This window comes from Aspergillus clavatus, genomic scaffold, assembly GCF_000002715.2.
Source record: "Aspergillus clavatus NRRL 1 1099423829802 genomic scaffold, whole genome shotgun sequence".
NCBI classification, from domain to species: domain Eukaryota; kingdom Fungi; phylum Ascomycota; class Eurotiomycetes; order Eurotiales; family Aspergillaceae; genus Aspergillus; species Aspergillus clavatus.
Window position 1 is genome coordinate 2,581,490 of NW_001517097.1, and position 132,158 is coordinate 2,713,647.

The 132,158-nt window shown below is 52.8% G+C and overlaps 54 protein-coding genes across 54 annotated transcripts in view, besides 13 other annotated features; 33 read left to right on the forward strand and 21 right to left on the reverse strand.

The window, feature by feature from the left end:
• Positions 1-1,088: 1,088 nt before the first annotated feature.
• On the forward strand, positions 1,089-2,674 carry ACLA_042060 (glycosyltransferase family 31 protein; the record flags this gene model as incomplete). The annotated part of the gene is made up of 2 exons (XM_001271409.1): positions 1,089-2,234; positions 2,315-2,674. The coding sequence occupies 2 exons, from the start codon at positions 1,089-1,091 to the stop codon at positions 2,672-2,674; spliced, it is 1,506 nt and encodes a 501-aa protein (XP_001271410.1).
• Positions 2,675-2,690: 16 nt separating this feature from the next.
• Positions 2,691-2,718: a microsatellite.
• A 391-nt stretch (positions 2,719-3,109) lies between these two features.
• Positions 3,110-3,138: a microsatellite.
• Positions 3,139-3,167: 29 nt separating this feature from the next.
• ACLA_042070 (putative copper amine oxidase) lies at positions 3,168-5,366 on the forward strand (the record flags this gene model as incomplete). Its single annotated transcript, XM_001271410.1, has 4 exons — positions 3,168-3,499; positions 3,559-4,135; positions 4,206-5,176; positions 5,231-5,366. 4 exons carry the CDS (start codon positions 3,168-3,170, stop codon positions 5,364-5,366), a joined length of 2,016 nt encoding a protein of 671 aa, XP_001271411.1.
• Positions 5,367-5,852: 486 nt separating this feature from the next.
• Positions 5,853-8,280, forward strand: ACLA_042080 (transcription factor domain-containing protein; the record flags this gene model as incomplete). The annotated part of the gene is made up of 4 exons (XM_001271411.1): positions 5,853-5,938; positions 6,004-6,156; positions 6,209-6,911; positions 6,958-8,280. 4 exons carry the CDS (start codon positions 5,853-5,855, stop codon positions 8,278-8,280), a joined length of 2,265 nt encoding a protein of 754 aa, XP_001271412.1.
• Positions 8,281-8,407: 127 nt separating this feature from the next.
• On the reverse strand, positions 8,408-10,305 carry ACLA_042090 (putative cytochrome P450 monooxygenase; the record flags this gene model as incomplete). Its single annotated transcript, XM_001271412.1, has 7 exons — positions 8,408-8,761; positions 8,816-9,083; positions 9,140-9,244; positions 9,299-9,467; positions 9,547-10,081; positions 10,132-10,224; positions 10,288-10,305. The coding sequence occupies 7 exons, from the start codon at positions 10,303-10,305 to the stop codon at positions 8,408-8,410; spliced, it is 1,542 nt and encodes a 513-aa protein (XP_001271413.1).
• A 2,103-nt stretch (positions 10,306-12,408) lies between these two features.
• On the forward strand, positions 12,409-13,560 carry ACLA_042100 (arabinan endo-1,5-alpha-L-arabinosidase; the record flags this gene model as incomplete). The annotated part of the gene is made up of 4 exons (XM_001271413.1): positions 12,409-12,675; positions 12,739-13,215; positions 13,267-13,352; positions 13,425-13,560. The coding sequence occupies 4 exons, from the start codon at positions 12,409-12,411 to the stop codon at positions 13,558-13,560; spliced, it is 966 nt and encodes a 321-aa protein (XP_001271414.1).
• Positions 13,561-14,450: 890 nt separating this feature from the next.
• ACLA_042110 (TDT family transporter) lies at positions 14,451-15,891 on the forward strand (the record flags this gene model as incomplete). Its single annotated transcript, XM_001271414.1, has 4 exons — positions 14,451-14,527; positions 14,581-15,315; positions 15,389-15,674; positions 15,742-15,891. The coding sequence occupies 4 exons, from the start codon at positions 14,451-14,453 to the stop codon at positions 15,889-15,891; spliced, it is 1,248 nt and encodes a 415-aa protein (XP_001271415.1).
• A 393-nt stretch (positions 15,892-16,284) lies between these two features.
• Positions 16,285-18,888, forward strand: ACLA_042120 (LipA and NB-ARC domain protein; the record flags this gene model as incomplete). Its single annotated transcript, XM_001271415.1, has 6 exons — positions 16,285-16,287; positions 16,359-16,423; positions 16,548-16,791; positions 16,845-16,907; positions 16,965-17,276; positions 17,347-18,888. The coding sequence occupies 6 exons, from the start codon at positions 16,285-16,287 to the stop codon at positions 18,886-18,888; spliced, it is 2,229 nt and encodes a 742-aa protein (XP_001271416.1).
• Positions 17,530-17,584: a microsatellite.
• A 104-nt stretch (positions 18,889-18,992) lies between the features above and the next one.
• Positions 18,993-19,416, reverse strand: ACLA_042130 (uncharacterized protein; the record flags this gene model as incomplete). Its single annotated transcript, XM_001271416.1, has 3 exons — positions 18,993-19,023; positions 19,092-19,206; positions 19,260-19,416. The coding sequence occupies 3 exons, from the start codon at positions 19,414-19,416 to the stop codon at positions 18,993-18,995; spliced, it is 303 nt and encodes a 100-aa protein (XP_001271417.1).
• Positions 19,062-19,090: a microsatellite.
• Positions 19,291-19,316: a microsatellite.
• Positions 19,417-19,434: 18 nt separating the features above from the next.
• Positions 19,435-19,474: a microsatellite.
• An 11-nt stretch (positions 19,475-19,485) lies between these two features.
• Positions 19,486-19,526: a microsatellite.
• Positions 19,488-19,531: a microsatellite.
• Positions 19,532-19,817: 286 nt separating this feature from the next.
• Positions 19,818-20,169, reverse strand: ACLA_042140 (uncharacterized protein; the record flags this gene model as incomplete). The annotated part of the gene is made up of 3 exons (XM_001271417.1): positions 19,818-19,848; positions 19,911-20,031; positions 20,082-20,169. 3 exons carry the CDS (start codon positions 20,167-20,169, stop codon positions 19,818-19,820), a joined length of 240 nt encoding a protein of 79 aa, XP_001271418.1.
• Positions 20,170-21,847: 1,678 nt separating this feature from the next.
• On the forward strand, positions 21,848-22,799 carry ACLA_042150 (putative MFS transporter; the record flags this gene model as incomplete). The annotated part of the gene is made up of 5 exons (XM_001271418.1): positions 21,848-21,930; positions 21,984-22,199; positions 22,250-22,429; positions 22,486-22,548; positions 22,619-22,799. The coding sequence occupies 5 exons, from the start codon at positions 21,848-21,850 to the stop codon at positions 22,797-22,799; spliced, it is 723 nt and encodes a 240-aa protein (XP_001271419.1).
• Positions 22,770-22,793: a microsatellite.
• Positions 22,800-23,310: 511 nt separating the features above from the next.
• ACLA_042160 (lysophospholipase family protein) lies at positions 23,311-25,215 on the forward strand (the record flags this gene model as incomplete). Its single annotated transcript, XM_001271419.1, has 1 exon — positions 23,311-25,215. One exon carries the CDS (start codon positions 23,311-23,313, stop codon positions 25,213-25,215), a length of 1,905 nt encoding a protein of 634 aa, XP_001271420.1.
• Positions 25,216-25,411: 196 nt separating this feature from the next.
• Positions 25,412-25,583, reverse strand: ACLA_042170 (uncharacterized protein; the record flags this gene model as incomplete). The annotated part of the gene is given in 2 exon segments (XM_001271420.1): positions 25,412-25,430; positions 25,450-25,583. 2 exon segments carry the CDS (start codon positions 25,581-25,583, stop codon positions 25,412-25,414), a joined length of 153 nt encoding a protein of 50 aa, XP_001271421.1.
• Positions 25,584-25,896: 313 nt separating this feature from the next.
• Positions 25,897-27,294, forward strand: ACLA_042180 (wax synthase family protein; the record flags this gene model as incomplete). The annotated part of the gene is made up of 1 exon (XM_001271421.1): positions 25,897-27,294. The coding sequence occupies one exon, from the start codon at positions 25,897-25,899 to the stop codon at positions 27,292-27,294; it is 1,398 nt and encodes a 465-aa protein (XP_001271422.1).
• Positions 27,295-27,672: 378 nt separating this feature from the next.
• Positions 27,673-28,867, forward strand: ACLA_042190 (isopenicillin N synthase family dioxygenase; the record flags this gene model as incomplete). Its single annotated transcript, XM_001271422.1, has 2 exons — positions 27,673-27,987; positions 28,064-28,867. 2 exons carry the CDS (start codon positions 27,673-27,675, stop codon positions 28,865-28,867), a joined length of 1,119 nt encoding a protein of 372 aa, XP_001271423.1.
• Positions 28,868-29,878: 1,011 nt separating this feature from the next.
• ACLA_042200 (acetolactate decarboxylase) lies at positions 29,879-30,598 on the forward strand (the record flags this gene model as incomplete). The annotated part of the gene is made up of 1 exon (XM_001271423.1): positions 29,879-30,598. The coding sequence occupies one exon, from the start codon at positions 29,879-29,881 to the stop codon at positions 30,596-30,598; it is 720 nt and encodes a 239-aa protein (XP_001271424.1).
• Positions 30,599-31,177: 579 nt separating this feature from the next.
• Positions 31,178-32,644, forward strand: ACLA_042210 (putative dimethylallyl tryptophan synthase; the record flags this gene model as incomplete). The annotated part of the gene is made up of 1 exon (XM_001271424.1): positions 31,178-32,644. One exon carries the CDS (start codon positions 31,178-31,180, stop codon positions 32,642-32,644), a length of 1,467 nt encoding a protein of 488 aa, XP_001271425.1.
• Positions 32,645-33,268: 624 nt separating this feature from the next.
• On the reverse strand, positions 33,269-34,675 carry ACLA_042220 (uncharacterized protein; the record flags this gene model as incomplete). Its single annotated transcript, XM_001271425.1, has 5 exons — positions 33,269-33,675; positions 33,723-33,790; positions 33,857-34,233; positions 34,291-34,443; positions 34,502-34,675. The coding sequence occupies 5 exons, from the start codon at positions 34,673-34,675 to the stop codon at positions 33,269-33,271; spliced, it is 1,179 nt and encodes a 392-aa protein (XP_001271426.1).
• A 742-nt stretch (positions 34,676-35,417) lies between these two features.
• Positions 35,418-37,338, forward strand: ACLA_042230 (carboxylesterase; the record flags this gene model as incomplete). The annotated part of the gene is made up of 5 exons (XM_001271426.1): positions 35,418-35,690; positions 35,774-35,993; positions 36,049-36,133; positions 36,185-36,695; positions 36,760-37,338. The coding sequence occupies 5 exons, from the start codon at positions 35,418-35,420 to the stop codon at positions 37,336-37,338; spliced, it is 1,668 nt and encodes a 555-aa protein (XP_001271427.1).
• A 662-nt stretch (positions 37,339-38,000) lies between these two features.
• Positions 38,001-38,948, forward strand: ACLA_042240 (short-chain dehydrogenase; the record flags this gene model as incomplete). Its single annotated transcript, XM_001271427.1, has 1 exon — positions 38,001-38,948. One exon carries the CDS (start codon positions 38,001-38,003, stop codon positions 38,946-38,948), a length of 948 nt encoding a protein of 315 aa, XP_001271428.1.
• A 574-nt stretch (positions 38,949-39,522) lies between these two features.
• ACLA_042250 (protein kinase domain protein) lies at positions 39,523-40,919 on the forward strand (the record flags this gene model as incomplete). Its single annotated transcript, XM_001271428.1, has 5 exons — positions 39,523-39,704; positions 39,766-40,097; positions 40,156-40,463; positions 40,517-40,679; positions 40,735-40,919. 5 exons carry the CDS (start codon positions 39,523-39,525, stop codon positions 40,917-40,919), a joined length of 1,170 nt encoding a protein of 389 aa, XP_001271429.1.
• A 586-nt stretch (positions 40,920-41,505) lies between these two features.
• ACLA_042260 (alpha/beta hydrolase) lies at positions 41,506-42,680 on the forward strand (the record flags this gene model as incomplete). The annotated part of the gene is made up of 3 exons (XM_001271429.1): positions 41,506-41,662; positions 41,709-42,468; positions 42,521-42,680. 3 exons carry the CDS (start codon positions 41,506-41,508, stop codon positions 42,678-42,680), a joined length of 1,077 nt encoding a protein of 358 aa, XP_001271430.1.
• A 434-nt stretch (positions 42,681-43,114) lies between these two features.
• Positions 43,115-43,250: a microsatellite.
• Positions 43,120-43,251: a microsatellite.
• Positions 43,252-43,433: 182 nt separating this feature from the next.
• On the forward strand, positions 43,434-44,378 carry ACLA_042270 (acylglycerol lipase; the record flags this gene model as incomplete). Its single annotated transcript, XM_001271430.1, has 1 exon — positions 43,434-44,378. One exon carries the CDS (start codon positions 43,434-43,436, stop codon positions 44,376-44,378), a length of 945 nt encoding a protein of 314 aa, XP_001271431.1.
• Positions 44,379-44,459: 81 nt separating this feature from the next.
• Positions 44,460-46,018, reverse strand: ACLA_042280 (DUF895 domain membrane protein; the record flags this gene model as incomplete). The annotated part of the gene is made up of 3 exons (XM_001271431.1): positions 44,460-44,639; positions 44,700-44,796; positions 44,850-46,018. The coding sequence occupies 3 exons, from the start codon at positions 46,016-46,018 to the stop codon at positions 44,460-44,462; spliced, it is 1,446 nt and encodes a 481-aa protein (XP_001271432.1).
• Positions 46,019-46,557: 539 nt separating this feature from the next.
• ACLA_042290 (uncharacterized protein) lies at positions 46,558-47,500 on the reverse strand (the record flags this gene model as incomplete). The annotated part of the gene is made up of 2 exons (XM_001271432.1): positions 46,558-47,095; positions 47,142-47,500. The coding sequence occupies 2 exons, from the start codon at positions 47,498-47,500 to the stop codon at positions 46,558-46,560; spliced, it is 897 nt and encodes a 298-aa protein (XP_001271433.1).
• Positions 47,501-48,040: 540 nt separating this feature from the next.
• ACLA_042300 (putative methionine permease) lies at positions 48,041-49,783 on the reverse strand (the record flags this gene model as incomplete). The annotated part of the gene is made up of 3 exons (XM_001271433.1): positions 48,041-48,179; positions 48,238-48,638; positions 48,689-49,783. The coding sequence occupies 3 exons, from the start codon at positions 49,781-49,783 to the stop codon at positions 48,041-48,043; spliced, it is 1,635 nt and encodes a 544-aa protein (XP_001271434.1).
• Positions 49,784-50,588: 805 nt separating this feature from the next.
• On the forward strand, positions 50,589-52,004 carry ACLA_042310 (zinc-binding alcohol dehydrogenase family protein; the record flags this gene model as incomplete). Its single annotated transcript, XM_001271434.1, has 4 exons — positions 50,589-50,828; positions 50,877-50,917; positions 50,963-51,408; positions 51,466-52,004. The coding sequence occupies 4 exons, from the start codon at positions 50,589-50,591 to the stop codon at positions 52,002-52,004; spliced, it is 1,266 nt and encodes a 421-aa protein (XP_001271435.1).
• A 624-nt stretch (positions 52,005-52,628) lies between these two features.
• ACLA_042320 (LLM class flavin-dependent oxidoreductase) lies at positions 52,629-54,053 on the forward strand (the record flags this gene model as incomplete). Its single annotated transcript, XM_001271435.1, has 1 exon — positions 52,629-54,053. The coding sequence occupies one exon, from the start codon at positions 52,629-52,631 to the stop codon at positions 54,051-54,053; it is 1,425 nt and encodes a 474-aa protein (XP_001271436.1).
• A 319-nt stretch (positions 54,054-54,372) lies between these two features.
• On the reverse strand, positions 54,373-56,307 carry ACLA_042330 (flavin-containing monooxygenase; the record flags this gene model as incomplete). Its single annotated transcript, XM_001271436.1, has 3 exons — positions 54,373-55,650; positions 55,704-55,953; positions 55,997-56,307. 3 exons carry the CDS (start codon positions 56,305-56,307, stop codon positions 54,373-54,375), a joined length of 1,839 nt encoding a protein of 612 aa, XP_001271437.1.
• Positions 56,308-56,853: 546 nt separating this feature from the next.
• Positions 56,854-58,071, reverse strand: ACLA_042340 (uncharacterized protein; the record flags this gene model as incomplete). Its single annotated transcript, XM_001271437.1, has 3 exons — positions 56,854-57,362; positions 57,409-57,810; positions 57,861-58,071. 3 exons carry the CDS (start codon positions 58,069-58,071, stop codon positions 56,854-56,856), a joined length of 1,122 nt encoding a protein of 373 aa, XP_001271438.1.
• Positions 58,072-59,575: 1,504 nt separating this feature from the next.
• Positions 59,576-60,084, forward strand: ACLA_042350 (putative glyoxalase family protein; the record flags this gene model as incomplete). Its single annotated transcript, XM_001271438.1, has 3 exons — positions 59,576-59,709; positions 59,760-59,956; positions 60,008-60,084. The coding sequence occupies 3 exons, from the start codon at positions 59,576-59,578 to the stop codon at positions 60,082-60,084; spliced, it is 408 nt and encodes a 135-aa protein (XP_001271439.1).
• Positions 60,085-60,775: 691 nt separating this feature from the next.
• ACLA_042360 (TauD/TfdA family dioxygenase) lies at positions 60,776-61,957 on the forward strand (the record flags this gene model as incomplete). Its single annotated transcript, XM_001271439.1, has 1 exon — positions 60,776-61,957. One exon carries the CDS (start codon positions 60,776-60,778, stop codon positions 61,955-61,957), a length of 1,182 nt encoding a protein of 393 aa, XP_001271440.1.
• Positions 61,958-62,207: 250 nt separating this feature from the next.
• Positions 62,208-64,094, forward strand: ACLA_042370 (uncharacterized protein; the record flags this gene model as incomplete). Its single annotated transcript, XM_001271440.1, has 2 exons — positions 62,208-63,568; positions 63,617-64,094. The coding sequence occupies 2 exons, from the start codon at positions 62,208-62,210 to the stop codon at positions 64,092-64,094; spliced, it is 1,839 nt and encodes a 612-aa protein (XP_001271441.1).
• A 1,216-nt stretch (positions 64,095-65,310) lies between these two features.
• On the forward strand, positions 65,311-67,219 carry ACLA_042380 (adenosine deaminase family protein; the record flags this gene model as incomplete). The annotated part of the gene is made up of 4 exons (XM_001271441.1): positions 65,311-65,467; positions 65,520-66,392; positions 66,445-66,962; positions 67,013-67,219. 4 exons carry the CDS (start codon positions 65,311-65,313, stop codon positions 67,217-67,219), a joined length of 1,755 nt encoding a protein of 584 aa, XP_001271442.1.
• Positions 67,220-70,960: 3,741 nt separating this feature from the next.
• Positions 70,961-70,988: a microsatellite.
• Positions 70,961-70,989: a microsatellite.
• A 1,202-nt stretch (positions 70,990-72,191) lies between these two features.
• On the reverse strand, positions 72,192-73,297 carry ACLA_042390 (class I SAM-dependent methyltransferase; the record flags this gene model as incomplete). Its single annotated transcript, XM_001271442.1, has 2 exons — positions 72,192-72,798; positions 72,858-73,297. 2 exons carry the CDS (start codon positions 73,295-73,297, stop codon positions 72,192-72,194), a joined length of 1,047 nt encoding a protein of 348 aa, XP_001271443.1.
• A 1,622-nt stretch (positions 73,298-74,919) lies between these two features.
• On the reverse strand, positions 74,920-76,707 carry pyr1 (nicotinic acid-CoA ligase pyr1; the record flags this gene model as incomplete). The annotated part of the gene is made up of 3 exons (XM_001271443.1): positions 74,920-75,259; positions 75,327-76,441; positions 76,495-76,707. 3 exons carry the CDS (start codon positions 76,705-76,707, stop codon positions 74,920-74,922), a joined length of 1,668 nt encoding a protein of 555 aa, XP_001271444.1.
• Positions 76,708-76,962: 255 nt separating this feature from the next.
• pyr2 (non-reducing polyketide synthase pyr2) lies at positions 76,963-84,323 on the reverse strand (the record flags this gene model as incomplete). The annotated part of the gene is made up of 2 exons (XM_001271444.1): positions 76,963-77,881; positions 77,929-84,323. The coding sequence occupies 2 exons, from the start codon at positions 84,321-84,323 to the stop codon at positions 76,963-76,965; spliced, it is 7,314 nt and encodes a 2,437-aa protein (XP_001271445.1).
• Positions 84,324-86,703: 2,380 nt separating this feature from the next.
• ACLA_042420 (M20 family metallopeptidase) lies at positions 86,704-87,963 on the forward strand (the record flags this gene model as incomplete). The annotated part of the gene is made up of 1 exon (XM_001271445.1): positions 86,704-87,963. One exon carries the CDS (start codon positions 86,704-86,706, stop codon positions 87,961-87,963), a length of 1,260 nt encoding a protein of 419 aa, XP_001271446.1.
• An 831-nt stretch (positions 87,964-88,794) lies between these two features.
• ags3 (alpha-1,3-glucan synthase Ags3) lies at positions 88,795-96,153 on the reverse strand (the record flags this gene model as incomplete). The annotated part of the gene is made up of 4 exons (XM_001271446.1): positions 88,795-88,843; positions 88,896-95,513; positions 95,571-95,746; positions 95,800-96,153. 4 exons carry the CDS (start codon positions 96,151-96,153, stop codon positions 88,795-88,797), a joined length of 7,197 nt encoding a protein of 2,398 aa, XP_001271447.1.
• A 5,329-nt stretch (positions 96,154-101,482) lies between these two features.
• ACLA_042450 (alpha/beta hydrolase) lies at positions 101,483-102,629 on the reverse strand (the record flags this gene model as incomplete). The annotated part of the gene is made up of 2 exons (XM_001271447.1): positions 101,483-102,378; positions 102,431-102,629. The coding sequence occupies 2 exons, from the start codon at positions 102,627-102,629 to the stop codon at positions 101,483-101,485; spliced, it is 1,095 nt and encodes a 364-aa protein (XP_001271448.1).
• A 324-nt stretch (positions 102,630-102,953) lies between these two features.
• ACLA_042460 (oligopeptide transporter) lies at positions 102,954-104,934 on the forward strand (the record flags this gene model as incomplete). Its single annotated transcript, XM_001271448.1, has 7 exons — positions 102,954-103,162; positions 103,216-103,635; positions 103,688-103,786; positions 103,838-104,087; positions 104,145-104,301; positions 104,355-104,601; positions 104,649-104,934. The coding sequence occupies 7 exons, from the start codon at positions 102,954-102,956 to the stop codon at positions 104,932-104,934; spliced, it is 1,668 nt and encodes a 555-aa protein (XP_001271449.1).
• A 325-nt stretch (positions 104,935-105,259) lies between these two features.
• Positions 105,260-106,709, forward strand: ACLA_042470 (transcription factor domain protein; the record flags this gene model as incomplete). The annotated part of the gene is made up of 2 exons (XM_001271449.1): positions 105,260-106,053; positions 106,106-106,709. 2 exons carry the CDS (start codon positions 105,260-105,262, stop codon positions 106,707-106,709), a joined length of 1,398 nt encoding a protein of 465 aa, XP_001271450.1.
• A 94-nt stretch (positions 106,710-106,803) lies between these two features.
• ACLA_042480 (fungal specific transcription factor domain-containing protein) lies at positions 106,804-107,417 on the forward strand (the record flags this gene model as incomplete). The annotated part of the gene is made up of 2 exons (XM_001271450.1): positions 106,804-107,128; positions 107,176-107,417. 2 exons carry the CDS (start codon positions 106,804-106,806, stop codon positions 107,415-107,417), a joined length of 567 nt encoding a protein of 188 aa, XP_001271451.1.
• A 560-nt stretch (positions 107,418-107,977) lies between these two features.
• Positions 107,978-108,525, forward strand: ACLA_042490 (uncharacterized protein; the record flags this gene model as incomplete). The annotated part of the gene is made up of 3 exons (XM_001271451.1): positions 107,978-108,022; positions 108,140-108,373; positions 108,427-108,525. The coding sequence occupies 3 exons, from the start codon at positions 107,978-107,980 to the stop codon at positions 108,523-108,525; spliced, it is 378 nt and encodes a 125-aa protein (XP_001271452.1).
• Positions 108,526-109,422: 897 nt separating this feature from the next.
• Positions 109,423-111,507, forward strand: ACLA_042500 (Zn(II)2Cys6 transcription factor; the record flags this gene model as incomplete). Its single annotated transcript, XM_001271452.1, has 4 exons — positions 109,423-109,653; positions 109,730-109,849; positions 109,923-110,390; positions 110,455-111,507. The coding sequence occupies exons 1-4, from the start codon at positions 109,426-109,428 to the stop codon at positions 111,505-111,507; spliced, it is 1,869 nt and encodes a 622-aa protein (XP_001271453.1). The 5' UTR covers positions 109,423-109,425.
• A 298-nt stretch (positions 111,508-111,805) lies between these two features.
• On the reverse strand, positions 111,806-113,403 carry ACLA_042510 (putative monocarboxylate permease; the record flags this gene model as incomplete). The annotated part of the gene is made up of 5 exons (XM_001271453.1): positions 111,806-112,235; positions 112,288-112,696; positions 112,761-112,935; positions 113,035-113,141; positions 113,196-113,403. 5 exons carry the CDS (start codon positions 113,401-113,403, stop codon positions 111,806-111,808), a joined length of 1,329 nt encoding a protein of 442 aa, XP_001271454.1.
• A 1,024-nt stretch (positions 113,404-114,427) lies between these two features.
• Positions 114,428-115,004, forward strand: ACLA_042520 (putative calcium/calmodulin dependent protein kinase; the record flags this gene model as incomplete). The annotated part of the gene is made up of 2 exons (XM_001271454.1): positions 114,428-114,592; positions 114,645-115,004. The coding sequence occupies 2 exons, from the start codon at positions 114,428-114,430 to the stop codon at positions 115,002-115,004; spliced, it is 525 nt and encodes a 174-aa protein (XP_001271455.1).
• A 1,190-nt stretch (positions 115,005-116,194) lies between these two features.
• ACLA_042530 (type 1 glutamine amidotransferase) lies at positions 116,195-117,148 on the reverse strand (the record flags this gene model as incomplete). The annotated part of the gene is made up of 1 exon (XM_001271455.1): positions 116,195-117,148. One exon carries the CDS (start codon positions 117,146-117,148, stop codon positions 116,195-116,197), a length of 954 nt encoding a protein of 317 aa, XP_001271456.1.
• Positions 117,149-117,740: 592 nt separating this feature from the next.
• On the reverse strand, positions 117,741-119,277 carry ACLA_042540 (MFS transporter; the record flags this gene model as incomplete). Its single annotated transcript, XM_001271456.1, has 3 exons — positions 117,741-118,345; positions 118,481-118,665; positions 118,733-119,277. 3 exons carry the CDS (start codon positions 119,275-119,277, stop codon positions 117,741-117,743), a joined length of 1,335 nt encoding a protein of 444 aa, XP_001271457.1.
• Positions 119,278-120,429: 1,152 nt separating this feature from the next.
• On the reverse strand, positions 120,430-120,624 carry nscC (FAD-dependent monooxygenase nscC; the record flags this gene model as incomplete). Its single annotated transcript, XM_001271457.1, has 1 exon — positions 120,430-120,624. The coding sequence occupies one exon, from the start codon at positions 120,622-120,624 to the stop codon at positions 120,430-120,432; it is 195 nt and encodes a 64-aa protein (XP_001271458.1).
• A 450-nt stretch (positions 120,625-121,074) lies between these two features.
• ACLA_042560 (putative C6 transcription factor) lies at positions 121,075-123,183 on the reverse strand (the record flags this gene model as incomplete). Its single annotated transcript, XM_001271458.1, has 2 exons — positions 121,075-122,776; positions 122,834-123,183. 2 exons carry the CDS (start codon positions 123,181-123,183, stop codon positions 121,075-121,077), a joined length of 2,052 nt encoding a protein of 683 aa, XP_001271459.1.
• Positions 123,184-125,529: 2,346 nt separating this feature from the next.
• On the forward strand, positions 125,530-126,646 carry ACLA_042570 (zinc-binding alcohol dehydrogenase family protein; the record flags this gene model as incomplete). Its single annotated transcript, XM_001271459.1, has 2 exons — positions 125,530-126,068; positions 126,121-126,646. The coding sequence occupies 2 exons, from the start codon at positions 125,530-125,532 to the stop codon at positions 126,644-126,646; spliced, it is 1,065 nt and encodes a 354-aa protein (XP_001271460.1).
• Positions 126,647-127,553: 907 nt separating this feature from the next.
• ACLA_042580 (CFEM domain-containing protein) lies at positions 127,554-128,896 on the forward strand (the record flags this gene model as incomplete). Its single annotated transcript, XM_001271460.1, has 5 exons — positions 127,554-127,696; positions 127,768-128,146; positions 128,202-128,247; positions 128,427-128,690; positions 128,877-128,896. 5 exons carry the CDS (start codon positions 127,554-127,556, stop codon positions 128,894-128,896), a joined length of 852 nt encoding a protein of 283 aa, XP_001271461.1.
• Positions 128,897-129,910: 1,014 nt separating this feature from the next.
• On the forward strand, positions 129,911-130,789 carry ACLA_042590 (uncharacterized protein; the record flags this gene model as incomplete). Its single annotated transcript, XM_001271461.1, has 1 exon — positions 129,911-130,789. One exon carries the CDS (start codon positions 129,911-129,913, stop codon positions 130,787-130,789), a length of 879 nt encoding a protein of 292 aa, XP_001271462.1.
• Positions 130,790-131,023: 234 nt separating this feature from the next.
• Positions 131,024-132,158, reverse strand: part of ACLA_042600 (DUF4246 domain-containing protein) — a gene marked incomplete at both ends in the record, with an annotated part of 2,307 nt that continues 1,172 nt past the window's right edge. The window contains one exon of the mRNA XM_001271462.1: positions 131,024-132,158. This exon is cut by the window's right edge and continues 1,172 nt beyond it. Within this exon, the coding sequence (XP_001271463.1) occupies positions 131,024-132,158 (1,135 nt within the window).

Consider the following 132,158-nt stretch of genomic DNA (forward strand, 5'->3'; position numbering starts at 1 on the left):
ATTCTTGCTGCATTGACTGAGGATATTTCAACTAGCCCTGGAGGTAAGTCTTTCATCATGACAACTCCAACCATTTTAAAGGGAAGCAGTCCTGATCTCGCGTCCTAGGTATTTATTATACCAATTCCAGAACGTCGAGATCATCATCCTCGACTCGAGAAATATATATGACCGACGTCTTGAGGGTTGACTTGACAACAGGCATTGTCTGGCCTAATGCAATATGATCTCGACTAACAAGCTAAGGGGTGGTTTGACCGTTCACCGATCAAAAGCCGCTACTATTGATCGTCCGCAACCACGTTTGATTCGCGTAAATTGCTATCAGTTCCTACTCCGTAGGTTCTCCTTGAGAAATGATGTATTATCGGGGCGCCGGAGGCTCTGTGATTCGGCTAAGGAAGCGGACCAGAACCAGTTGATGCCTCGGTGGAGAGCATTTGCTGCCTATCAGGATTCATGAATCTTTTCTTTGTTCCAGTCTCCCAAATCCCAATATTAATAACAACCAATTTAGTCTATCTGACGTGAGACACCCGTGGTGTGGAGATTAATTGCATTTCAACCTCCATTTCAACTAGTGACACAGGCTCACAGGCTCACAGCATGTTCACGGGCGCAGAAGGGGCAAAATTGGATTGAGCATCCAAGGCTCAGAACCATTGGGACTTTCTGGCCAGATGCTGTACTCCTGACGCCAAAGCTGTCCCATCTCTAATGAGTTCGGATTCGCCTCCCGCAGACCCATGTCAAATAAGTTCAGAACAGGCCAGCGCTCGATGCAACGCCAAACGCCCAAGCTAACAGGCTAAACAGCCCCAAGACTATTGCTAGGCTCGGTGGATCGTTCGTGATGGCCGTTCAGAGGCCAACCACACTTGTCTTGGATACTGATATTCTGGACACTGGGGACATGATATTTTCTAGCTCCTACAGGGGTATTGATCGTTTTGCATTTGATCGCGACTCGTTCCCCTTTTTTTCTGTTATCCTCATCTTTCCCGAGTCCCAACGTTGGCGTCTCCATCTCTACTAAACAATTAATGTGCTAGTTTTCCCTCCAGCAGATCACAAATCATGTCTCTAAAATGCCGTTGAATACCATGATCAAATCTCTTTTCTCTTCGCTCCACTCTTTTCGTGGTCGGCCCCAGGCAATATTGTCGCGCAGAACAATACACGTCGCGGCATGCATCTTTCTGATTGCGGTTGTTGCGATTGCTTTAAATCTTGGGTTTGGAGGCCCACGCAGCCTACGCGACGCTTCTACGATCTATCAGCATGTGGTCGGCCAGAAGAATGAGGTCGATTATTGGGAATGGGAGACCATATCGCGCTTCCGCCCACAAATGAAGAAGGGAGATGGTGAGAAGCTGTCGCCTGATCTCGAATCACAAGAGGATCCCCTCTGCGACACTTTCCCCGCCTATATCACGTCGCAAATCCAGATAACTTTGAAAATCGGTTCCTCAGAGCCCGCAGACCGTGTCGATTCCCATATTTCTACCGTCACCCGCTGCATTCCCAATCTGATCGTCGTGTCCGATCATGAATCGAAGCTCAATGGTCACCATGTACATGATGTGCTCGCCTCATACCCTTCGTCTTTCTGGAACAACACCCGCGACTATGAAGCGTACGAAGCACTGCGGCGGGGAGATGACAAGCCAATCGATGGCTCCAAGGGCTGGAACCTCGACCGGTTCAAGTTCTTGCCCATGGTAGAGCGAGCATACGAAATCAACCCGACCGCCCAGTGGTACGTCTTTCTCGAAACGGACACCTACATGTTCTGGGATAATATGTTCCGGCTTCTGGACCAATATGACTCGCGAACTCCACTGTACTTTGGCTCCCCGTCCCCTGGCAGACGGGACGACGGTAAGAAGACATACTTTGCGTATGGCGGAGCGGGCTTCGTACTTTCTGCGGGCGCAGTCGACAAATTGCTCAAGAGGAGTGTTGGTTCTCTCGGGGAATACACGCAGCCGTCCTTCTCCATGCAGTTCGCCGATCTGATCAAGTCCGACTGCTGTGGCGATTCCGTACTGGGTTGGGCGCTGTATAAAAAAGGCGTGACTCTGTCCGGACTGTGGCCAATGTTCAATCCGCATGCGCTCCACGGGATTCCTTTCAATGATGCGCATTGGTGTCAGCCAGTCATCAGTCTGCACAAAACCCAGTTCGCGGATATGAAAGCGTTGATCCAGTTTGAGAATCAACGCGATCGGACTGTACGTCTCCTTGATTTTGCATATCGGTCGTCCGCATATTGCTCAATTTTTTTGATGATAACTAATTCATATTCGCATAGACCCCTCTGCTCTACGCCGATTTGATGGATCTCTTGAAGCTGGACACACTGACGGAAAAGACCGACTGGGACAATGGTGACTGGGGTGGTTTCCAAGAACCTCCGGAGTCCCCTGCGCACACCTCACTCGCTGCCTGTCGGAAAGCATGTCATGACCACCATGAGTGCTTGTCGTACACCTACAACTCCAGTAGGCAATGCATCTTTGTCCGATCGATGCGGCTTGGCTCGCAGAAGATCAATCCCCCGGAATCGCAACTCTCCGCTGGCTGGGACGTCGAGAATATCAAGAAGTGGCGGATGTCACACCAATGCCCGAAGGCCTTGTGGGTGCAGCCGAGCTTGAAGCGCATATTCTGATATATATCGCGCGTGTTTTTTATTTTTATTTTTATTTTTTTTTTCCTTCCTGGAATATCTGCATTTTTGGCGCTTGGGGGGGAGTGAACAACAAGCCATGATCCTGTGGGTGTAGTCCCTTGATGTCTTTGATGTCCATGTCACGATACCACCCCCGAAAATATGGGACTCTCGATGTATATTAATGTTATACCCAACACTTCTAGCACATATCATGAATATGATCTATTATTATTCCATCAGTATCATCCCCATCGATACCCTGATGGCTCATCTCGTATCCGATTAGGGTGTCCAACGGAAGTGTTCCGCCTCCAGCTTTCTTCCGACCATTCCGGTGTTCCATTCCGAGCTCTTTCTCCTCGTCCCAATGCGGCAAGAGATGCGCTGGGTGGAGATGAGGAGATACAAAACGGCGGCTGTGTCCCCCGAATGTTCTTCTTCTTTCTTCTTCTCCTTCTTCTCTCTCTCACACTCACAACCTCATCTCATCATGGCCCCCCATCCTCTTTCAATTCTCTCCGAAGCAGAGACCAACATTGCTCGCGATGTCGTCCTCGCAGCACACCCTGATACGGTCATCGACTTCCGGGAGATCTATCTGCTAGAGCCCCCCAAGGCTGAATTGCGCAATTTTCTTGCCCTTGAGCACGCTGGTCGTCTGAGCCCGACTACTCCTCGTCCGCCTCGCCTTGCGACTTGCCAATACGATGTCATCGGTGCTGATCGCATCCCCGCATATCATGAATCAGTGGTGGATGTGGGATCGCGGAAGCGCATCAAGCACCATATTGTCGGGAAACAACACCACGCTGCACTTACATTGTAGTTTTGACTGGAATCCTGGAATACATGATTGCTTCCTACTCACTAGGCCATTGTAGGAGCGAATTCGATACCCTCGTCGAGCGATGCTTTGCCTCTCCTTTGTTCCAGAAGGCCCTTGCGGACTTTGACCTGCCCCCAGGCTTCGAAGTAACCATCGAACCATGGCCCTACGGTGGACTCGATTACACCGAGGAAAAGCGGCGGTACTTCCAGGGCCTCTGTTTCGCTACGGACAAGACCAAGAACAATGCTGATGCGAACTTCTACTCCTATCCCTTACCGCTGATCCCCGTCATGGACGCCCATACTCAAGAAATTATCCGAGTGGATCGTCCGGCCACTGGTGGCAAAGGAGATGGTTTGACTGAGCAAACATTCCAGCGCGACATCATCGGACACTGCAAGGCGTCGGACTATGTGCCGGAGCTTCTGCCTGAAGGCACACGGAAGGATCTTAAGCCACTGAATGTCGTGCAGCCGGAGGGCCCATCGTTCCGCATCACCAATGAATCACTGGTCGAGTGGCAGAAGTGGCGTTTCCGTGTGGCTTTCAACCCTCGTGAAGGTGCAACCATTCACGACGTCTGGTACGACGGCCGTAGCGTTATGTACCGATTGGCCATTAGTGAGATGGTAAGTTGGCTTACAAAGGCCCTCAAAAATGGGGGAAAATAGAAAAACAAAACTAACTCGAAAACCGCAGACGGTACCATATGCCGACCCTCGCCCTCCATATCACCGCAAGCAAGCATTTGACTTCGGTGATGGCGGTGGTGGTAACATGGCCAACAATCTTTCCATCGGCTGTGATTGCCTCGGCGTAATCAAATACTTTGATGCTGTCATCACTGGCTCCGACGGTGTTGCAAAGACGTTACCTAATGCGATCTGCCTGCACGAACAGGACAACGGTATCGCATGGAAACATTCCAACTGGCGAACCGGCCGTGCCGTCGTCACCCGCAACCGGGAGTTGGTCGTGCAGTTCATCATTACCCTGGCCAACTACGAGTATATCTTCGCCTACAAGTTCGATCAGTCTGGTGGCATCACCGTCGAGTCCCGTGCTACGGGCATCCTGAATGTGGTCAATATCGATGCGGGCAAATTCAGCGAGTACGGTAACGTTGTCAGCGGTGGTGTCCTAGCCCAGAATCACCAACACATCTTCTGTATCCGGATGGACCCTGCCATTGATGGACCTAACAACTCCGTTGTCGTGGAGGAATCTCATGCCGTTCCCATGAACGAAGTGACTAATCCAATGGGCAACTTTTACCAAGTAACCCGGCAGACACTGGAGCGGGCATGCTACCTCGACGCCGCCCCTGAGCTGAATCGGACCATCAAAATGATCAACCCTCACAAGAAGAACCCGATCAGTGGCCACCCTGTTGCCTACAAGTTCATTCCACTGGCGACGCAGCGCTTGTTGGCCGACCCCGATTCTATCCAAGCAAAGCGCGCACAGTTTGCGCAGCACCATGTCTGGGTAACCAAGCATCGCGATGGCGAGCTGTACGCCGGAGGACGCTATACTCTGCAGAGCCAGCAAGAAGTGGAGGGCGTCTCTGACGCTGTCAAGCGTGGAGACTCGGTCGTTGACACCGACGTGGTTGTCTGGAGTACTTTTGGCATCACCCACAACCCTCGAGTCGAGGATTGGCCTGTGATGTAAGCTGCTTCTCTTATATATCGTATCCTGAAAACATGCTAACCGTCACATAGGCCCGTCGAGATATTCCAACTGATGATCCGGCCCGCCGACTTCTTCACCGCGAACCCCTCTCTCGACGTTCCGTCGAGCAAGAATGATGCTTCGCGGGTAGTCCAGTCAGAGTGCTGCCGCAAATCTCACATTTGATTTGATATTCTCCGACTGACGATCAGATATTGAAGATTGAAACATATATTGTACAGTGACAAGGAGGTTGGATTTACGGGTTGACTGACTGACGGTGTTTGACGTGTATATTCTTGTACATCATTAATCGATTTTCCAAATTACATACAAGATCTCAAGTAACAATATTGAAGCTGCTTCAACCACCTCTTTTCGTTATGCTCATGATAGATCGTAGTTTCAAGTACAAATCAGTAGCCGTGCATCGATGCCTGGGCAATAAGGCACCCCGCATCTATTCCGCCCTCCGGCCTCGGGATGTTCGGAATGGACTTTCCTCGACTCATTCCATCGTTGTTGTTGATTCCTCCTCCCAGTCGCATTATCCGTTGATATAACCCTTCTGCCAAGCGCCAGGCCATCTTATTTTCATCGGAATCTAATACCTACTTGCCGATGCGATTTAGTCGTCACAACCGATGAGTACGCGGGGCCAGCTCTCAGACCATGGACTCGGAATCCCCCAAGCGCGGAGCTGGTAGCCCAGATCCGCCTCGAAGTAAGAAACGGGCCAAGTACACGCAGGTCGCCTGGTGTGTTTCCCACCCCGCCTTTCTTCGAGTCTAGTAAGATGGAAAGCTCTAACAGGAGGCTTCAGCAATGAGTGCAAGCGACGAAAGTTGAAATGTAGCGGCGAACGTGTCTGCGTGCGCTGTGCCCGCGACAATGTGTCCTGTGTCTACGTCCCCAACGCGCACTCGTTCACCCTCAGGACACCGACGTCTCCTGAGGCGCAGCAAAGAGATGATGGGTATGGGAGCTCAGAGGTTATTATGTGCATGGAGCTGGCTCACACGACGCAGGTTATCATCTCGACTTAGCACGGTTGATCATCAGATCGAAACCCTGCAGCGCGAGATGCGAGCCATGGCAAGTCGCCTGCGACAGCTGGAATCTGCCTCCCCGGCTATGGCAAGGAACACTCCCACCGCCGTGTCAACTGGGTCCTCGATATCGATGAACGCGGGACTCCATCGCATCATGAACCGTCCCCAGTCGCCATCCTTTGTCGGACCAACGAGTGCGGAATTCGGGCTCACGGCGCGGCAGAGGGCATCGGAGGAGATGGACGGGGACAGCGGCGACGATCTTGTTTCAATCGTCGTGCAGAGCCCCGCTCCGGCACCGGAAGAGCAGATTAGTCCGGATGATCCGCTGGGGGGCCTGGGACGCGCTGAGGCGCTGCGTCTAGTAACCGTGTATGAGAATATGGTAGGGTTGATGTACCCCTGCGTCGACCTTGATAGTGTCCGTGGGTATATCGCGGATTTCTTCCGTCATAAGGACCAGCCTGGGCCCAGTCCGCTGGCGACGACGGATCAGGACTGGTTCTTTGCGAGGGATGTCGAGGTCTTGAAGATCCTCCTTGCGACAGCGTTGCTGGTGGAGTCGCATGGGCGTAGTGAGAGGGCGGCGCTGCTAGCGGATAGCGTGGAGGGTCAGTTTGCGACGAGAGTGAACATCCCCGAGGTGGATATGAAGGAGCTGCTCATTTTGACTCTGCTGGTATGATCCGATCTTGTTCTCTGTGCCACTCTTCTGACTTGGGCAGTCCATTTTCCATTCCTACCGCGACGACGAGGTCATCTCCTGGCGTCTGATCGGCATGGCTGTACGAGGATCCATGCAGTTAGGCCTGCACTGCCAGGAGACCTGGCAGAAAACCGGCGGTGTCTTCCCCGGCGAACTCCAATGTGAATGGGCCAGCCGGCTCTTCTGGTGTATCTACGTCCTGGACCGGAAGTGGTCCTTCGGCACAGGACTCCCCTTTGCCATCCAGGACTCGGACATGGACACTAACCTGCCTGAGCCCGGCACGGCCACACCATACCTCACCTGCATGATCAACTACGCGCGCCTCAGCACCAAGATCTGGGGGCTTGTTGTGGGCTGGCGCAGCCGGCCGCGCGCCGCAACTGCAGACTACTGCTCCTACCTCGACTTCCAGGTCCAGCAATGGATCCAGTCCATCCCGCCGGAGCTGCGCTTCGATCTGCCTCAGCACCCCAGCGACCCGGCGCACTCCCAGCCCGACAGCATGATGATGCTACAGGTCCTGCTCGCCCTCCAGGCAAATCAACTTCGCATCCTCGTATACCGCCAGAACCTGCTCAGCAGCGAGAGCATCGAAGCAAACGTCCCGGGGGCCTCGACCGCCGTAGAAACCGCAAAGAGCACCGTGCACATGCTCGACTACTTCTCCCGCGTCTCGGATCTGTACTTCCAGCGCCCGGAGCCGTTTAATTACTTTCTAATCTCGGCACTCGCCGCACTATTCCTCGCTGTTCTGCATGCCCCCGGACGGTTTAGCCAGGTCGTTCGGCCGGAATTCTACGCCGCCGTGGATATGGTGCGGCGGTCGTCGACACGCGCGCGTACCTCCCGCCGCCTGCAGAAAATCATCCGAAGCTTGAAGATGATTTGGATGAATCTGGGTGCGAGATCGCCCCGCCCGTGCCGTCAGGGGCAGCACGGCCAGCGTCCTCTGCACGAGCAGCAGCAGAAGAGCGGTGGGTCTCGCCATGCGGGAACCGCGGGGCTGTCTGTGGCTGGCTCTTCGAGATCTCCGTACGCTCAGCGAGGGGTGTCAGGGATACCCACACCGCAGCTTTCAGCGTCGGCGTCGGCGTCAGCGCCTGCATCCGCGCATTTCCGTATAGCAACCACCGCGGCCGCCGGCCCGATAGATGACACCAGCTGCGAGGATTTGACTAGCTTTTTCGAGATGGCGGGCGGGTTCTATTTCGATTCGCGGATGGGGAACGGGGTTACTACACATAATGAAGGGCTCGTACCCGAGGCAGGGGTTGAAGGGTTCGATGCTTTCCAGGCAGAGGATGAAGCGCTCACAAGAGTGATGGCCGGGTTGCTATAACCCGACGACTGGCCGAAACTTCATAGAACGGTGATTATCATATACTAATTTCCGTCCTCAAACTGGATCTATATCGGATACAATCTACACGAAGCCAAAAAAGCAAACCCTCCTTGCCAATCATACGTCACGCAGCTGCAACACGCTCATCGATCGCCTGAGGAGGATCCGAACGCGAAATGCGGACCATGACATCCGCCGAGCCCCACAAAAAGCCAGACGGCACATCGCGTTGCCAGTCGAAATCAGGATTGACAAACTCCATATCAAACGAGAAGGCGAACTTGGACAGGGTGAGGCGGACCTTCTGCAGCGCCATTTGGCGTCCCGGGCATGAGCGCGGGCCCACTGAAAACGGCCGGAAGGCGCGCAGTTCATCCTTGTTCTGGCCGTCGAACCAGCGCTCGGGCTTGAAGGAGTCGGGCTCATGCCAGTATTTCGGGTTGCGCTGGATACTATATAGATCCGCCGAGACGATATACTATGGGCGGATGATTAGTGGGGTTCTGAGACTGAAGGAGCTGGAAAGACTCACGCCGGCAGGCACATAAACACCGTCTATCACACCGCCGGTGGATAACCGACTGGTGAATTTCCCATTCAAGCCAGGCCAGAGTCGCAGACCCTCATTGACACAGCCGTTCAGGAACCGAAGTCCCACGAGCTGGCTGTCGGTGATCGATTCGAGGGTCGAGAAGGTCGACCGAATCTCGTGTTGCAAAGCTTTGTAATAAGCAGGGTTGCTCAGTAGTGCGCAAAGAGTTGCGCGTAGAGTCGATTCTGACGTTTCGTATGATGCGACCCTACGCTAAATCAGTTCTGCTCGCTCACTAGTTCGTACGGAACGCGTTAGACTCACATAATGCCAATGACGTTGCCAGGCATCTCTGTGCCCATCAGAGGGAACTTCTCGCTCTTGTACGGCAAAGCCTGTGAAACGAACGTGTTCTTTCCCTCTGTTCGCCTGCAGTGATACCATGTTAGCCACGACACAGGAAGAAAGACTCGTTAGACATACTGTTTGATAGCGAGGTTGGAGAGAAACCCCTCTTCCAGCAGAATCTGCGGCCATATCTTGCCAACGATGTCAAGGATCTTTGGGAAACCGCGCCGGGTCAGGAGGAACGAGCCCAGCTCGTATGCCGCCCCAATCATATGCTGGTGATTCTTGTATCCGGTCCAGCCGCCTAGATGGTGGTTCAGTTAGCCCATCAAAAACCTCATGCTGACATTCTTCCATGTAATGCGCTTCTCAGGAGAGTATACCTCTGAGGCTGTCCGGGACGGGCTGTCCCAATCCCAAATCGCCAATGAGATTCCACTCCAATTGCTCCAGGCAATGGGTAAGGTTCATGCACTTTGACATTCCCGGCCTGATGTCCAGAGCGGCCAGGAGCTCATTGAACCGGTTCGTGATGTTGGTTTCAATGCCCCCCGTGAGTGCGAGACGGAATGCGGGCGCGAAGATCTTCCGCAGCTCTTTCTGTTCGGCAACACTGCGCTGGACGACGAATGTGAGGCCGGGGTGGATGAGGTTCCGTCCACAGCATTGGATGGATCCGGGCGTTGTGAAAGTAGCGGCATCAGTGTTGTAGATCGTATCGTGGGCGCTGATGGTGGAGAAGGAGAGTTCGGTTGGCCCGAGACGCACGACGTCGCCTGTTCCCGTCAATATGGCTGCTCTGAAAGGGAGGGGGAGGAAAGCACACTGAGGGATATCTAAAATCATACCATGCTTGCGATGTTGCTCGTCTATACTATAGTTGACCTTGTTGGTCCACAGGATACTAATGATCCACGACTGTCCCCGTCAATATCAACCTTGCTTGACCGTGCGGATAGGGCTCTCACCGGGCATAACTTCGCAAACCGGGGTCCCGGGACGTTGGCCAACGGATCGAAATATGTGCGGTAAATAACATATGCAACGAAGAAGAAGAGCGACTGCACGACGGGCCTCGCCGGTCAGCACGCACTCAATGCAATCCCCGGAGGACGGGCCCTTACCAGAATGATGGCCTGCATAATGGCAGGTCCGACGGCGGTAGTCCGGCGCGTGTTAATCGGATAATACCGAGGTCGAGAGAGTTGGCCGAGCAGAGAGTATAACAGACAGCATCCAGTACGCAGTGTATCCGCCCATCGATGGAGAAATTCGGCCAGTTCAAAACGGAGACTGAGAGATTGAGCGAGGGATATTGAGCAAATTGTAGGCGCTGAGGCCATCCAGTTTTATTCCTTGCGGTAAACAAGGAGGAAAAAGGGATGTGGCGAAGGAGCCCTGGAAAAGGCTCGCTGATGCGCCGTCCTTCCACGGGGCTGCAGATGGGTTCGAGTCGCGCGGCATAGCAGGCGTGTATTCAAGTCGGGACGAGCTGATTGAGGCGTGAACACGAATACGAAATGGCATGCCCGTCGAAGCAAGGGTGAAGCTACCTTATTGCCAGTGTTGTGCGCGGCATTCGATGCATCATATCTCTCTGCCAATGACGACTGTCTCTAGTTCCGAGACCTTTCTCGAGACACTAGCTGCGGAATTTATGATCTGTCCAAGCTTTCAAGGCAAAGCGATCATGTTCCTCACTTGGGGACATGCCTATTGGTACGAAAACGATGGACAGACCCAGCTGGGAATAAAGAAGGTCAGCAAGGGGACTCGTGATCGCCGCCAAAGGGAAGGTTGTACCTGAGCTGGGACATTGTTCATGTGGAAAGGGATGGAGCAAATCGCCGATCAGACATCAAGGGATAAGCGGATCGAACGACAGCAAGCCTTCGACATGGAAGAGTTAAAAATACAACTGGCGTTCGTGGATGCCAGGCCCGAGTGGAGAGCTGATAGTCAGTCTGAAACATGAACAATTGTTTCTCCACTGCTTTAGCTCTTCGGTCCAACTGTCCATGTCATCCTGGCCGATACTTCACATGGAGAGAGCTGTTTCCTGTTGACCAGGCAGGCCCTAGTTCTGAGGCTGGCGACTCATTCTGGTGGCGATATTTACTCGCTTGGGGCTGACCCCCTCGAGCCTCGGCAATTTGGACATTCTCAATTGTTGTTCGATCGAGGAACTCGTTGATCTCTGCTTCAGTGGCAACTAGCATGGCTAAATACTAATCACTTGCTCGGATCTCTCTGCCGAACGCCCTCCCACGTCATGCAGGTGTTCAGGCATGATCGACAATTCGATTTGAGATTGTGGGTATTCTATGGCAGTGACGGTGGACCTGTCAGCTCCACGCATTCGCTGCAGAGTGCAGAGTGCACAGCATGAGAACTAACTAACTTTGTGCGATGGGGGATAAACGGGGCCTTCCATTGTTGAAAATGCATTGGAGGACGACATGCAGGAAGTGTCGGGTGTCCCGACGCCTGGATGACTGCTATATTGCACGCTTCGCTGCACATCAATCAACTACCGGGGTGATATTGATGTCGAGAGTGCAACTGGTGAATGTTCCTGCCAGTCGTTGCTTGAAACACCCGCACCTGTTGTGAAACGAGTCAAGATGGAACGTCAGGCGGAGTGATTTCACCAATCGGTTATTAGGGAACCCGAAGCGAGTCATATGGACCGACGTGAAGGCTTCAAGTTGCAGAAGAGAGTCTGGAGTGCTTCTGAAGAAGCCCTATTCATCATCTCGCACTTTTTCACAACCTCGGGTTCTGCAGGATGGGGCTGGACGTATGCAGCTGATAAGACAAGAACCGGCGAATATTGTTACCGTGGTCTATTACGATTGCTGCTTGGGAGTATAGTAGTGGCACCGATCAAGGATGTCATACGCTACTGATACTGACTAACTAGAGTCTGGACACCTTTTGAGTGTAGCGGTAGAACCCCTACAGCAAAGGACATTGCCGGACTCCCTCCCCGGTGCTCAGCTATTTCTGACACGGACCGGAATTTAGATGAAACCAGTCGACAGCTTCGTTAGAGCCACTCTGAAACGGCCCTCCCACCGGAGTTCTGCACGGACAAATGCTTCGCACAAATAGCGTGCGACAGACGATGGGTTAGCTGATTGCTTCGATCGCAGAGCAGACAGATATAAATAGCACCGCCGTCTGCCTCGTTATGCCTCGCGCCCTTCTCTCATCCAAGATATGAAAAGAATCTCACAACGCCAATGCATCCATCAACATTCGTGACCACTATTGCCTGTCTCGCAGGCCTGGCCCATGGCTATGCAAACCCCGGATCCTGTTCGGGGGCTTGCAATATCCATGATCCCGCCCTCATTCGCAGGCAGTCGGATGGAAAATACTTTCGCTTTTCGACCGGAAACAAGATCTCCTATGCATCTTCGTCTTCCATCAAGGGTCCGTGGACCGTGCTAGGCTCTGTGCTACCAAGGGGATCGTCCATTAACCTACCCGGAAAGACCGATCTCTGGGTGAGTGATGCGTCCAATCCAACTGGCAATGGACTTGGAACTCGAGGGTTGACTGGCGTATAGGCACCTGATATCTCGCTCGTCAACGGGGCGTACCACTTGTATTATTCGGTGTCCGCGTTCGGTTCGCAAGACTCTGCGATTGGCCTCGCGACGTCGGCGACGATGGATCCGAACTCGTGGACCGATCACGGTTCCACGGGCATCCGATCCAGCTCGTCCAAGCCATACAATGCAATCGATGCCAACCTCTTCCACGATGGAGGAAACTATTACATGACCTTTGGTTCCTTCTGGCATGACATCTACCAGGCCCCGATGAACTCGGCCGCAACTGCTGTTTCCTCCGGACCGTACAACATCGCCTATAACCCTTCCGGTACCCATGCGGTTGAGGGCGCGTTCATGTACAAGTTCGGGAAGTATTATTATCTCTTCTTCTCCAGTGGGATTTGCTGTGGTTATGACACCTCGCGTCCAGCGGCCGGGAAAGAGTATAAGATCCGGGTCTGTAGATCTACATCGGCGACTGGACACTTTGTAAGGACATTGACCAGGGTTGGAAGGTTGCACACGTTGACTGGAGTCTAGGTCGATAAGCACGGCGTGTCTTGCACGAACGGAGGTGGCACAGTTGTCCTTGAAAGCCATGGACATGTCTATGGACCTGGTGGGCAGTAAGTCGTCCTGCTCCAGAACCACAACGCTCTAGGATGGTTCTGCAGCCGTTGCTAACTAATTACCCTCAGGGGGGTCTTCACGGATCCGGCGCTTGGCCCGGTGCTATACTACCACTATGTCGATACCAGGATTGGCTATGCCGATGGCCAGAAGCGCTTTGGGTGGAACAAGATCGACTTCTCCAGTGGATGGCCTGTGGTGTGAGGCGAAGAAGAAGATCGGGCTTATGTGGTGTGCCTGTTAGGACCGTCTTTCGCATTGCCAACATGTCCTAGCACACTTGTCGCCCATGTGGGCTGCGTGTATCACTTTGCCGATTGAAGAAATCTTTTCCTCTTGATGAGCGAAGAATCGATTTGCGTAGAAGGATGAAGACTACAGTAAAAAAAAAAAAAAAAAAGAAGATAGCCTGTGTTGCAATCAGCAACGATGCTGCTTGAATCACCATCAACGACGATTTAGAAGACTTGATACTGGAGAAAATGATGAATGCCAGTTTCCCCCCTTCCAATCGATCCCGTGAGCTACATCTCCATACCTACATATATCGCTACCAGCTAGATCTCGCCATTGACGACTTTGTGGGCGATATGGGCCGCTTTGACACCGGCATAATGGTCAGTTGAATCTCCGGTGGCCCTTCCACATTCGAAGACCTGTGCTTTTACAGTAAGATGGCAGTGCTGTCTGGCAGGAGTAATGGATGTTCTCCAGGCAGAGGGAATCAAATATCGCATACCATTGCCATGCCCATTCACTGGTCAGGATGTAGGGGGTCGTAAGTGAATAGGGGGACAGTAAGACACCTATTCAAGGGTGTCTCTCGTTGATATGACCGTAGGTCCGTCTCCATTGGATGAATGAGGGAATGGACAAATGCTTCAATCCAACAAGAAGCCATTTAATCGACTACCAAAAGGCTATCTATCTCAAAGAAGCGTCGGGGAATCGCCGCAGCGGGAGGGCGATGTCGCTCTCGGCCGAGGTCAATAATAATAATATAAATGTTGAGCGACAGAAAGAAACATCAACTTAACTCAACTCATCTCATCTACCTCATTGTCATTGTCATTGTCACAACCCTCATCGAAACCATGCAGAAGAGAAACAAGAAAAATTCTCCCAAATACCACGCAGGCTGGCGCCGTGTCGTCAGCAATTTCAGTCCCTCGTCAGTTCCCTCGCTTCTCTTCTTCAGCAGACAGAGTACTGACACAGGCACAGATGGTTCTCCACGACTATGGGCACCGGAATTGTCGCCATACTCTTCCATATCATTCCGTTTGGCCATGAGTACCTGCGCTACGTCTCCCTCGTCTTCTTCATTCTAAATTTCGTCCTCTTCGCTACCGTGTTGGCCATGTCGCTGCTGCGGTACACCCTCTACCCCGAGATCTGGAGCGTGATGATCCAGGATCCCACCAACTCGCTCTTCCTCGCGACCTGTCCGATGGGCTTTGCCACGCTCATCGAGCTGTGGGTGTTGATCTGTGTACCGATCTGGGGGGAGTGGACGCGTACCCTCGCCTGGGCTCTCTGGATCCTCGACGCCGTGGCGGCGGCCTCGGTGACGGTGTCGCTTTCATTCATCTTGTACGCCTTGTTGTCTTTTTCTTTGCGCATTGGAAATGCAGACAGGAATTGCACTGAACAGATATCTAGAATCTCCCAAACTTACATCACCTCGCTCGAGCGCATCACCGCGCTGCAGCTCCTCCCCATCGCGGCCACGATCGTCGCTGCAGGCACCGGCGCCGAAGTCGCGGAGATCCTGCCGGACCCGCAGCGTGCGTTAGCGACCGTGCTGGTCTCGTATGTCCTGTGGGGGATGGGCGCGCCGCTTGCGATGACCATCCTGGTGATCTACTACCAGCGGCTGGCGGTGCACAAACTGCCCTCTCGCGAAACAATCGTGAGCTGTTTTCTGCCACTGGGGCCGCTAGGATTCGGTGGATTCGGGTATTTCTATTCCATTGCTTCAGTCTCAGTGACCTTCTAATCGTCAAATTGGTGAAACTGACAAGTGGCATAGAATCCTGTATCTCGGAAAAGTCACGCGCAACCTCCTGGCTTCGCATCCCGCCATCGACCCGGTCGCCGGCTCGATCGCCTACACGCTGGGCTTCTTCATCTCCCTGCTCATGTGGAGCTTCGGCCTGATCTGGCTCGTCTTTGCGATGGCGACCATCTACCACGCCTCGCCGTTCCCCTTTAACATGGGCTGGTGGGGGTTCACCTTTCCGCTGGGCGTGTATGCGGCCAACACCATCCTGCTGGGCCAGCAGATGGACCTGATCTTCTTCCAGGTCTTCGGGACCGTAGGCTTCCCACTTCCCTGGAACGAGTGTCTTGATGATCGCGAGCTGACCAAGTACGGATACGTAGATTCTTGCGGCAGCAGTGGTCCTGCTGTGGCTGGTGGTAGGCGCTCGGACGGTGCATGGCGCGTGGCACGGGAGTCTGTTCTATGCGCCTTGTTTGCAGAACCTGAAGGACAAGGCGGATTCCCCAGAGGCCATCATTCGCCAGGCCTAGTGATTAAGAAAGGGCACTATCGGCCCGATCGTCGCGCTCTCACCCAATCGTAAATGTCCATGGAGGAGTGGTCCGTCTGCACTCTTTCCCCCCCCCTCAATGCTCATAAGACCAAACCTGTAGCTGTAAGCCGCCAAGCACAGACACAGCCTGCTTGGATTTCCTTTTTCTACGCCTTGACCAATCCATCCCCCGGTCCTGTAATATCGCCGAAGGTACAATGGTCCTAAGTCATGACCTACTGGACGCCGGGCAATTCCAGCCGACGGAGGCGTCTCGTATCTGCGTGCACCATCACATGGATGCCGTCGTGACTTGCGGCTGAGGCAAGGCCGTATTTGAATCCAAACCCCCTCCGCCTGCTGCGACTTCATCATCCTCAGCAGCAACATCATGGTGAGTGTTCATCTATTCATCTATCAAACGGGAGGTTGATTGAGCGTTGATTCTAAGATCTGGTGGACTAGGACACTGAGCACGAATATCCCTTCCTCGAGGAGGTCTTTACACCTCCCTCGCCCCCCAAGATCGAGTAAGCCAGCCTCCACTGCCCCTCTCCCCCCCTCATTTCTCACGCTGGACTGCGGGTCGATCGAGACTAGCTAGAATCTTAAGTTTGAAAATGTCTTGAGTCTGAACATTGACACGCTCGACAGCCTCATCTTCGTCCACGGCCTCAACCCCCGCGGTCGAAATGACCACCCCTTCGACACTTGGCGCCATCAGAACGGCACCTTCTGGCCGCGGGATCTCCTGCCCGAGGATATCCCGCACTCGCGCGTCTTCGTGTACGGCTACAACTCGAATGTGACCAACGCGCAGGTCATGTCGACGGCGAGCGTCAAAGATCATGCGAACACGCTGCTGAATCTGTTGGACATGGAGCGGGACCCGCAAATCGTGAGTACCCACCGAAGGAAGGAGGGGGGGACTCGTGTGTGCTAACAGGGTAGAATACGCGCCCTCCAAAGATCATCTTCATCGGACACAGTCTGGGCGGATTGGTGATCAAACAGGTAGGTTTTCCTTTGCCACTAAGCTCCATGACCAACGCAGCAAGACTGATGGAACAGGCGCTGTTGAACGCACACGAAGACCCCAAGTACACGGCCATCCGGCTGGCGACGTGTGGGCTGGTCTTCTTCGGGACACCGCACCGCGGCGCCAAGGGCGTCGAGGTGGGCAAGATCGCGGCCAAGGTGGCGCGGTTCGTGTCGAGCGGACACGCGAGCAACGAGCTGCTGAACAGCCTGGAGTACGACTCGCTGTTCACGCGGCAGATGTCCAATCGGTTCAGCCACCAGCTGGAGGACTACCGGGTGGTGAGTTTCGTGGAGGGCAAGGAGGTGCTGTTGGCCGGTGCGGGGCCCGCGTCCGTCAGCCACGTACGTTCATCACACCCATTTTCATCCGTCCGAACGGCGTGTGGAACCGGTGGAGCTAACACAAGCCCAGTTGGTGGTAGAGGAGGAATCGGCCGTCCTAGGCCTGCCTGGTAACCGCGAGACGCGGCTGAAGCTCGACGCCGACCACTCGCAGATGTGCAAGGTCGGGTCGCGCGGCCCCATGTACAAGCTCATCCAGGGCAACATCAAGCAGATCGCCAACCAGGTCCTCGTCGCGGAGCAAGGGTACATCCCGCAGCCGTCGCCGTCGCCGCACCCGGGCGGAGCGCCGCCGCCGCTGCCGCCACGCATGCACACGAACAGCAGCTCCCCGTACCCGCCGACGCCGCAGCCGACCAACGGGCCGCGGATCGTGGGCACGCTCTACGCGGCGGGGGACAGCGACCCGCGCTCGAAGCAGGCGGCCGAGTACAAGAATCAGGGCCGATGGGACCAGGCGCGCAACGTGGAATACGCGATCTTCCAGGAACATCTGCGCACGCTGGGGCCGGACCACCTCACCACGCTGGTGATCGGGTACCACCTGGCGGAGATCGACGTGGAGGACGCGCAGCTGGCCAAGGCGACGGAGTGGTGCCGGTGGGTATCGGAGCAGAGCCAGCGCACGCTCGGGGCGCGGCACGCGCTGACGATGCGAGCGGAGTCGCTGATGGGCGAGATCCTGTGCGCGCGCGGACGGTTCCAGGAGGCCGAATCGGTGGAGGCCAACGTGCTGGCGCGGCAGCAGATGGCCCTGGGCGAGGACGACCTGGACACGCTGGACACGCGGCGGCGGCTGAGCGGGGCATACAGCAACCTGGGCCAGGAGAGCAGCGCGATGAGCCAGGCGGACCGGCGCACGGCGGCGCTGCAGCGCGTGCTGGGCGCCAACCACATCCGCGTGCTGTGCTCGGTGCTGGACGGCATCGAGGTGCTGATCACGGCGCGCACGCAGGACGGCGAGAAGCTGCTGACCATGCGGTTCAGCGGCGAGGCGCAGCAGACGACCGCGCAGGCGACGCAGCTGGCGCACGAGCTGCTGGAGCTGCTGGGCCCCCGGCATCCGGTCAGCATCCGGGCGCTGCGGCTGCAGGGCACGCTGCAGATGCTGGAGCAGAACTCGACCGAGGCATCGGAGACGCTGCGGCGGGCGCTGGCGGTGGCCGAGGAGGCGCTGGGGCCGGAGCACCCGGAGTCAATGAGCCTGGTGGCGACGATCGGCATCCTGTACGCGCTGCACCACGGCTCCGGGTATCTGCCGTTTGTGTCGGCCAACAGCAACGACAACAAGCTGGAGCTGTCGTCGCCGTGGCTGAAGCGGTACCTGCAGTGGGCGGAGGGGCGCAAGGGCAAGGACAGCGCGGACGTGCAGGCGATGCTGAGCACGCTGGCGCAATTGCATATGGCGCGGCAGCAGTTCACCGAGGCACAAGGGTACTACAAGCGACTGGTGGAGTCGTACCAGGCGGCGGGCATGCCGGTGCCGGAGCTGGTGCAGATCAACCTGCAGACGTGCGGGACCCGCACGATGCTGATGCAGCAGTATTCGCCGCGGGGGGCGGGGACGACGCTGGAGGGGGTGCTGGAGGCTTTTGTACGGAAGAGATTCTAGCTTTTCCCTCCCCCCTTTTATTCCTTTTGGTTTGTTCTGTGGTATCGCATTATATCCTCGTCTTGCAGTTTACGTACATCTCCATGGAATCTCATTCTCTTTATCTAGTTGGAAAACTTCTCCGGCACCTTATATCTGTAGATCGTTAGGAAAGGGACATTCAGACGGAGGAGAAGAAAAAAAGAAAAAAAAAAAAAACAAACCCCGTCGCCTTCTCGAACTGCGCCCTCACGCCGTCGGTGATCTTCTCGTTGGTGGCCCGCATCTTGACGGGGTCGACCTTGCCGCCGCCGAACTTGCGCTCCAGAGCATCGAGGCCTGTAGAAGACTTAGCAGAGCTGTCCCTTGAAACGGAGTCGGGGGAAACCTACCACGGTCGAGGTAATCCTCCTCGGCCACCGCCTGGTTCTGGTTCTGGTTCTGGTTCTGACCCTGAGGCTGGTTCTGGGCCTGGTTCTGGACAGGGGCGGAGTCCTGGTTGGACTCGCTGCCGGCGAACTTGGAGGCGAAGCTGGTGAGTTTATCCATGTTGATAGTGTCGATTGCGAGAGAGAGAGAGAGAGAGAGAGAGAGAGAGAGAGAAGAGACGAAGAGAAGGAGGAAAGAGGAAAAGGGAAAGAGGAAAAGGGAAAGAGGAAAAGGGAGGGGTTTATAAGTACCTCAAGGTAGCATCGGAGAATATGTCCAAATCGGGGTGAGCTCGTATCTGATTGGTGGACAGCAAGATAAGGTTTACCTGTCACGTGACCTACTGCGATCTATTTCAGCCAATCAAATACGGTCTATTGTAATGCCTGAGGCATACTATCTCGTCCCAATCAGGCAACAATGGAATTATACACTGGATAAAATTGTTCATGCATTAATCATCATCCTCATCCTCATGCTCATGCTAATAATACAGGGTCATATCTCTTCGGTCATCCCATCTAGTTGGAGATCTTCGAGGGAACGTGGTGTCTATCCTGGTCAGAACCCATCTGTCGCTCTTTCGCGCAGGGAGAAGTAGCTGGAGAACATACCCCGTGGACTTCTCGAAGTGGTTGCGCGCACCGTCGGTGATCTTCTCGTTGGTCCCGCGCATCTTGTTGGTGTCGATCTTGCCGCCGCTGGCACGCTGCTCAACGGCATCGAGGCCTGTCTCTGTTAGGACGGGTTCGTTGGATCTGAAGGAAGGAAGACATCGGACATACCGCGGTCGACGTAGTCCTCCTGACCTTGAGCGCCGCCAGCGTGGCTGCCGCCGCCGAGTTTGGAACCGAGGTGAGAGAGCTTGTCCATTTTGGTTGAGTGTAGTGAAGGAGTGAAGGAGGTGTAGTGGTAGAGTGGATTGAATTGAGATGGTGGACTGGACTGACGAGGATTTATATAGGGCTGGAGGATGGCCGACTCTCTATCTGATATCCCCGCAATGACCGAATGGGCGTCATGGCTGATTGACGGTCCAAACCAGTGAATTGGAAGCTGGAAAGTACAGAGTAATGCTCCAAGCGACTATGAAGAACGCACTCTGATTGGCTGGTACAAATTAAGCGACGTCAGGCGTGATGTCATCTTGTAGATCCTCTTGTTGACTCTCTTGACTCTCTCGCCGTCTCTCTTACACCACTGTGGGTAATGATACTATTATTGCTCGATTCTTGTTCCTGCACAGCCCTATAGGGCCATACAGCATACCATAAATGCTGCTGCCTGCGCTACAGGCACATCACTTGGTCCAGAATGCTGCAAGACCTCAGGCATTCTGACATCGACTACCCCAGAACAGTGCCTTCAACGTCATATCCTTATTCTAAAGGTCAATTGCCTGTGATACATAGTACTATGTTGAATACTGACCATCGGTACTACTGATTTCATGGCCTGCCTAATATCTGCGGGCTACAGGGGTATCTGGCGAGCACGGGAATCATGCTATGGGTTCCTACGAGGAAGATATGAGATCCCTGTTTGACAACGCAATTCTCATAGTAAATTGGATTCGACGCCGAGCACAGGATACCAGCATATACAAGTGAGGGAACAGCACTCGGGCATTATTAAACTGATAGTCGAATATGGCAGACTTTAGGAAACTTCCAGTATGATTCAATATATCGACACTACGCCATGCTGTCGAACAACTCTAGACATCACCTTTCTCCATCCGATGAGCTCAAAGATTCTACTCTTGCACGCTTCTGCATGTTGACCTTTTAGACTACTCTTATTTATATGAGGTCCTCAAACCAGACATGTCGCGTGGATAGCTGCAGCGAGGAGAGCCCGCGTCCAGACAGTCCAGCGTTGTGGTGACTGATCTCAGCGCAAAGCCGGCTGGCAGCGTTTGCATTTCTGGGCCTGGAATCGACAGTGGAAAGCCCGGAGTCGCAAACCGTGCATTCAGCTGATGGTTTCTTTCGCCAGGGGTCCTGTGGGGTGCATGGCATTGAATCATGCTCACCCGAGACGGGCTACTATGCGCACCATTATACGGGGATTGTACAATGCACGACGCGGATGGATATGGGACTACCACTAAGAACACCACGCTTCAGGAATCGTCATTTTTCACATTCTGCAGAGCTCTGCAGAAGACGGAGCAAGGCTACATCGTACGTTGAGCAGGATTAGGGCGCCAATGTAGGGCTGTGGCTTGCCTTCCATTCAACAGACCTTTCACGACTGTTTCTACCTCTACACTTCTCGAAAGCGTGTTCAAACCGCCCACCTCAGGCTCTGATACAACACAGAAAGATGACCTAGTCCCTCGAGAATCATGCGGATTAATTTAGCTTATCTCTTTCGTGCAGCGTGAAGTCTGACGAGACTAACACGGACGGTTGCTGCGGTGGATCGGAGTTGGTCCGCTGCCATCTGATCATCCTATGTAGAGATCTGGGGTACATATGATCGATTGAGTCGGGGCGCTCGTAGATCGAGAGAACGACCGGAAACACTACAAACAAACACCAGCATCATGTCCAAGTCCGACTACACTGCAACGAAGCCGGAGGATGGCCAGGACGCCCTCTACAAGGCAGACGCCTCCAGGAGCGCCAAGTGAGGTAGGTGACAGATCTCCTGGAATTCAAACCCAGCTGATTGGAACACAGGTCGAGGTGGTACTACCACCGCCAGGAATTGAGCGACCGCATCGCCTGGTTCTACGCCGGTAGCTCGCTCGCCAACGCCTTTGGCGGCCTCATTGGCGCTCTGTTCATCATCGAGGGCGTCATCACCGTCGGCGTGTCCCTCTTTTCGACCCTCTTCCTCCCCAACTACCCGGACGACACCGCCTGGCTCGACGAGACCGAGCGCGCCTACACCCAGTGGGGTCTGATCAACGACGCCGGGGAGGTAACGACACCGGTTCTGCGAGCATCAAGGAGGCCCTGGTGATGGATTTCAAGGACAGCCGCATCTACCTGTTCATCCTGCTGCAGCATCTGTCGCTGCTGTCGCAGACCTTCCAGTACTTCTTCCCCACCATCGTAAAGGCCCTGGGCTACGGCAACATCGAGACCCTACTCAGCACCGCCCCCGTCTGGATTGCAACCTGGTCCTCGGGCCGCACCAATGACCGCGGATTCATATCATCGGTCTGATATGTGTCAGTGTCGTGGGCTGTGTCATCTGCACGGCGTCCACCAACATCGGAGCCAAGTTCGCCATGTTCCTGTGGGTTCTCCTTTCCCCCTTTGCTCTTTTTTTTGAAGACCAGTGGGATAGCTCACGTAATACAAAATAGGATGCCCATGGGGGCTATTTTCGCCTACCCCTGGGTGGCCAACTCCTTTTCCCGCCCCCTGGTCAAGCGCTCTGCCACGATCTACGGCAGCTACATATGGCCCGCATCCTTTGGTCCTCGCTACATCCCCGGCGGCGCGACTATGGCCAGCGTGGCCGTGCTGGTGGCCGTGCTGGCCTAGGTGATCCGGACAGTGCATGTACGGATCAACCGAAGGCTGCACGAGGACGACTCGGCCAACCCTGGACTCCGCTATATTCTGTAAGATTCAGCCGCAGAGTGGAAACATGTAATTATATCGAGAGAGATATATGTGGATTAATGTATATATATGGCTTAGCTTCTGCTTGGGTTGCGGGAAAACGGTGCTGCCTGGGCGACATCCGCACACCGCATGGTCAGAGTGGGAAATGTGACTGCCTAACGACTGCTCAGCTCAGCCCTGAACGGTGCTTAGCGTTGCTTGGATGGGAAATACATTTTGATACATTTTAATTGGGCTGCTCGGGACCATCTCCACCGTTTGCCTCTCTGCAACTCATCCGATTCGTCCTTGCGCCGTTCGTCGTCGATGATGCTGCCGGCTGACCCGGAAGTCTATCCATAGATCAGCTCGAATATATCTACCATGATCGACGTCAGGACTAACTGAACACTGTCAATCACAACACAACCTCCCCATTCTGGCTAGAATGAAGGTATTCACGCTCGCAGGAGCCGCAGCCCTGCTGGCGACTGCGACGGCCAGCCCCCTGGACGTCTCCATCCGCGCCCTCCCCAATGCCCCTGATGGCTATACGCCCACCGAGGTCTCGTGTCCCGCGACGCGGCCCAGCATCCGCGGTGCAGGGTCACTCTCGCCGAACGAGACCTCCTGGCTCGACATCCGGCGGGCCAACACCATCCAGCCGATGAAGGACCTCCTCGGCCGCCTCAACCTCACCTCCTTCGATGCCGCCGCCTACATCGACCGCGTCGCGAAGAATGTCTCGAACCTGCCCAACATCGCCATCGCCGTGTCGGGAGGAGGATACCGGGCTCTGACCAACGGTGCCGGAGCGCTGAAGGCGTTCGATAACCGCACCGACGGCGCCACGGGCCGGGGCCAGCTCGGCGGCCTGCTGCAGTCGGCCACGTACGTGTCCGGGCTGAGCGGCGGCAGCTGGCTCGTGGGCTCGGTGTACATCAACAACTTCACGACCATCCAGCAGCTGCAGGCCGGCGGCGACACCGGCGACTTGTGGCAGTTCTCCACGAACATCCTCGAGGGCCCCAAGGCCAAGCACCTGCAGCTCCTGTCGACGGCCGACTACTGGAAGCATCTGGCGGACGCCGTCGACGGCAAACGCCAGGCCGGCTTCAATATCTCGCTGACGGACTATTGGGGCCGCGCATTGTCGTACCAGTTCATCAACGATCCCGCCGACCGCGGCGGGCCGGACTACACCTGGTCGTCCATCGCGCTGACGGACAGCTTCCAGCGCGGCGAGATCCCGATGCCCATCGTGGTCGCGGACGGCCGCAACCCCGGCGAGGTGCTGGTGGGCAGCAACTCGACCGTCTACGAGTTCAACCCGTGGGAGTTCGGCTCGTTCGACCCGAACATCTTCGGTTTCGCGCCGCTCGAGTTTCTGGGCTCGCGCTTCGACAACGGCCGGCTGCCGCGCGACGCCTCGTGCGTGCGCGGCTTCGACAGCGCCGGCTTCGTCATGGGCACCTCGTCCACGCTCTTCAATCAGTTCATCCTGCACCTCAACAAAACCGACCTGCCGGACGTCGTCCGCGACGCCTTCGCCCATATCCTCACCTCGCTCGGCCGCGACGGCGATGACATCGCCGTCTACGCGCCCAACCCGTTCTACGGCTACCGCAACTCCACGGCCGCCTACTCGCAGAGCCGCGAGCTCGACGTCGTCGACGGCGGCGAGGACGGCCAGAACATCCCGCTGCACCCGCTCATCCAGCCCACGCGCCACGTGGACGTCATCTTCGCGGTCGACTCGTCCGCCAACACCCACTACAGCTGGCCCAACGGCAGCTCGCTGGTCGCCACGTACGAGCGCTCGCTCAACACCACCGGCATCGGTAACGGCACGGTCTTCCCCCCCGTCCCCGACGTGAACACCTTCATCAACCTCGGGCTCAACACCCGCCCGACCTTCTTCGGTTGCGACGCCGCCAACCTCTCCGCCCCGGCGCCGCTCGTCGTCTACCTGCCCAACGCCCCCTACTCGGCCGCCAGCAACACCTCCACTTTCCAGCTGGCGTACTCGGACGCGGAACGCGACGAGATCATCACGAACGGCTATAACGTGGTGACGCGCGGCAACGGCACCGTCGACCATGCCTGGCCGAGCTGTGTGGGCTGTGCGATCCTGTCGCGCTCGATGCATCGGACCAACACGGCGCTGCCGGAGGTCTGCAACAGCTGCTTCAAGGAGTACTGCTGGAACGGCACGCTCGACTCGTCGACGCCGAAACCGTATGAGCCGACGGCGGTGTTGGGGAAGGGTCAGGATAAGTCTGCGGCGTCGAGGGTGGGGGTGAACTCGTTGCTAGCACTGGTTGTGAGCGTGGGCGTTTTCACCTTGATCTAGGCGGATATGCGGTGTGCATTGATATCTTGTGTATAGTTGGACAGTGTTGGATCTTGGGAAAAGTGTCTCAGTCATAGTAATTATTTCAAATACAGCTTGGATGCTATCAACATGATCGTTACTCGTAACTCTGTGCCCTGCCCGCACTCCGGTCCCATCCCCGTTTCAATTATCCTTCACATCGACAATTCTCCTGTCAGACGCGCACGATAAGACTAAATGAAGACAGCATACTATTTCTTCCGACCGCGGGACCGGGCACAGCGGTCGCAGTAGTACTCGTCCATGTAGACGTAGGTTCCGTTCACCAGCTTGGAGACGTAGTACTTGGTGCCTTGTTCGTCGAAGCAACCTTCGCAGATGGCCATTTTGGGGAGATTCAGGCTTAGGATAGAGTTTGGAGGGTTTCGGTGTGTCAAATTACTGAGATATATGGTGATATTTATCCTTCGACCTGTCAAGGCTGGATATGATTCTACGGACAAGACTGTACGAGGCTGCCAGGAAGTATACTTCAGCCTCGCCTTCTCGCATTCAAGCAATCAATATTGGCATGAATAGATCAATTAAGCCGGATTGCAAGCGAGATGTCCGTCACCATAACAACCATCCCTTACTTCGTCCAACCCGACAGCTCCACGAGTCCACATCCCAGCCATCACCACCATTCATCCTCGAAGCATGGCCCTCTCAGCACTGCCCTACCAGCAATTCCTCCGTGCCAAAGAGTCGGAATTCTTCTCGCTGATCGAACAAGGCTCGATCTCGCCATGGCTGTTCCCGCACGACTTTCTCGTCGTGGCGATCCCCATCCTCGCCTTGTGGATTCCGGCCGGCCGGCCAGGGAGCCTCGCGGTGAGATACGCGGCCTTTGGCGTGGTCTGCGCTCTTTCGATCCGTAGTATTCTGTACACGCGATGCTTGATAGGAGGCGGCACGATCGTCGGTTTCTACTACGCGTTTGTGATCATCTGGAGTGCCGTTTTCCTCGTGTTCAAGGATGTCCGCACGGAATGTTACCGGATTGAGAGGAGGGATGGGTCGTTCTACTGGCAGGGCTATCCGGACACCCTATACCACCGGTTGACCTGGCTGCTGGATCTGTTCAGCAGTCTGCGTGGTGTAGGATGGAACTGGCGGATTCCCGGCCTCCCGCGTCTTCCAGAGGTCGATCAACCATGCGTGACGGAGTACCGCGCAACCAGCCTTCTGAAGACCTCGCTCTGCAGGACCGCAGTCTACTATGTCCTCATGGACATCCTCAGGATGCTCGTCATGCTGGATCCGTACTTCTGGGGCCTCATCGACACGCCTCCGCTCCCACCGTTGGACCGAATCTACCGGTTCTCCCCCGCACTGATGCGTCTCGCGCGCACCGTCATCTCCGTCCTCTGGATCCGCACCGTCATGGCCTATCTCTTCTCCATGGTCCCTCTCTTCGCCAGCATCATCGCCCTCCTCCCAGGCGTCAGCGCCCACAGCCACACCCCCCCGGACGCACCCTGGCTATACCCGCCTCTCTTCGCCAACTTCTTCAACTTCCGCACCGTCCTCGACCACGGCCTGCCGGGCTGGTGGGGACGGCGGTGGCACCAGACGTATCGCTACGCATTTGCCGAGACGGCGCGACACTGTGTCCCAGTGCAGTCTAGTCAAGAGCGCGATCGATTCCTGCGGCAGTGTGTCGCTTTCCTGCTGAGTGGGATCATGCATACCTGCGCCGTGCATGCGCATTTTGCTCCACGGGCGCGGGTTGGCGGTGGGAGTCTGCTGTTTTTCGCTGTGCAGCCGGTGGGAATGCTCCTGCAGCAGAGGCTCAGGCGGGGTTTTGCCGAGGGGAGTCGCTGGGAGCGGGCGTTTACCCTGGTGTCTACGTATGCGTGGCTGTATCTGTCCATCGGCCCATTCTGTGACGAGCTGGCTGCGGCTGGGACCTGGGGGTATGATGAACCCGTGCCGGTCAGTTTGGCTCGGGGACTGGGGGTGATTGAAGGGGAGGGATGGTGGGTGTGGGAGAGGAGCTATGTGAGGTGGTGGCGAGGGCAGAAATGGTGGCAGAACGGGATTCAGATCATCTGAGTGTCTTGAAGTATATTAGAAGGCATCTTGAGAGAGAGATATCATGGATAATGCCACTGTTTTAGGGCTATCTAGTGTGCGTGGATACCGTGCGAAGACTGGCCCGAAAGATACTACTACAGTTGGATAGCCAACTCAACAGCATCCGTATAGAATATAAATAGACCAGAGGACAGATAGTATGAGTGCCTGCATAGAAGCCGATATCACCGTGGACAGGGCGTGGTCTCCAGGTCTCCAGGTCTTCAACTCCCCAATTCTCAGCCGAGGAAGACATCAAGACGAAGCACGCCATCGCGGGGCAATATCTCCCGCCGATCAAGCGGCGCAGCTTCGTGTCTTTCTTCTTCACCGTCGAGATCCGTAGGAACACCCACAATGGGCTCGATCACTCCCACTTTCACAGCCATTCCCATCCTCGACTACGCTCGGTCGACATCCCCCGACACCAAACCGCGCTTCCTTGCCGAACTGCGCCATGCGCTGGTCCATGTGGGCTTCTTCTATCTCGTCAACGCGCCTATCGCCCCGCATGTGCGCCAGACCTTTGTCGACCAGTCGCTGGCCCTGTTCGACCTTCCCCTCGAGAAGAAGCTCGAGATTGAGATGGTTCACAGTAAACATTTCCTAGGATACTCGCGCCTGGGCGCTGAAACCACCGCGTCCAAGGCGGACTACCGCGAGCAATTCGATGTTGGTCCACCTCTCTCTCCCATGTCTACAGGATACAGGATACAAGATACAAGATCGATACTAAATGGAGTTACAGTTCGCTACGGAGCTACCGCCTCCAGGCCCCGAGGAGCCGCTCTACCGCAACATCCGCGGCCCAAACCAATGGCCCGACGAGTCCTCCATCCCGGGCTTCCGCCGCGCCATCGAGGCCTACCTGGCGGAAATCGGCCCTCTCGCCGACGCATTCCGGACCCTCATCGCCGAGGCGCTGGACCTGCCGCCCACCGCGCTGCACCCGTTCTTCGACGTCCCGCAGCAGCACAAGCTCAAGCTCATCAAGTATCCGGCGCCGCGCACCGCGGCCGACGCGCAGGGCGTCGGCGCCCACAAGGACTCCGAGTTCCTCACGTTCCTGCTGCAGGCGACGCCCCACGCCGGCCTAGAGGTGCAGAATAAAGCCGGCGACTGGATCGCGGCGCCGCCGGTGCCCGGGTCGCTGGTCGTGAATATCGGGCGCGCGCTGGAGGCCGTAACCCGCGGCGTGTGCACGGCGACCACGCACCGGGTGAGTCTGCGGCCGGAGAATTTTGTCGACGCGCTGGGGAGGGCCCGGGGCCCGCGCTTCTCGTTCCCCGTCTTCCAGGGGATGAGTCTGGAGCTGTGCGCGGAGGATATCCGGCTGGATATCCCGCGGCATATCCGGGACCTGGTGCGGGATGAGCAGGTGCGCTCGGATGCGGAGCCGACGTTTAATAAAGTGTTCAATGGGAAGACGGGGGAGGGCACGCTGCTGCACCGCATCACGAGCCACCAGGACGTGGGCCGGCGGTGGTATCCGGAGCTGCTGGACTGGGCACTGAAGGAGAGGGGAGGACGACAAGGAGGGGCAGCAGCGTAGTCTATCTAGTTGTGACGGCGCCGACAATCGTAGCTAAATGGAGACTGTGCCGAGTCCTTGATTCGTGTGGTAACGGACTGAATTGATGTGTCCGCGCCGACTGTTTGCAACAATGGAGTGCTCCCGCGCGTGTATAAAGATGATAACCAGCACTATCGCTTCCACCGTAAGATCCTCAAGGACTTCTTCTCCAAGCGCTCCGTCGCCGAGCGCGCCCTGAAGCTCATGCAGCGCTTCGAGGATGCCTACCACGATAACCGCATCGTGGGCGGAGTTGGAGAAGTTGCCGTATCTGGTGTGTATGCTCTGAGCTGGTCTTGAGCATACAGCTCGAAGCTAACGGAATAGAAGGCCGTGAATAATGAGGCACTCTGGATGTCGTCGGGGTTGATCATTCGCCTGCCGCGAGTCTCTGCAGTATGGCAACTATGCCATTCCTCGAGGGGTAAGTCATCCTGGTTTGGTGTTGGTCTCGCGAACTGGGTAGACGCCTGTGAGCATATCATCCTATTTTGTCCACCAAGATCCATCTTCCCGGAGCTATAAGCCTCTAAGCCCGAGCGCTGGCTGCAGTCTACAGGGGCGACGAACCGCTCACTCGCCTCCTGGTCGCGTTCAACAAGGGCAGTTGGTCATGTCTCGAGATAAAGTGAGTGTCGTTATTATTATAATATTTGTATTAATTGCTAACGAACAGCCTGCCGTATATGAACTCTACATGACCATTCGCCTACTGTGCGCGCCGCTTCGACATGGAGCTATACCCGAGGGGCAACAACAACATCCAGGTGGTGCGAGAGATGGGCATGGATATGTATGTAACGGTGTACGGGCAATGGCCTGTCGAGCGACTCGAATAGCATCGTATTTGTAGGAAATGCAGCGAAAACCGTCCGTTCAGCCAAAGTGGTGATGGATGATGTCATTGATCCACTCGATATCGCGCCTCAAATCGTACAATCCCAAACTCATCCTCGCACACAAATCTCTCCAACAACGTACACCTCCAATATGGCCAACATTGTCTACCAGTACTCCGTCCTCAGTGCCCTCATGCAGGGCATCGCCGACGGCGGCATCACCGCTGCCCAGCTGCTCACCCACGGCGACCACGGGCTGGGTACCGTCTCCCACATGGACGGCGAGATTGTCATCGTCGACGGGGAAGCCTACCACTTCACCTCGGACCACCGGCTGCGGCCCGTGCAGCCGACCGACACGCTGCCGTTCGCCATGGCGACGCGTTTCCAGCCCACATGGAGCAACCCAGTGCACGACCTCACCATGGACTCGCTGTCAGCGGCACTGGCGCCGCTTCTGCCGTCCCGCCAGAACAGTTTCCTCTCCATCCGCATGGACGGCAGCTTCCGCAAGATTCTGTTCCGCGTGGTCCCTGCGCAGTCCGTGCCGGGAGAGCCCCTCGGCGCCTTGGCGAAGAGGCAGGATCTCACCACCCATGTCGCCGTGTGTGGGACGTTGTTTGGCTTCTACTCGCCGCCGTTTACCACTGGGTTCAGCGTTGCCGGTTTTCATTTGCATTTTCTCTCGCATGACCGTCGGATGGGCGGGCATGTGTTGTCCTTTGACGCAGAGGAGGGCGAGCTCAAGGCGGCCGTCGCCAATCAGTACCAAGTAGAGTTTCCGCAGTCGGAGAGCTTCCACCAGGAGCCGATCAGGGCCTTTGTGGAGACGGAGATTCATCAAGCGGAGGGAACGTCTGGGAGTGATTGAAACGAAGGTGACAGCCTGCTAGCGGCATTCGAGGATAGCGAGCCTGCCTCGTGCTCATAACGCGGCGAGTACATAAAGCAGTGAACTTCCATGTAAATATTGAAGAATCTCGACATCAATTGATCAAACTCAGCGGCCTGTTGGCCCTGCTCTACTAAGCCCTCTACCGCTGAAGCCCCTCCACGATGACACCGTCCCACAGGGCTTCACCTTTGACAACGTCAACTATCAGATTAAGGGGGGCGAGGTGCGGTTGTTTCTGGGCTTTGCGTCGGGGAATGCGGGGGATCGGCAATCTAATCTGTTTTTTTCCTGTCTTGTAAGTCGTAGGGATCAATAGAACTGGCGCGCATTCCGGGGCTCTGGTATGCACGGCCGCATCCGGCACCACAACAGCAGCCAGGAACGGGTTGAAATGACGTACAAGTAAACAAAATTGTGGTTGACTGTCGCATTGAGCATTGCTGCGTCATTTGTGACACCTGTAGACATGTCACTATAGAGATCTAGCTGAAGATGACGTGGTGCTGCATGTCTACGAGCATATTGACTACTGCGAATGTTAAACAGCGTCAAGCCATGTCCAAATTCGTCGGCGCGAAACCATTCTCGCATGCGGAAATCTCCCCCTGTCACTACAAACCGGATATAATCCCTTGTGTCCCTCGCAATCTGCACTCCATCAAGCACAATCAAACCATCACCATGACCGTAACAGCCCCCTCTATCCCAGAAACCATCCCCGAGAACGCGGAACTGCCCAAGGGCAAGACGCCCATCCGCGGCGTGCCACATACCCCGACTCACACTTCCTCGTGGGACCTGACCTCGACCTGGCTGGTCGGCGCCAACGAACACGTCCGCGCCTGGTGGGACGCCCTCGGACCCCAGATAGCCTCCCTCGCCGACGAAGCGGGATACAAGATGCTCGCGCAGACCGAGATCCTGCTCCTCCTCCACTCCGTCCTCCTGCCGCACCTGGGCCGCTATCCGCCCATTCAGGAAAAGGCCCCCGTAGAGTACCGCTGGACCTGCACGGGCGACGAACACGACCACGAACATGACCACCCCACGCTCACGCTGGCCATCGAAGCCGCCGGCGACGCAAAGAGCACCAGCCATCTCACCCGCCACCATCTCCAGGCCACACAGCAGATCCTCGAGCTCCTCGCCTCGCAGCTGCCGTCGGTCAGTCTGCGCTGGTACCGCCACTTCGTCCAAGCCTTCCACATCGACCACCACATGGACCACTCGAGTCATCACCGCTCGTCGCGACACACCGACGCGGACCGCCCGCGCACGCCGCTGGCCTTCGAGTTCGCCGACACCGGGGTCGTCCCGCGCGTGTACTTCTCGCCGCCGGCGCAGGCGCAGGAGGAAAAACCCTCGCTGGCGATCTTCACCGACGCCATCCGGCCGCTGTCCGAGAGTGTCTCGCTGCTGGCGTTTGAGGAGTTTGTTGCCTTCGTGGATAACCATCCCGTGGGCGTGACGCTGACGCCAGAGGTGCTCGGGGTGGACTGTGCGGCCGCGTCGGCGTCGCTGTATCTGCATGCGCATACGCCGCTGACGAACTTCGAGAGCGTGATTGCCATCCTCACGCTGGGTGGGCGCGTGCATGGCCGGGACCTGGCGATTATGGAACTGTGGGAGCTGCTTTGTGCGATGCTGCGGTTGAAGCATGTGAATCGGACGTTCTCGTGGGGGGATGAGCTGCCTGGTCGCGAGCGAGAGGATTGGCATCAGGGGCTGAGATACTGCTTTGAGATCATGCCCGAGAGGGAGGTGCCGGAGGTGAGTGTCGACATCCCGGTGGCGGGTTACGGACGGGACGAGGATGTGCTGGTTGGTCTTGAGAAGTTCCTGAAGAACAGAGGGCAGAAGCCGTGTGCAGAGGGGCTGGCGAGAGTGGTGCATATGCTACGGCGGGGCAAGACTGAACATCAGCCGGTTTTGACGCATATCGTCTGCTCCCTTCAAGGGGGGGTCTTGAAGGTAACTTCATGCATGGAACCAGGGCTGAAGCAGCAGTACGGTGAGGAGTAGAAATGTATTTATTGATAGCCTAATCCTTAGGGTGGTCAGCCAGGGTGGAATGAAGTCCGGCGAGAGCTAGAAGGAAAGGAAGACAGAGCTTCATTGTGTAGACTGTATGCTCCAGAGAAGATGTACCACCATCCGACGGGTAATGGGCTGGTTTATATGCCCCGACGATAGGATAGAGGGCCCGAGAGAACAACAATTGCTTGTCCTTGGCGCAGTGGAGGATCCCTGGCTTCATATATACGCGGACTCTTGGTGCATACAGCCTCGTATTCAATCAGGATATATCGAAAGGAATATGAATGCGAGACTTAGGAATGTGATCAGACGTTTAACCAGGGTGTGCCAGGAGGAAATGTGCTGCTGTCGGGATCATTGACTGCATGGCTTTGCACAGGATGTTCCCTCCAGTAAGGAAAGTTATACACACCCACTACGGATCTGGCTCAGGAACGAGATCATCCGTCCCCAGGTAAATGGCAAACATGACTCGCAATGGGTTGATTGGACACCAGCTAAGCAGAGCTACTATCATTCACACAAGCAACACCCCCCAGTCTTCCGTCAGGGATGACACGTTTGGTCGATTCGTCTATGCGAGATCCATAATATACCAAAAAGCCAGCATTAGTACCCCCCTCCCTTTCGGAACGGCCGAGAGGACGCATCCGACCTCCGATCATCCTGATAGGACACCTCGACATCCATCACCCGCAGGATCTCGTGGCTGGTCTTCGTCTCCTCGATGTCGTTCAGCTCGTACCCCCGGGTCGACACATTGTTCGAGTAACTGCCCCCGCTACCATGCAATTTGCGCCAAGACATATCCTTGGGATCCTGCAGCGAGCCGTTACTCCGGTCCCTCTGGGTTTTAGGGCGCGAGCGAGTTCGCCCGGACGGGGGGTTCGAGCGCGGCGAGCCGAAAAGCCACGGCAGGCAGAATTGTAGCGGCTGGTGGAACACGGGGAGACAGGCGCAGATGATGCCGACGTTGGCTTCGATGACACTCCAGATTGTTGCCGGGATTGGGCCGCCTGATAATCAGCATGATGCAGTTTGGCTAGGCGAGGATGGAACTTACTGGTAGGGTCTTTGTTGTCGGCGGACCCGGCCAGGGTAGTGGTGCGTACGATACTGGTGATGCAGACGCTGAGGGATGGTTATTGATGGTTAGCTATGGGCATGGTGAACCTGAAGGAGAAAAAAAAAACATACAATAGTCCCATGCCAAAGATTGCCACGACCGCCATCTTCTTTGCTCGTGGAAGATGCAACGTGGTGACCGGGTGGATTGGCAGCGTCAGGATTGCCACGTCGCTGAGTATATTGATGACCGCGTACGACAGCCACTGCGCCTTGCTGTTGACACAGGTCTTGTGGACGATACTCTTATCCCAGAACGAAGCTATTGGCGTGCACTGGAAGATGGTGACGAGGATATATGCCAGACCCCAGGCGACCAGGAAGACGATTCCGCCATAGCAAATGCGGCGAAAGACCGGCTGGATGAAGATGCGCAGATACAGGCAGAGGAAAGAGATCTTGTTGATGGTAATGACGACTTTGTACATGACCTGGGCCGCAAAAAACCACTATTCGGTCAGTATGTATGCATGTCCCTGCAGCTGGGAGAGCGACGACGGGCGTACCTTCAGCGCGATGATCCGGTCATGCGGTTCGATGTCCCTGGAATGTTTGCCATAGCCATAATGCACGGCTAGACCGTCAGTGAATACTCGATCGGTTGATGAGATACCATCCTTACCAGAACATTCGGTTAGAGAGAGCAGCACAGACGAGATCTACCCGCGATCAGCACCCACGATCAAACCCCCCCCATCACCAACTCGAGTGCCATACCAGCGACGCCAGAATCGTCCAGTCGTCCGTTCCCACACGGCGATTATAGTAACGGATGGCCAACCGACCGCCCACAAAGAGGCCGGACAGGATGACCATCACCACCGACCAGATCCATAGCGTGAAGCCGCGATTGGGCACCGTTGGCGTGCTTAAACCAATCTCATAGGACATGCTGGCCGCATCTTCACAGCTGCATGACAACTGTGGACTGCGTTGAAGAAGGAAGATCAATGCCCACGGAGGGGGGTGATTGAATCTCAGCTGATCTAGGATTCTTGAGCCAGTGCTAATCGGACGCTCGTGTGGAAACAAGCTACTACAACACCAAATTCGAGAGGGATTGGCCCTCCGTGGTGGAAGCAGCTGCGACACGGGTGGATATCATGGCGTGGAGCAGATCGAGATGAGCCATGGGAACGGGAAAGTTGTCCGGCATTCGAGCCTATTCCGGCGGTCAATCCGTATTGTTTCATCATGGCGGTGGAGAACTTGAGGCTATTCGCAGGCTCTCGTAAAATATGCATGATATTAATCCTTCAGCGTTTCAATTTAATGCAGAACGATATTCTCTACCCCTGAACAATGGCCAAGGATGGTCTCACTCCTCGTCCCTGTAACCCAACTATCTATTCGTCTAGAGAGATATCGAAACTGAACCCGAGCTAAAGGAGGAAGTTCTACGAGACACTAAAAGAATTCCTCCGACCAAGTGGACCATGTCTGAGTCTTTAGCGAAGCGCAATTCTCCTTCGGGTGTGGATCGACACCGTTCGACTCGAGAAACAGCCAACTATATTAGTATCGGCGCATCCTGCAGCCCCGTATACAGACAGTACTCTTGGAGAGAAGAAGGAAAAATAGTAAAAAAAGAAAACACACTTCTCGCGTTGCCTCGGGAGGGAACAATTGCACCATGAACCATTTCCGTCTCGGTTTCTGGCAGACCCTGCTGGTCCTCGTTACTGTAGTCAATGCCCAGTTGCTGTCCGATTCACACTCCAGGCCATACAATCCCGTTGGGCAGTCGGTGCAGACCAGCAGCGGTCTTGTCCGAGGCCATGCTGCATCGGAGCCTACGGTGTCTGAATATCTGGGGATCCCCTATGCCGTCTCACCAACAGGAATCGGTCGATTCGCACCCCCTGTCCCATATAACGGCACCGGCACCATCCTTGCCAACGGTTATGTAGGTCTCGGGTCTCCTGTGTCATATCATCATATGTGGAGCTGGGCTGACTTGGAATGATAGAGCCCGTATGTTATAGGTAGCCCCCAGGTCTCAGGATCCTGTCTAATTTGTGCAGGGATTGTCCCGCCAATATCGCCAGTCTCCCAGCTTACCCGGGACTGACGCGGCAGGGCGCGACGATCTTCAAGACCTTTGCGCAGCAGTTGGGCACGCCCCAGAGCGAGGATTGTCTGTATCTGAATGTGTGGACTAAGCCGACGCAGAAGTTGAAGCCGGTCTTGGTCTTCATCCATGGTGGCCGTATGTTCCATGGGAATCCTGCCGCTTCTATCTACTGAGTACTGAACAAACCCAGGTTTCAGCGTCGGAGGTGCTCACAGTCCCATGTACACGGGCGAGCACCTCGCGGCCAAGAATGATGTCGTCGTTGTCACCTTCAAGTTGGGCCTCTCCCTCTCTCTCTTTTCCATAGCACCCCGCTGACCAGATAGCTACCGGTTGAACATCTTCGGATTCTCCGGTGCCCCCGGGCTCCCCCAGAATGTCGGTCTGCTGGACCAGCGCATGGCCATCGAATGGGTGCACAGCAACATCGCGGCGTTTGGCGGAGACCCAGGGCGCATCACCATCTTCGGGCAGTCCGCCGGCGGCGCCTCGGTCGACTACTACTCATATATCTGGACGGACAAGCCGCTGGTCCGCGGCTTGATCTCCCACTCAGGCACGGCCTTGAGCTTCCGACCCAACACCGCCGAGGAATCAGCCAGCTACTTCTACTACGTCGCCGGCACCCTCGGCTGCGGCAACTCCACGGACCCCGTCGACCAGGTGGTCGCGTGCCTCCGTCAGCAGCCCGTCGCCGCGGTGCTATCGGCCGTGAAGAAAGTGCCGTTTGCCCCGTCGCCTGCTCTGCCCCAGCCACAGTTCCACCCCACCGTGGACGGGGTGACGGTGTTCGATAACTACGCCGAGCGCTCGGCACAGGGCAAGTTCATCAAGACTGTACGGTCCCCCCCGCCCCTCTCTCTCCTGGGTAGAAAAAAAAATCATAGCTGACCCCAGCCAGCCCTACCTCATCACAAGCAACAACAACGAAGCGGGATACTACCGCATCAACGCCTTCGCCGGCGGGATCGACCTCACCGACGAGGCCTGGAACCGGTTCAACCAGGCTGCGTTTACCTGTCCTTCCTCTCGCGCTGCGGCCGACCGCGCCGCGCACGGCGTTTCCACCTGGCAGGCACGGTACTTTGGCGATTTCTGGAACCTGAGGCTCTACCCGACTAGCGGGGCGTATCACGGGACGGATCTGCACATGGTCTTTGGCACGGCGGAGGAGATCACGGGGATCCCGGATAGTGAGGTGGAAAGAAAGACGAATGCGTATATCTCCTCTGCGTGGGTGGAGTTTGCGAAGGATCCGGAACGCGGGTTGGAGAAGCTGGGGTGGCCGAAGTATAAGCCTACTGGTGAGGGTCTGGTCGCTTTTGTCGTCGATGAGGGCATGCTAACGAGGATAGGGAAAACGCTCGTCGGACTGGGATACAAGAATGAGTCCAAGGCGCGTATTCTGGACCAGAAGGTGTATGATGCCGGCTGCGCCGCACTGAATGGAGATACTACACCCGGCAAGGGGGCATTTTAAGTACATCTGGGGCTGGGGTATCCGTTGCGTATGGGCTAATGTTTGCGACCTGCCCGTCCCGTTCATTGGGGTTGTTGTCAATCATCTCGGGGGTCACAATAGCTGTAGAGATGGAATTGTCACCGTGCATTGGGGACTTGGTCTAGCTCAGCTGTATCAGCTATGTCGCTACATCAGGTTACATTGCGCACTCTATCTAGATTACCAGATGAGGTAGAATCAAAACTTCATCTTGTTCTCGTCTGACACAGTTATCGACTATTCAACAGTGATCGCCCTCCTTATTGAGCCGAAAGCATACTCCGGAGTATAACCAGTGGACACTAACACTGAGATGCGTAAAGCTAGTGCAAGAGACGGCCAGTTAGGTATACAGGGTCAGCCTTGAATAGTAGGAACTCCCCACCTGACAATGTCTTCATTCGCCCCTGTCTTTTTAGCTCTAAATGTAGCTATTCCTAGTCCAACTGGGTCAGTCAGCATTTAGTATAGTAGCTCAGATATGCCCGATATCTCCGATCCTGTATGTTCGAGACAACTACAGCACTCGACGGTATACCGATATAAATCACAAATGTAACCTCTTCTCGCTCATTTTCTAATAGCAACTTCGAAGCTACCAGCCTATCACCAGCTCTGCGTGCTAATCGTCGCGTCGACCAATGTCCCTCGTCTCTCGCGACCCCTTCCAGCTATCCGGCCGTTACGCCAACCGGAACCGATGGGAAGTGCTGAACGGTCCTGGGGATGCTCGCGTCACGGGGGAGCAGATCATTCATGACGAAGCGCTAGTCAATGCTTGGGAAGACAAAGTGGTCTTGATCACGGGTGTCTCGTCTGGCATTGGAGTCGAGACTGTACGAGCCATGGCCGTCACCGGGGCCACTGTCTACGGGACCGCGCGCAATATCGAAAAGGCAAAGGAGGCTTTAGGGTCGGTGCTGGAGACGGGGCGGGTGCGTCTGCTGCACATGGATCAAACCGATCTAGCCAGCGTACAGGCCTGCGCCACCACCTTCCGCAACCAAAGCAGCAGGCTCAATGTGATCATCAACAATGCTGCCGTGATGAACACCCCCGAGGACCGCACCAAGGATGGCTTCGAACTACAGTTCGGGACCAACCATCTGTCGCATTTTGCGCTCTTCTGGCATCTGCAGGATCTCCTGCTGCAGAGCTCCACGCCGAGCTTCCATTCCCGGGTTGTGAGTGTCGCCTCGGCAGCCCATCGCTATGGGCCAGTCCAACTGGATAACATCAACTTCGAGGGTAACTATAATGGCTGGTTGGCATATGGGTCCAGCAAGACCGCCAACATCTACATGACCACCCAGATTGAGCGACTCTATGGATCTCGGGGTCTCCGTGGATATAGCGTGCATCCTGGGGCATTTGTCAGTCCCAACCTCCAGAAGCATTCAACAGCGGAGATGGATGCCATCCAGAAGGACGAGAAGGTGTGCAAGTATCTGACCAGTCTGGCCCAGGCGTGTGCGACGTCTGTTTATGGTGCCACTTCTAGTGAACTAGAGGGCCGGGGCGGGTTCGATCTGGAAGGCGCATCAGTGGCGGTTCATCCTTGTCCTCCGGATGGGGATGCGGTGGAGTAACGGCAGTTGGGCATTTGACAAGGACAAGGAGGAGAGGCTGTGGGAGCTGAGCAAGCAATGGGCCAAAGTGGAATCGAACACTTGACGGTAGTATCATTAGTATGGAGGTAATCGTTGCCTTTATATGGGGGTCAGTAGAGTAGAGTAGTAACTAGTAGTAGGCGTATCTCTTACCCTAAATGGTACACATCGTGCTACCGGTCTACGGGGTCTAAGACCACAGCCATGGCAAAACTTATAAGAATCTAGATAGCTTCACTAGTTAGATAACTAACTAACTATACGTAACTAGGATCTTCCTACCTTTAAAGCAGCAGGAACTTCTCTTACGAAACGTACCAGCGGCGAATTGATCCGTTTCAGCCTCGCCATCATTATCGTTTCTCCCCCTGCGTCAAGCCAACTCTTTGCTCACCTCTTCTTCCGGACCCAAGTATTGAACAGACTTTTCTACCACCCAAGGTATTCCATTTCAGGAATCCAAGCCCTCGTTGCGATGCCAAGACAAAGTGCAATATTTACCAGGTGGAAGCAATTGATTACCCGACAGCCAACCATCAAACACCGTCGCTCCATGGCTACTCAAACTCGTCAGATCAACGCCTCGAGCCGTATTGAAGAGGAGACCCTTCCATTCTACAGACCCGAACAATTCTATCCGGTCCGCATGGGCGAGCTTCTTCATTCGAGATATAAAGTGTTGGGAAAACTGGGGTATGGAGCTTACTCGACCGTATGGCTATGCCGAGATAGGTGGTAGGACTCCTTCCATTACCGCTGGGTACCTGATGGTTAACACTAACTCGTTCTCTTTTAGCACCCGGACTTATGTTGCGGTCAAAGTTCTTACGGCCACCCATTCCGAGCAAAGATTCTCTAGAGAGGTGGAAGTTTACAAACACTTGAGCAAGCTGGGTCGATCTCATGTGGGAAGCGCCTATATTCGGGGCCTTTATGATACTTTCGACATCTCTGTCCCATACGGCATCCACCGATGTTTGGTGCATCCCCCGATGCACCTGTCAATCAATGCGCTCCGAATGCAAGCGAGGTCGGGCAAATTCAGTGAGCCTCTACTCAAGCAGACATTAATCTGTCTATTGCAAGCCCTCGATTTTCTTCACAGCGAGGCAAATGTCGTTCATTCCGGTACTGATCTGTTCTGGATCGCTTACGAATGTGCCATGGTCCGTTAACGGGGCTATAGATATCAAGGCATCGAATATTATGCTGAGCATCGACGACGAGTCAATCCTGACGGAATTTGAAAAAGAAGAAGAGCAACACCCCAGCCCACGAAAGACGCTGGATAGCACTCGTACAATCTATATGTCTCGCAAGCTTTCCCTACCGAAGCACGATTTATGGGGTCAACCCGTACTGTGTGATCTGGGAGAGGCTAGGATAGGGGAATTCCACCGAGGAAATATTCAACCGAATGTTTATAAAGCTCCCGAGGTCCTTTTTGACATGCAATGGAGCTTTAGTGCTGATATATGGAACCTCGGTGCCGTGGTGGGTTGAGCCCTTTAATAACGTCGAGGAACCTTCTTTGACGATCATTGCAGATCTGGGACATCTTCGAAGACAAGCATTTGTTTAACGCACTGGACGAAGACAAGGAATACTCACCCTCTCATCATGTTGCTGAGATGGTGGCATACCTGGGGCTGCCCCCTCTACATTTTCTCCAGCGCAGCGAAGAAACGCGCAACGTTTTTGACGCGAAGGGTTAGACTCACTGTTGCTACGAGATTAATGAAGCTAATCTTCATATACTCCGTAGGGAATTGGTTAGGTGCCGGTGGTGTCTCCGTACCTTCACGATCATTGGAAGAAGCGGAAGAAAACCTCGAAGGACAGAATCAACAACTCTTTCTCCGATTTGTACGGTCAATGCTGCAATGGGTCCCGGAGGAAAGAAAAACTGCGAGGGAATTATTGAACGACCCGTGGCTGAGTTCGGCATAGGAGGAGTCGCATTTCAATAATGTTTCGAATCTTGCTCCAAACCGTGTTTTTAGGGACAGGAATTCTCTGTTTACTCGAAGGATACAGGCCAGCCTCTTCACTTATAATTCGTCTTTTGATTAATGCTTAGATCTTTATTTTATTACAGTCTAGCCTAGAGGGAGTAGCTATATAGTCTTTAGTAGGTTGTATAGATAGATAACAAATATACGCAGCCAGGGATCTTCCTACGAATATCCTTGCTATTCGATATCTTGATATGCCTACTATTTGATATAGTGTATTTAATATTATGAATATTTATTATACCTGCTATTCAACTCTTCACTAGATTAATACTCTGTAGTATGGGTACATTTCATGATATGCTAATAATATCTACTCTGAGACAGTGGCAGTAGGCAAATATTACTCTACTACTCCGTGGTACTCCGGAGTAGGCAACAGTAAAAAATCTATCGTGGCAGCTTTGTAGCTATAGTCTGCCGTATTATGCTCTCCTGTGCAGGTGTCTTGCTATATACATAAAGGACCATAAAGGACCCTTCGCGATCCTTACAACTTTCCATCAGGGAACTCCACCGCAATGGCAGACTACTCGAAATACACCGGTCCCAGCGACGAATGGATTGCTTTGGAGAAGACATTGCCGCCAGCCCCCAATGACCTCGATATCCATACTCTCAAGGAGCTGGTCAACCGAGGAAGAGAGGCGGCGGCCGCCAAAGACATGATTGACGAGGGTATGTCCGCCATGCAGTGTGGATTGTATCCGTCTGACCCGAGTAGGGCTGCAATCCCAGGTTGTTCGACAGGACTACACCATCCCAACACGAGACGGATCCCAGTTGGAAGCTCGCAGCTATCGTCCGGCCAATGTACCCGCTTCGCAGCCACTCCCCATCTACCTGTATTTTCACGGAGGGGGGTTTGTCTTTGGCACGGTGGCGTCGGAGGATGCAATCTGCTCCCGAATTGTGCTTGCGCTGCGCCAGCAGGACACCCCGGTGATGGTGGTCAATGTCAACTACCGCCACACGCCCGAGCACAAGTACCCCGTCGCATGGAATGACAGTGAGGACGCCTTCCACTGGATCCATGAGCATCAGGCTGAACTTGCCGGCGACGGCGCGAACGTGGTGGTCGGCGGGATCTCGGCCGGTGCCTGGCTGACTGCATCGCTGAGTCTCAAGCAGAACCTCGGCAAGGACCGCGGATTGTCCCAGCGACCGAAGATCAAAGGCCAAGTCCTGGGAATCCCTCCTTTGGTTACAGAAGCCTGCTACGCCCCGCAGCTGAGCAGGCTCAAAGACCCTGAGCTGTCGAGCCGTGTGGACAATGCAACCGCCCCCATCCTCCCCGTCAGCCGCATGAAACTGCTCATAGAAATGTTGGGGCCCCCGGAAGATGAGACGGATGTGCGATTGAATCCGGGGAATGCCGTCGCTGCGCAGGTCAAGGGATTGCCCCCGGCGACGTTTGCCATCGCCGGACATGATCCGCTTCGGGATGAGGGGTTGTTTTACGCAGAGCTGTTGGCCGAGAATGGGTAAGTTCAACCGCCCCGGGACGGAGTGTGAAAGGTGATGCTGACTGGGTAGTGTTCCTACGAATGTCCACGTCTTCCCTGGTCTCCCTCATGACTTCCGGCGGTATGATGCGCTGTCCGAGTGCCAGAGATGGGATGCCGTCATGGCGAATGGAGTGAAGTGGGCATTGAGCAATCCGGCGCCTACAGTGTTTCAAATCCAGAGTAGCTGAGCAGTGGTTACTCGAGTATTAGCGTGCACAGTGACTTGCTATTAGCATAGAATGAAATCCTGGCGGAGTATAGGAATCCGACTGGTCATCTGCAGCTGGCATGTACTGTGCATATTTGGACGCTATCAATAGGGAATATAGTATTCTGATCCATTCCTATTTTTAGATCGCATCTAAAGTAATCAACAATTCAATATGGCTGTTGAGTTATCCTTCCGTATAGGCCTAACGTGTATAAATATACATATATGTACATATATAATCACCTATGAGCTGTTGGACAACAAATCCAGCATCATAGCGGTATTTCTAGATCTGGAGCACTCCGACATAGCATCTCTCAGCATGGGCATAGCTGGAATCAATTGGTGAATCGTACAAGCGAACCAATACGGACCTGTGTTCTTTCATCATTCATCGATATCACATCCAACGCTGGCTGCCTGACTGCCTTACTGCCTCACTGCCTTACTGCCTCACTGCCTTACTGCCTCACTGCCTTACTGCCTCACTGCCTTACTGCCTCACTGCCTTACTGCCTCACTGCCTTACTGCCTCACTGCCTTACTGCCGGCATACCACGCTAAGCCTCTTCGGGACAGCCGAGATCCGACGCGGCTTCCCACGTGCTCACCCACTCACGTGGCTTCAGCTCTCTATACTCGATGACTCGAAGACTCAAAGACTGAAAGACTTGAACTCAAGCTGAGTTCAAATCCATCTTCCCTGAACGGATCAGGATCATCCTCCATCATGACGGACATTCAAACCACCGAGGCCCAGTTCAAGCTCCCCGACGGAGTCCTCGTCTACCAGAAGACATGGACGGTAAGTCGGATCCACATCCCATCCCCTAGCACACACAGCGAGCTGACCATCCAGCCTCCCGCCCCGGTCGCAAAACTGCTGCATTTCCACGGCTTCAGTGACCACATCAACAACACGTACGACCTGTTCCCTTCGTTGGCCCGCCGCGGTATCCTCTGCACCGGGATCGACCAGCGCGGCTGGGGACGGTCGGCCCAGACTAAGGCGGACCGTGGACACACCGGCCCGACCGCAACCATCCTGGCCGACATGGCCGCGTTTATCGAGGCGCAGCTCGACACCGAGCCCAAACTGCCCGTCTTCGTGCAGGGCCACTCCATGGGCGGGGGGCTGGTCGCGACCCTCGCCTCGACCCCCAAGTATCAGTCGCTGGTGTCGCGCCTGGCCGGCATCATGCTCGAGGCGCCCTTCATCGGCCTCGACCCCAAACAGCAGCCGAGTGTCGTGACCGTGTTCTTGGGTCGCTTGGCGGGCCGCATCCTGCCACGGTTCCAGCTCGTGCAGCCCATGAGCGTTGAGACCGTTGTGCGCGACCCGGCCGTGCAGAAGGCCCTCAAGGAGGATCCGTTCAACCACACCACGGGCACCCTGGAGATGTACGCCAACATGCTCGACCGCGCCGCCGCTCTGTCATCGGGCAAGTTGGTGCTCAATACCGGCGTGAAATCGGTGTATGTGGCCCACGGTGACGGAGACCAGGTCACCAGCTACCACGCCACCAAGAGCTGGTTTGACCGGCAGACAGGCAAGGTTGCCGATCGCAAGTTCCAGACCTACGAGGGATGGAGTCATCTGTTGCATGCGGACCTGCCGGACAACCGGCAGGAATTCGCCGACGACCTGGCGGAGTGGATTTTGGCGAGGGCGTAGCTTGATACCATTGATGTTTGTTTTTTTGTTGATTGTTATATAGCACTCGGTCTACTATTATATCCGCAGCATTTGGTCAAATCACTCTTCTCCCCCCCTGTTCTCCAGCTGGCGCGCTTCTCTCTCCACCTTCTTGTCGCCCAACGACACGCCGATCTCCTTGACAACCAGCCACGCCGGCAGCAGTGCGATAGCCCACAATCCAAAATTCAGATAGCTGCTGCCCACCGAACCCATGATGTGGACGCTGTCCAGGCCGTACTGCCAGATATCAGTACACTCCATTCCTCGCGAAGCCAGGGGACTAGAAGGGATACGTACTGATACCGCCTGCGCGGCAGACTCGGTGCCTCGAAGCAGACTGGCCAGCCGGATCACTTCCTCCTCATTAGAAGCCAGATTGCTCACGACAAAGTACCTTGCATCATATCAGCGAAATAGTGCACGCGGCCGCGGGAAAGCAACACATACAGATACATGTAGTTCAACTGGAACCCAGCCACCCAGAATAGATACAGAGCGAACCCGCGTCCAAACCCGGAATCGACCCAGTCGTACGTCGGCCGCGTGCGGTGGTACTCGGTCACGATCACCGTGGCCCACACCCACCACGCGCCCTGCAGTCCCAGGATCACGATGAAGGCGCCGCGGCTGCGCGCCCGCAGCGACAGCCGCCTCGTATCCAGAAACGCCCCGAGCAGATTCCCGACCAGCAGCGCGATGATGCCCGACAGGAACGAGCCGAGCGCGCGCGCCCGCACCGAGAACCACAGCGACAGGAACGTGAACATGATCGCCTCGGTGAAGACGGCCTGCACGATCAGCGGCACGATGAGCAGGAAGTCGCGCCGGAGAAACTGCTTCGTCATCGCGCGCAGCTCGTACAGCGGGCGGTGCGAGATGTGCAGCCGCACGGGGATCCCGTCCGTCCGCTGCACCTGCGCCGGCTGGCTGAGGAGGAGCCCCGCGAAGGGGCCCAGCGCTTGCAGCGCGATGAACACCAGATACACCGTGTAGGACACGCTGCCGGCCTGGGCGCGACTGGAGTTGATGCCCAGATTGATCGCGCCGCCCAGGATCTGGCCGCCGACGCGGAAGCTCAGCCAGAACCCAAGGAAGCGGCCCTGGTTGTGTGGCTCCGGGTACGAGAGCGCGATCGCCGCCTCCGCCATCCAGAAGATCCCCGCCGAGAGCCCGCAGAGCGCGGCGCCGAGCAGGACGAACCACTCCGTACCGTATCGGTTGTTGGTGTACAGTCCCGCGGCATAGGGAGCGTATCCCATTGTCCCGACGATCAGCGTCCATTTGATGCCGATGAGCCGGACGATCGCGCTCCCGAAGAAGCAGGTGACAACCATCAGGCAGAAAGTCAGCGCGTTGGCCGTGTTGACCAGGTATGGTTTCTCTGCTCCACCGGCGCCGAGGGAGTTCATCGCTCCCCAGATACCCGGGGCGAGGAGGTTACAGATTCCAAGGATGAGGGCATTGTAGAAGGTCGAACGGTACCATTTGACTGATCTGTTAGGCACTGTATTGTGCGGTTGGAGGGTGCGCCTACCTGGGTACTTCTTTGGCTCCGGGGACGGGCTGTGCGCAATTTCCTCGTCTATCGGACGAATATCCTTCTCGGTACTGGTCATGACTATGGCCGATTGAGTTGAATACGAGGCGATCCTACAGCGATATCGATTGCTCTTTTATATGCCTCGGGCGAGAGAATTGCTGCCGACTTCCCATAGAAGATGCTACTGCTCACTCTTTCCCACGATAACCTTAAATCGGGGCCAGAGCCAAGGCTATCATTACACTGTAAGACCGGGGGATAGATAGTGCCAGCAGTGATTGGAGTCAATGTTGGGATGTTGCAGTTTGCCAGGTCGATTACGTGCTCGCACGGAATATTAGCCAGGATGATCAATTGCCGGGTGACAGGCGAACATCCGCACGCCGTCAAATGAAAAATACACGACTCATTCAACGATGATCTTGATATTATGCTAACTACTGAGACAGTGAAATGCCAGCGCTGTCGTTAAATAAGATGGACCCTTCAATTAGGCGCAGACATTTCTGTTCACAAATCAACCGCTCCAGCCATCTCAGCTGAGCGACATAAGGAATAATAACCCTACTGGTAGTCTACTACTGGATCCTCCCCCCACAGACCTATGTCTATGTTCTACTCACGATCCTCCGGATGGAACACCAGCGCCCGAGTCTCAATACTCTCCCTCACCTTCTCGCCCTCCGTCGCCGGATCCACAAACGAAGAATGCGGCACCCGTCGTGCCCGCCCATCCGTCTTGGAATCATAACACTTGAACAGCGTCACCAGCTCCGGCGGCTGTGCGTACCGGAAGTACCACTTGATCCCCGGGTTCGGCTTGACCGAGTATGTCTCCCCGACGCGGTGCAGGTACACAAGCTTGGTCGGGACGAGGTCGTCGTCCGGGAAGGAGAGCGAGTCGGCGACGGCGAGGGGATCCTTGAGGATGGTCTTGATGGGCCGCCAGACGTTGATGATCTGGTATCGGCCCTTGAGAAGCTCGGGGGCATCCTCGGGGAAGTAGTGGCTGACGCGCCCTTTGATCACGGCGTACGACTGGTCGATGTGCACGCTCCGGACGGGGGCGTTCTGGTATCCTGCCGGCGTAACAGCGTCTTGTGCATGGCGGCGGATGATGTGGCCGATGATGACGATGCGGGACGCACCAGTGCTGGTGATGTTATTGTAGGAGTTTGGATGTAGGTGTGGTGTCAGACTTACGCGTCTTTGAGCAGCTGCTCGGTCTCGAGGTAGTAATCCCGCTGATGATATCGTCATCGATGAAGTCCTTCTCCTTGCTCTCGTGATAGTAGAACTGGAGGCCGTTCTTGTCCAACGTATACTCCGACTCATGGCCGCTTACGTCGTGGACGGTCACGGGCAGTGTTACCGAGGGTCGATAGTAGGTGTCTGGTCTGCCCGCGTAGCTTGGCACCGGAGGAGAGCCATCCTCGTTCTCCTTGAGGAAGTTAAGGGTCGTTTGGACATGGTGGGGTGCGTTGGTAGCGGGGAGTGTAGTCGTGGTCTGGACCAGAGGCTCGTGGGTGGTTGGAGGTTGGACGGCTGCGGATGCCATGTTTTAGATCTGATATGCTCTTGAGTTGGAATGATTCTAGAAGGAAAGGTGTGTCATTATCATGTTTATATAGGTTTCTATGCAGGTTATTGAAAGACTTAGTAGCAGGCCCATTTGTCCGATAACACGTAATTCCTGTGGGTTCATACACCGAAGAAGCAATAAACCTGCTGATAAATTCTTCACTCACTGGATTGAACATCATGCCACTGAAAAGGTTGCACAGAGAAAACAGGATCCTAGAATGCATTTCTAATGTAAGTTGTTAAGCAGATGCTGGGCTGTAAGCCGTCAGATACCGAGCTCATGGGACAGACTCGTTCACGGGGTCGTTTGATTGTGATTCTAGAGAAAACTGTTTATTGTGTAGCCTAGCATATATCTCAAGTAGATGATTGATTGTGTTATATTCAGATTCTCTTGGGATACAGTGCGAAACGAGTCAGCATAGAAGGGAAAGCAAAGTCTAGAGTACGCGAGACGCCGGATCGTATACACCAGATCAACTCAAGATATCCAATACTCCGACATCCCATAGATCTAGAAAATGTACGAACGAACCAGCTTCGTGATACTGGTGCCATCGTCCAGCACATCCACCTCCTCTTCTAGCGTATATTTTCCCCATCGTGGCAGAAGAACCGTCCAGATATACCAATAGACCACACCAAACAAGAGACTAGAGGGCATTTAGCACTTGCAGGCATGCAAAGGAAAAGGAAAAAAAAGATACATACACTCCAACCCCGACGATGGCATAGGTCGCGTAGAAAAAGTCCACGTCGCCCTTTTGATCCGGAGGAGGAATAAACGGGGCCGCCAGGAGGGCAACACACACGACAATCCGCAGCCACACAGCAGGAAGCCACGCTTTGAACGGACGCGGTAGATTTGGCTGTCGCCTTCGCAGGAGAAGAAGGCCAATCGCGATTGCGAGAGCAAAGATCTGGCCAGGGTATCCCTCCACGTCAAGGATGAAATTATACACGTCATTCTGCGGAGGAAGGGCTATCACCAGGAGAGACGGGACATAGTGCACGATGAGTCCTCCAAGGGGGGAGTTGAATGGGCGAGAAGATGAGAGAACAGATGAGAATGGGAGGAACCCCTGCCGCGCAATTTCCTGGTTGATTCGACCCTAGAGAGTCATTATGCAAGCTTCTGCAGACAGCCAGTGGATCGACCTACCCAGGCAAAGCAGACCACCATGACGTTCCCAGCTGCCGATATGGCAATTGCCAGAGGGAACAGAGTCCTGCCGACATGCGCTCCAAAGACTCGCTCGAATAGGAGGGCCCCTACCAGCTCGCCGCTGTTTTTAATCTCGTCGATGGGAACAACGAGGAAGTAGGAGATGTTTGCAAGGAGATACAATCCACAAGCTGTGAGTAATCCAGACGGACAGACGGACTTGATCGTCCGAATCGGATCCTGGACCTCATTGAGGACATTATTGACGTTGTTCAGCCCAGCGTAGGAATAGAAGACCTTGAAGAGCGACGTCGACAGTAGACTCCAGCTCCAATTCGACCCTTCCCAGAGATTATCCCATTCGAAGACTTCGTACCCTATCCGACTGCCAGCCGTCGATGCCAAATTCGAGTACTCATAATCATTGGAACGGAAGAGAATCACCCACAGCCCGGTGAGCGCCATGGCCCCAATCATGAAGATCTTAACCCACCCCAACATGTTCTGGATCCAGATACCAGACTTAAGAAAACACCCATGGACAATTGTAATGGCGGTCAGAAGCCCGACAGCCAACGCCTTGTGCTGATACTCGGTCGGGTCGATGCTGAGCGCGAACAACGTGTACTTGGCGAAGATGATGCAGTTGCTCGCGGTGAACCCGAGCAAAACCGCTTGAACCGCAATCAGAGTCGACGCTAGGAATCGCGGACGAGGATACGTATATTCGAGATACACTTTGTCGCCGCCAGACCGTGGGAACATGCACCCAAACTCCATCGACACGGCGAGTCCGCAGGCAGCCAGAATGGTCCCGACCAGCCATACCAACAGCGATAACCCCACGCTTCCAACCGACTTTACTATTGAACCCGGTGTTGCAAAGATGCCGCTGCCAATCACGCGGGAAATCACCAGGATATACGCGCTGGACCAGTTGAGGTTGCGGCCATAGGTAGCTGTCTCGGGAACGGTGTCGCGCGTCGATATTGGGCGTCCATTCTGCCTGATCTGCGGGATGGACTCATAGAAGAGTGCCTCATCAGGACCTGTTCTGGAATCTAACAGCGGTTGACTGTCTGTGTCATTCATGGTGTGGACTTTTGACGCATTATTGACGGTCTACATTGCACCCTCGAGTTAGATATACGAGTTGTCGCCTGTCGGTATGATCAATCCTCGCGCGCCATTGCGCCAGGCAGGTGCAGGTGAACAGCATTATTAATGGTGAGAATCCTGTGAGACGTGACAGGATCCCTGCAAGTATGGAGACCGACATTCCGACGTGGACCGAAAGAATGTGCCTCTAACAGCGTGTGTATATTGATTGCTGCGACTGATGCAACTCTGCTTCTGGCGTCTGTCGACACCCCCAACTGCTGTGGACCTGGTCTATATCCATATCTATTTATTTTCAAAACCAACACCACGGCCTCTCATATTTGCAAATTGAAATTTCAAAAGTGGTCGTGCTGGAAAGATCGACGTCTGTTATCACTCCGCCATCGCCAGCCCTAATGACACCATCCCGCATTCTCCCCACGAGTCAAGTCAACCCGCATCTCAAGCAAATTATGAGACGCCAGTCTGGCGATTAAAGTATCCTGATGGCGAATGCTGCTGTACTCCGCACGAAGACATTCGCTTTGTATCTGTTTTTCTCGTCCGAGAGATGTACTGGCTTGTCCAGCACGCAATCATCACCCCGCTGAGCGCCATTATGCACGCATGCGAGAGTAGATAAGCTCATTCTGGGAATACATGTCTGGATAGTTGGAATGTTTAGATAAGAGTCACCTGGTGTATTTCGTTCAGTAGCAGGCGCATGTTATATGGACCATCCCCCTGTTCAACCACTCTCGATACCCACACACACTACCATTCGCGGGATATCAACATGACTACGGTATCAACCTACATCACGACTAGCCATGTGGACGAACGATCCTTCCATCGGCATCTCTACGTGAACAAGGCATTGGAGTCGACTGTCATCGAACGTGTAGAGGTTGCTGCAGAAATACAGCACAAGCCCATCCAGAACGCCTTGTTACTCAGAGGAATCGGGGAACAATACACGCTTGTCGATAATCATGCCATACCTACGCTCACACACAAAGACGAGATCTTGATCAAGGTATGCTCTCATCCAGCTAACGTAGCGCCCAGGGTTGACGATGCATAGGTCAAAGCCATCGGGTTGAACCCCATCGACTGGAAAGGGCCGTGAGTATTCCCGTCACCCTACTGCGGAGCATTGCTAAGTGGTAGTCTTTACAACTTTGGCATCCCCAGCCTCCCGTGGGTGAACGGACGTGATCTCGCCGGCGAAGTAGTCCAAGTCTCGGACGGATGCACTCGTCTACGAACCGGGGATATCGTCCTGGTTCCCTCGACGGATTACCGCGACATCCGCAAGGCTGCGTTCCAGGAGTATGCTGTGGCGACACACTTCAACGCGGCCCGCATCCCGTCAAGAAAGAGCGTGCATGCGTCGGCATCGCTCGGGGTGGCGTTTGTGGCTGCGGCTCTCGCGTTAGGGGTTTCGCTGGGATTGGATTTTGGTCATGTCTCGCGGTCACAAGGGCCTGACCTGACACATACAGTGGCCCAGGTTGACCAGAGTGAGATCCCAGCGGATATAGAAGAAGAATGCTTCTCGTCAGCACCAGAACAGGAGAGGCTCAAGCCAGGAGAATGGCTTGCGATATGGGGAGGTGAGATGAGATCTTGCACCCTTATACGCCATGTGGAGCACAGCTAAAAGATGATAGCCTCGACCACCACCGGATACATTGTTCTTCAGATTGCCAAGAGGGCAGGATTAAGAGTCATCTGTGTGGCAGACGTAGCTCGACACGGAGCTCGACTTCACGCCGCCGGTGCAGATTTCCTCATCGACCGCCACGATACCGAGCGAGCAGTGGAAATTATTCGTGGCGTGACGGGGGGTAAACTTCGATATGCTATCGACATCGTCGGCAGAGAGACGTCAACTCTCCTACAGCGGACATTGGACGCATCGGTCCATGGGGACGGCTCGCATGCGCATCTACTAGGATTGACTGGTCTTCCCAAGGAAAAGGACAGCAACATCATCTACCACACAGTGCCAATCAAACTGTTCCATACGTCCCCGGCGGTGGGCGAGGCAATAGTAACCTGGTTGGAGGAACTGTTGCGGTCTGAGACACTCCAACTCCCCGATATCATACTGGCAGAGGGAGGGCTAGGAGGGATCAATGCCTCGTTGAAGTTGTTACAAAAGGGAGAGGCATCTGGGAAACGAATTGTCATGGATATAGAGAAATGATTGCACGCATAGACCCAAATTTAGACAGGATTTGTACATATTATCACTATAACCATACCTTTTTATCACTTTAAGTTGACTACAGCTGTCTGACGCCTTTACTACTGAATTAGAACCAAGTAACTCATGGTGATAGATCTGCTATAGTCCAGGGCGGTTCGTACCCTTCAACCCTCAACCCTCAACCCTCGAGGTTTCTTCGAGTATCTAAACGCCAATTTTAAACATACCGTATCAAGCTATGCAAGTATCCGAGCATTCTCTCTCCTAACCTGCCGCCGTTTGTCTCCCTCTCCATTGGGGAAGATTTCCTCATCAATGCCAAGTGTGGCGCAATTTGGCATCTTGCGCACGTCTCTTCTGCCCATTGAGACATCACACTCAGTCGCACATGTTTCTCTAACCTGTCCATATTGAGTCAATCAATAGAGATACCAGTTCAGAAGATACCCCTCACGCCCCTCTCTGCTCCATCCTACTTTGTTGTGGTGGGGTAGATCGCATTCACAGATATGTCGTGATTGTTGATATGAAGCCGAAGACGGAGGTCCATCTATATCTACTCATCCAAGGGCACTTCTTTTTCGCAATCCCTCCTCTTCACTGCACATCCATACCTTCACTATGCCTAAACGACTGATCATCAACGCGTTTGCGATGCAATCGCCCTCCCACCTCAACCCCGGCCTCCACCGATACCCCACCGACCAAGGCCCCAACTACAAATCCATCAAGCACTGGATCGCGCTGGCCCAGAAGCTCGAAGCCGCCAAGTTCCACGCCATCTTCTTTGCCGATGTCCTCGGTGGCTACGATGTATACAAGGGCCCCGCCAACCTCGAGCCCACCATCCCCGCCGGCGCCCAGTTCCCCATCAATGACCCCCTCTACAGCGTCTCGGCCATGGCCGCCGCGACCGAAAGCATCGGATTCGGCATCACCGCAAGTACCACCTACGACGCGCCGTACGCGCTCGCCCGCCGCTTCTCCACGGTGGATCATCTCAGCGAGGGCCGCGTGGGCTGGAACATCGTGACCTCGTACCTGGATTCGGCGGCGCGGAACTTCGGGCTGGACACGCAGGTCGAGCATGACGAGCGGTACCGCATCGCGGACGAGTACCTGAACGTCACGTACCAGCTGTGGGAGGGCTCGTGGCGCGACGGCGCAGTCAACGCCCGGGATGGCGTGGCCGGATACGCGGATCCCCAGGCTGTGCGTCAAATCAACCACAAGGGGAAGTACTTCAATGTCCCCGGTCCGCATCTGTGCGAGCCGAGCCCCCAGCGCACGCCCTTCTTACTGCAGGCGGGGACGTCCACGGCGGGCAAGGCGTTTGCGGCGAACCATGCCGAGGCTATCTTCCTGCATGCGCAGAAGCCGGAGCTGGTGCGTCCGTCGGTCGACAGTATCCGAGCGCAGGCGAAGGAGTTGGGCCGTGATCCGTCCGCGATCAAGATCATTGCCGGGTTGTTGGTCATCGTGGCGGAGACGGATGAGGCCGCGCAGGCCAAGTTCGAGGAGCTGGCCCAGTATGGCGATACGGAAGGCGCACTGGCGCTGTTTGGCGGATGGTCCGGTTACGATCTGTTCAAGTATGCCGATGACCAGGATTTCCGATTTGTTGAGCTGCCTGCCGTCCGAAGCATGGTCAACCACTGGGCCAGCACGGTGCCTGGGACCGAAGGGAAGAAGTGGGACAAGAAGACCATTGCTGAATATCTGAGACTGGGAGGCAATGGAGCCAAGGTGATTGGAAGTGCAAAGACCGTGGCGGATGAATTGGAGAGATGGGTCGAAGTAGGAGACGTGGATGGCTTCAACCTCAGCTATGCCACCATTCCAGACACGTTTGACGATATCATCAAGTATCTGCTGCCGGAACTGCGCAGACGAGGTCTGTTCTGGGACGATTATGCGGTGCCTGGAGGGACCCTACGGGAGAACATGTACGGCGAAAAGGGACAAAACAGGCTGCCAGAGACACATCCTGGCGCGAAGTACTTTTGGCGCGAGGGAGAGGAGGTCCCTGCGTATGCGAAAGAATAGATAGTACAATAATACTATACTCCAACGTTACATGTCAATGGATTGGCGCTGAATACCCCCTGAAACATCTGGAGCTTGTTGAACTGTAAACCCGACCTAGGCACGAGTAGGCTATATGAGTTCCAGCTGGGCTTCTTTATGAACATATCACTAAAGTCACTGGTTCTTGATCACCGGTGCTAGATTGACTACGCAGCAATCGGTATCCAGGATCGTTGTGGATATTCTATCTATCAAACCCGGGAGATGCTAGCCAATTCGCTATCTGGCGTATGATTTGAGGATGATACATTATTGAAACCTACCCTCTATCTAACTACTACACATCCCACCATCCCTCCAGATACGACCGTAGATCAATCGTCTCCGGCTTCTTCAGATGTGGCGTCAGATCCGCCTCCTCGTCTCTCTCTCTCTTGGTCCATCCGTCGCCAAAGTAGGCGAACCGATTCCCACTGGGGTTGGTGTAGATATACTCCCAGTCCTCCCACCGCGGATCGCGACGGATATAGTTGAGATGCGCCGCACTTCCGGGGAACAGGCCGTGAATTCGTCCTCCGGGGCGACCGCCGTTGTACCACGAGCTGCAGTTCTCGCTCCATACCGTCCGGGGATAGAACCGGTCGCAGTACTCGACAAAGTCATCGGCGGCCTGCCTCGACGGCGCCATGGCCTTGATGCCCTGGCTGCGGATCTTCCTCAGGATCTTGGCAATATATGTGACGAGGTTCTCGATGCTGTTGGGCACACTTCCGCCATGCCCAGTGGAATGGGGTCCTCCGATCCAGAAGAGGTTGGGGAAGCCGGGCGTGGCCACGCCTAGGTAGTTATAGGGATGGCCGTAGAGGCCGTCGTGCTTCCAAGCCGACTGAAGGTCGATCTCTCCGGAGATTATGTGGAAGGGGGGTGAGTGATCAATGTTGGCTCCGGTAGCGCAGATAACCACATCCACCTGTCGTTCGGTTCCATCCTCGGTGATGATCGCATTCGAGGTGAATTTCTGGATTCGAGCTTGGATGTAGCTGACGTTTCCCTTGGTCAGAGCTTCCAGATATCCTGGACCAGGTGTCGGACGACGGCAGTTGGGAGGGAAGTCTGGAATGATCTTCTCTCCGAGTTCGGGTTTGTCGACGACCCGTTGGAGCATCAGCTGGGTCCATTTCTCACGCTGTTCCTTGTTCTCGGAAGATCCCTTGAAGACAGCCCCGAAGCGAGAGAAGTAGCCCTGCTCGACACTCTTGCGGTACTTGATGTAGGCGTCTGGGTCTTTGAAGCTCTCTAGCTGTTCCGGAGAGAAGAGATTTGGCTCAAGCCGACGGACTCCCGTCGTGCCAAAAGAATCGGCAATCCAGGTGCGATTCCGCGCATAGTGGTCGACGTGCGCTGCGATCGGCTGGATGGAAGGGAGAACCTGTAGACCCGATGCTCCGTTACCAATAAGCGCAACCCGCTTGCCTGTGAGATCGACATTGTGGTTCCAGTTGGAGGAGTGGAAGAGCGGTCCCTGATAGTCCTGGATGCCTTCGTAGTCTGGGAGCTTCCATGCATTGAAATGCCCGATGGCGTTGATCACCACGTCGAGCTTCTCCTCGTAGACCTGCACAATTAGCCTTGGTCCTCCTGATCTGATCCGCCGGGGGGGTATAGTACCTTTTGTGTGTTCAGATCTTGAAGAGTAACCCGCCATTTTCCCTCTGCTGGAACCCATTCCACGCTCTGGACCCTCTGGCGCGGCCGAAGATACTTGTAGACATCGTATTTGCGCGCTACGCCCTGCCAGTACGCCCGGATTTCATGGCCTTGGGCAAACTCCTCGGTCCACTGCGTGTTGGGCTCGAACCCAGATTGGTAAACATGCGCGGGGATATCGCATCTTACGCCAGGATAAGTGTTTTCGAACCTACTCAGTCAGAACGGAACTCAGATTGGAGTATATGCCATACCATGTTCCTCCCACATCCGCGTTCTTGTCGTAGATCCTCAGATCTAAGCCAGGCAGCTTGGCTGGCAACAACACTCCCGCCGTGATTCCCGACAGTCCCGCGCCAATTATACCGACGGAAATCGGTCGTACTTGGTCAATTGGGTGCTCCTCCAGTTCGAAGGCCGGTCTGGATGGAACATCGCTGGCATCATCCACAGCTTTGACCTGTGTAATAGTGGCATGTTTTTCATTCGCCAGGCTCGCTGAGATGGCGGGGTTACCATTCAGCAGAGTGGTCTCTGCGACGATCGGTTCTTGGAGGACTGCCATTGCTTGTTTTATTCTTCTATACAACATCCAAGAGCGTCCCGTCTGTTTGTTGGGGGCATTTGTGACGCTCATTTATACAGCCTCCTCCACTCCGCAGCCATTTGGACACTCCGAGGCGCATGATACGGATCGTTGCACGCCATCGATCATGGCTGTGAGTTCATCTGCCCCCAGCGGCTTTTCTCGAGCTGTTCTTCTCCATAACTTTCTGATTTGGCCGTGGCAGTGAGGGGCAATTGGAATCTGGTCCAGCGAGAGTCACCTCATTGCGGGACGTGATGGTGTCACTGCCAAGTGATTTGTACTTCTTGCTGGTATTTTTCACTTGTCAGTGCAATTTCTCAAATCCTACAAGAAATGATTTATTTAGTATTTAAGTAATTTGACTCGAGAAGAGAGTTCCTGTTCACTTCAATGATCTATGCTTGAAGTGGGTTGGTAATCAAGAAGCCGCAAGATATATTATCTTTGTATTGACAGACACTTGTAAACGGCATGAACTCAATGAACAATAAACCATAAGATAAATAGAATCGTGAATATCAATCATGCAAGCTGTCCGCCCTCGTCGAATCGCTTCCACATCCCATCAAGCAACTCATGTCGCCGAAGAGCCCAGGCAAACGAAGGATACCACTCATCCCTGCGGTAGGCTTCGTACAGTCGAGCGATATTCTGAGCCGGAATCGGCAGACTGTCCCATTCATCCGCTTCCACAGAGATCTCCTCTACGCTTCCATCAAGTTTCACTAGCTCCAGCTTGGTCTCTGGACTGCCGACGTTCTGAAACAGGATGGCCGATGTCAATCGGAGCCAGCCTTTGTCGCCCTGGATGCGCCAGTCCAACCGGGGAAGACCTGGGATCTCTTTGCCGGCATGCAGGCTTATAGTCACAAAGGCATCGGACTTTTCCACAGTGCCGTGCATCAAAATCTGATCAGGGACTGTATTCCGAACTGCCTTTTCGACGACCTGGCCGTTGCTGTAGTCCACAATGTCGAGCGCCGGACGACTAATCGCACAGCTGCTCGAAAACTTCTTGAACTCACCCAAAACTGTCATGCATTAGCTTGGTTCCTTAACTGGAAAGGTTGAACCTACCCGTAGCTACGGCTTCGAGAGTATGGCCTGTATGGATGCTCATCGGACTTCCTCCCACTGTTCTGTCCAAGAAGTATCGCACATTCTTGCTCTCAGAGGTGAGCTCATTACCACAAGACCCGAGCAATGTACTCGATAAGACTCGTCCAATGGTGCCTTGGTCGACAAGTTCACGCATCTTGCGGATGACAGGCGAAAAAGACGCCTGAATACCGACGAGTGTCTTTACTTGGTGCGCCGCTGCCAGGTCGACCATTTCTCTGGCCACTTCCAGATTCTTGTCGAGCGGCCATTCCACAAAGACCGTCTTTCCCGCCTCGAGGCTGGCCCGCACGGTCTGCAGGTGTCTATCTACACGGACGACGCATACCACCAGGTCAATGTCGGGATCATTGGCGAGATCTGTAGGCGATCAGTACCGGGGGTCAATCCCAGCGGAACTCGGGAGCTACCTTGTGAATTGCCGTATGTTTTGATATCCGCCGGCAATCCATATTTTTTGATCGCAGCCTTGCCTGAATCAACCGAAGTATTGAGCAAGGCCGCGAGGGTAAAGTGTTCGGAGCGCTGAAGGAATGGAAGATGGGCACTGGAGGCCCAGGAAGTGCCCTCGTAGTCGGTCGCGCCTGAAAGGCCAATGAGACCTACACGAATAGGTGACATGTTTGAGTCTGGGGATGATATGAGATATGTGAGGATAACATCTCGATGAAAGAAGGCTTATATGTTCTTCTTATTATACCCCGTTTCGCTGCTTAGAAATCCAACTCCTAAAACTCTCCGCTGGAACAGACCACACTTTATTAACAAAGTCGGGCTTGCGTGGATCAGATGGCCCGATAGTCTTGGTATGCATGATTAGATGCTTGCATTATTCCATTCTCCCAATACCAGCACGGCCGAGGTCAACGAGATGACATGAACGTATCCGTCCTGCATACACCGACCGGTTTTGGGTCCGTTTTTGGGTCCTATATCCTCGATATCTCTGGGCATCCAGTGGTGATGATCCCGCTGCCTGTTGAGAGGACGTGGTCTCTTTTCGAGGATCCTATAGAAGTCTTTTCGTTTGCAAAGAGATCATCAGAGTCTCATTTGAGGCCTCTACTGGTTAGCTGGAACTGATAGAAGGTTGGTGCAGCTCCTAAGCCTTCTGTTCCAGAATCAGACAGCTGTAGCCCGAGGTGATGCTATTCAGGCTTTGTAAAACAGATTGGCATATTCTGGTCGAATACTTGCGTTATAAACGAGTTTATCGAAAGCGAATTCATCAACCCGGCCATTGAGAGTTGCTGATGTTGAAACTAGATTGAGGGTAAGTGCACCGACGGGCAGATAGTGTGCTTCAAGTCTCATTGAACTGAAATAGGAATGTCATTCACGAACACATTACACCAAGATAATATTGAATGTCCTCTAGACTTTCAAATCGGTTCATACCGCTTTCCTACCGCCCATACACTGCATTCTCTGCCTCTCCCCGGGTACATGCGGGTACATGAACAGACATTTCCCTGGATCTGCCATCGCCCTAGAAGCTCAAGCCAAAGCAGAAGAAGCAATCTCACCGCAGTTACCAGAGGTATACACATGAGTGCTCTGAAGCTGGAGGGCGAAAGGCTCCTGAGTCATGGACAGATGACTCTCTCGTTAGCGATGACCAAGAGCGCAGGCGACGAAAAGCCAAGAATACCTCCTTCATATCAGGAAAAGAATCGCGTGGCGCGGAATTTTCACCAGTTTGAGATCTACTGCAATATGCCCCGCCCTTGTGAGAGGTACGCTCACGGTACATGGGATCAGGCATCCTCCTGGTACCGTTGCCAACTTGTGCCGTGGGAAAATACACAGCTTGCCTGCGTTCAAGGTTACCTGCTAAGAATCATGGCACCAGGTAGGATGGTCTCTGTTCAATCATACTGCTGTGTGACTGGCCCAAGTTCAAGCAGCCCTCGAAGACATGGCAGAGAATGATGTAGAATGGGCCACGTTTTTTGCCTCCATGGGGGGATAGAATCATCCACTATCACCCACAAAAGAAGGTTTCCGACGGGACTCGGATTTCGGTTGATTGACTGGGTCATCGGCCTTTCTCCGAGCCATATAAGATCCGTCGTTCCCCCCGCAGTAAGCCATTTGTTATCAACCCGACAGACCGCATATCCCAATGATCACAGCCATCTCCCACGTCAACCTCCTTGTCCCACCGGGGACATTGAAGGAAGCAACCGAGTTCTATGCAGAGACCTTAGGACTGACTGCTACCCCAGTCCCGCAGCTCCAGAGGGAGACTCTTGCTTGGTATGGACTCACTCCCCAGGCTGATCATGCCAGGCGCTAATAGAGGACAGGTTCAACATCACGCCTGATGGTAGTCAACAAATCCATATTGCCTTTGGGCCGAACGAACCTAACTCGAGACGGCATCCCTGTCTGCGTGTAGGGTCGTTGGATGATCTGCAGAGATTGCAGCAGCGGATCTGGGATCACCATCTGCGCGGGGGTCCTGCTGCTCCTCTCCATGCTGATCAACCAGGCGAGTCTTCCGGTATGGCTCGATAAACCCCTTACAAGTGACGATACTAACGGCTCGGAATAGGCTCGAAAGGAGTAGAATATCCGACTCGGTTCTTCGCCAGGGACTACGCAGGCAATCGGATTGAGTTCAGTCTATAATCGTTGAGGGTACTCATATGTATAGAACTAGAACAAGGGTGACTGATTGGGTAGATCAGAGATTTCTATTCGTACGCTTGTCGGATCTCCTCGGGACTGAACTTCCCTGTAAACAGGCGAATCATATAGCACCACTGGTAGAGAATGAAGATCTTACCATGGCCAGATTATATGGCGCAGGGGACTCTGCGTTTTGGAGATGATTCCTGCCAAACGGCCCAAGACAATGATAGCTGAGATCATTAATCTCAATTCACCCGTGAGGTTTGATGCGTAGAGATTCCCTACAGGTCCATGATCCTCTTTTTTGCTGCTGAAGGCACTGAAGCCGTATGAGAGCCTCTCCGGAAGGCAGCAGTCCAGAGAAGAGAAAGATGGAGAGAGGGGGATAGATAAAGACTTCAAATGCAGGCAATGTGCTTGGCATCCTCGTATCTCATTAATATCCAGACGAGGGTCGTGGTTCATATGTTGCCAAAGCTAGTCAATAAAGGCAATCTGTCTGATGGATCAAAGATGTGAACAAGCCAGAGTGATCGCCTGCGGGGTCAACGAGTGCGTGATCTGAACTGATCGATTGCGTTTCTCCATCCTGGTCTCGGTGCAACATCGCTCGGAGAGACATATAAGTAGGCCATTCCTCGATCGTCTCTTCTTTGCTCGACCCAGTATATACGCTATCGTAGCCACCATGACGAAGCTCTATGAGAAGCAATCCTTCAAAGCACCGGCTGCTGGATTCACGTTTGAATCGTTTGATCTGCCCTCAACCAACCAGCGTATTCTCGGTCCACCACATCCTCCAGACACCGTCAGCCCATTGGCCCTGCGTCCATCCACTGGCATTGAGACGGATATTACTCTCGACGACGTCGTCGAGACAGTCAACTCACTACAAGCACAGAACGGCACATTGACCGCAGCACTCGCCCGTCATGGCACCCTCCTCTTCCGCGGTCTGCCCATCCACAACGCCACGGACTTCAGCCGCTTCGCACACGCATTTGGCTACAGGCCCCATGAGATCATTGGAATCGTAGTCGATCGTCCCGTACTGGCGCCGAACGTGGCGCCGGCGAGTGAAGCTCCCAAGGACGTGCTGATCTACAATCATAACGAATCCCCCCAGGTGCCGCACGCACCAGAATACATCTTCTTCTACGGCCACCGGGTGCCAGCTCGCGGCGGGGAATCGCCCATCTCGTCGTCGCTGGAGTTGTTCCATCGGGCGCAGCTGGAGATACCGGAGTTGATCCAGCAGCTCGCCGACAAGGGGATCCTCAGTCGCGTGGTGTACAAAAAGGAGCCCGCGTATGTCGGGGGATCTTCGCTGCGACAGGCATTTGGGAAGGAAGTCCAAGAGGGGGATGATGAAGCAACCCAGCGACGGAAGATGGAAGCGCAGATCGCCCGCTATGGCCGAGGGAAATTCACCACCTGGGAATGGACGGAGGACGGGCTGGTCGTGACGCATCGTCTACCGGCCATTCGGACGCAGCCACGCACCAATCTCCCCAGCCTCTTCACAGGCCTCGCAGCGTACTACAAGAATATGACCGTCAACAACCACGGAGGGAGGAGGAATCTCACGCAGCAATTGTATGGAGACGGCACCCCCATCCCGGAGGAACACTTGGCGCAACTAGTTCAAATCACCGACGACATCCGCGTGCTGCACAAATGGGAGCAAGGAGATATTCTTGTTTTTGATAATGTCATCGCACAGCACGGACGAGAGCCCTGGGAGGGAGACCAGAAGGATCGCGTGGTGATGGCCAGTCTGTGGGATGGAGAGTCGGTACCGGGGGCGTATGGCTATGGCGAGTGGGCGCAGGTGGTGCAGGCATTGGATCCTGTAGAAAGCAGCGTTTAGTTGTGATATGCGATGGGTAATTCTCAGAGACAAACTGCCCTATGTTGCCTGATTCTGGTTCCATCTCTGTCTTTGGCCTTCCACCTGCGAGGCTGAATTGTGCTTGGCAACAACGCTTATCACGGTTGTTTCAGTTGTGAGTCAGTGACTCAACCTGCATGCTTTCTTCAATCGAGCGATGATAAAATGGCAGTCTATATCCCCAAGTTAATGTCATCTCATTAACATTAACATCAACATCAACATCAACATGGCATCCGCAACAGTAATCACATCCCAGCCCATTTCTCTAAACCAGCCTCACCTCGCGGCTGATGGCTCGGAAGAAGAGGCTGCCAAATGGGCCTCCATCATCAAAGATAATCTGACTCGACTGGAAAGCCCCGAAAACATCGACAGGGTTATCCTATTGGCGCCTTCCGATGCCAACAATACCAGTCTCATCCAGAAGACCGCAGCTCGCATCTATCCCGCTGGTGCTGGTAACGATGCCCCGGAGGTCCGTTACCAGAAAGATCTGGCCAAGCTACGAGAAGCCGTGCGACGAGCCGGGCATACAAGCGCGGGCGCCAGTACGGCAGCAAAGAAAGAAGTATCCCAAGAGCCGCAACCGCGTTGGTCCGATCGGATTCTGGCGCAAGGGCCGTGGGATCAGACAGTCGCTCCCGACATGCTCAAAGGGGCCCCCAGTCTGCCCATGCCAGTTGAGATCAGCGATGCCGACTCGCTAAGCCCCTTTTTCGACCATCTCCAGCTCGGCGGTAATCATGAAACTGCGACAGATCCCACCAGCCAGGGTCAGAGAGCATCCGAGCCCTACTACGATCTCCCCACCCTTGAGTTCGACAAGGGTGTTCTATACGAGGACGGCCGGATGGACCTGTGCAAAATGGCTCTGGGTCCACCCAATATCACCCGACTGATGCAGAGTCTGCGGTCCAACACCTTTGTGCGCCATTTCCTGCTCGGCAATAACATCATCGGGCCTGTTGGGGCACGATCGATCGCACAGTTCGTGCGAGACTATCCCGACCGCATCGACACGTGGTACCTAGCCGGGAATTGCATCGACGGAGACTCATTCTCGCCCTTGGCCGATGCATTGGTCAACTCGCCAGCCGTCACGAATCTCTGGCTCAAGCGGAATCCGCTGGGACCGCAGTCGGTCGATGCGCTCTTCCGTCTGATTACACAAACGCCCAATCTGCGAACCCTCGATCTTGACCAGACCGAGCTCGGAGACGCGGCAATTGCAGAGCTATTCACCAGGCTGGCCGAAAATGTTTCTACAGCTCCATCTCCTCTGCGGATTCTGTATATGTCTGCGACTGGGGTATCGACGGCAGCCTGCGAGGCCATCGCTCGCTACCTAGCATCGCCGAAGTGTCAGCTCTCTTCCCTGTACTTGTCCAACAATCCGATCGGTGACCTTGGTGCCAAGGCCTTGACACATGGACTGCAAAAGAACAAGACTTTGCATCGTCTGTCGCTGCAATCGATTGGGCTCACAGATGAGGGTGCAGCGCCACTGATCACCTCGTTGCATGCGCACCCTGCTCTCGAGACCCTGGATCTCGGCCAGAGCTATGCCACACAGGACTTGAATGCCAGGTGAGTTTGTTTCCTGCCTAATACGGATGCAGGATCCTAACGAGACAGGTTCAATTACCTCTCTGGTGAATCCACGATCAACGCCTTGTCTACCTTGGTAACTGCCTCATCATCTCTCTCCTACCTCGCCCTTGGTCCACAACCCTTCTGCACCACCACCGCTCTACCTTTCTTGACAGCCGCGCTGGAATCGAAATCGATCATGTATCTCTTCCTGAAACCGCTCATTCCTTCGCGCGCAACTCCACGCGACAATGCAAAGTACGCCAGTCTCTCCAAGACTCTGCACACACACTGCCTGGCCAATATCCGCACGCATTACAACAATCCTTCCCTGACATACAAGGAGTGGGAGGATGAGCTGAAACGCTGGTGCGTGAGTGACGAGGAGAGCGTGCGCAAGATTGACAGCGTGTATCGCAATCGCGCGGCGCAGAAAGCCCGGCGCGGCGAGGAGATTCTGCGCAAATGGTGGGGGGAGGAGGAGAAATCAGTGATGGAGGAAGTGATGCAGGCTGGGCAGTAATGATTTCCAATGGTCCTTGTCAGATATCTGCAGATGAAACATTCATGTTCCTTTCTCTTAACCATATGTCCTTCTGAGTTGTCTCCCCCAAGAGACTTGGAATCATAAAGCCAGGGGTAGATGCTTCACTGGTGAACATCTCCAACGATGCCGAGGCAACTTGTTCTCGATGTAGGCATGCCGTAATTCCAGAGACTGATACTACCAACACATCGAGGCCATCCGCCGTGAGACATGTAGATTTGACGGTCGCATTCCACATCAAGCTGACCCAGCTGACTGGCAGTGATAGTATGTATCACCCATGACTCGTCGGGCTAATCTGAAATGCAGACTGAACCGGTCAGAACCAGGATCTTACGGACATCACCGTCGAGGACGACCACACCAATGGATCCGGTACATTTCGGGTCACTGAGGCACCGTAGCCAGCCGTCTATCTATCCCAGGGTTTTCCAAAAATTGCGGCTGCAGCCTCAAGCCACATAATCCAAGCTCAAAAGCAAGCATAGCGTAGTGGGGACTTAGAGCATAGTGGCGCTCAGAAATCTCCGATTTGACGCCATCTGCCTCTATCTCGTCCAACTTTGTTAGTCACAAGCACAACCCCCAAGGTTAATTGTGATCCCATCTCCCGGCTTGACATCTGTCATGAGCGAGGCATCTGTCGTGCCAGAAAATGGTACAGGCGTGACTCGGCACGGGCTCGCCTCCTCTTCATCAACTGTTTATCAACATTGCCAAGGAAGGATGAGAGACATGCCGTAGCTGAGGCACCGCGTAACACAATCGAATTCGAGATATGAGACTGAGACCCAATAGATTGACTCAGAGGGTATCGAAGATGGCGATATGGATATTCTCCGTCCTCAGGAGCCATGGCAATTGGATCAAGGCCCAAGGCACTGCAGGGGAAACCACCACAGCCGAAGCCCGTCCGCAAGGGACAGCAGGGGTCATTTCAATAGTGTCGGATAGCGCTGTGCTAGAATGGAACATGCAGCGCTGATCATGCCAGAGAATGTGGATCAAGCCTGCCCGATCGGGAATTCGGGACGGTCAAAACATTCAGCGATACTGCTTTTCGGTGTTGGCCAACACGCGTGGAATAGCCATATATTAGGTCAGTTGGGCCGTTCACGACGCAGAGGTAGAGTATTGTTGGCGCCTTTCCCCTCACCTCTCCCAGTAGGCCTCAGGGAAGCAGTCATCCGACATGAAGCTGCGATGTCTCGTGGGCTTTGCCCTTTCGCTGGCGGTCGCGACTGCAACCATCATTCCCGACGATGTGCCCGATCCCAATGATAGCGCGGTCAAGCGACATCTTGTGGCACGGTCGGCCATGATCACCCTGGAGAAAAGGCAGCGACAAGGTAAGTCCCTGCAATACCAACGTTGAGCTGTCCTTGGCTGATCTCTTCACAGACCATGAGTTCCGTCAGAATCTCTCGGTCGTGGTCCGCCAGGCTGATGTGATCGTCCAGGCCATCCGTCAGGAAGAGATTGAGGACTACTGGAGGCAAGCTGGGACGCCGGAGCGTCCAGAAGATGAGAGATTCGCCGGAGAGATGTTCCCGCTCGCCAGGCCCTACATCAATGCCACCAAGCTCTGGCAGATTGTGAAGCGCATGCCCAAGGGGGCTTTGCTCCACGCTCATCTCTCAGCCATGTTGCCGTACGACACGATTCTCGAGACAATCATCGAGACAGAAGGCATGGTGATCTCCACATCACAGCCCATCCTCGATGAGCGGAGCGCTGAAAATGCGACCGTAACTTTTGCGCATGTCAATACAACCATTAACACCTCTGCGGAGACGATCTCCTCCGCGGACTATGTCCCCAATACTAAGGTTTCCGTCAAGATCACGGCCGACCAATTTCCCCGCGGCCGTTCCGGCTTCATTGATTTCATGAAGTCAAAGCTCACGATCCTGCCAGAGGACTCCATCCGCCATGAGCTCGGTGTCGACGAGATCTGGAGACGGTTCCAGGCGTGTTTCGGACCAACAGATAGTATGCTCAGCTATGAACCGGTCGTCAGGACGTTCTACCAGAAGTTGTTCGAAAGCCTCGTGGACGATGGTATCAACTGGGTTGAGATCCGCAGCGGCGGATCGAGCGGCAAGTTGGTCCACACCGGCCAGGAAGACGTTGATCCGGACCTGGATGTCTGGTGGGAGGTGATGCTGGACGAGCTGGACAAGTTCCAGGCCACTGACAAGGGAAAGCACTTCTGGGGAGCGCGAGTGATCTGGTCTGACACTAGAAGCAAGGACCGCGAAAAGATCACCAAGAGTATGTCGACCTTTTTTCTCCATTTTTGGCTAATTACTAACATTACCGTCAGGCATGAAAATTGCCCTTGGGCGCAAGCAAAAGTTCCCCGAGCTGTTCAGTGGCTATGATCTGGTGGCGCAAGAGGACCTCGGCCGTCCTCTCTCAGACCTGGCTCCGGAATTGATCTGGTTTCAGGAGCAGACGCAGTATCTCAACCTGACCATCCCTTTCTTCTTCCATGCCGGCGAGACCCTTGGGGATGGCAATTCGACGGACTACAACCTGGTGGACGCGATTCTTTTCAAGTCCCGCCGCGTTGGACACGGATTCTCCTTGTACAAGCACCCCAAGCTGATCGAAGAAGTGATCGACAACGCTGTCATGGTGGAAGTGTGTCCCATTTCGAACGAAGTGTTGCGCCTGGCGACCGATATTCTGCATCATCCCCTGCCTGCCATGATCGCGCACGGTGTTCCCACCGCCATCAGCAACGATGATCCAGCCATTCTAGGACAGGACATTGCTGGCTTGAGCTATGATTTCTATCAGACCATCCAAGGATTTGACAATATCGGTCTGGCTGGATTGGTAGGGAACCTTTTCCGAATCATCCCGTACTGATGCTAACACAACAGTAGGGAGCTCTAGCACAGAACAGTCTTCGCTGGTCCAACTTTGAGGACCAAAGCGATGCCGACTGGCTCCGAGATATTGATCTGGCAGCGCGCGGTGATGGGCTCAAGGCTCAGCGCATGCAACACTGGAACCAGCAGTGGGAGGAATTCTGTCAGTGGATCGTGTCAGAATACGGCAAAGAGTATCCGGTCTCTGCAGTCGCCTTGTGAATTTTCTCATAGCAACCCTTTGCCAGTGTTTGACCATTTGATACGAGAGATGGAGGATGCAGACTGGTTTAGTCCCGTCCAGCCATGATGTACACCTGTCAAAGCGCGGTCGAGCATCGGCACTTTAGTTACTTGAGAGATAATGATACCATATTCTTGAATGAAACCATTTTTAATGCCAGGGGTATGATATCCCACTGGTTTCTCTCTTGTGCCTGTCTGTTGTGTTATTTCAAAAGGGTGAAGCATGAACATCACGTGGACGAAATAGAGACGGACAAATGCCTCAGGCATAAATCCGCAAGTTGGGAATGATGACGTCACTCTTCGTTGTGACGGCCTTGCTGCCTGAGATGGCCTTGGTTTCCAGGCAGAAGGTCAATATGTACAGGATTGACCCAGGTACTGTTCAGATTTTTTGTTGAAAATCCCTGTGAAATTACTGACAATTGGGGGAGCCAATTTGATGTACTCTCGAAGTGAATCCGGTGTCGTCCCCAGAAATAGAATTCCTAGCACCCGGGGATATATATTAGGTTGATGACTGTGTCCACGGTGCATGACAGCGATGCATCGGGTAGGTACGAGGCACTCGCCGCACTACAATCCCTCGGCCTATTTCTAACCTACATCGAAGGGCATCTTGCAGCCTTGTCCCCAGCGAGCTAAGCACTCGGGGATTGCGAGTTCACCGACGCGGTGAAGTATGCCCAGCAAGGGATCCAAAAACAGAAGGCTTGGGTCAGTCAGCATATCAAAGTGGAAAGTCCACAAACCCTGTTCATTCCGTCGGCTGCCATCGAGGAACTGACGGGCGCATATTCGCGCATGGCAGCTCATATCCGTTCCTTACCAAGCTCTTGTAACTACATACTCGCATGAAGGAGGTAGTGTGAAGGGATGAAAAGATGATACCAATGCTACATTATGTGGGCACACCCACGATAAAGGGATATTATAAACCGAGTTTTCATTGAACAATATCAGCTTGCGTCCACACAAGTATCTTCATAATTCTACATCATGATTCGTGACGGTTTTCACCATAAAGAGATACCTCCGCCTCTGAGCCTATCAGCCACATGGATGCGAAATTAGATCATACAGGGTGGAAAGCTTACCTCTTAGCTCATTGGCTTGCGAAGCCAGCTTCATCGAGCAAGAAGATCATCCTGTAACCGGGACAAAACACTCCCATTGTGTGCGTCTCACGGGAGAATAGTCTTGTGGCAAATTTGTCTTTGACCGTCGTGCCTCAGTCATGTGCAGCCAGGCTCGCAACAATCTGCTTGGCTTCGTCGATGTCATCAAAATCCCATGGCTTCAGGCCAAAAGAATGCATGAACTGCGTCCAACCGCCATAGCTCTGGACAATGGCTCGCTCTGCAGGGGTAAGTGGGGGCTCTATGCAATAAAGAATGGGGTAAATCATTAGTCACTCTCAGTCAATACGGTTGGCCATAGAGAAAGCAAAGCATACGGAGAGCATCAGTAGAAGGCATTATTAACGCCAGGAATGTGCGGAGATAAACGGTTGATTCGAGTGAGCTAACAAGCCAACAGTTACAGAACCTGGAACAAGTCGGCTTGAAGACAGACGCCAAGAACGGTTATTTGGCGTTTCAGGCTCGATCTGATATGGACAGACACAAGGAGCAAAGGCGAGAGTCTGGATGACTTGATGAACTTGGTGAAGAGCGACTGCTGAGAGAAGAAGCAGCGACGCGTTGAGACGCCTGAGCACGTGATAAAGTCGAGTGGCAGCCTGGCAGCCTGAAGTGTCTGTCGGAGGTTTCTCTCAAGATGATCACGAGAATAGCTTCATGACGATCAGTGTGCACGAGTGCAGCTGCGATCAGCTTGGGATCTTTGATGCCTTCAGGGTATCAAGTCTCTCACGCTCATGCTATTATCTGCCCGGTATTCGATCATTGTCGATTCGTTTTTCTTGACGTATGTCGCGTATCATTGCGTGTCTTTAGACGGGTATAACTAGCTCAACAGCAGCTACTCGCTACAATATATCTCAGATAAAGCCCGCCGGCTGAATCCGCGCTAGTGAATCAATTTGTTAGTTAAATACCCGCTCTCAAGGCTGCTCTATACAAGGATTTCTGAGCGACATACCAGGAGAATGACAAGCGCATTGAAGCCAAGCACACCTTGAGCTATCCGCCGGTCTTTTGACTTGGACCCCATCATTAGTTCCATTAGTCGAGGACTGGGGTATAGCCTCAAGTCATTGGCTATATACGATACACTATAGGCTACATTTCCCCCAAACTTCCCCAGACGGAAGGTTCCAAGGCTGGAGATCAAGTCTGTGTCGGTGTCATCGTCTGGGACTTCGATAATGCTTACTCGTGGATCCCTGGAGTGTTCGAGGGCGGTGCTTGCCTGTACAACGAGACTCTCGAGGTCAAGCCTGCCTTCTATCCTGTCGCTGATGCTCTGCAGTGTCTGCTGAATGTATTCGGACTGTCTATTGAGATAACATCCGGAAATCGATGGTCATCGGGGCATATATCTTGAACTAACGACGGGGTTAGGAGGTTGATAGGAACTTAATCGATTCTTTCTTCAACACTAGATGATGTATGATAATGTATGACCGGTATGTTCACCCTGCCGGTATCAGCGAAGAGCAGAACACAGAACCATAACAGGACCTTTATTTATATCCTTTGGAAGAAGGGACTATCATCATTTTGCCTAATATTGACCTTGCATAGCTGCCAAACCGATGATCTTTTGTCGGCGTTGAACGAACTATTTGACAATGTTGCATCTGCGTATCCTACCGGTTAAACAGGTGCATGAAGGATCTCTCATATTTCATCACAAAGACCAGTCAACCCCATCTTTCGCTCTACCCCAGAAACGCCTCCTTCTAATCATCCCGCATCGCCTAAACGTAGGATGGCCCGTGAGGATGTGTCTTTGGATATGATTGCTGATTGTCATTCGCTCCGGTACGTAGGGCAATCCCGCAGGTGCGCATTTCAATCCACCTGTGTCTCACGTGAGACCGTAGCCTTTGAACTGGACGACAGAATATGGCTGGCGGGCTAACATAGGAGATGTGAAGTTTCATGGAGAGCATACTCCGGAAGAGAGATGCTGGAGCTTTCACCGAATAGGCCTTTCTTGAATGGTGCTTGTGGGATAATGTGCTCCCTTCGGTGGGTCCGAAGCAGGCTTATCATACGCAAAGCACAGCTTCGGCATACCATATTCGCCAGGTGGCAAAGAGAATGCTTGATAGGGTGTCTTCAAGATCAACCTCGCTTGTCTTGCTGCGCGGATGTCACCTTGCATCTAGCACAGTACAGACGGCCCGCCGGTCCGGGGGGGGGGGGGTCAAGGAGAAGCAGAACAATGCTGAGAGGGATGACAATGCGCTGAACGGGACCCAATCTTATATCCTACCGGGTAAATGAAGATGTCACGATGGAGGGTGTCTAGTAGAATCGAGCTGAATGCAGCGGGGGACGAGGATATAAATACCAGTAAATGTCGATTGTTAATTCGGTCCTCATCAATAACATCACATCAAGAGAAGACAAAGCAATTGACACTCTGAAGACTCTAATCAAGCACTGAAACCAGGTATGCCCTGCGAGTGGCCTCTCCGGCCATCCTTTCACTCGCTCACCATAGCACCAGTCCGTGAATATGCAATTCAAAATCCTCCTTGGTGCTGCCCTCGGGGCGCTCATCTCGACCGCCGTCGCTGCACCCGCCCCAGCTCCAGCCCCAGCTCCAGCCCCTGAAGCAATCCAAGCTGTCGCCCCCCGTGCTACTTGCAGTGGATGGTGCGGTGGTGGTACCTGCTGGTGGCAGTGCCCTAACAAGTGCGGCACTGCCGCTGGTTCTTGTGCCTAGATGCGAGGGAGGGGAGTGGCAATTTGAAGGAAGGGAATGTGATTCATGTGGAACCTGTATCAAATTCGTGGAACAAATGGCCAAATCCAGGGCCACCTTTGGTAAAACCGTTCTTTGGAGATGGAGAACAGGATTGTCAGCCTCTTTTGGTGGTGCTTGGTTGAAATCGATTAACCAGAGATGCTGGGATCAGCAGCGGTATTCGTTTGACTCAGCAACAGTATCCCCGGCTGTTTTTAAAGATTGTAGTTTACTTCAAGGACAAGCAGTGATGGATACTGTCGATCATATGGAGTGTGTAGCGTCTGCAGAATGTGTGTCTGTGACCAAAGTAGAATTCATATTGGTTACAGTTTATCTAGCTCATGCCTATGATCATAACCTTTTTGTCGCCGCAGTTTGCTACTCATCCTCTTTGCCTCATCTTCGGCTATCTCATACTGCGCAGGTTCGTCACTATGTATGTCCTCATGGCGACCACGATCAGAACTCCTCCGGGCTTATATACCGACCAACCGAATGTCAAGGAATTAAAAGTGTGCTAACCGAACGTCCAAGGTAAAAATTCATTACGGAATACGCAAGTGATATTATTGATCATCATATGTCACACGCTTCTTACTGCGAATTGCTCGCAGGAAATCAAGCAGAAGTCCGGAGAGCTCTTCGGGCTGATCTTCCAGGGAGAGGTGCCCGATGTCCTCATATCAGCGCGTTTCGATAGCAAGAGGCTGTATCGTCGTGCTCCGGGTTGTAGCAAGGGCTCTCAAGATAGAGAGGAAATGAATGAAGAAAGATATAGAAAAAAAACAGAGGGTCTGCTCCAACTGGGAAGACAAAGAACTAGCATGATGTCCTGTGGGATCCCATGACTCGACAGGAGTAGCAGTATCTACCTTAATACCCTCCAGTGGGCATCACCATTGCCTCTTTCGTCCTTCAAGATGGATTTATCTGGATTTCTGTTGCATGGATCAGGCGATGGTATGGCCTTTTGCGGCCGTTGCTCTACGGACGACGGAATACAACTGTTCAAATGACAGGAGAGTGATGTTTGAAATGACTACCAAGGTACTGATCATACTGATCAACAGCAGAGTCCCCTCTCAGCTTTTCGACCATGGATAAAATGCGCGTAAACAAAGAGCTGCTTCCTGTCCTTGAATTCCTGCCGCACCTTCGCGATGAGAATGCGACATTCCGTCTCAGACCAGCCCAGAACGCGGGTGAAGAGCGCCAGAGTCAGAGGCTCCACGGAATCAATGGCATGGATCTGCATGAATTGCCCGATCTGCTTGAGTTTCGGGTCACGGGGCCAAGCGCCAATGGGGATCTTGAGGATATCCTCATGCACGTCGCTAAAGCCCGCACTGGCCAGCTTCTTCGGGAGCTTTTCTACAATATTCAACGGTTTCCCGAACCGAGCCGTGCCTTCGGTCAGGAGGCGTTGCCAAAGCGCAATACTTGAATCCTCGGGCAGGGGGCCGTCTTGCGAATGAAACCAGGCCCGAAATTCTTGGATTTCATAGTAGCCTCCAGGCTGGAGGTGTTGGTATGCTTGCTGGAACAGCCGGTCCCAGTCGGATATCGATCCGACCATATTCCGCTGATGGATATAGTCGAAGGGCTTTTCTTGGGAATACGGCCATTCAGTCTCGACATCATCCACAAAGAATTCGCAATTGGGAGCGACCCTAAGCCGAGTTCAGACATGAAGGCCGACAGCGTGAAGATAGCAAGTACGACGACCTACCACTGCGGTTGAATGGGGCTCAGGTCAATCCCAAGGATTCTGGCGCCGGGCACTTCATCCGCAACATCGAGTACCCAGATTCCCGTTCCGGTACCAATGTCCAGGATGCGCTTGGGGGAGTCAGGAATCGGAGCCTGGTACAGCTTGCCACCGAGCATCATTCGGAAGATATGGTGAACCATGTCCAATCGATCCTGCTCCGTCTCATCGTTGGGGAATAAGTATTCCCCTTCACGAAATTTGTGGTATCGGCGGCCATTTTCGTACACATAATCCACGATGCTCGAGGAGATTGAAGTCGTGATGGAGTGTAGATCACTATCTGTTAGCGACGAATCCGTGTCGTTCGAGTCGGTGTCGACTTCGATGCTGGATCCTTGCAGAGGAACAGATATTGTAGGAGTCAAGCCGATATGATCATCCGCTGCCATCGCTTTCATTGTTAGCTGTTGTGGAGACAGAGTGTCAATCGACGTCTATGACACGGGCTTGAAATGGGCTGATCGTGGATCCTGGCAACGCGGACGGATATTGGCTTTATATGAGCAAGGAAGCGGTCGTGGCTTAATTTAGCACCGGTAGGACTGTAAAAGACCCAGTTGGCCAGGGATCAGGAATCACAGACTAATGAGAGGTCCAATCTGGATTCTTTCCTCCCCAACACTCCCCCACTTAGTCGTTGTGCCCATGAATCAAGTGGCATGGAGGTGCATATACGAGACCCGAGGTCGGAAGGCAAATCCATAGAAAGATCGGGTGTTGAGAAACAAGAGAAATCGATAGGACTGTATTGCGTATGCAATGCTAATCCTTTTGACCCACTCGTGTCTCTCGATAAAGCCACATTGAAACGGTTTCTTAAGATCTGACTCGCCCTTAGGGTCTAGGTGGACGTTGGGGTCCAGTGGGCTCCAGAGCATCAGTTCTCGTGAACATGCAGTCGTATCCGTCTGTCTGCTTACTCAATAAAGAGGATGTCCATAGATTAGATGTCTATCTCACCGTCAATCCGTGTCCACTGAATAATAGAATCCTAGGGCAGACTGCTAGAGACTCCGTATGTGATGTCCACGCTGTCAGGCGATGCACACGATGTCATTGCTATAGAGATACCTGGCCACATCCCTCAAAACATAAGCCTACACTCCCGAAGCCTTTTTCTCTCGCTTTCCAGTAACGTAGCGCTAACTTCCACTTAACTCCTCCAGATGAAGGATCGATCCGCGTGGCAGCAAAACGGGCGCCCCCCATCGGTCCACGGATCTAGAAGCTCCAAGGTGACCAAGGGCGGGTTTAGGGTGGCTTAGACCTATTGTGGTGAGATCTAGGACTTTCTATTTTTCTATTAGCCAGGCCTAACAATATTACTGCGCCACAGGTTGTGAGATCGTCGATGGCATACATTCTGTGCAGGTTCATCTTCTCTCTCATACTCGACCAGCAACTCACGAGAATAAGAGATCAAGGTCGCATCGGTTAGGATTATGGAGTATCGAGAGTACTCTTAAGTCTCTGACTCACTAATGAACCCAGAGGGAAATGTACTGCTCAAACAATTTCTGCAGATTTTCGAACGGCGAATGTACCCGTCGTTGAATGTCTCCGGCACTGGGGTCACGTCCCCAAAATCGGTATCTTCTAAGATCTCCAAACAGATACGCTGACATGGTTCATTCATCGCGATGCAGGGCGGGAAGAACTGGCCCACAGAAAAGGAAACTTTTAAAGGGTTGACTGGGGATGAGAAGGGTGTAGAGTGTTGACTATGGCCGAATGAGGCGCAGCATTACATGAGAGCCTCCTTTACCTTGCTGCATGCGACCCAAGGGTGCTTATATTCGATATGAGTATTGGTGGATGACAATGGCTCTTGACGCCTGAACTGAGTCTCTATATGATGGCTTGTCTTCCGAGGAGCGCAGATGCAAATATATTCCATCAGCATTGTTGCTACGCAGGGTGGAATGTAATGGGAAACGAGAGCAGGATGTGACACTCGTATCTTTGAGAGCCTCGATGATCATGTATAATATCAACTACGAATAACATAGAGACAGCACCATCAGACTGCTGGGACAGATAGACGCAGAAGGGAGATCAGGTCGTCCCGCTGGCGGTCCAGCCGGGAAAGCTTGACGCGATGGGGCTTTCCGATCCCAGTCCGGGGTATTTCATCCACAAAGATCACTCCGCCATCCAGGGCTTTGTAACTGGCCAAATGGCATTGGACCAGTGCCGCGACTTCATCTCCCGTCGGTTCGGAGGACGGGTTGGCGCGCACCACATAGGCTCGGGGAACCTCGCTGCTACCATCCGCGAGCATCACTCCGATTACAGCAGCATCCTTGATGCGGCTATCTTTCAAGAGAATGCCTTCGATCTCGGCGGGTGCAACCGACCACCTACGATTTGAACACAGATGTTAGCTCAGAAAGAGTGGAATCTGGAGGCAGAGAATCGGCCACCCACCCTCGCACTTTGATGAGATCCTTCGTACGCCCCATGATGTGGTAGTATCCGTCCCGGGAATAGACCATATCCCCGGTCTGGAACCATCCTTGGTCATCTTTGGCATCGGTCCGCCCTTTGTAGCCTAAGAAAAGCCCTGGTCCGCGGACATACAGTTCTCCAGGAGACTCCGGCTGTCCACCGACATCCTCTCCCGTGCTGGGATCCACGAAGCGCAGCTCGTACCCAGACAACAGGCGGCCGACGCTGCCAAATTGTGGTGTCTCCCCGTACCGATTCTGGAATACGACGCCTACCTCTGTCATACCCCATAAATTTCCAGCCACAGCATCTGGTGAAAGCAGGCGCTGGAACCGCTGCATGGAATCCCCGTCGATAGGAGCGCCGGACACGCCGACATAGCGCAAAGACGACAGGCTCTCTCTCACGGGAAACGACGATTGGTTCAAAATGTGGACCATAGCGGGCACCATGTACGTCTCCGTAATGCCATGTTGAGCAACAGTGTCTAGAAAGCTTGAAATCTCGAAGCGTGGAAGAACGTACAACGGCTCGCCATACCGGACGGGAAAGATATTGGTCCAGAAGTCACCAAAGGAGTGGTACATGGGTAGTGCCATCAAGCGGACAACAGGATAGGGAACGTCGTAATGGACACTCAGGTGGTGTGAGATGATGGCGTGATGGGTGCGGATCGCAGCTTTGGGCAGTCCGCTAGTGCCACTGGTCAGAAACATGGCGGCGGGAGTAGACTTGCTCTCCTCAACATCTGTGAAACGAACCCAGTCGGACTCGCCGTACTGAAGAAGGCTTTCCAGCCGGATGGATGAATTGGGTGCAGTCAACCGGGACCCATCTTGCTCTAGCGGAACTTGGGCAAATTGAACGATGATGTCAATAGAGCCCTCATCCACCAAGCACACTCGATCCGCGGAAAGCCCCTTCAGGCTGCCAATCTCCAATATTTTCGCGAGAGCTTCGGGGGAGGTGACGATAAGCCGAGGCTCGGCCAGCTCGAGCAGATAGTTGAGTTCATGGGCAGGAATACCCATGTCGCAGCCCATATACACACCCCCAGCACCGACGATGCCGAAGAACATGGCAGAGTGGATAACCTATGGCAATGGTGAGGGTGGTCGAGCATGAGAGATCGATACGGTGGACTTACACTGTTCTCCAACGCCACCAAGACACAGTCACCTCGTTGGACATGATGAGCCTGGAGCCCAGCGATCAGCGATCGCACCAACAGCCGAAACTGTGTTGCATTGAACGCGCGTGAGGGATTCTGGCCGTCGATGAATATTGGTTTATGGGAATCAAATGGCGCAGGGCTACTGAACGCAAAGCTAACGAGGTCCGTGTCGTTGGATGATTCCATGATATTGTCTTGGATGGGCGAGCATGAATTGAAAGAGGTTGAAGATACAGAAAGAGATGTCCTGTCAGAAGCGGACTATGTCTTTGGAACGAGATCATTTCTTGCTAGACCGCCACATGAAGGATCAGGATATCCCTTGCATATTCGTCATGCTCCCATCGATGCAACATGTAACACAACAAAGCTAGAGGACGAGAAGACTGCATGCTAGCACATTGGTGCCGATCTACCCTAGGCTAGATAGACATACTACGGTCACGAGCTACTATCCTTGCATCGCTTCGAAGCTGCCAAAGCTGCCAACTGCCCTATAGATGCACCACTGAGAAGAGATATGACTGGTATGTCGACGCCGACCTCTTTGGAGAACCATCGACGCAGTTCAACAGCCACCAGCGAATCAACCCCAAGTTCCGGCAGCAGCGTGTCGGGCGTAAGCGGTGCATCTTGCGAGAGATTCAGCTTGGTCCGGATCTTTTCCACTAGTCCGATTGCAATCGCCTGTGCCTTGTCCTCGGGGCTAGTTGCTGCAGCGACGCGTTCCTTGCTGGATTGGAGTTTATGCTCCCCCGACGATGTATTCCCAGTAGGTGCAGCAGTGGATGAGAAAAGCGGCCACATCCTGGGCAGAGAACAACTTGGGTATTGCTTCGCCGATCTCTGATACCTGAGACCCGCGACAAATTCGGGATTCTGGGTGGAATCTGCTCGCCCATGTAGGATAGCTTGAGCGAGTATCTCGTCAACATCGCGACGGGAAACAACTGTTGAGCCCCACCACCCGTCTACTTCCTTTGATAGTTTCCCGACAGTCATGACCTCCCCTAGATGGACGAGGCTGGCGGGTCTACCTCGCGACCGACGCTGGCGGACTAGCGTGGCCATGATATCAGCCATTGCCACCGTCATTGATTGGTTTGGGTCGCATAGTGTTCCTGGAATGGATCCAGTGAGCACCCAGAAGTCTATGTCTGGCGTTTCGTGAAGCGTATCCAGCATCTCGATCGTCCGGACACATGGAGAGAGATGCTCTTGCAGGAGCCTATTCGTGAGTTGGGAAAAGACGCAATCAACCGGTAGTTCTGGTTTGATCAGGACACCCCCGACTGTTCGAGGAAAGAATCGAGGGATTGTATGATCAAGATTTTGGAGGGCGGTATATTCCGTTAGACGTCTAGCAGCCATTAATGGACAATTCGGTATCAAAGAAGTGACACTTACATCGTGGAGTGGGCAATCCGCACCCCTCGCCGGCAAATCTCTTCAAACCACGTTGGAGTGGACTCTGGTTTGTCTGCACTGGCCCAAAAGATCCATTTTGCGCCATGCTGTACCAGCGAGTGACACACAACTTGCGCCATGTCGCCAGTGATTCCAAGAACAAGGTAGGTTTTCGTACCCGAAAGCTGTAGCATTGAGCTGGCGGAGGATATCTGAGCGCGAAGTGGAGTGGCGCAGGCCCAGTCGAGTATACCATGCTCTAGTTCCGCGACTTTCTCTTCTGCTAGGTGATTTATAGGGACCGAACTCATGGACGATGACGAGCTCTTTTCTAGGCAATTCTGCGCGAGCAATGATGCTGTCATAAGCCCCATGGCCACGCGCTGGATATTCTCGCCGCTGACAGGGACTATAGACGGAGAGACAGGATACAAATCATCCAGACGAGTCTGCTTCGTACCAGCAGGGAGCAGGGATATCATGCGCTCGACGATCGGGTCCTGGTGCCGGTTTAGGGCCGCAACAGCAGCTATACCAGGGGGCAGGACTTGAGCCAATTGGCGCGCAGTGCTACGCCTGTGGAGGAACAGGGTAGACTTGTCGCTGGCGGATGTATTCTCACTGGTACTGAAGACGACGTTGATATTGCGTCGGACCGCTAGCGTTGTGAGAATGTCCCTGGTAAATGGATCAGGATCGTGCACCAGAAGTGTCTCAGTTGAATGGACTTGGTCAATCAGATATCCTGCACTCAGCACAGCCGCCGTGGTGTGCAGTAGAGATGGCTCTTCAGCCTCAGCCACTGTGGGTGCCACGGGCCAGACCCACGACTTGGGTACATTGAGCTGGGACGCATTGTGGGGGGATAAAGCCATGATCCTCTGATCACTGGGGTCCTCTTGCCCTATAGCAAGATATAGGAATATCCCGTCGGCAACTCTCACTGCACTGAGAGTGGAATATCGGACGCTGACTTGCACAGTTGGTCCATAGCCCGCAATCACTGGAGGCTGACCCGTCGACAGGACGCGAAACTGAGGATTTGGCATGTTTGTGGCTCCTGGTACGACCTTTATAACAGCTTGACCCAGATGAACCAACTCCGTGACTCGTTGCCGACTGGCCAGATGGGCCTTGTTTTGCCAGTGATCCTGGATTTGGCGCGGAATGTACAACCGGGAGCCATCGTATTGAATTTCAGGCTCCACGCAGTTCAGCCCCGAGGAACCAGAGATTTGCCGGACATGGGTGTCTTTAATGAAGCGTTCCAGAGCAGCCGCTAGCACACTCGCTGACAGTGATGCTTCTTCCGTGATGGTGAGCAGCTGAACCAGGCAAGACGAGTTCTTCAAAGCTGTGAGACTACGAAGAAGACCCCGAATCAACCCAGCATCATGCTGGTTGTCCCGCTCCAGCGTGACGCATAAAACCCGCGTACTGGTCTGCACCAGCCGCTGCAGATCTTGCACATCAATACTGGAGAAGCTCCAATCATCCAGAAGGCCTACAACCGTGAGATCGGTATTGTCGCTGGATTCAATTGACTTCAGGCCCTGTACTCGGGATACTCGCCCAAACTGGCCGTCAACTAATGCAGTTAGCTCTGACAATAGGGACTGTTGCCCCTCATCGCTACCCCCAAGTAGCATCAGCTCGCCATAGCGTGGTGATGTCGTCTTTTGCGTGTCCGGTCCTCGACAGAGAATGAGTGCAAACCCCAGTGGGATATTATTCTCTCCCTGCCCAACTTCAAGACCCTCCACGTCACCAAATCCGCAAGCCGACAGCACATCATACCAGTCCGCAAAGTTGTCAATGGTATGGCAATGGCATTGGCCATGGTCAATTCCTTCGCAAGGCGGAGGCGCTTCAGAATCCAGTGCATGGCGCGGGCTTACCCGTACCAAGACCAACAGATACCCTCCTGGTTTTAGTAGCCGTTTGAGATGGACAACGATATTTTTTTCCGGAAGGTCGACTGCAGTATAAAGCAGTATTTCGTAAGAGTGGTCCAAGAAGCCCTGCCCGGCGAGATTCTGATCAAAGTCTAGGCGTTTATCCTGGACGTCAGGTGCGGCCTCCGCCTGATTTTCAAGGCCTGTGTCATCTCGTACGGTAGACGGAGCGCCATAGGTGAATGAGCGGTAGCTCAAACCCATCTTCTTCAACATACAGTGGGTTGATATTCCAAGTGTACCAATTTGCAGAATGTCCATGTGTGGGAAGCGGAAGCACGCGTGCCCAGCGAGTGAGAGAATACTGCCTACCAAGTGACAGAAAAGGGGATCGTTTTTCAGGTGACAGTCGCCATGGTCTGTCCGCGGCAACTCTCCTGTCTCTGCAGCATCGCATACAGCATCATTGTCGCTCAGACCGACATATTCTTCGATATGTGTGCGAATACGGGCAGTCAAACGCTCTCCATTCATATCAAGCCAGTCACGAGAGGACATGGCTTGGTATCCTTTGCGGGCCCTAAGAGTGGAATTGTTCATCCACCCAACTAGATTGATCAGAAGATAGTCCCGATGCTGCTGCTCTGGAACCATGGCAACCAGTTCACTGCGTTGGAGATGTAGTACTGGAAGCCTCTCCCGGAAGGGATTTGAAGGGGATATATTTGGCGGGAGTGGGTCAATTAACACCTCCAGAGTAGGCTCTAGAGGGCCCCATTCTGTAGTTGAGAAGATTCCTAGGTTTCGGTCGACATCTTCTGATACGGCACGCATGAGACGAACGCCTTCCAATTGGGCAATCTTTTCTCCATCTGGCGTGAAGATATCAATGTCACCGTGGATCCCCTCTTCATCAACCTGTGTTATGAAGCCCACCAATTCGATCTGCTGTTCCTCGCCGCGAGGAAGACATAACACAGGATTGACCCAGACACTATGGATGCTGCGCACAAGGAGAGGGCACGACATCATGTCATCATCAAATTCACCCAGTGCGGCAATCAACGTCTGGACAGAAGTCTCTAAGACCGTTGGATGGAGGTTGATGTGCCCGTTTGGGTCCCTTGGTGGCGTGCTGACTGTTCCCAGAGCAAGGTCGTAGTGTCGAAGCAACTTGGTCAACCCAGCAAATGATCCAGTACAGTGATAGTCACGCCGGCGCAGAATATCATAGAACCCGGTCGTTTCTACAGGCCTCATTGCCGGGTCGAGCGCACCTCGGGGTGGAAGGAGGGATTGCTTGGTGGCACCTGAGTGCATGCATATGTTTGCGGTTGCACACTCGACGAGCTCTCCCGCTACAACACTCTGGACGCTGCACCGAGCTTCAATTATCCCATCTCTCGAGGCTATTCCGGTAACTATGGTAAGCACTTCTGTTCCGATAGGATCATCCACAACCGGCAGTGAAGTGTGAATCGCCATGTCCGTGACTTCAAGCAAGCGTACTCCATCTGTTTTCGCTACCGACAACCCTGCCTCTAATGCCATTGAGACATAGCCCATTTCTGGGAACATTACTTCTGACTTGATGCGACGCTCTGCCAACCATGGAAGCTCCTGCAGCCTGAAATAATTTCTCCATCGACTCTCCCCTAGCCCGGTCTCGGCGCTAAGGGTGCCGAGTAGGGCGTTTGGAGGTATCGGGCAGTTCACATAGTCCCTGGACAAACGAGACTGGGCCCAATATGTCTGAGAATGGTCAAATGGATAGAGAGGGAGTAGTTTTGTCAAGGAGGTGGATTGTTCGGGCTCGAATACAGAGAGATAGTCTGCGAGATGAACCGTTGTGGGCCCCAGGTGCATCCAAGCTGTCCCCAGGGCAGCGGCCCAGCTGTCAAAACCGCCTTTCCCCCTCTCCGCGAGAGCCAGATAAGGGACTGTTGACTGAGCTGGAAATACATGGGAGAGGGTCTGTAGCACAGGGCCTTTAAGGGTGGGGTGTGGTCCTATCTCGACGATGAGGTCCGGTGGTCCAGTTTCTTGCAAAGCGGTCTCCACGGCCTGGTAGAACTGCACAGGAAGCAGCATGTTTTGCACCCAGTATTCATTCGTCAGATCATGCTGGTCATAGACCATCATATTTATGCCGGGGTACACACTGGAGAACCACGGTGTTCTGCCTTTCAAAGTGGTAGCAGGATAGGCATGCATCGCTTGACGATAGGGGTCCGCGCATGGTTTCATATGGGGAGAATGATACGCAGTATCCACCCGCAGCATTCGCGGAGTGAGTCCTAAGCTCTTCAATAGCCACTCCAGTTCTCGCAGGCATTCAGCTTCCCCAGAAAGCGTGACGCTGGACGGAGAATTGGCGGCAGCAACGGCAATCCGTCCAGAATACGGCTCGGCGGCGCATATGGCCTGCGCTTGTTCCCAGGTGAGGCTAACAGCCATCATCCGGCCGGTAGCATCCCGTGCCTCGCTGATAGCCTTTCCCCGAAGGTACGCGATACGGATGGCATCGGGGGCCGTGAGCATACCCGCAGCATACGCAGCTACAATTTCCCCGGACGAGTGGCCGACTGCCACGCTAATGTCGATTCCTACCCTCCGGAGGAGATTGGCTTGGATTATCTGGACCGCAGTACGCAGTGGAAGCGACATCAGACCTTCGTGCACCCGAGAAGAACAGGGCGGTCGTGATAAATGTTCGACCAGGGAGAAACCCGGCGCATAAGTAGAGGGGAGTTGATCAAGGGCTCCCTGTAGCTCGTCCATCCAACGGCGAATCTCCGGACTGCTATCAATAAGATCAAAGCCCATTTGCGGCCATTGAACACCTTGCCCCGTGAAAATACCGAGAACGCGCTTGCGCCGGGAGCCAGGTCTGGATATCAGCGAAGATGGTGTACCAGCTGTCCTTCGATGGAGCTGAGTCGCAAGAAGGTCCTGTAGTTCGGCCACCGATTGCGCCATCAGCGTTAATCGATGATTATGAGCAGAACGCTTGGTCCATAATGATAATGCAAGATCAACTAGATTTATCTCTGCATGATCCTGGAGGAATTGGACATAGCTGCCCAACACCGCCGTAAGTGTTCGCTCCGAGGCGGCTGAGAAGACCAGAGGTACGGCGAATCCTCTATTTCGTGACAGCAACGCATCCCCATGGTTGTAACTCTCCAGGATAACATGCACATTGGCGCCGCCAAAGCCAAAAGAGTTCACCGAGGCTCGTCTGGGACAACCAGCTGGTAAAGCTGGCCACGGGATACACTCCGTAGGGACAGATAACTGGCCAGCGAACGGGACTATCTTTGGATTGAGTTCGTTCATGAGGAGATTTGGAACGATAAGTCCGTGCTGCAGCGATAGGGATGCCTTAATGAGACCCGCGAGTCCTGCAGTCGCCTCCGTGTGCCCGATTATTGTCTTTATTGAGCCCACGTACAGAGGACCAGCTATATCGGCGACGGAATCTAACCCAAAGAAGCTTCCGTGGATTGCAGTTGCCTCCTGGGGATCCCCAGCCTGGGTCCCTGTTCCATGGGCTTCGAAGTACTGGCATCGATCCTCGGGGCGTTCCTGAGGCGAGAGTCCAGCCCGAGCGTATGTCGCGCGGATCAGCATCTGTTGGGCGTGAGCACTGGGCATCGTGATTCCCATTGTTCGTCCATCCGAGTTAGCTCCAGTCGCCCTGATCACGCATTCAATGGGATCTCCATCGTTTATCGCATCACGCAGCCGTTTCAGGACAACCGACGCAATCCCTTCACCACGAGCATAGCCGTCGGCACTTTTGTCCCACATGCGACTCCTACCGGTTGGGGACAACATGTGTGTTTTTGAGTCCGCTATGTAGGGGCCTGGGGATAAGATCAGGTTGCTTCCCACTGCCACTGCCATCGAACAGTCGTCCTGGGCCAGGGCTTCGACTGCCAGGTGGACGGCCAACAGGCTTGAAGAACACCCTGTATCCACAGCCATGGATGGCCCACGCCAGTCAAAGTAGTAGGACACTCGATTGGCCATAATCGACAGTGAATTTCCCGTAACCACATACGCAGGGAATGCTTGAGGATCCATGGCCTGGAGTTGGCTGTAGTCGTTGCGAAGCGTGCCACAGAAAACGCCGGTCATGGAACCATGCAGCGCATCCATCCGAAGTCCGGCGGCATCCAGCGATTCGTACACGGTCTCTAGAAGCAGTCGCTGTTGTGGATCCATTGCGGCCGCTTCGGCCGGGGAGATGTTGAAGAAGGCGGCATCGAAAGCCCGGACATCCTCGTCGAGGAAGTAGGATTGCTGGACATTGGTCCGGCCATGATATTCCCCATCAGGGTGATAGAATGCGTCAATGTTGAATCGGTCGGATGGGATTTTGCGAGCCAGATCCCTGGGATTACGGAGAAGTTCCCACAATTTAGCAGGCGAAGAGGCGCTGCCAGGAAAACGGCATCCTGTGCCAATAATCGCAACTGGTTCTGTTGGTTTCATTGTTTGATATGAGAAGGGAAGAATGAGGTCATACAGGAGATCCAGGTTCAGTGATATACACACTGTTCCGGAGCCATGATGATGGTCAATCTATAAGCACCTACGGACGGGGCATTCGCCATGACAGCTCAAGACTCGACGTGGAAAGGGAGACCAATGTTTCGGTCATCCCGTCAGCCGTTATGGAGCGGTGAGACCCCGAATCCAGCAAGTCTGCTGGGTTATATGCAGGGTGCTCCTTGCATGAGATGAGTGGCACCCTTATCCCAAGATCAGCCTGTGGTGGTTTTCAATAGCTGCCTACAACCTGCTCATTGTGCTGATGCACCGTTGTAGTATTGAAGTGCAAGAATCGTACAATGTCTTTGCATTGGCACTGGGCCTGAAGACGAGGTACTGCCTCGTGTCTGGCCATTTCTATACTGTCCAGCCGTGACTGTTCTCAACGAGAGAGGCGTATGGGATTTCTTTTCAACAACAAGCAAAAGCGATTTCGGCTGGAGGCGGAAAAGCTGCTACAGGGAGGCTTTGAGAAGGCACGTAGTGATCGGCATCTGAAGCAGTATGTGATCATTTTTAGGCACCGAAGATGCTGCACCAGGTCCCTGGCTTTGTGGGATGTCGAATATACCGCGTATCATGTAGAGGAGCTTTTCGTGTGTTATCCTGAGTGTTCACGTCTGCTCCTGCCTGCATCAGAGCTAAGGCCATTGTGTCACTCGTCAAGATGCTCGCAAAGTGCAAGGGGGGCTTCCCCTTCACAGTCAATACAATTGATAGTACAGCCTTGTTGAATGAGAGCAGCGACCAGTTTGGCGGCCTGAGACCTTCCTCCCAATGATCTCACTATTCCTGAGCAGCAGGTGGAGGCTGTCCCTGTCATGATCTTTTGAGAAGCTGTACAACGGACCACCTTTCGTTTTTCCAGGACCCATATCGCTGGGGTTTTGTGGAATTCTCCAGAACCGCTCGTACTGGGACCACGGGGACGATCATGTCGTAGAATTGCGCGACCTTCTCCGTCTGGAAGATTTGGATTTGCACCGCAATGCATCGGCGCCATCACCATCTCAGAATCCCCATTCTCGTCTGCGTACGAAAGCAGGGCACGACCATCTTCATCCCTGGTGTCGATGTCATCCAGCAACTCGATCAAGCTGCACGTGTCGTAACCCTCCCCGGGTTCATGACTGCGTTCTGACAAAGCAGTTCGTCCCTCATGGTCTTGCCGGTCCGCTTTGATATCCTAGACTCTCAACAGCTTATCTACAGTACGGTAGCGTCCTTCACTGGCTGCGCGTATGAGTAGCGTTTTTCCAGACTTGTCTGTGTGGTTGACATTCGCCTACGATTGAAGAAGCAGTTGGATACAACTAACGAACCCACGCTCTGCTGGATGTGATAATGGAGTCTGGCCGGTATGATCGGGAGTGTCGATATTAATGCCGTCCCCCGAGAGTAAAAACTCGAATGTGTCTGTGGAATCTTCTGTTACTGCCCACGAAAGAGGAGTGTGGCCTTCCATATCGTGTGAATTCACATCGGCTCCCGCTTCCACCAAGCAGTGGATGGTCATACGCATCTGATCGATGGAATGTGCGAATATGCCTCTTTTGGTGTTGCTGCCCAAGATAGCAGGATGGAACCACCATCATTCCTTGATGTATGCTGTGCTTCTTTACCTAAAGAGGCCGTTACGGACCATGATTGCTAGAGTTCAGCAGCCTACAAAGGGGCTGACCAGCCATTCCTATTATGTATGTCTACTTTGACATAGTTGAGTGCCAGCAGTGTCTAGTAATTCTGGTCCTTCTGGTATCGCCGCCGCTATTAATAGTATAGTAGTGAGCCTTCATATTGGAAGAATTTTAGATTGAATGCACCATCCTTTGGATAGTTCTCACGATACTCCTGAATTTGAGAACTTCCTCAAAGCACTGTTACTGAGGTTGTTTGCTACAGCATCGAGCAAATCAATATGATATACAATCGCTAGTATTACCGGATTCAACAAAAAAAAGAATTGCACCAAAGACATGAATTACACACGACCAGAAGACCTCGGGTATTTTGTGAAGGAAAGAGTGATCTATCTATTAAATGAGGATCGGCAGCGGGCGGTTATGCTCGTCTACAGACCAACGAGGCTATACCATTCAAAGCGCTGGCTGCATGCCACTATTGGCCGAATATGAAGCTAGACTAGTCGCAGCATCATCACTTGCGAAGATGATTTAAGAGTCATATCCTGTAGCATCATGCGGCTTACTCTGCGGCAAATTCTCCACCGTTCATAATACTGCCTGGATAACCAACCATACCCAGAGGGTAGAAAGTCTTAGTCACTTGTCTGAGGTCTTGTGCGAATATTTCCCACAAGATGGCGCAGAGCAAGCTATCCACCATACTGAGGGATGGGGCCCTGGATCTGGCGCCGTATGAGGATCTCTATAAGCATTTCCACGCCCATCCTGAACTCTCACTCCAAGAGGAATCAACGTCACAAACGGTCGCCGCCCATCTGGCTCAACTCAAAGCTTACGAACTACACACGAATATTGGTGGATACGGACTCGTCGGGATTCTCCGAAATGGCCCGGGAAAGACTGTTCTTCTGCGCGCAGACATGGACGCCCTGCCAGTCAAGGAGCTCACCGGGCTCCCATACGCAAGCACAGTTACTATGCGCGACGGCGATGGGATCGAGAAGCCCGTAATGCACGCGTGTGGACATGACATGCATATTACTTGTCTACTCGCGGCAGCTGAGACGATGGCAACCATCCAGCACGCATGGAGCGGGACGTTAATCGTGCTGTTCCAGCCCAACGAGGAACGGGGCGGTGGCGCACAAGCAATGGTAGACGATGGCCTTTATGAGAAGATCCCCAAGCCCGATTATATCTTTGGCCAGCACGTCATGCGAATGCGCGCCGGAAGCGTCGGCTCCCGTCCTGGGACTATCATGGCGGCTGCCGACAGTCTCAAAATTACCGTCTACGGGCGCGGTGGCCACGGATCACTGCCGCATCAGACCGTAGATCCCGCATTGCTTGCCGCGCATATCGTCGTCAGACTGCAGAGTATTGTAAGCCGTGAAATCGACCCAAGCGACCTGGGTGTCGTAACGGTCGGAAGTCTGCAAGCAGGGCAGACCGAGAATATCATCGCGGATCGGGCGGAGATCGGGCTTGATTTCAGAACCGTCAGGCTGGAGACTCGCCAGAAGATCATATCCGCTATCCAGCGTATTGTTGAGGCTGAATGTATGGCAAGTGGCTCGCCTCAACCGCCAGTCTTCACTCCAACACGGCGGTTTCCACCCACCCTAAATGACGGCGATGTGGCGGCTGAACTAGCCGCATCATTCGGCGAGCATTTTGAGGACTTTGACGGCGATACACCGAGAACCAATGTCAGCGAAGATTTCTCCACGCTCGGCACTTCCCAAGGCATTCCCTGTTGCTTTTGGTTCATAGGGGGGATCGATGCCGAACTGTGGGATAAAGTCCACCAAGACAATCACACAGAGCAGATCGCCGGAAACCACTCTGCCCTGTTTGCGCCTTGCATACAGCCGACAATGAAGGTGGGAGTCGACGCGCTTTGTCTTGCTGCCTTGACTTTCTTAACGAAATAGGCGCAGTATTAGCTATAGCATAGATGCGGACCACATCGATTGAGTTATATAGATAACCCGCGTATGCAGTGTGCTCCCCCAGGCATTGACATTGGTCGTTCGTCTGGAGGCCACAAGAAGATATGTCCAATAACTCAGTAGCTTTCTTACAATAAGAATACTGAGGAGTGATACCAGAAGACTTAGGATTACGAGTAGAATGCCGATGCGTGGAAGACAACGAAGCCTCTCTTATGCTAACTGAAGATACATGGCTAATGCAAAATCTATATATAACAGATGAACTCTCTGCGGACAACACAATACATTATTCATTCCACCACAGACCATGGAGAAAGGACTGTTTTTTTCAATATCGAGTCATGTCAGTAAGACATTCCTGGTGTTGCACAACTCGTCGTGGTTGATGCAGTGCGGAAAATGACCATGACCCGCAGCATGGGCCTCATAAAGGCAGACGACAACTTGATGTCATCTTAAAGCAATCCCCGAAAGACGTGGATTATAAGAACATGTCTTCGTCCTTCTAAAAAACTTATGACTCTCACTGTGAGTCACATTGTGACCTCTTGCTCCTCCTGGGGGGAGTATGAGCAATGCCCCGTCATTGATCGAATTAGACTCTGGCAGCGGAGAGACACTCTGCGATGAGGTGCAATCAGACGCTAGAAAATTAGATCGATCATGAAATTCCGACGGTTCTCGGTAATTTCCAAAAGCACCGAGGTAGCCACAAACAAAGGCCCGAATATCTGGGATGAACGCCCGATACGCCGTTCCACCATACGCCAGCTTCGATCGCGGGTTTGGGGCCCTAATGAGTGGCCCCGATCACGGCCTATTCAACTGTTCTTTGCGGTAAAAGAGGAGAAAGCCGAAACTATATAAGCGATTAGTTGATAGGATCAGAACTGGGGATCGAATGACCATACCTAGCCAGGAGCTGGAAAAACAACGAAATCCAGAACCATGCATTGCCGACCTTGTCCACCGACGTGCCAACATTCGGCGAGACGCCGTCTGGACCCAGTCTGTTGGGCGCGAATCCACGGGCGCAGATGGTCGCAATTGATCCCACGGCCTGTGCCGCCAGGAGGACAAAGCAGACATGGACTCTGGTCAGGGTCTGGAGAAGAATCATGCCCAGACCAACCTGCTGGACCTCATCCAGAACGCCGAGCCAGAGCCACAGAGACCGGGATACAACGGCTCCCGACGTTAAGCTACCAGCCCAGGGGAGATAGTAGCCAATGTTGGATGTCCCCCACCATGTCTGCGCCCAGCGCGGAGCGCCCAGACTAAGACCGAACACAGGCAGAATCCAACTATGCTCTTTGGACAGGATGCGAAAGGCGGAGAGGATAATGACCCAGAGGACGAGGAAGAAGCATATGATAAGGACGACAATCTGCCAGGTTTTGGCGTGATTCGAGGACCAGAGGAATGACCAGTTGCGCCCAAAGGCAGCGGCGAGGAACCAGTTCTGCACAATCACCATGAAGAAGAACCAGAGAACAATGCGCCGGCGGAAAAGCGACGTGTAGAAGAAGAGAATCCGGCTAGGCGCTTGGCGATAGTAATTGGGTAGACCCAAGGCGAGCAATACACCGATAACGAAGCATACCGCGGCAATCGGCATCACCACAGCCGTGAGCCTCCATGTGCCCAGCGTGAGACTGGAAACGCCGCCGATCTCGACGGTGGTCACCCTGGAGCTCCAGTACCAGAGCGCAACAGTGTACAGCTGGGAGATTCCCTGGATGAGGCCGGCGCGGAACATCCAATCCTTCACAGGGACGGAGCCCTGGTCACCGAAGTTGAGGGCAAAGAACAGGGAACCGCTAGACGAGGCCACAGCGTAGACGGCCGCGGCCACATTCTGCGCCCATCCTCGGGAAGCGACTGAGGCTCCATAAGGGGAAACGCCGATGATGATGAAAGCAAAGCCATATATGAACCAGGGAACACTCAGAACAATCACCGCAGGAAGGCGCGAGTACATGAGCCACCAAACGATCGATGCGACGCAGTAGATTGCTGCAATCACATATAACTTGGTGGCTGATTCACCGACCTGGCCGACAAGCAGGGTAATTTGAGCGGAGTTGGTCGCGATGATTTGTCCGAGACCCAGGAAAAGAGCGTACACCGGCCAGTTGCCGACCCGCCGTCGCATAAAACGTTGGATGGCCATCGGCCGCATGTACCCCAGCCGTGAAAGCCATCGATCGATCTCATCGGAATCACTGATGTCTGTGCCTGCTCCCGGATCCGAGAGACGGTTGTACGACGTCTCATCTTCCACGTAGTCCGCAGCGCCGGAGGGGTATACTGCGTTTTTTGCACGGTGCTTCTTGAGTTGCGCGTCGTTGTACATGTTAAAGAACTTTCGCTCACTCTTCATCAAAAATGTCTCGATGCAGCAGTCTGTCATGGAATTCTTCTTGTCTAGGCCTTCCAGGATTTCCTCGAACCGGCGCGTGAAGTGTCCCATACTATCGGTGAAGGTTGGATCGACCTTGTTCAACTCAAAGACTTGCTGGTTGTGATCGCCCTTGACGGACGGCAGAGAGAGCACGGAGACATTGCGCGAATGAATAGAAGGCGTACTTGCCCCGGAATGCAAGGCTAATTGGAACGGATGCTGGAAAAGCTCGGACGGCGCCCTCGGCGCTGGCGATGGAGCACGAGAAACGTAGTACGGCGATGTTGACATTGACTGAGACGGTGTACCCAGATTCTCGCTTCTGTATGAGTCACGAATGTCTGGCGAGCCGAGATCATGGCCCACCGCCCGCATAGCCTCTTCAGAGGATATGTAATTTACCAGGCGCGCATCCAGATCATCCTCGTCTAGGTCGGCGTCAGTGGTCTCGTCGTCTGTTTGACCTTCGGCAACCTGACTGCTGCGAAGGGACTTCTTCATGAGGCGACTTCTGCCCTGGCCAGGTCCAGCTCGTCGACCGAGAGAAAGCTTCCTACCCAGACGGCCACTGTTTTGATCGTCCGCTTGCAACTCCCGAAGCCGAGATTGGGCATTCAACGACAGTCTTGCCGGCGGTGAGTCTGTACCATCCCGTAAAGATGGAGGCAATCCGGGGAGGCTGACAGTAGAATCACGCATGTTCTGTGTCTCCCAGTATATCTGGGAGTCCGGCATGGGGCCACTGGCGGTGTCCTTGTTCTTCTCGTGGTGAATCTTGATCGCGGTTCGTTGCAGGGTTTCAAGCTTTTGGATCCATTCCAGGACCGGGAAACGCTGTTGTGCAGAATTCGTGCGCATCTCTTCCCGTGTTTCTAGGTCGGAATCCAGGGCGGATTTGATAGCAGTTCTCAACTGGTGTAGAAGATGACGGGTGGCGTCCGATTCTACAGTGTACCACCAACCGGGCATTTGCCCTAGACCTCCAATGCGAGAGCCTATACCCAGCGCACCTTTTCGTCCAAACTCCACGGCAATCAAGCCAAAGGGCTCGTCACGAGATGGAATCAAAGCAAAGTCGGCACCCGAGAAGACATATGGCGGTAGAATAGTAAACTCTGGCTTCGAGAAAACACGACCAGGGAACATGGCCATGATCTTCTCGAGCTTGACCGCAGCCAGCTTGCCATACAGGTCAATGATGGGTCCAACACAGATCAGCTGAACTTCTGGCCTGCTGGACAATATCGCTGGTATGACGTCGGCGATTAGATCAACACCCTTCTGTTTTGACCACCGGCCGACAAATACCAGAAGATTGGCATCGGCATCCTCTTTCAGACCGGCCCATTTTTGAGCCTTCAGCTTATCGTTGATCCTTTCCTGAGGCGACGGAATGGGCACAGTGGCATCGGTGCCATGGCCGACAGCGCCGGTATCCGACGGGTCTGGGTTGGGAAGACTACCGATTTTGTCCAGGCTCCAAAAGATCGGGTATCGTGCCCAAGAACGCTTGCCGTACTTTTTGGACACACCCACAGCGCCGAAGCTATGCTGGTGAAACCGAAGGTAGCTCGCGCCAGTGTGTAGAAGATTGAAAACGTTTCCAAATTGACAGTATTTTGTCGCTGTTTCGACGGGGAGGTTGAAAACCGAGCAGACCTCTTTCTTCTCTTGCTGCGTCCTCAACGGCCAGAGACCTTGGAACTCGGCGTTGTGAAGTGACAAGCAGACTGGAATGGTTCGGGTGGGCAACAGATACAGCGGAGCAAGGCACCCGTGGAAATCGTTGATGTGATACAGGTCAATCGAGGGAAATCGCTTGATCGTTTCTGCTATACATTGGTTCCATGCTGAATAATAGATGGCACTGTCAAGATCATCCATCCGAGGAGGGTAGGGCTCGGCTTTTGTCTGCTGCCGGAAGACGGGAGCGTCAAGGATGACATAGGTGATGTTGTCGACAACGTGATATTGAACGTTTACCAGATAGGGCTTGTCAAGGATGGTGACTACCATTGGCTCAGCGGGTGTATCCTCGGGATACTCAATGTCCCCAACACAGGGGACAGCCCAGATGAGGTTCTGGTGCTTCAGGTTCTGTGCCATCAGCTGTGCCATGACTCCCAAGCCACCGATTTTGACTTTGACGTTCCAATCCTCAATGTTATACTCCATTGTGGCAATCAGGACCGTACGCCGCTGCTCAGGAGCGCCCGCGATCGTAGCGTTTGCTATGATGCCTTTGTCTGGTAAATCGATCTCTGCCTCGTCCTTGTTCGCAAAGTGTCCTCTGATCTTGCGCCAGATCATTGGCAGCTTGACCTCCTTGGCCGCGGCACCATCCCTGTTCAGCTTGACACGGTAGAACTTCCGCATGAAAATGAAAGCGCCAAAGAGGCCCATCAAGATGGGGACAACCCAAAGGAGTACGAAGAGGACGAGTTGGGCCCATCCAGATCCCACTGGCGTCATCACGTACCGAAGATTGGCGTCGTTGAGGGAGATGGTCCATCCAAGGTGCGGAAATGGGGGTAGCGTCGTGATATTGATCACATTCGACGAGAGATAGGACGGAGGCAGCTTCTGAACCACTGATGAGTTCGCAACATCGCCATAGACTTCGGTGGGATCTGGTATGCCATCCGGGCCAACTCCCCAGACACTGATCTGTCCCACGGAGGGCCACTCGTATACGAAATCATACTTCCAGACACGCTCCTTGGAGTCATATCTCATGCTGCTTTCCAAACCGGCATCATAGCCATACTGATTGTAGGGGCCGTTCCACCACAACTGAGGGAATCTTCGCGGCACGTCATCCTCCCACCCCTCGTCGCCTTCCTGAATGTAGTCGCTACTTCCAGTAAGTCTCGAGAAATATTGGACCCGCACATGTGTCCCCTTCCAGTGCTGAGCGTCCGTGCCAGACCAAGGCGCAACGTCGATTGTCGTATTGCCACCCTCATAAGCGGTCCAATCTGACCAGGTTCGGCCAAACGTCGTCGAATAGCGGAACTGGTCAGCGCCGGCGGCATCGTGCTGGATGTAGATACTGCCATCCTGGGATTTGTGCACAAGACTGGACGAATAATTGGCGAGTGGGGTCATCAGCGGGTTCGTAAGAGATCCCATGCGCAACAGAAATCGATCAACAGCATTGGTGCTCAACCCGGACGTTGTCGTCACGTTTTTAACGATGATCTCATGGACGCCATGATGGACGTTCTTCAGCTTTGCTGACCAGGTCCAGACCGTGGGTATTTCTCCGGCGTAGCCATTCCCGCTCGTTCGTGGAGTGATCTTTGTACAATTAACACTGGATGTATCCAAAGTGGGCGTGATGCCTTTCTGCGACGTCGAGTTCAGGGAGATCGCGCGGGTGACACCGTCGCAGCTCATCTCCTTGGAGTATCCAAGTCGGATGTCCACGGTCTCGCCCGTATCCTCGGAGGACAACAAGCGTGCGTCGTGACCGGGGGCAAACTCGGTAACGGTAGGGCCGGGCTCCACGAATTCCTCCGTCCTGACGTACGCACGGTACTCCCATGCCTGAAGGGTCAAGTTAGATGTACAGCCGTAGGACTCGCTTCCCGGTCCTCCGATTGGTCCCGGACCCTCTTGCAGTGTGAGCTCATCATAAGGATAGAAGAGATTCGTGAGCTTCGTTCCCGCCTTGTAAGGAGCTAACAATGCGGTATCCTTTTTCTTACAGTCACCGCCGTAGCTCACGGTCCTGTTGTCATTATGGTAGACCAGCCAAAAAGTACTATTGTCCTTGGAATCGGCTTCTTTCTGGATGCCTGGGAAGTAGCTCCGCAATACTGACCACAAACCGGTCACGGTGGGAGTCGTGGATGATCCAGGGAGGTAGATATCTTTCGTCAGCTGCGAGAGCGTTTGAAGATAGATGCCGTCGTTGGCGACTGGGTATTGCTCCCGAATCTCGAACATGCGCTTCATGATGTTGCGAAGGGGGTGAGCGGGATTCCGCTGGTCATAAGTAACCGTGATATCATGGCACCCGTACAAGCCCCTTTCGTTTGGGAAATCGTAGAATTTGGTCGTGTTCAGATTGAAGCAGCCATGCGTCCACCATGCTGTCTGGTATGTCATCGGCTGACGTCCGAAAAGATAGTTAGTCGCCGTGGCGTCAAAAACATACATATCCTGCTCTTCACCCCACAGGATAAGAGGAATGCCGGGGAGCTCCAAGGTCACAATGAACAGGCCCAGGAGGTACTTTGCGGTGCCGTTCTTGATCGCCGGCCATCGGAAGTTATCCTGGTTTGACACCCCATACATGTGCCTCGGGTCGACTTCATTGGTGAAGTGGTTGAGGAAATCATTATTGACCAACATCTCGTTCCACGCCTGGATGAAATCTGTGTTCAGATCAAACCCAGCAACCAAATTACCGTCCATCCCAAGGAAGCGGGTCATCGACCGGTAGATGGTATAGTGAAAGGCGGCTGAATCCAACGCCTGGTGACCGTCTTCTCGGAGAAAGTATTGAGGCGCCGAATTATTGTTCAGCTTCAGAGCGTCAATTGTAGAGTTCAGGCGCTGATTCGGCTGGCGACCGCGGCCGAGGTAGAGACTGCCGAAGGTGTCACCAGAGGTAATCTCGCCAGATATGAAGAAATTATCCTTGCCGAGTTTCGTTGCGCATTCGCGGAAAGCAGCTGAGATCTCCCCCAGCGGCTCAAGTGTTGCTTGGGCGGCTTTGTCATAACGAAACCCATCAATATCCAAGCTCGCAATTTGAATGCAGTAATGCTTCGTGATGATATCGCGCACAGGCTTATGCCATTCACGGAGTCGGTCTTGCACCGAGGCGAATTTGGTCAGCTGGCGCTGCCAGTCGGGAAAGTTACCAAAGGCTTCCAGTTCGCCATATTGATCGAAATCACTGTTGTAGCAGCCGTGCAATTTCTCCACGCCGCCGGAGCCCAGGGGAAACCCGGTCTCGTACCAGAATTTCGGATACGCACAGCTCTCATTGTATTCATTGCTGAAGTGAAAGTCCGCATACCGGCGGTCCGATATCCACTCGACGTGATACTCGTCCGGTCGAAAGTCCGCCGAGTCATTCAGATGGCCTTGGAAACCGATCAGGTTGCTCAGACTGTAGATCACAGTCAGCTTGCGGCGAGAACATGCTAGCTATGTCATGTGCACTTACGTTGCCAGTGTATTGTCCAAAATCACATACATGTCGCGGTCGTGGATCTCGCTGATGGTCCGTCTCCAATCCTGCAGCGTGCCATGGTGCATATCCAGCAGAGTTGTGTCCACCGGCGAGTAGCCATCGTAGGCCCAAGGCAGATTCATCAAACCCGTTCCCGCAAAGTATATGCCCTAGCATTCGTAAGCAAACCGCCGTTGGCCACCTCGACAGGGCTGTCACGCACCTTGAAACCCATGCCCCGGATATAGTCCAGCGAATCAATCAACCCAACCAGATCCCCTCCATGGCGCATCTGATTCGAGTTGACCACATGCTCGAAGGCGGTTCCGTTGATATCATCGTTGGTCGGGTCGCCGTTGGCGATGCGATCGAGGAAGATGGTGTATACGGGGAAGCGCCAGTTCTTTGGCGACGGGTGGTACTTATGATCCGGCCATTCTCCCCAGTAGTCAATCGGCGACTCGGCCGATTTGTTTTCATTCAGATTGTAATCAACGAGAGACTCTGTGTACGGCCAACACAGTACTTGATGAACACTCAATAATAGCGACAGGAGGAGAGTTGCCAAGCGCTGCATCTTCGTCAACATACCTGCAGTGCCTCAACCTCTGGAAAATCGTGGACGGAGAGATGCAATCATGCTATAATCTCGGGAGGGGTTTTAACGAGCGACAGTCACAGCAGAGGTTGACTCAAGGCGAAAGTAGCATCCAAATGCTGAGTTGACAGCAGATCACGAAGTTACTGGAGGTTGAAACACCCGTCGGCCACGCTGAGAGAGATGGTTGACCGGAAATGCTTCTGGAGAATTGAATCCATGGTTGGATGAAGCCTCATCATACGGAGTACGGAGTAGACTGATTTTGCCGTCTCCATAATGACGACAGCTCTGTGTCTCGAGTCTACTAATAATATGAGACATCTGGACTGTCTGTCACCAGTGGGGAGAGTCAGCCGTGGGCCGCCAGCCATAAGCCACGTCTTGTGGCTATTTTGGGCAGATCTTCGTATTACATTATCATTAGGATATCATTGGAGGATTTATCCGAGAATCCTCTCTTTCTACCTGGTGTGTGGGCTTATCAGGGCTTGCCTGCCGAGAGCTGGCGCATCTGTTTGAACCGCCATATATAGATACTTCCTCCCCGCCGTCGCCTGATTTTGCGGGCAAAGTGCATCGGACCCTTTGGTGTCTTCCTCGCCTCCCCGATCAGATCATTTCAATCCGATCAATAGATACTGAGGGTTTGGAATCACCAGGGGCATTGATTCCACACTACACAAAACGGGAGCCAGCAGATCCAAGTGTCCCCACCCGCCTTACTGAACCGGCGCTCAAGATTCTGCGAGGGGTGGGCGGGGAAGGGGGAAAGGAAAAAAAAAAAAAGAAAAAAAGGAAAATTCTAGCAGAGCCTAGTAATCGATAATCGAATGAATAATATGCTTGGAATAGCTGGGTCTTCGAAATAAGAAACGACCCAAGTCCGCAACACTTGCCACTCTTTGCTTGTACTGGCTGTGCTGTGCTAAATTGATCCATATCTAGTCCCTTCATCCCTGCTGGAGAGAGCAGCATAGAGTGGAGGATCCATTAGGAGTCCCACTGGTGGCGTTTCCAGCCGATACCTGACCAACGAGCCGTCGTCAGCGCTATCAGTGACCTGCAAAACCCTGGTTACGACTGACGGGACAGCTGTGGGCTGTGGTTCATCTTTAGTTTCGGCCATTGAGACTGGAGAGCCTGGGGAATGATTACTCCGTACAATGCCCATTTTACCGACACCCGCCTGGACCCAGGATATTCATTGTCTTTCGAAACCAGAGGAGCCGATGAAGGGAAAGGAAATCAGGGACACACTCGTACCATGTTCCAGGGCACCCTCGGCCAGGGACAACCTCAGTAGAATTCATGTTTTTAACAGTGGATTGACAATTTGACTGAATAATGGACACTGGGCAGTGGGCACTCAGAAATTTCATGATCCATCAAAATCAGGGCCTACCACTGTCCGGGACTCAACTCACCAACAGCCGACTGTGATTGTGTGACCATTTGGGTGCACCACACTATCCCTGATGGAGCCGAGTGAAAACTCATTAGTGAGACCATTACTTGACCGACATCTGATTACTCAGTACTTACTACTGACTACTTTGAGGATACATTGACGAGGCGAGCAAGTATGTCGAGGATCTTCCTGTCCGGACTACTCACGGAGTATTAATCGTATTTAGTCGGCTGAGAGAGATCATCCTCGGTGGATTCCATATCTATCGACGGAAGACCGAGCATCCAGATCTCGATTTCTTCCCCGATGGCGTGTGTGTGCATCAGAATTGTGTACCGATTCTTCTGGATCGGTTTCTGCGGTGATAAATGGCCACTGGGAGCCTATTCCGAGTTAGTGCTGCTGATTCAGCACCCTCGCCCTCTTGGCCTTTTTCTTTTTGGGATTTTTTGGATCAAAAACTCTGCCAGGATCCGAGTCGGTGTTGTGGTGGTTGGGGAGTGGTGACAACAATGCCCCCCCCCCCAGGATCAATCTAGTATCACTACGGAGTAATCATAATGGTTAGCAATCAGCATCTGTCGACTGTCGTACATACAGAGTAGTTTGGTGGTGCAAGGAACCCTGACCGTTTATTGTGTGACATCTATTGGTTCTTCTGTACGCGCCGAGGCGTCAAGCTTCATCTTGCACAAGATGGATGTCGGCTACTCTTCCCCTGCTCGCTCCTACGAATTCTTCTCGATACGCGCCCGTACTATTCATAGAGCGGATATCGCCATACCCAACGTGGAGCCGAATCTCTTAACAGTCCTCTTGTGCAACGCTGGTCTACAGGTGGAAGAGCCTGTTATAGTCTTATAGAAGGCTGGGATGCAGCAGGGATACATCGGTTGTCCTAAACAAGAACAAAGTCATTCAAATCAGTCGAGTTTTCAACTCTTGTCACTGTCAACAGTGCATTTATAGAGAGCTCATCTCTTTCTGATTGGGTCCCACATGTGCTACATCTCTTGAATGCACACACAGACGTGCATTGCATTGCTGATGGTGAGGAACTGGGCAGCGAGTAGACATAAGAGATCACTGCCACAACTATCTAGTTTTCTGTGGCTCATTCTGATAAGATTCGAATTCTATAGAGATGAGATACAGAGCCAGGATGAGGTAAAAAAAACATTGTGCCGTTTAAGACATCAAGTGGGCCCTTCTGAAGGTTGTGTCATTCTAAATATATATATCACTAGATCACATAATAATACGCGGACTGGAGTATGATAGTATCAAATGCTGCGGAGATCTGCGGTTTTCTGACGATCTAGATTAGCTCTGTAGTTTTGCAAGGTTTCCGATGTCCAGGAGGCACAAGGGATGAAACAAGGACCACACATGATAGACATGGAGAGAGAACTTTTCAATTCATCCCAGCTGTAAGTGCACGTCTGGCATTAGAGAAAGACGGAATCCGTCCGTGGGATATGAGACATAGCACAGCCCCCGGCGGATGGAGCCTTGAAGCAAGATTTGAACCCATAGCTTCGGAAACCAGTGCCCGTCTGGGGCCCCGACTCCAAATCTTACCACTCTGATTCTTTCGTCCATGGCCAGTGCCTCACCGTTGTTGATGTAGATGGCTGTCCCGGCGCTGCGGTTGGGAAGCAGAGACCCCCGCATACTTCCGTCTGCGTACAAATTTGGCCAGCAGGACAATCCTGGGATGCACCCACAACACAAGGAATGCTCGGCAAAGCCGTCGGGGTTGCGATACAGACGCCACCACAGGCTGCAGAGGGAGCTTGACAGGCCATTGTTGGGGTACAGGTCGACCCGACGGGACAGGCACCGCCCATCATGCATGGGATTTGTGGCGGTGGAGTTGGAATTGCAATACAGGCGCCGCCACAAGACCCTCCGCCGGTTGAAGGGCAGATCATGGTCGGAGTGCAGCTTGAACCGGTTGGGCAGCCAGTCGATGCGCCGCCGACTACACAGGATACTTGCGGAGGAGGCGTGGTCACCGATATACACAGTCCATGGCAAACCATCGTCTGCGTGCAGATTGAACCGGTTGGACACGGTGAACCACCCAGTGTGCAAGGGACGGTGTATATCGGAGTTGGAGTTGGGGTCGGAGTTGTGCTCATTCCTGGACATCGATCGTTGTGATTCTGCTGTGCAATGGTGATCCCAAGAGTAAGGTAAACGGCAGAGAGAAATGCCACTGGATGCATTTTGATCATTCTGGCTGAATACTGTAGTGGATAACGAAGAACAGGGCGCATCGAATAACCTCTTTACCTTGATCTAAGAGGCCTCCCGAGCTTGTCTATATATGTGGCCCACGAAAAATCCGTGAAGGATGTAAAAAATCAGACACGATTTGTGGGGAGCATGTCAGCAGATCAACTGTACATGGATATTTCTAATGCCAACCCTCTGAGTCTTGTTCTTCCAATACAGAGCATGAGAGCTCCTGGATAGATTGCGGTACAACGCAATAAACTCATCGCAGGAAGCAAATTCGAGACAGAAGTTCCGTATGACTGGAGTTTGTTTCGACGCCACTTCGTATAGAGTAAGAGCTGATCTTGTGGCACCAATGAAGATCGGATAGCAATTACAGGCCAAACCGAAACAACAATTCTTGGTAATGACATTGTGCCCTTAATTTCCAGCGATGGGAATGAAGGAATCGCCTGATCCGGTTCTGATTGCCTCCTGCCGTGTCGACCTTGGGGGGAGGATTCTGATCTGCACGTTGAATGCCTATGGCCAGAGCAGCACGATCCTACAGCGGATCCTAGAGGTTTCCTCACTTACACAAAATTTTAGGGTGGAAAGACTAGCCCCTGGGGAACCTTCAAGCAAGCATGATGTTGCACTATGCTCGGGGTCACCAACGAGTGGAACGAACCTAATCGCATTGAGCACAGTCGAGGTCTTGGGTGTTCGACGGACATGATCGGTGCTGCACAAATTACCTGGGATGAGGTATACCTGTGCACCCTGTGTGCAAGCTGACATTATCGCATGCGTTCCTGTTAGGGCATTGCTAAGTAACATTCATTATGCTCATCTGCCGGTTCAAAGCAACAGGGGGACCAGGGCAAAGCCTTTCCTCGAGCAGTAAATCCCGTAAAGAATATTGAGATCTTGAATAGCGACATCATCGGAGTCCAGTGGCTCATTTTGCCAATTCTATCATGGTCCATTCCCTAGCAATACGACACCAGGGATTGTATTGAGACCGAGTCAGGTTGATGCTTGAGTTTTGTGATAAAGGCCAGGTGTCCGAGGTTGAGAGTACCTCTGCGCATAGCTGAGAATCTCGACGAGAAAATCTGAAATTTCTATCAACCCTTACCAATACAAACAGCTGGCAACTCATTGAAGCTGTCTGGTCGCCTGTTATAGCGGCTGAACGTGGTCGGTGCTCAGGAGAGGGCGTGGATGATGTCCGAATCATGTAGCAGTTTTGACAACAAGCAGCTGCACCAGTACCTGACAAGTTAAAACCACCAGAACGTCCGTTGAGAAAATATGATTCCAGATGTAATGCCTGGCGTGGCGTGCTTGAAAGTGACATGGTGAACAGTAGAGGATACCAGTATGACGTGGAATCAACATACTGCGCGGCATTTCGAGGGAATGATTAATTGATGAACAAGATAGGGTATTCGATGTGTTTGCAAGTAGATTGTTCATGTCAGAAGGCACCGTGATGAGGCACGGTAAGCTACGAGGTGTGTCCTGGGGGGTTATGTGTAGAATGAAAGCTTAACCATAATATTGACGCAGAGTTTATGAGCAATACTTAGATTTGGAAGAGATCGTCACTGATTAATAGGTATACGGGTTTACTCCACACTTGAGAACAGTAATTCAATCTGCATGAAATCATTTGTGGTTGAGTCTATGTCCGTGAGCCCTAACAAGCAGGTCTGCCGTATCTTTGATGAACTCGCGACTCTTGGCCAGCCCCCGCTCCGGATGGTTATAGTGCGCAAATGCATGCGGCACGCCCGCGTACCGCTTGGTAGAGACGGTGTTGCCGGCCTGTCGTAACAACTCCCCGTAGAACTCCCCCTCGTCGCGCTCGACGTCAAATTCCGCCGTTACTATGTGTGCGGGTGCCAAACCAGTGAGGTTGGGCGACAAGACAGGCGTCATACGCCAGTCACTTAGCGTTTGCGCGCGTGAACTCTCATCTGTCCCGATGTAATAGTTCAGAAACCAGGATTCGCGCGCGAGGGGAGACCAAGGGAGATCCGAGAAGACGATTGCGCTTGGATACACGCAGGTGCTCGCAGTGATCGGCTCCGCATTGAGATCAACCGGGACGTATCGCATATCTGTCGCTGGGACGATCATGAGTTGTAGTCGAAGGTCGATAGCCGGGGAGCGATCGCGGGCGAAATGTGCCAAAACAGCGGTGATGAGGCCGCCCGAGGACAATCCGCTGATGGAGATGGAGGTAGAGTCTGCGTTTAGGGTGTCTGCATGAGCAAGTGTCCACTCCACGGCTGCCCAGCAGTCATAGATAGCTGTAGGAAACGGAAATTGCGGAGCAAGGCGGTAGTCGACATCAATGACAATGATGCAGGCTTCGTTGCAGATGCTGCGACACCAGGCGGCTTCGCTTTGTAGCCCACCAAGCACCCAGCCGCCGCCATGGAAGTTGAGGTGAACCGGAAAGGGTCCGGTTCCGGGTGGCGTATAGACTCGACAGACAATGGTGCCAGTAGGTTTTGTAACGGGGACTGTGTAGTCTTGAACGTGATGCACATCGGGGCCTGCAGAGTCAGTCTCCATACACTCAATGGCGCAGGATGGGAGGGATCCTACCTGTCCAGGTCGGATATGTGAAGCTGTACTTGGCGGGAGATCTTCTGACTTCGTCCACGGAAACCAAATGAGCTCCAATCACGTCTTTGCCGTGCGTCGACCACATTTGCCGCCATTCAGGATCCAATCTAGGCAAATATCTTGCCGGGATAGAGTTTGCGCAGGTCTCGATAGGAGAAACCTTCGTCTGCTCCAACATTGTTGCCAATGTCATCAGTGAATTCTTGGACGAGGCAATTGCAATCGAAAAGAACAGCAGACTTCTGAAGTATGAATTAGTATCTTTCAACCATCACCTATCTTATCCTACTACGTGGGCCATCGGCATCGTGTATGATTGGCGGCATCCACGGGGTTGCGATAGGCACGCGAGAACGGCACCCGTTCGTATCTCCCCCGCACATTCTTATCTTGGCCTGGGTGATAGTGTGGAGATCGAAATGGCCGTCTATAAACTAGAGCATACCCCTGCATCGATGGCAGACCGTCTGACGTTGGACACTTCGAAAATACCATACCCACAATGCCTGGATACATTGACAGCTATCATGACCAGCAGGACCGGGAGGCGGATCCCCAAGACAAACCTTTACCAGCCGAAGACGTGCAGGCCCTCGGCCTGCGTCGAGTTCCAGACCGTATGCCGTGGGTTGCTCTGCTCATCATCGTCGTCGAACTAGGAGAACGATTCACCTACTTTGGGCTGAGTGGGCCTCTGCAAAACTATATCAAGTAGGTCATGTTGTTACCCTCCTTGCTCGCCGTCTTTAACACTGAGAGGGAAGAAATCCACATATACCAGGGGCAGCACTTCCCGGTGCTCTAGGCAAGGGCCAAGCTATCGCTACAGCGCTCGGAAACTTCTTCAAGTTCTGGGCTTATGCATCGACCGTTCTCGGCGCGGTGGTCGCAGACCAGTATGTCGGCAAATTCAAGGCCATTGTCATCGCATCTGGTATCTATATTGTGGGGTTGACGGTCCTTGTGGCGACGGCTACACCTGCAGCCATCAATGGCGGATCCGCATATGGTGGCCTGATTGCAGCAATGGTGATCATCGGGCTCGGCACCGGAGGGATCAAGGCGAACGTGACCCCGTTCTGCGCAGAGCAGTACCAGAGCGCACGAGCGTATGTGAAGACCTTGAAGTCGGGAGAGCGCGTTGTGGTTTGCCCGCAGCTCACTGTGGAGCGAATGTTTTTATGGTGTGTTCCTTTCCCTTTTGATACTTCACTAGACTGGACTGACGTGTGGGAGGTTCTACTGGGCGGTCAATGTCGGCGCCCTTTCGCCGTTGATCACGGTCAACGTTGAAGCGCATGCTTCGTTCTGGCTTGCTTTTCTCATCCCGTTAATGTAATACATCTTATCCCTCAGCTCAGTCTGGATGTGGTCTAACATGAACAGAGTGATTGTTCTCGCCGCCTTCGTCTTCATCAGCGCCAACAGGCTGTTCGTCAAGACCCAGCCGCAGGGCTCCCCAATTGTTGATGCAGCCCGAACGGTATATGTCGCCATTGCTGAGAGGGGTTTCAACAATGCGAAGCCTAGCGTCCTGCGAGAACATGGCCGGATTGACAAGTATTCCGTCGCATCTGATGCCAAATACACAGATCGCAGCGTCCAGGAAGTTAAGACGGGGATTACGGCCTGCAAGGTATGTCCATTATCCTATTGCGGGTTGAAGGATGTTCCACAACTAAACGATTTCAAGTTGTTCCTCCTCTTTCCTTTTTACTTCGTCTGCTGGATCCAGATCTGGAACAATCTCATCTCCCAGGCCGGTCAGATGGCCCTGCATGGGACTCCCAACGATCTTCTGCAAAACCTGGACCCCATCGCTTTGATCATTTTTATTCCTCTGCTTGACTGTAAGTGATTCATATCACCGCTCTTTGTCCGGAAACTAACAGGCAGGTTTTAGTGGTGGTTTATCCCCTTCTACGCCGGTACAAGATCAACTTCCGCCCAGAGTTGAAGATCACCGCAGGGTTTTTGATGGCCTCCCTATCTATGGTGTATGCAAGCGTCCTGCAGCATTATATCTATATCTCTCCAGCCGAGAGTATCCACGTCTGGATTCAGGCCCCGGCATATGTGCTCGTTGCGTTTTCGGAGGCATTTGTGATCGTGACGGGGCTCGAGATTGCCTTTACCAAGGCACCAGAAAGGTATGTCCTGTTATCTACTCAACTCTGCTGATTACTAACAGGAGTAGTCTTCGATCACTGGTCTCGGCTCTGTTCTGGCTGACGATTGGCGTGGCGGCGGCTATCTGTATCGGACTGGCGCCAGTGTCGCAGGATCCGTACTTGGTCTGGATGTACGGATCGCTGGCCATTGTCGGATTTGTAGCGGGGATTGTGTTTTATGTATTGTTTGGGAGGGCACTGGACGAGCCGGTGACAGTCCTGGAGTCGGTGGAAGCAGGCGTACCGGCCAGTGACGAAGAAGCTGTCAATAGCAAGAGCATGGTCGTGACAGCCAACAGCAAGGAATTGTAGATAGTAGTTAATATCAGATGTTATTTTATGCACCACTCTCATACACTTTGCTCAGCTGATGTTGAAGAACTCAACCAAGAGGATAAACCCCTGTTCCGATATAGGTTGAGGATTGAGAAATGCGTTGGGTAATGGATAGAGATAAACGAAATATATATTTCATAATCCAGCTCCAACTTCCCTCTGGATGACTAAGCCGAACTCTGATAGAACGTCACGTGTGTCTACATGACTCAGCGTATCGAGCGCATAGGAGAGTCATATCAAGCGTCAATGCTGCGAACTCTCGGGAAATCAGTTCCTCAACTGAACCTCCCACGCTGGGATGACCCTTCAACCGAAGGAACCGCCTCGGATTGCTCCAAAACCTCGTTCTGTTGTCTCGGCTGGCCGGCGGTACATGAGTAAAGCCCAGCGAGCATGCGATTTCTGTCGATCCCGCAAATCGGCCTGTCAGATCGATACAGCGCCTCCATGCCGCCAATGCAAGGCGCATGCACAGCTCTGCGAGTTTACGGACCGCATAGTTCGGAAGAAACGGCCAATTCCACAAGCCAAGCCGTCCACGTCGCCAACCCACACTCATGATGGCCGTGATGAGCAGAGACGACCGCAAGAGTCGCCTTCGAGGGAGGTGCAGCAGTGCCTGTCGTTTGTGCCATTGACGGGGAGCTCGTTTTCATTAGGATCACCAGGATTTGATGCTCACATGCTGGATTTTGACTTGGATCGTGGGCTGGAGGAGGCTTTGCGCAGTTCTGTAGATGATGGTCAGGCAGTAATGGATGAGCTCATGCTGAGCTTACATGACAGCAGTGTTGCTAATCACGCTTCGCTCGAAAGTCATCAGCCTCTGGTGGGGGAGTTATGCGGTCTGACCGGCGATATGGACCCGTACCTCCTGCGACATTATCAATTTGATGAGAAGTCACGGTTTGCGTTTTCCAAGTTGACTATCTGCAGCATGCAAGACACAGAGGTCCCAGTGCAGCTTTTGCTATCGAAGACGGATATAAATGCAGATGTAAAAGCACAAACTCGACTGACCAGCCCGGGAGATGACTCCATCGATCTCTCCGATCTTGTGCCTCCCGAGATCGGACAGCGGTTAATTCAGCTGTACGTGGGAGTTTCGTCTGCAATTTGCGATCAAGTATTAACTGAGCCTTAGCTTCTTCCGATTCATTAATCCACTGTTCCCGATCTTACGTCGGAGTGATGTCCCCAATCCATCGACCGCATCGACACATCTTCTCGCAGCGATCTATTTAATCACCCAACCGTTTACTACTTTTGACGACTACCTCTGTATCGAGCTGGTATACAATCGTCCATCGCCACATAGTTTATTTGGCATCGCCTGGAGAGCATTGAACAACGCCCTCTCCGAACCAAACTTCGCGTCTCTTCAGGCTGGTCTTATCCTGCTGCTGCAGCCGCCGGCAAATCCGCTGCTTCTCGACAGCGCTTTCAAGTGGACACTTCTCGGTATGATTGTATCTATGGCTCAAACGCTGGGAATTCATCTCGATCCCAGTCTCTGGAATTTGCCAGACCACGAAATCCGCATGCGTCGGGTCTTATCGTGGATGGTCTATGCTGTGGATAAATGGCTGGCTGCGAGCTTGGGCCGGCCAAGCCATATCTCTCGGGATGAGTGGTTGATTACGGAATTGGATCCTGCTGATATAAGCTTCGATATCAAGAATGACTCTTATGCTTGTCAATTCTCCAATCTCACGGTCATCTTGGACAAGGTCTTGGGGAATCTCTAGTAACCCTCCCCCAACTGCATACCAAATCTGTGCACTAATGATAGGCAGCTCCTTGCGTTCAGTGTCCACCTTATCGAAAGACTATCAGCGAACCATGTCTGTTGCGCGTCCCATCATGCAGGACCTGACTACATGGCAGGCAAATCTACCACCCTCCCTTGTGATTGAACACCGAGCCACCACCGAGCCACCGACGTCCGACGCCTCGGCTTCGCTACACATTGCCTATCAATCCGTTAAAATCCTTGTACTTCGCGCACTACTGCGCCCTTTCAGAATACCTGGCCATGGAGAGCAAACTCCCGAATGGCAAGCCGCAAAGGCACATGTTCTCAAGGCCGCATCCGCCGAAACAGAAGCTGCGCTGAGCGTAGTTTCTTCCTTTAGTCCTGTACACTACCAAGCTTTCTGGGCACCTTGTCAGTATTATTGGCCGACTTGAGAAAAACTTCACTAACAATATCAGGGTCGAAAACCGGATTTGCATTGATAACGAATCTCCTTTTCTCCCTCGCCATCATGGTGCACCAGGAGCGTAAATCGCAGGATGGCTCGTCCAATGAATATATGAAAGCTAGAGAAGCGCTGGATCGTGCAAGGATAATTTTCCGGTTACATGCTAAGAGTTTAGACATGATTCAATTTGCTCTTCTCCGTATCGATGCAGTTTTTTGGATTGGCTGGGAGAAGGTCTTGGGCTTCCAATAACACCAGCTACAGATTTATTATGCAGCCGCAGATCATGCTGTAACATGGAATTGATAGTATAATGATACAATGATGAATTGGGCAGAGACTCGATGATTTGCATCCTTTAGCAGTAGTGACAGCCATAGCCATACCAGACTCGTGCCCCATTGCCACGAGGACATGGCCATTTTGTTATTCTATTATGGTATTACCTTGGTTGGGTTTCGCATCTGATATTCCAGTCTATCATGGCATTGAAGCTTTACTATAGAGCCTGAGTAGGCAGCCTGCATTATGAGTTCAATCGATTCTATGCTTTCTTAATCACCCTAAAACACAGGCAACAAGCAGCAGACCACTAATGCTAGAATGCTCACAGATCAAGTCCATGAAAATCCAGTTATTATCATACATGTGTGCTGCAGGGCTCCACATTATCTGGATATCACTGTTAAGACCATCCGTTACTGTTTGCTTGCTGCTAGTATCTAGTCAATACAGCCACAGTGAGCTGAGCAACATTAATTATAAGATGATCTTACCTCCCTCAAACTTGGTTCATAAGCCATTGTCTCAACATGTCTGCGTCCATCCAGCGCGTTGCGGCAGCTGCTGTCCACGCCGTAGGTGAAGCAAATGTAGCATTAGCACATTTGAATTTTGACTTCTCTTTGGTCAAAGTGGAAGTTCCTGTAAAATTGCAACTAATCAGCCAACAGCTATCTAGATCCCGAAAACAGTCTGCCGAGGAAGGCTCGTTCCATATCCTTGCTCAAAGGCTTGGTGCACTGTTTTACGACGTCCTTCCAGACGTGCCAAAGCTGCTGGAAGTATACGGCCTCCGTGTGACTGAGATTCTGCAGGAAACAATGGCCACAATTGAGCAGCCCAAAGGCCTCGCTGAGACATTTTTCGGCTCCCACCTCGGGATCGATTACACGACCATCGGGGCAAGCGCCACGAGCGGTAGACCTGTACTTCGGATGCATCTTCTAGCCTGTATGCTGGCTCGAATTTGGTTCCACAGGAAGCGACAGCCACCTGGGAAGAGCTTGTCAGTCACCGGCAGCTTGTCATCAAGCAGCAAGCAGTGTCCAATGAGGCGGCATGTTACAATGCAACGTAGGCGGCGGCGATACATGAGATATGCCGCTCACACATCACTCTGACACCGAATGGTGCGTATAAAGTCCCGCAGCCCTGCCAACTCAACCAGCAAATTTGCGATGGCTGCAAATTCCAGGCTAAGTTTGAGGATGTAGTAGCGCTCTCCTCATGGCGACGTATAGCGTCTCCGAATAGAATGGCCGACTAAACCACATAGCCCTCAAGCTCAATCGTCTTTCATGGTTGAAGCTCGCCCCCCGATGAGCTGGGCGACAATCCCTCCTTTCACACTACCAGTGGTATAGGGAGTCGGACACTTCATCATCATCACTTTCTCCAATACAGGAGCCATCAAGGAAAGCCTTGCAAGGAATCAAGCAAAAGAATTGAGATCAGCCACGATTACTATGGCCTTGAATGGTTCTAGCAAGTTTGCCCAAAACGCGAACTATTCCTCCCACAGCTGTTTGGCTAATTCTTGTACCTCATCCTCTACCATCTCGGGGAGATTCAGCAGCTCGTTGTCTGTCTGGGCACATTGGCCCCCATAGCCTCTTCCAGAAGACGCTGTAACAATGACTCTGGCATCGTTGATTGGTCATAGTTTCCCTGCCGAAGTTCGACCCATCCGTGCCGATTTTGACGATTGAGCGAGCCGCCTACCGAGGTCTGTATTGAGGTACCTTAGTTATAGACCATACCTACCCCGTGAGAAGCACGTAGTAATACCCAGGCACTGGAAGTCAATCCTGGCAAGAGCACTTCGGATTGGCTGATGATGCCTGTCGCGGGGTTTCACTGAACCGCCGAACAGCCGAATGCCCAACATCACATTTCTTCCTCTCTCCTTGACCCGGGTTTCCACCGCCACGATCAAAGTCCAAAGGTCCTGCGAGTATAGTCAATTGGTCTGTCCAGAATGGATAACTCAACGGAGCAAGCTGAGCCACCAGCCGTTTCAAGGCGTTATACCGTGGAGCGCTCTTGTCTTCGGTGTCATAAGCGCAAGGTACGTTGCAATCGGGCCATGCCCTGTTCGACATGTCTCCAAGCCAAGACCCTGTGTCGATACCCTGGCCCCGAGCGGACAAAGCGCCGGTCACACAGACCAAAGGTCATTCCTCGTCTGGAGGAATTGGAGCGTGTTGTAGCGGCAATCAGCCAGGGAGAACTTGCTGGACCATCTACCCAGTCACTGTCCACTTCAGCATTGCCACTTGAAGAAGTCCCTGACAAAGAAAAATCCAACCAGGCCGGCTGCACCAACTGAAGGTGTTCTGGTGAAAGAAGGAGCTTCCACTCGGTATATCAATGAAGTGCTGCTCTCGCGCGTCTTGGTGGAGGTCTGTATGGCTCTATGATATTCCAATGCCTTGGTGCTGTTTAAGCAGATGAACTCACTCTAGTCTGGTTCAGGAACGCGACCTTCAACTCGCCATGAGCAATCCCACGACTACGAACCGGAGCCAACGGAGTAGATGCTCATCTTTAAGTGGATTTAATGGTCTTATTTCAAACCCCCTTTTGTCAGTCGACATTACCTCTCTGTACCCGCCTCGAGGGCAGGCAGGCCAACTATGGCAGGTCTACCTGAATAATGTAGATGTGCTTCTGAAGTTGCTTCACATCCCGACCACGCAACCCGCTGTATTTGCTGCCATCAACAATCCAAGCCAGGTCCCTCCCGACCTGAGCGCCCTGCTCTTCTCTATCTACTTCGCGGCCTTGACCAGCCTTCGCCTAGGTGACACTCACATCATGTCAGATGAAGAACGGCAACGTGCACTCCAGGGATTCCAACGCGGTTTAGAGGTCTCGCTGCACATGGCATCATTCTTAGATTCGCCAACTATCACTTATTTACAAGCCATGTCAATATACCTGGTAAGAAGACACCCCTGCCTTCAGCGTATTGCGTGCCGCAGCTGACTCCCAATGCATGAAACAGCTGTGCTATCGAAATCACAATGGTAGTCGATCCGGCTGGACCTTGAACGGCATGCTCATCCGAACGGCCCAGTGGATGGGTCTGCATCGCGATGGTGAGACTTTCGGTCTCTCTCCGTTGGATTGCGAGGTCCGTCGCCGATTATGGTACCAGGTTATCGGTTCGGATGCCCGAGTAGCTGAGGACCATGGCCTTTCTACCAGTGGGTTTGGAGGTTTTTGTGACACCAAGCTGCCCCTCAATGTAGATGACCGCGACCTTTCTCCTGAAATGGAGACAGCTCCAGCTTCAAAACTGCGATGGACTGAAATGACCATATTTTTGGTAACTGCCGAGATGAATCAAGCCCTGCAACAAGTATCTCGACTTTCTGTTACCGTTAGAAATGGGAACGAAAAAATGTTAAGCTTGGAGCAGCTCCTGGAGAGTATCAAATCGCGCATAAACGACAAGTACCTGAGGCATTGCGATCCGAATATCCCCATCCAGAAATCAGCCCTGCTCTTGGGACGCGTGCTGATGGGCAAACTTGAAGTCTTAGTTCGCCAGCAATACCTCAGAGGGCTCAGCGCAGAAGAGTCCGCTGCCCGCGCCACAGAAAACACGTTGTCGTTGGCGTGTGACACCATTGAGATCGGGAACGAGCTGAAAACCAATGAGCTTCTGAGCAACTTTCACTGGCTCTTCTCGACCTACACGCAGTATCACCTCTTGAAATATGCTCTTTGGCATCTATGTGTCCGACCCGGCGATCATGGCGCTGATCGTGCCTGGGAAGTGGTTGATACGTCGTTCAGTTTAGTTGAAAACCCCAGCTGGCCAAGTCCGGGACTTAAATGGAATGTTTTAAGAAAGCTTCGAGAAAAAGCATTGGATATTTGGTATGCTTTTGCGCAACCCCCAAATGTTCGCTCTGATTCAACTGCCCCCGATACTACGGGAGTGTTGCTCGATGACAGCAGTATTCTAACACTCGGAGATGGAATGGCTTGGGATCTGGATTCGACCTGTTTTCCGAATTTAGGCCCATCAGACTTTTGGTATACAGGATAAGTGCAGAATCACAATATCAGGTGTTTATATGTGTTTATATTGTGCATAGTACCACTCTTTGTAATCTCTCTGCCTTCAAACAAACGAGTTGGGCAGTTTGAATTAAAGTTGATTGACGGCCGAAGTTTCGTATCTTCCCATCATCACAACGTTGTTCTAATTTTGCCTTATACAACAAGACAGGGCACAGCTTCCATTTAGATGTTACAAACAACAGCGGTGCCTAGGTAGCAACATTCACTACCTTCCTAACGTCATGCCTCTTGTCATCTGCCAGCCAATGACCGCTGCGTCAAGACTAGAATCTTGCAATCAATCTGAACCCGGTAAGCTTCAGTCGAGCTGCAAAGACCAACGTTGTCCCCACCAGCAGGAGTACACCAGCAAAGATTTTCATGCCAATATATGAACCATTATTGTCGGCCAGGATGGCCCCAGCAATAGGGTTGGTGGTCAAACCGCTGACGGAAGCAAAGAGGAAGATAAGACCGATACGGTATCCTATTTGCTGGAACGGAGAAATTTTGACAACGAGGGCAGCAGCAAGCGCTACGTATGCGCCGGAAGCGAAGCCAAACAGGACTGCAAATGCGATGATGGCTGCATTTCCAGCAGCTGGAATCCAGAGCGCAAGGATCAAGATCCCAGCCAGGTAACAGACCGAAACGAAGATGTTATAGGCGCCCAAGTGGTCGGCCAGCACACCCGCACCGACACAGCCAAATAGGCTATCAGAATGTTAGCTGTAGCACACTGCGAAGTCCTGTCATTCACTCTTACCTTCCAGCGTTGAGAATAGCAAGCAAATACTGAGCCAGATCATACCCCATACCCTGAGAGAGAGCTTCAACGACCAAGTAGTTGATGATAATAAACACCCCGAATGTCAACAACATGAATCCTACAATCACCAGGACCATTTTGGAATCGCGGAATGGCTGGCTGAGCGCGGCCCGCGTTAGAGACTGAGGCGAGGGTGGCAGGCGAGACCGGATAGTCAGGTTTGCGATGATGAGCAAAAGCAGAATCAGGAACCCCCCTATCCGCATTGCCCACCCGAATCCCACTTCTGGGATGAATCGCTCTATCATGATGGGAAAAATCACTCCCCCCACACTGGATCCGCTCGACACGATGCCGTAGGCTGCACCGCGTCTCTTGTCAAACCAGTCTGGAACGACACTGATTGCTAGAACATAGGGCTGTCTTAGTTTCTTCTAGGTTCACAACGCCCACAGAGAGATGCGACTTACCTGGTTGGAAAATAATCGACACCCCGATGGCGCTACATACGCCTTGCGAAAGGAGCACCTGATAGTATTCCTTTGATATGGAACACATCATCAGACCAAAGACGTGAAGCAGTGAGCCGACCAGTATTAAGTAACGGGCACCATATGTATCATACAAGCGACCGACGACGGGTCCCTATTCAGTACCCAGAAGGATTAAAGGTCAGAGAGACGAGCAATGAGATGGAGAATGAAGGGGAAGCAAGCAACTGAGACGGAAACTGGGAAATCCTACCATCGCGTACATGAAGAAGATTTGCAACGAGGGGATCCACGCAATCGTGCTGGCTGAGTACTGGCGTAGCAAAGTCTTCTCATAATAATTTTGAAAAATTCCAACGCCTGCAGTAGTTTAGTAAATAGTCTTCCCTTCAAAGGAAGCTTCTCACGCCGTACTATTGATCCACCCAAAACTGCAGAACAGCACACTCCACGCTCCTAGAATAACCAGCCATGCAGTGATTCCACCGTCAGGGGGGTTGGTTTTGTTCCATCCCGGGGGTGCTTGCGGTGAGATATCCTTCTCAGCGTCCACGTCGTTTGGGTAATCGGACTCTGAATGAGGATCGACTTCCTCGGGTACGCGAGCATGATCGGTTGACATTTTCCAGGAAGCACAATAGGTGGCCACTGAATAGTTATATGGATTATGATCAGTCAAGTCAAAGAAGTCTTTGATCCAGTGTCCCTCATTGTGTAAAGAGACTTGACTTTTGAACGAGATTTGAGCCCTCAACTTATACATTGGTGGCCCTGTATCTATGGGTGGTCAACGCGGTCGTTCAGCGAAAGGCCGATCCTCTGCCTGCGCCACCTCGGACTCTTCCAACTCGGCAATTGGCATTAGCACCGGATCTTCAATCTGAATCCGGTCGAGCACGCCTGTGTTGGAGACTGGAGGGAGCTCCCAGCCAAGATGAGATTCTTGTGGAGCCGAAATGGCCGATCACGAAGGCTGATTGATTGGCTACATCATCACCCTCCTTAGCATCGACCTGATGCTTCCTCCCTTCTTTCATCAGTGTCGCAGCAGAACAAATTTGGTCCCATGCCTACACCCGCATCTTCCAGAATACCATGTTTAAAAGGAACATTGTCAAAATGGCGTCCGCGACTAACGAATGCATTGGGGCATCTGGATCATGTTACCGTTTCAAAGAACTACTCCAAGAAAAACCACATATGGGTCGCGTCTGGTTGGCAAAGTCCGACGTTCTTCACGCGTATTATTTGGCAGGCCAGCTAATTATTGTAGATCCGGACAAGATCAATTTATTTTAAAAGACATACCAAAGGATATTTTCAAAAACTTTCATGAGAAAATATGGCCCCAGTTACAGCAGTGTTCATTCATCCGATTGCCATGCGACACCATACCGGGCCAACAAATATTTGTGTACAAATATTTGACCGATGACTTCCTCAACCTAGTCAAGAAGGGCTTACCTCCACGAGCGCAGAAGCAGATTCTTAAGGCTAGTCTGCGAGGTATTGCTGAATTACATGATCGAGATGTCGTCCATTTAGGTACTCCCCATTGCACTACAGTTCGGTCCCTTAGGTTACTAAGTCTAGATATCAAGCCAGACAATATTATGGTTGAATGCCAGCACAATGGTCAAAATACTATGGTTGAACAGGTTCAGATCATCGACCTTGAAAATGCTGCGTACCTTCCTAAGGGCAGATGTATCAAAGGTATGCTTGCGGGTAATGACAATTGGCGAAGCCCTGAGGCGCACTTCAAGGGTGAGCTTAATAAACCAACTGATGTTCTTTCATTTGGGGTCGTCGTGAGTTTCTTAGATCCAATTGAAAGGAGTTTTACTAAAATGGCCTTGTTAGTGCATCTACGCTATGCTCGGGCGTGTCATCTTCGGTCCTGACGAGGATTTCAGAAAACATCAGACGCAGGGTGCACTGCCTGCTTTCATCCGCCTGCAACGCCAAGTGTCGTATTTTGGAGACTCAGACGGGATTAAAGGTCTTCTGAAACACATTGCCGATGATGAGATTAGTTGCCAGGTCCTAAGGATGCTATGGGATGAAAGGTCTGAGGAACACATCCCATACAAACTATTTTCCGAGTGGCCCGAAGTCGTCGATCCAACATTCAAAGATCTTATTCAGCGACTCACAAACCTGGACCCGACCAAACGAGCCACAGCGTGTCAGGCATTGGAGCATCCATGGTTTTATGATTAGGTAGACCGTTAAAGTACTCAGGCTACGGTGACTATTGGGTGATCTTCGACAGAAAGCAGATTGTGGATTCATACCCCAGCCAGTTTAGTTGCAGGAAATCTCCGGAAATGAACCGTTATTGTCCAAGAATAACAGCCACAAAGACGTATCAAGAGGTGGATGCATCTATGCCGTGTAGAACAAGAGGCAAGGCTGAGCTTAGAGGTAGGACAGAAAGTTATTCACCCCTGGTATGACTTTATGCCACCAACAAACCGTTGTTTCAGCTTTGCTCCGCTCCTATTTGAAAGACAAGCTGCAACAGTCAGGCTTGTGGTCTTGTTAAGTATGATTTGGCTAAATGTACCATGCATAACGCTGATGCTAGTAATACAAAAACCGTCACTGGCTGAATTGAGCCAATCGTCTACCTGCAAGTCTCGCATCTCTACTAGGTGAAATACATTGCGTCAAAACAGAAATAAGACATTTCTAAGTATTATTGTCCTATAGATATCTGATAAGGAAGGTGACTAGTACAGGTAGTAGTGATGGCTGCTAGAGGATCTTAAAGCAGGTCTAAATAACTTCCATTAGTCTCCTACGTGTGCAGTGCGTCTTCATAATCATTATATAAAACCCAACTATCCTTGCTAATGATATCTGCATTGGTGGCCCTGTATATATGGGTGTTCAACACAGTCGTTCGGCGAAAGGCCGATCTTCTGCCTGCGCCACCTCAGACTCTTCCAACTCGGCAATGGGCATTAGCACCCGATCTTCCCATTGAGTACGTAGAAAGCAGGCCGTGCAAGCTCACTATTCATGCACCATATCATACCCCACACCTTTATCGAGAACCAGACGTGGACAGCATTCTAAGGCTAGAGCTACAAGCCGGTTTCTGCTCTTATAGATGTCGCTCCGGCGTCTTATCGAGTGTCAATGGGGAAGCAATCAACGCAAGCACTTTTGGTGAGTTGTTGCAGTAATCAATCAATGAACTATTGAGAGAGCCTCTTCGCCTGGACCAGATAACATCTTCACTGGCTCAGAGTCTGGAAAAGCGTAACTCCTTGCTGAGAGGTGATATTGATACCACCATGTTGCTCCTCCGCCAGAATTCACTACTATGTCTTTGTACGCATAACTGTGGTCTTTCTACTTATCACTGACAGTTACTCCATAATCGGGCTACTCCAAGGAAGGCATTAGCAGCCTTTCACCTTCATCTTCATGGCCTTATCAACAATTTCACCACCAGCATGTCCCACTCTCATATCTTCCCCGGCAAAAAACAAAACTACCATCTCCGCCGCAACTTCTGAATCATCCTCCCCATGCTTCACCTCAATCTCCCTCAAATATCCTTCTACTAACTCCCCATCCCAGCCCCACCTCCTCCCAAACTTTAGACACGTTTCCCGGTTCACAGTCGGATCAAACTCAAAGTGTCCCTGGAAGGTTAGTACCCGTCCAGGGCGGTATAATCCCTGCACGGGACACCGCGTCGTCGAACCGACATTGATCCAGTCATCCGGCAGCTCGCGCTCAGCAACAACCCAATCCCCATGAATAAGCTGTAGCCTCATCACCCTTTTCTCCTCTACCTCTGCCTCCGACATCAGGGAAGCTAGCAAAGGAGCCCGAAACCTCGCCATAAACTCGCGCGAGAGCGCAACAGCACCAACCCCCACCTCATACCCCGCAGGACAAGCCTCCACAACACACCTGGGAACCAATGCCTGCGCGAGGACCTGATGCCCGAAACACGAGCCGAAGAGCTTAATGTGCGAGCAGTTTGTATACACATCGGTCACGAAAGACAGCAGGGGCGAGATCCATGGGTATTGATCTGGACGGTAGACTGAGGCGGAGGAGCCGGTTAGGAGGATGGCGTCTATACTTCTGCGCTCTCCTGGGCTTTCTCTATTGCGAGCTAGGGGTGGTGATGGACGAAGGAGATGTAATGGGGGAAAGATACCACCGACGACATCGTAGGAGGAGGTGCTGATTGTTATTTCTCTACCTTTGCCGAGGGTCTGAGACAGGCGTGCTGCGGCGGCGCCAAGGAGATTGGTGAATTGGGAGCTGTAGAGACCACGGGCAGCGTAGACGGTTGAGACGGGGATGTCAAGGTCGAGGATGGCGATATGGATGTGCATCTTTCCTCTGTTTCTTTTCCCTTGTTCTTGAGTGTGAATTTCGTATGAAGGGAGTTTGGTGTATGGAGTTGAAGAGTGTGTTGGTGGGGACTGTTCGTCGGATTCGATTACCGGATGGGGCGAGATTTTCCTGGTGTGCAGTAAGTAGCAAGCTGATCATGTAGAATGGTTGATTAGATTTCGGATACGGGTGCATATGTAATAGAGCAGGTACTGTAGCTCGCTCATGAACTTTACAGTGCATCCATGCCGAACAGTGGTAGTAGTGGGAGTACTCCTATTGTTGCCACTTTGAGAGCTACGACCTAATTGGGACTACAGTCACAGGTAGCACCGCTAGGCATAGTTGTCTTGCTGCCATTCAAGGAGATATCTAGTACTTTATATGCTAGATCATTAGCGCATTCTCGAAAATTTTGCAAGTGAGAACTGGTTATGGTATTTGAAATAAGTCATAATATCGTACTTCATCCCATTCCCTAGTATCAGGGGACTTGTTTCGCAAGCTTATCATTATACTTTCTAACAACGGTTGCATCCATCACTACCCAGCAGCATACTTGGAAATGGAACGGAGGTTAGGCCCAAAGTATCAAAACGCAAAAGGTGCAACCCAGCCAATACCCATGGTGATGAATGCGAGCATGCTGGTCCCCCATCCATAGCCCAGAGCTTCGTACATGTACGGAGCAAAGAGCGGAAACCCAAAGCCAGTCAAGCTATGCAGAATCGCGCAGGCCGCCATGGCACTCGCACCGTAGGTTTGGTAGCTATCAACGATGTATGTCTGCATGCCCTGTAGGCAGGAGATGGTACCCATGGTAAAGATCAGCGCACCAATGTTAGGCATAACCCAGTGCGTGTTCCCAATGCTCCAGCCATACCAGAAGAGGCCAATAGTGCTGATCACAGAGCCGACAGCTAGCGACGGCATACGGAACTCAGGCTTGCCGACGTTGTTATTCTGCGCTTTGAGAGTCTTGTAAATGCGGTCCACAAGCTTGAGGTTGAAAACGAGGCCAATAAACGACCCGATGGCGATGGAGAGGTAGTTGAGTCCGCCGATGCCGGAGCTCTCACGGTAGACCACAGTCCAGATTTCGGGGAACGTCGCGAACATGAGATACGTGATGCCGAAGAGGTATGCCATGTAGGTGGCCATACAGAAGACGATAGGCTGAGTCAGGAACAGGAGTACTGGTTGCTCAAAGGCATGGAGCAGCTTATAGACGAGCGTTTATATCATTTCTTCAGTGTGCAGGTTTTGGTTGCCTGTCGCCTCAATAAGACGTCCACAGCGCTTATGCAGGAGCGTCGCCGGATGACACTCACGCAGCCAGATGAATCCAACGATTTGAACAGCGACGGCGGCGGCAGAGGTTGACCAGGAGACCCAGCGCCATGTCGAGTACTGAGCAATGAAGCCACCCGCAATAGGTCCAACGACGGGCCCAAGGAGCGGTCCAAGAGTGTAAACGCCCATGGCCTTCCCGCGTTCTTCGGCGCTCCACATGTCGCTGTAAGACAAGTATTAGCAAAAGGAAATCGTATCTCGATGCGCTAACCGTTCCATTATTTTCTTACCTCACAGCGACTCCTCCAATTGCCAGTGGTGCACTGCCCCCAATGCCAGCCAGGAAGCGAAAAGCAAACAGCTGAGCCTTGGTCTGGGCGAACCCACATCCAAGATTCCAGGCTAGATACCACACGTTGCTCACCTGAAGGATGCGCACACGACCATAGAGCTCTGAAGCAGGACCGAAGAAGGTAGGACCGATCGCGTAGGCGAGGATGAAGATGGCCATGGAGAGGTACACCTCAATCTGGGTGTGCATTCCCAAGGTCTCAGCGAGGTCTTGCATGGCCGGGGCAATCATAGCAGATGATACCGGCGAGATGAAGACAAAAAGGGAAACGGCCCAGGTATTCTTCCACTTCTCGCCTTTGGGCCAGTTTTTGGGATTCTCCGGGTCATGTGGTCCGTTCCAAGTGACGAGATCCGGGTCTTTGTTGGCTTTAGTGTCGAACGGGGGGTCAGCTTCGCTCGTCGCTCTGGTTGCTTCGATGTCTTCCTTTTCAGGGAAGGGTGCTCCCACCTTTTCAGATGTGGTCGGATTGTTATCGCTCATCTTAGGAAATCAGATCGGATCAGATTAACGGAGACGAAGATTCTGATTTCCGAAGCAAGAGCTGAACTGCCAAGGCTTGTCTGGTTCTTTATATACTACCTTAGGCTCTTGAGATATCCAGCAGCCAATCACCGGCTGTATTTCTTCGGCCCCGAACAGCCCATGAGAGCCCGACTCGATGTCCAGTGGGGAGGCGCCATTTTTCGGACACCCGGCTATCAGGAAAAGAATATAAAGCTGCTAGAACAGTCTTAGGCGATTTAAAAACGTATTAACCGGGGTGTAGACGCCAATAAGTGTACAGCACTATGGCAGGTTGCTGACTCTACTCTCAATCGACGTGGCTGGGATATATATTGGTAGAGCTACTGTACCACTATACTAAATGGTCTTGCGATGACACGTTTCTTTCCTTGTATAGTGAGTATAATAGCATGTTCTTTCTGATAGTTGAATACTTGCGTGTGTGATAATCATGGGATTACTATGAATCTATAGGACTTCAAGTGGTGGGGAGGACGAATAAACAGTACTTAAAGATGGACTCTAGGTCATATCTAGGGATAACAGGAGAAGAAAGCTCGCCTTGTACGTGGGCCATGCGGAATAGGGATTGATGTATGAAGAGACGCTCATACGATGCCGACACGAGTATAGAACACCTATGTGCTCCTGAGCCAAGGCTCCCTGAAAATCTTGCCCTCTCCCCATTTCAGCGTCATGTCCATGCCCGACTGCCTGAAGATAAAAAGCTGTCGCAATTGCCAGGGTTCCTCGGGACGCACAAATCGTGACATTTGAGTGTTCACGCTGTTAGCCCTTACCTAGGATAAAGCAAATGAAAAAGAGGAATGGATCATGGGGACTTCTGACAAAGCAGTCGAGATCTTCTCGTGAGGTGTGGAACTCGCCGCGGTATACTACGACAGGAACCGCTTCCGGAACGATGCATGGAGCGACCTGGAATGCACTACGTGCAGGTTTTAGTATTTTGAACTTCACATGGCTTGCCAATGGGCTATCTAGGCCTACATAGCCGCCGAGGTTACTCCGCCAGCAGCGACCACCAACGAGCCCTTATATTCGGCCCCATTATCAAACACCGCCCTGACGTTGCCGATCGACCCCGAAATGCTCCTCAGCTTATGAGACCTATCTCACATCAAGTTTTTCGTCCCCACAGTCAGCCATCCAGGCTCGCAGGGCATTGCGATTAGCTCGTATGACAGCTGGACGGGCATCAGCTTCCGGGGCAATCAGCACTCTTCCGTCCGTGTTATCCCGTATCGCGAGATCATCCCAGCCAGTGCCGCTGATGAAGCAGTCCGGCGGAATGGCTTTAGTCATGCTCCGCAGAGATAGTCCGCCGAGGGCCTCTAGCAATGGGGAATAGCCCCAGTCGTGTAAGGAAATGGCAAATCCTTGGCTTCGTTCCGGCTGAGAGGCTTCGAAGACGATGTTATCATGCCACCATTCGTTTAAAGTCGCCCAGTCCTGATAGCCCCGCGCCTATAATAAGCACGGGGTTGGTACTACTGGCCATCATATCACCTGTCGAGGCCAACGAGTGCGATTGTCGGATGCCGGGCGGTAGACAGACTGTGCTGTCAACTCTGCCCTTATGAAATGGTAATGTTAAATATTTCTGTATCACTGCACCTCGTTATTCAATTTCACGCAGGCACTGGGTAGACCGCAGGCCCCGCTCAAAGTCTCTCAAAATATGAGGCCACCAACCAAGCCAAACCAGATCCCGATGGGCTTACACTATGACCGGGGCCGTCAAAGACGCCTACTTCAGCTCAGACTGTTGTTCCCTGTCCACAGCTGATCCCAAAACCCCCAATCCGAAGAGTCGAGGGTAAGGCCGCCATCAAGATCAATGTTTGTCCCATCGACATTATCGACAACGTCATCAAAAACAAAGACGCCATCTGCATCCCTATTGGTTGCCTCCATCTCATTAATGCTCTCCTGCTTCCCGTTGACTTTCAGTTCATGTTGAGCGCGCAGAGCCGTCACGAAACCCGGCTCTGGGGATGAATCCTTCGGGGGATTTGCAAGCCACGCCTTCAGGGTTGCTTTGCCGATGGTAATGTGCAGAGTTCTTTTTTGTTTTACAAGTTCCGTGTGATTCGAATAGACTTCTGCAACCTTGTTCCAGATAGTGCTTAGCTCCGACGTGGAGTAGAATCCAGCTTCTGCAAGGCTAAGCAGAATACAGAGAAGGGCGTCCCATATAAAAAAAGCTTGCATTTGCCATTGGAACTTCTTCATGCTTGGGTTGCCGTATATAGTGCTATTTGTATCGAGGATTCTTTCTGCAAGACCGCAGAGGTCTCTTCCTTGCGTATCAGTAATTGTTCGCTTGATCAGTGGTGGCATTCGAGCACGCAGTCGGACGGCGTTAGTTGCAGATCGCACGATTCCAATCGTCAAAAAGTGCAAGGGGTTCAAGATATCGCAGTACCGAAGAAATTTTATCTCGATGAGATCTTCAACCCCATCAATGAGCCGCTCAATGTCCTCTGCATCCCTGAATTGAATTGTGCCACCAATCTCCTTTGTTTTAACGCCCGTTCGGGTATAAAAATTGGACAGTTCAATCCGAGACAAACAGAAGATCATTTCCGTAGCGCACTTCTGCTCTTGAGGTTGCTGCGTCATACCGGGGAAGATCTGATCATCGTTAATGTTGAGCGGTTGCTTGGTATCCCAGGTATTAGGCAACAAGGAAATACCGGTCCCGGAAACTTGGCCCGCGTAACTGTCGAGGGGAAGCAGTTGCCAAAAGAGACGCCGTCGCATCTGAATCTCAAACGGCGGCAACCCAAGGTTTTCACCGTCATGGTGTAGCCCCATACGTTGGGCAAGGCGAATAGCGATTCCCGTCAGAACCCAAAGTGTGTGAGAGTCAATCTGAGTGCGCATGGCAATGAGGAAGAGTGTGCAAGCCTGTAGTACCGGCATTGATGTAGTCTTCAGCCACGGCGCATTGACGAGTGCCTGGTAAACAGCAGTCTGATATCTCGACATTAAAAGGGCCCTCGATTCGTTGAACGTTTGCAGACAGTCGCCGTTTGACATGGAAAACACAGCAAAATAGTAGATAACAAAGACCAGGCATTCGTCACTCTTCGAGGCGGCAGCAGGTTGTCTTGCGACCATGTCAACCATTTTTGCCACAGTTGGAACGTGAAGAACCTTGCAGAGAGGATCAACATTTTGCACGTACACATTCCAGAGCATGACAGCCGCCTCATAGCTGGGATGCTGCTCGGTGACGCTCTGGATGCCTCCATATATTGCCCCAGAGGCTGTGCGTGCCACAAGGGCGTCAAGAAGACCAGTTGGGGTGGTCTGCTCGGCTCCGGGGTCGTTGTTGTGATATTCATATGAGTCAGAATCAGATAATTCGTACAGGTCGCCTTCCCCAGCATTCAGAAGCACACTGTCAATATAGCGAGACTTGCCATGGGCGGAAAGCAGTTTACCAGCCCTAGCGGGTTGCGTGTCTTGTACTGGGGTTGGATCTCATGTGCTGAGGGTTGATGACTCCGTCTCCTTGTTGCTTTGGGTTGATGCAGAGGCCGCTGGGAGCAGATTGTTGTCCTGCAAGATGCGCTCGTACCGCGCGAGACGCTCATACACGTCTTTGAGCTCGCTTCGCGTCCTCTTCGGCGGCAGGTGAGCCTCGTAGACGCACTGGAGCTTGGCTTTGCGGCAGCTCAAGCATGCTGGCACAGCCCTGTTGCATTTAACCTTTTTGCGAACACAGGCTCGGCAATTAAAGTGCATTGTGGGCAAGTCTGTTTTGTAGGCATTCGTCACATCGGCAGACGATGCTCTAGCTGGTGCAGGAGCAATTTTGATGAGTCCTAATGTGATGGCGGTGTTAGCTTCCATGATTATTCTCCAATGACTTAGGTGTGTCGTGCTTTCAGGATTTATGAGTTAATACTAAATTAGGACAAGGGTAGTTGCCACAAGAGATCCCACACTATACCAAAATTGATAAGAGGCATAGTACACAGTAGTGCTGTAGTGAAAAGTACAGAGTAGCAAGCACCTATACTAGTAAATTAATAATTAACAACCACTTCTAGTCTTCACGTGATAATCCTATATAAATATAATCCACACGCAATACCAATAAAGTAAGCACTACATCCAACGCCATTACGACCACAACTGTGTGCATTAGGTTTCATGAAATTCTCTCAGTAGAGTAGAGTCCACAGGGGTCCAAGGGAGGCTGTTAGGGAGAGTAAAATAGATTGGATATGGTTCCTCAGCTTATAGATTATCTCAGTATGCTTAGCAGCAGGCTATACAAAATAGGAGGTAGAATATATGTGCACAGACCTCCCCAAGACAGTGTATCATTTACCTTTCATCAGCTTATATTGATTGGCTGCAGATGATGAAGCCCCCCACAGTACTCCGCGGGCCCACATTTGTCCGCAATCATAACCACAATGCGTAAGCTTAAAGCTCAAAACACACCCTGATTATGATTCCCATAGTCCAAATTCGATTCAGAATCATTCTAGGTGTGACCATCACCATGTCACTTCGCAAAACAGCTTGTCAATCATGTGTGACTGCTAAGAGACGATGTGACCTTGGGAGACCAAGTTGCTCTCGCTGTTGCAACAAATCCATTCCCTGTCACTATCCATATCCGCCTGCGCAGGCTGAAGACGATCAGACTCTAGCCACTGATCCCCTTTTAGGATCCAGTGTGATGGGTATTGCTACTAGCTCGGGCAGCTGCGGACTCGCCCCGTTGGAGAATTGGATAGAACAGCCCATGATCGCCGATCAAGGAGAAGATGTCCCCAATCCAATGTGGCTGTCAGAGGGTCCTCTGACTTCGGGTCAAGCCTGGGATTTTTCCCAGCCGGGTTCTGGCCGACTTCCCCAACGCAGAGCAGCAGATGGTTTTGATGTATCATTGCCCCGACTTGAATACAGGATCTTGGAGTTTTGGCCCCGCGTTCAAGACATGGAAACCTGGGGGTTCTGCATCAGGACATTCGTCAATTACGTTGATTATTTCCTGAACACGGGCTCATTGCCACTCGTCAAGCCCTTGGTTGATCGCACTCGGGATATTGATATTCCGCCTCATTTGCGTGAAGCCTACGGGGTTTGCGCTGCATATCGAGCATGCAAACACGCAGAAAAGCCTTTTTACCGCCAACTCCTGACCGCAGGTGTCAATAACGCCAGTCTAAGTGACTTAACGTCCTCAAATTTGCAAGATCAACTGGACCGTATTCAAGCCTTGGTTCTCTACTATATCATATTTTTGGCTAGTGGCATCAGCGATAAGCCGCTCCTTGAACAACTAGACCGTACATTGGCGCAGGATACTGCCGATTTAGAACTAGCAGAACTAGCACGTCGCCAGACAGCCCGAGACAAGGCACACCGTGACCCTCTCTTTTCTGAAAGCCATATGAACGACTGGCTGCTCTGTGAAAGTGCTCGTCAGCTCATCGTGGTTTCTTATCTAGTGCGCGCTGTTTACTCGGTGGTCCACTCTCAGAGATGCGACTTTATCAAATACTTGGCTGGGCTGCCAGTATCCACTAAATCATACATGGCGCTTTGCTGGGAAGATACCATCTATGAAAGGGAACAAAGCTCAGCACGGTCAGTTTCTGGGGTCATTTCATATGATGAATTTGTGAGTGACTGGGAACAAGGAGGAGCTGTTCTTATGGATGACTTTAGGCACCTTTTACTGGTTGCATGCAAAGGGTTAGGCTCTGTGCAGCAACGAACATTACAGGAGCCGATTCTAACCTAAGAATTATAAGTATGACACTTGAAAGCCTTGTGATGCTAGACATAAATTTCATGGCACACCTTATCTTTCAAACTAAAATAGTAATTGGGCCTAAGTGTAATATCTGGCTAAAGGGATGCCCTAGCAAGCTTGGCATAAGCAATGCGGCAAATAGTGGAGTCTGTGGAGGATTATGGATTATGGGTCAAAGTTTAACTCTGTTTATCAGATGTTTTAAGCCACTGCGGGAAAGGGTGGGTCTAGGCGTCTGCTATTGTGGAACACTGTGTCAGGGTTATGTTTACTAAAGCAAAGAGAAGACAATAGACCGTAATCGACAGTGACTCTGCAAAAGATGGCACACATGGAATGCATATAAAGGCGCGTGATAGACGCCCTGAGTTGCATAGCCATCAGATTTAGAGACCTATCTGTTCATTAGAATACTTCTAACCATGCAGTCGTCCCAGGCAGCCGTCATCACCCGATCATTGGGTCATGCTGAATTCATTGCCAACCACCCGATTCCATCCCTCCGCGATGATGACATTCTCATTCGCACCGCCGCTGTGGCCTTGAACCCGATCGATTGGATGCTTTGTGAGAGTACCCCGTCCGTCAATGCGGTCATGGGACATGATTATGCTGGGACCGTCATAGCAGCGGGAAAATCGGTCCGGGAGATGTACAAAAATGGAGATCGCGTGTGTGGACTTGTTAAAGGTGCAGACAACACCCGGCCAGAAAGCGGTACCTACGCGGAATACATCGTGGCAAAAGCGGCGATTCAAATGAGGATCCCAGACGATGTGGCTTTTGAGGATGCAGCCACAGTGGGAGTCGGAGCAACTACAGCTGGGCAGTGTCTGTTTGGACCATCTTGTCTCAAACTGCAATGGCCAGGAAATCAGAGTCATAGCCAGAGTCGAGAGACAATCCTAATATACGGAGGAAGCACAGCCTCAGGAAGTTGGATGATTCAGTTTGCGAAATTGTGAGTCCTTTTCCTTTGCGTTTCGGATGGTATGTTGCTAAGTGTTCAATAGGGCTGGGTACACTGTTCTCACAACATGTTCCGCAAAAAACTTTGACCTAGTCCGCCACTATGGAGCAGATGCAGTCTTTGATTATCATAGCCCTAGGTGTGCCCAAATGATCCGTGAGCACACCAACAGTACCCTGAGGATTGTCTGTGATACTGTGGCAACTCAGGACTCCACATGTATTTGCGAAGAGGTAATCAGTGATGAAGGAGGCCTGTATCATTCCTTACTCCCAGCCCAAATGAGGCGTACCGATGTGAAGATGACTTTTATGAATTGTTGTACCGCAATTGGTGAAGAATTTGAGTACGGGCCAGAATGCATGAAGATCCCTAGCATGCCCTCTGAGTTTGAATTTGCCAAGAGATGGACAGGGATTGTGAGTATACTGTGGTCTCAGGGAAAGCTCAAAACACCAGTTGTTGAAAAGCGTGATGGGGGGCTGAGGAATGTTCTGGACGGCCTGAAAGATTTGAAGAATGGCTCTGTTAGTGGCAGAAAGCTTGTGTATCCTGTTTTGGGTAATTAGGTCATTGATTCATATATCTATCCATCTACTTAGTCTCTCATACAGGGAAGAAGAATATTCCTTCACGATTTGGTAGATGGCATGCATATTAAAGAAGAGAACCATGAGCTGTACTATAGGTTTAAATTAAGAGAAATTCCAAGGAGATATTAACAAGAGCTTAGCACAACAAGATATCTTAAACTGTGTTAATATTAATACGAGGGGGTTAGAGTGAAAAGATAGATAACATAAACAGAGCGCTCGGCGGCGCCTAAAGCATATCTTCTTGCCTCTGGAATCCACTTAAGAATTCCCATGGACCTCAACGCAAAGGACTGAGAGACCGTTCGCGCAGTCAAGAATCTCGACCATATGCGCGACCTTTTGTCCCAAGGGCAAAAGCCAGATGCTTTTGATTTTTGCAAAGCAGCGCATCACGGGGCTCAATGCACAGGAGCAGCAGAAACAGTTGAGATTCTGCCGGATACTGATGCCATTGATCCAAATATTATAGGACTCATTCTCTCTCCCATTCATCGTCCCCTTCCTCGCTATTCTTGTTTCAATATCTCTTGGCTACTCAAACTAATCACTCAAGATGCATCCTATCCCCCGAAATGTTCTCCTTGCGTTAGGAGTCTTACATTTTGTCCTCGGTCAGTTGGAGACAATTGGCGTAGTAACCTCCGGTGTTACCCCAATTGGCTCAACCTCGTCGACGGTCTTGACCCCGTCTTCATTGTCAAGCTCGACGTCGTCGGCATCATTCCCACTTACCACACCCTTACCTGGTACCCAAGCCGATGGGAATCCATTGGTGCTCACCACTGTCTTTACCCAGCCATCAGGATGCAGTGGTGGAATGACCCAAGTGGCATCATGGTCTACCGAACTTTGGCAAAATATTGTCAATCCAGTACCCACTATGACTTTGTCATCCTGCTATCCCAGCCAATTCTACTATAGTGCGGTGGGCACTACTACATTGCCTCCGTACGTTCAGCTGGTCTGTCCCCAGGATTGGGAGACGTATAATGTCACCGACACGTACATCATTTGTTGCCCAGGGTATGCTATGTGTTCCTCGACCCCCAGCTGTCCGCCAGATAGTGCTAACCGAACGGTCACCCATTTCAAAGAGGCTATGGTGTCTATGCGCCCAACTACCAGGACACGGCGCGTCCTGGGCTGGGTGCTGTCTGCACGTCCAGCATCTGGCCAAATGTGTTGATGGACACTACCAGCTACGATTCAACAGGTTCGGCAACCGTCATTCCCACGGTCGCTGGGGATGATGGAGTCCTGGTGTTCGCGACGGCGTTTGATGGAACGAAGGCTACGTCTGTGGGCTCTTCCACTTCTAGTTCCAGTCCCATTTCCCTGTCCTCTCACACTACTAGTACGATTCCTGCGACTACTTCCACCATCCCCGTTACCCCTGTTGTTACGACCACCCCGATTCCTTCGACCACTGGCACCGCTACCCTGACCGCTATCTCCCAACTCCCTACCTGCGGGGTGAGTCCCATCCCTCCTCCCCCTGCATTCTGCTTGCTAAACCCCCCGTCTTCAGCAAACATGCTTCAGCAATATGTTAGCCAAGTACGACGACCTAGGCTGTGAAACTTCCGATCCGTCTTGCCTCTGCCGGACATCAATTTCTACTATGGCATCCGCGACTGTGCCAATGCTGCCTACGGAACTGATGTTGCTAGCACAATCATTTCCTTTGAGAGCGGCTACTGCACGTCAGCCATTGCCGCCAAAACAACATATCCGATTACTACAACTGCATCAGTCCCTGCTAGTGCTTCTGCTAGTCCGACCACAATCTCCGATCTTCCCACTTGCGGCCAAACCTGTTTCAACAACATGCTGGCTCAATACTCATTCCTCGGCTGTAGCAATGAGGATGCCTCGTGTCTGTGTGAGAACATAAACTTTTACTATGGCATCCGGGACTGCTCTAATGCGGCCTGTGGCACTGATGTTGCGACCACCGTCCTTGCCTTTGAAAGCTCCTACTGTGCTTCTGCCACGGCTACTGCCACCCACAAATACGGTGGGTGACACAGTCCCTGGAATCTCAAATTGATCGTTTGTATCTCGTGTTCAAAGTTTGGGGTTGTTGGGGGGGGGGTAGAAAGCGTGTTTTGCACTGGCTTCCTCTTTTCAGCGAGCCTGAGCCCCCTGGTCATGCGCTGCGAAGCTCCGTCGTTATTATAAAGCTATCTGTTCTTTACGCTAGTACTTACGAGCTGCGTGTAATTGTAAATTGGACATAGTACAGTCTGAGAATGAACGTAAGCATGATCAGTGTCTGTCGTATCTCCAACCTTAGCGCACGGCACTATTTCCACCTGTTGGGGAACCGTTCATGGCTTGTCCATGTACCTTCAGGAGACCCATGCACTTCATACCCAACTAATCCTGGTTCCGAATCTAGTGTTGATGTCGAGGTATTTTCTATCGAAGCCCGGCGCCAATCGGCCCTCCCCTTCTCGCTCAGAGCGGGATCTTTTTTTCGAAGACGTTCCTGTACACTAAAGGGATCGCAGGCTAATTTGTGTAGGTGTGGCAGAGGTGTCAAGTACTAAATGCTGACCCTGCGGAACTCCAATTCTGGTAAGAGACCGACGATCAAGTAGTCAAATCAATTCAGGGTCCGAGCCAAGCACTAGCCAAGCACTAACTAGCCAACGTTACTGTCACTCCTTAGTACATGCTCCTAAATCGACTACTCCTGCATGCAATCTCGTGTACCATGTCTTCCACCCGCGTAGCCACTGGCTGTCTTTGATTGCGAGGGAGAATTTCTCGAATCTCCGAATAGCGCCATGGGATTCTCGCTGAAACAAAGATTGGGAGTATACCCGGATTCGTCCTATCTCACCGGAAGAGAATCTGATATTCTAGTGCAAATGACACATGCCGGACAATCGGGATGCAGATTCATTTCTCCTTTTCCTTCCTCTAAGGCATTTGTTATGGTTGAGGGCTGCGAGAACAACCTGATTCGCGCCAGCTCTCGACGTAGCCTGCCTCTGCTTTGTCTTTCTTTCCTTCTTCCGTTTTGTTTATCTGTGCCCTATGGAGATCTCTCTTTTGCCCGCTCTGTCTGCTCCATTCCTTGAATTTTTGCTCTGTATCTATGTTCTCTAGCTGTTATTCTCAATTGTCGCTCTCCATTCTACGCTCCTTATCTTCTCATCAGTCTCGAGTACTCTCCATTTGCCATTTTCTAGCTTTCTAGCCGTTGCTTAGACGTACACCACAGCCATCATGAGATTATTCAATTTCCTTCTCTTATGGTCCTCGATGCTATTCACCCACGTTCTGGCAAATAACGAGGCTGTCCCATATGAACTCCTGCACTTTTACTATGTATACAAGATTGAATGGGACTCTGGAGTCGACAAAACGATCGCCGTGGGATGCGCAGCTGAATACGGCCACATGTGTTATTTTGACGAATTCGCTAAGTTTCTCATTGCGGACAAATGGCGAAACGCGTACCGGCCAAGTGCCGCTGATCATACTCTAACCCCGGACACGTCTGCTGTGACTAGGTTGTTGAGTGGCATCCCCAAGTCTGCCCGGTACAAGCTAGGAATGCTGCTTCCCTATATCACCGTCGAAGACAAGTCATACCCCCGGGTTTTCGAAGAGGTCCTTCGTGCCGCGAATCATGCTCTGGACAAAGGGGACGTAGACAAGGACGATCTACAACAGGCGCTGGCAATGGCCCAGAAAGCCATAGCTGCCCGATCCCAAGACGTCTTTCGGATCCAACAGGACTCCCTCCTGAACCGGATCGGGGCAGCCACCAACAAGTTTGTCCATGTAACCGCGTCGGGGTTTCTTTGGTATGACACCCTCCGCGCGATCGACCAGGCGGTTCGAGATCGTAAACTCACTTCTGTGGAAGGAAACAGAGCCAAAGAGACGATCCGACAGTTCTCTTTGACTTATCAACATGACATCCTCCACGGCGACCCATCCAATATCGTGAGGTCGCTCGCAACTTCGATTACCAGCATGACCCGGGCAATTGAAGAGAGATTCCCCTCGAGTGACGCCTCCTCGCCCCGCGCGCCATCTCCCGAGTGTGCCGACGAGTTCTTTTTCTCTAGCTCGCCCTCGTCCTCGGAATCCGACTAAAAGATTCGTTAACGCAGGGAAAAGTATTTAGATTTCAAAGAATGGGCCCCCGCCCGAACTATATATAGGCAATTTGACCAGGATAGCCCTAGCCCTTGGTGGCGTAATACTCTAGAGTGATTTATTCAATTATTCCGTACACCGATCTCTGTATTACTTCCTTGGGTGCTCCTGCTTCGATTAGTTCCTCATCCCCCCGGCCCGATTATCTCTAGGTGCCTCAGTTGATTCAGTTCAATGAAACTCGGGATAACGTATCGTACCGATCCGTACCATCTCATTCCAACGGTGCTCTTTGAGGAAATCCCTGCGGTGCCGTCTGGCTTCTGGCAACCCCATGGGCCAGCTGTCAGAGCCTTGCATGATCTCATCGACCATCTCTTGGGGCAATCCTGCGGCGGTAAGGTCAGCGCCCACTGCTTCTGCCCACCAATGATGTTGTTGGGGCGGCACGTTGCGTGTGGAGCACACGCGATAGTGAGGGTCGACGAGGTACAGCGTGATGGAACGATAATGCCCAGGGCGGCTCAGATCGGCCAGAGTGAAGGATTCGGCGCGGTGCTCCAGGACGTTAGGAAATGTGATCAATCGCCCCTGCGAGACAGTGACCACACCTTTATCCTGCCAGTTCTTTGTTCCCCAGATATCAATATGAAGGTGACCTGGTGGATAGCCCAGAACCTCCTCCAGTGCTGAAATGCACACCGACGGGCGTTTAGCAAATCGATGGTCCGGACCCCACTGAATTTGCCTCCTTCGCCCTTGCTCGCGATCTTCATTATAGCGATAGAAGCTTTCGTCTAGCTTGGTGTTCTGGCGAAAGGCGACCCGGGGCTCAGTGATGTTGTCGACATCATATGCAAACATGGCCACGGCTACAATGTGCTCGTTGAGTTGGCCTTCCATCTGCCAGTCCGTTCCAGAGTAGATCTGACTGTTGGGGGTGAGCTCGATGTTCTCCATCTTCACGATCACCTGCAGCCCTTGCGTGCGGAAAGTCTCTTGGAGAGTGATCGTATAGGGTTTGTGGGGGGGAGTGACGGGCTCAAAGGGGTGGGAGCCCCAGTCCTTTCTTTCGTGGACCATATCGACTATGGCTTTCTCCTGGTGTTGGCCGCTCTTCCAGTCGTCGTACGAAAACGCGATTCCCGGCTCCGGATGTTTGAAGAACAGTAACCGCTTATACTTATCCGTAATCCACCACCACGGTGACCGCTGTTCGTGCCAGTCGTCCGGGACAGAAACTGGAGTAGCAGATCCATCCTCTGGGAGCTCAAGATACTTCTTTGCGCGTTCCCATAGGTCTGAGTCTTGGGGCGGCAACTCCATGTCTTCTCTCCCCACCACGTCACTAAGCCCCTCCATCCGT